Here is a 119,798-nt window from a genome sequence, read left to right as displayed (position 1 = left end):
TGAATCACAAGAATCAAGAGAAAGTATGTCATACAGTCCTCTCTTTATTGTGTATTATGTATTTTTTGCAATGTTTGTACGTAGGAGACCAATATCCTAACTTAAGAATTTTTGGAAAAGGTTATTTTGAAAAGAATGTGACTGCATGTTGTCAGTGACATAAGCATTTGGTGACACTAGAAAAGAAGAAGAGCCATTTTAAAAATATTACATTCTAAAAATCAATGAGAAAAACTAATAAATACAGTAAGTAAAAATATATGAAAACTTTTGTAATGTACACACACATGACAGAATGTGTGTGTGTGTGTGTGTGTGTGTGTGTGTGTGTGAGAGAGAGAGAGAGAGAGAGAGAGTTCAATATCACTGGGAGACATATAAGAAAAGTAATTATTCTGCCTTATGTAACCTACTTTGACATGTCTTAGTTGACAATTCACATTGAATGTAAAAGCTCAGCAATATATTTGAAAATTTAGTTTCTGAATCTAAAACACATAGCTATGCATCTAATTAAAAGTCAGATTTTCAACATTTTTAGTGTAAATGACACGAATATCAGAATGTCACATTGGGCCTTTTAAAAAGCTATAAAAATATTTTCCAGTTTTCATTTTTACTTTCCAAGGTAAAGTAAAAACAGGATCTTAACTTATTCAAACTAGCATCATTAACATAAAATGAATACAGTCTGTGTATTAACTATGTTAACTAATGTACCACAAAGAATAACCACTTTCTCTCTAACTGCTGATTTTAATAGAAAACGAATCAAAAGGACAATGAAATAACTCTCCATTAAAGAAAATATTAGTTTAAGCAAAAAGAGTTCAAATCATACATTGTAACCAAAGTATTGATATTAAGGTTTGTTATGTATTTAAAGTCAGAGAAAAAGCTTGAGTTTGTTCAAGTGGCAAACCCCACATATTTCTTCACAGTCCTCTGTTATGTGTTTGCCATTGTCTGTGAGGATCTTTCATATGGGCAGCAGCTGGAGGTTATGCAACATCAAAACCATGAAACGCTCATCTGCATAATTCCCAATACACTTCTTATGCAGAAACTCACAGTGGCAGAGCTATGAGTTTAATTAAGTCTTAGATAAATTATACATTATAATGTACTTTTTAAGAAATGACTTGTATTTTTCAAGTAATTTTTCAAGTATATTTCAGTAATATCAAACATCTGACCTATTTTCTTTTATTTAATTTAAAATAAATTTTTTTCATGAAATATATTCTGATTATGGTTCCCCCAAATCCTCCCAGATTCTCCTGTTCTCCAACCTTTCCTCCTACCATCTCACCCCCTTCCTTCTTCTCACCTCTCCCAACCTACATACTCATCCAAATCCACGCCCTTTCTTGCTCTTTCTCAGAAAAATGCACAGGCATCTAAAAGAGATAAAAAGAAAGAAAGAAAAGAAAAAAGCAAACAAATATAAATAGGACAAAGCTTAAAAAACAAACAGAAAAAAAAAAACAGAAACGAAGTAAAAGCCCAAGAACTACACATAGACACAGAGATACACACATTCACAGTTCAATAAGTCCCATAAAGACAGAGAATTGGAAACCATTACCTAAGGAAAGTCCTGTAAAGTTAAAAAAAAAAAAAAAAAAAAAAAAAAAAAAAAAAAAAAAAAAGAAAAAGAAAAGAAAGGAGCCCAGACAAAACATTAAAGCATTATTTCACACACACACACACACAAACACAATTGAATTCATTTTGGATTGGCCATGGGCTAGCCTTTAGTGTTGTTTGTATAACCAGTGAGTCTTCACTAGAGAAAACTAATTTTTTCCTTTGTGAGTCGTTTTCAATTGGAGAGAGTTTCAGGGTTAGGGTTGGAGGCTTGTTTCCACTTTCCCTATCAGCACTAGGACCTCATCCGGCTTAGACATAAGCAAGGCCTATGTGCTGCCACGGTCTCTGTGAGTTCATATGTGTGTGATTCCTTCTGTGTCTATAAAGCTGTGTTTCCTTGGAGTCTTCCATCTCTTCTGACTTTTTCATTCTTTCCAACTCTTCTTCTGTATTACCCAAGACCTGAATGGAGAGATTTAATAAAGATGTTTCATTTAGGGCCAAGTGTTCCAATGTCTCTCATTCTCTGTACTTTGTCTAGATGTGGATCTCTGTATTTGCTTCCATCTACTGCAGGAGGAAGCTTCTCTGATGGTGACTGAGCATGATCTGTGAGTATAGCAGAATGTCATTGGGGTCATTTTATTTGCTACATTCCTTGTGTATTCTCAGAAGGTCAACAATTTGTCTCTGACTGTCCAAGACTGAACAAAGAGATACGGAATACAGGCTGAACCTGTAGTCTGCACGAGAGGCTCAAATTTGGCAGCAGACTAGAGTTTATGTCTCAGTTATTCCCTTTACCAGCTATGGATGTTATTTTCATCATTAAAGTGAGATAGATAATATTTGTCTTGGTTAGACTGCAATGATACACATGGCTTTCAAACAGAAGAGCTCTTTTTTACTTTGGTTACACTTGTCATGGGTTGTCTAGACTTTCCATCACATCTGCTGACTGGGACACAGGTGGAGAGAGAAACGACTATATTAAAAGGTGTGATTAACTGAAGCCAAGGGATTTTCCACAAATAAATGCTTAAGTCCAGACATCCCATGGCACTTCCATGAGCAACACTTTAGTTGAAACTCATCACACAACTCCACCCAGACTGGGGGATATTAAAGAGAATTCCTACCACAGGTCTGGAGGAAAAAGATTTACAAAAACTAGTGTAGTATGGTGATAACCATGGTGTTCTTAAAGATGGTATACTAGCATACTGAATGTCTCTAGCATAGTGTTCACGCCATATGGTAAACATTTTACGTTCATTCCCTTGGGAACACAACCACTGAATGCAGCGAGGATGAAAACATATATGAGCTGAAGTGCTTGTAGCTACTTTATGGTCTATCAAGTTACATTTCGTTGGTGCACATATTTTAAAAGTGCAGAAAATGACTGCTTCAACTTTAAGCACATAAAGCAGCATCACCACATTGTGACTCACCACAAGGAACCAACATTAGACCCAGTAATTTATGCAGCAAAGCTAGAAGTTACAACTTTGAAAGACTGGATAGTTTCCAGATTCATGAAATCTAATGGAAAACATCTTCATATAACAAAGCATTCATTATTAATTCAAATGAAGAAATGTGAGCAATACACTTTACAGTTCAATTTAAAAGATGTTTTGAGGACTATTCCTAGAAAATCAGTTCTGTTGCCCAAAGGCCTATAAGTATTTATTAGTAGAGATAGAGACTACCCTGTCTCATTTCTTTTTATTCTCAGAGGAAAAATCAATTTCCAAAATATCCTGATGTCTAAAGTTCTATGCTCCTAGATTATTCAATACAGCATGAATTTCCCATTATTAAGAGTTTTGTTTGTTTGAGATAGGGTCTTGCTATATAGCTAAGATTGTCATCTTTCTGCCTCAGCTTCCTAAGTGCTAAGATTATAGGTAAAGACCATTACATGTAGCAGGGATTACAATTCTTATAACACTAAAACGTTTAGAGCTATATTTGCAAATATTTATGACTATAACAACCACTGTTTTACTCTGTTTGTATTTGCTAGATATTTACTAGGAACAAAGCTTTGTAGTGTGTATCAGAAAATAAGATTCTTTTACAAGAGATATTATCTAACATCAGGCATCCTGGGCTTTTGGCTCTTACAACCATTCTGCCCTCTTTTCTGTGATTTCCCCAATGCTTAACTATAAAGGATACACTGCAGATACATAAATTGGGATTGAATACCCCAAGACCACTTATTCTCTGGCTTTTGACCAGTTGTGGATTTCCCTAATAGTCTCTATTTTCTGAAATGAGAAGATTCTGTGATGACAAGAAATAGATACATATCATTAAATATAAAGATATGTACTGAGAATATATTCAGAAATTTTATTAATTTAGGTAAATGGCAGAAATGGGTACTCCTCTAAGATCTACAACCTCTCCAGCCATGGATACTTGGCTAGGTTTACAGTGCTACCCATCAATCCTCTCCATTCAGTGGAACTTAAGTTGCTGATTATCTCCAAATGCTACTGTTTCACCACTGTGGATGTCTTGCAAATCCAGTCACAGTTGTAATTCACAGGCTTTAAAACAGGATAGGGTTAAAAATTGTTCTTCAATATTCGCAGCTCATGGTCACCTCCTGTTACTGAGAGCCAAGAAAAATCAAGCTGGAACAAACTTTAGTCACCCTTAAGCGGTGAAGTTGGGCAGGATGAGTGGTAAGGCAAATACAGACACATCAACTCTGCTGAAAATTATGGCCAAGCCACTTTATTTTGTCTCCTCTTAAACTCAGAGACAAAAAAAAGTATCAAGAAGTATCTATACTACTATATGTACACAAAGATCCTCATTAGTTTTACTTTTAATAACCCTATATAGGAAATAAACAAAATATAATGAAATATATGGTATATCCATGTCACGAACTACCACACAATATTACAAGCAAGTAAACAATTAATATTGAATATTTGACAGATCTCAAAGAAATTATTCTGATTGAAAATATCTATCTCAAATGGTCAATACCAAACAGCTTCATTAACATAGTGTTCTTGATTCTTAGTAATACTGTAGAGATGAAAACAGATTCATTGTTGAGAGGGTTACAAACAAAGTTTGTGGAAAAGATGACTGCAGATACAATGTGAAATATTGAAGAATTTTTTGTGGCAACTCAATTATTATATTTTGTGGTGATTATACTAATCTACATGTTTTAATAAATATATTTTTAAATAGTGTTAATAAATGTATAGTGAAGTGCTCACATACTATTACTCATTTAAATAAATAAATAAATAAATAAATAGAAAGCAGACCATCTAAATTCTTTATCCAATACCAAGTGGGTAGCTCTGATATTATATACGTACAAGCAGCATTATATATTTTAAGAGGATTGTATTTACATATTTAGTAATATGTACACATATATGTATATATAACTGCAGTGAGTCTATGAATTTGAGATAGAGCGCAAAGTAGAGGATGTGGGGGAAGGTTTAAAGGGAGGAAAAAAATAGAATGACATAATTATATTTTAATTTAGAAAACTGAAAATATTAAAAGAAAGAAAAGAAATGAAATCTGGGACTGGAGGGATGGTTGACTAGCTAAAAGTGCTTGTTATGTAAGCATGAGGAGCAGGCCTTCTAGGGATATCCACTGAACACAACGTAACAAGAGTCACTAAGATGAGGCATACACCCTTGTATCAAGGTTAAGCGTAGCAACCCAGTTGGAGGAAGTGGGGTCCAAGAGCAGGGGAATGAGTCAGATATGCCCCAGATCCTAAAGTTAGGAGTCACATATAAACACCAAGCTAACAACAATAACATATATGCAGAAGACCTAGTACAGGCCCATGCAAGCCCTATGATTGCTGCTTCAGTTCCTATTAGCCTTGCTTAGTTGATTCTTTGGGCCAGTTTCTCCTGGTTTCCTTGACCCCTATGGCTCCTGCAATTCTCCACTTCCAATTTGAGCTCTCTCTCCCTAATGTTTGGCTATGAGCCTCTTGCATCTGCTCCCAACAGGGGCTGGTAAAAGCCTTTCTGATAGTGATTGGGTTAGGCACTCTTCTATGAGTATAAAAGAATATCATTAGGAATTTTATTGATTTTTTTCCTATCATAGGTCTCTGGGATATCCAGCCTCTGGTTCCTCGTCATCCATGCAGTGTCAAGCATGAGCTCTAAATGGTAGACATGCTAAATAATTAAAAATATAACAAAATAAAGTCATACAATTGGCTGTGAATACACATGAAGCATGAAGTAGAAGTTGAAGCTGAGAGGATAAGTTAGCCAGAGTTGAAAGTGACATGATCTGTGGGTCCCTGTTCCCGAGGGTTTCCCAGGAAGATCTCCGGCCTGGCCAGGTGTGGGCGTCCAGGCCAAGGGGATAGAGTGCAAGCAGAGATGGGACATTGCCTCCCGCTGGCTCCGCTGCTGCCCCACCCCCACTCCCCATGTTGCTACCCAGTTACTCCCAGGTGCTGCACCAGTGTCTCAGAGCTGAGCAGGCTCAGGCTAGCTTGCAAGGAGGGAAGGGTCCTGAAGGCACTTCAGGAGAGCAGATCTCTTCCCAAGTTTTACAGCTCTTGCCACAGAAACTCTCAGACCTCAGGATGATTCTTGCACACCTTTACTTCTCCTGAATAGGGCCCTTATATACAGTTTTGGGGTGGGTTAGAGTCTGGCAGCAGTTAACCTCTATTGGGTTGGTCTGAGAGCTTAAAGATACCTCATTTACATGTGGGAGAGCCTGAGGCACTATTCCTACTTGACTGATGGTCACGTACCTCTCTATGGGAGGGGCTGTGGAGGGTTGAAGCTGAGTGAAAGAAACCAGGAGCCAGGAGCAACGCTGAATGCCTTCTGCATCCCATTAGGGTCAGGGGTTGGGGCCTGCGCTACACCAGGCCCCCAGCTGCCTTTCACAGCCCCACAGTGAGCCAAGAGAATAATGTGAATAAGGCATCATGTTTACAATATAGTACGACTATAGAACGAATGTATTTGAAACAAACCGTTTCACAATCAACAGTAATTTTGTTCTTTGTAAAGAAATCAGATCTGTAATTTATATTGGAAATTAGTTGAATATTCACTCAAAAATAAATGATAGATTGCAAGTAATTGTGTTGTTTGAAATAACGTTGCCTTTAATAGTGATACTATATGAAAACATATATGAAGTATGTTTTAGTTGTTTTATAGTTCACACAGATCTATGCATACGTTAAATATTATCAGTGCTATCCAGGTCTGCACATGTCTTTAGTGGAGTGAGCAGATTCCTGCTCTGACTCCAAGGCTCCTCTATTCTTGCTGAGATGCCTCCTATAAGGTATTCATTCTACAAACTTATCATGAATAATTGCATGGTAATAATAAATAAAATCACTTGCTCTAAATGTTTGCTTTGAATTTTGCAATTGTTTTCAATAGATAGTTTATGTTGACCCTCTTTCTTTTGGATTTCATCTTAAGATTTAATTTTCGAAACTATTACATGCAAAATATATGATAAATACTACTAGAATCTGAAGTGAATTTTTTTGTGCCTAAGGAATTCCCACATGTGAAAACTTTCCCTCCTTTATATACCTACATTTGCAGTCTGACTCTTCAAGCACGGTACGTCATAATGTCTTATTTTACGTAATAGGCATACCAATGAATGTGTGTTCTTCTAGTTTCACAAATGTGAGTGAGAGGCATTAACGGTGGGTGATGCAGCCATGATCCTGTAGGCAGAGAAAAGAAGGGGGATACTCAGAACTACCTTAAGTTCTAAAACTTATATAATGAAATGAAGATATATAATGAAATCCAGAGGCCATGAATGGCAATTATGAATATTTCTCTAAGATGAGATTTGTTTCCACATGCAACAGTAGAAAAAAAAATCTAGTGGCTAGCAAGATGTAAATACTTACAAAACTTTATCAAAATTGTGTCTTTCTATTTTTTCACATTGATAACACCACCTAAAACTAAGCATGATTTTAAATTTTAAAGTAAATAATGAAAGGGCTTGCAAGTAGAGATTCTAAAGGAAGATCACTTGTCAAGAGGCTCCTCCACAGGGGTGAAGGTTGCACAATCCTCAATTTAGGCAGAATAAGATCTTGAGAATGTGCATTTTGAAGAAAGAAAAATATGGATTTGGGTTGTATTTCTGGTATTCTTTTGCCTTCACAGCAGATAATATTTTAACTGTCAACTTCCTTAGCTGTAAATGCACTGCACTGAAAAAAAAAGAAAAAAGAAAAAGGTCTTTCACAAGGTCACTTTGACAAATTTAAATGGATTAATCCATGCTTCATATGACATTTTATAAATTATCTAATATAGCGTAACTCTCCTACTAAGGGTTATAATTGCTGCGATGAATGAAACACCATGACCCAAAGCAACTAGGAGAGAAAGGGTTTATTTGGCCTATGCTTCTTCATCAGAGTTCATTATTGAAGGAGGTCAGGGAAGAAACTCAACGGGAACCTGGAGACAGGAGCTGATACGAAGGCCATGGAGGTATCTGGCTTATTGGCTGGCTTCTTTCTTGATAGTGGAAGGGGCCGGATGCAATAGTTTTTCCTTCATCTTAGAATACCTTTGCATGCCCCACACCACTAAACTCAGAATTTCACTGAGGTAGAAGGATGTTGAATTTTGGTTGGATTTCTTTTCCATCCTTTGATGCACATACGTGTTATTAACAAGTCAAAGTATTTTCTAACTCCTGCTCATTTGGTTTAATTAACATAATGTCAACATAGTGAACCCACGTGATATTTTATGGCACTGATATAGAAGTGATCAAGATCCTTTCTGACTACATTATGAAACAAGGCTGGAGAGTTAATACATACTCAAGGTAAAATTATTTACAAGTGTAATGCTGGCTTGGCCAACTGAAAGTAAGTTGTGTCTGATGCTCTATTTTTGAAATTAAATTAGATTTAAACCTAAATTTATGCTTCCGAATTTTACAAATATGTAAATACTTATCACACAGAGTGGTTGTTTTTACTCCTTTAAACTAATATTTTAATTTAAAAGATCATTAGTAAAAATCCCATGATTCGTAAAAATAAAGACTTAGGGTATGAAAGTACAGAAGAGTAAAGAATATCGGTCAGAATTTCTGTTATGTTTGCTGTTTTAAGTGGCATTATGTGCATGTGATTTTTTTTCAAAGACATAGAGCAATTCTCAATTTCATATGAAAAACCAAAAAAAAAAAAAAAAAAAAACTAAAAAAGCAACAACAACAACAACAACAAAAAAAAAACAGGATAGCAAAAACGATTATTAACAATAAAAAATTTCTAAGGAAATCACCGTCCCACTTTTGGCTGTCACTGGACCTCCTTTCCCTCAGGTTTTTCCCATTTTTGTCCCTGCAGTTCTTTCAGACAAGGACAATTCTGTGTCAGAGTTTTTGACTGTGAAATGGCAATCCCATCCTTTCATTTGATGCCCTGTCTTTCTACTCTACAACTTCCTTCTTCCCACTGTTGGGTATTTCATCTAAGGTCCCTCCCTCTGAATCCTGAGCATCTCTCACCTCCCAGTTCTCTGGCACATTCTGGAGGGTCCCGCCACCTCCTACCTCCTGAGGTTGCCTGTTTCAATACTTTCTGCTGGCCCTCAGGGTTTCACTCTCTTCCCCCCCCCCCATACCTGATCATGTTCCTGTATTTCCCTCTCTGTCCTCTCTCCCACTCAGCTCCTTTTGTCCCTCTATGTCCCCCATGATTGCTTTCTTCTTCCTCCCAAGTGGGAGTGAGGTATCCTCACTTGGGCCCTTCAGCTTGTTAACCTTCTTGAGTTCCTGATGCATTTACAAGTCTTTGTTTCCATTGTTTCTTCTAGTCATTCTAGCTCTTACATTTGCCAGTCTCCACTTCCATAAAATTCGCTGAGTCCTGAGGCGAGGGATGTGATTGATACCCTAAGGCTGAGTGTGCTATCCAATGTGGGTCTCTAAGTTTGATCTTATCTTCCTCAGGAGGAATCTTTCTTTTCTAGTAGTGTCTGAGTTAGGCATTGATCTATGAATACAGCAGCATGTCATTAGGAGTTATTTTATTACTATCTTCTTTAATAGCAGAGTAGTATTTTGTTTTACCCTATATCTGTGAATTATCTAGTCTCAGATTCGTGGTCACTGAATCAGCATTGGGCATGGGCTTTATCATATGAAGTCTTAAGTCAAATCAGCTACTGGTTAGTTACTTACACAAGTTTTCTGACACCATTGAACTAGCATACTTTCCAAGCAGGGCACCAGTGTATAGTGGAGGGGTTTTGGCAGATTGGTCTTTATGTTTCTCCTTTGGTCATGTGCAGAATACCTTCCTATACCAAGAACACAGCAAGCCAGGGTTTCTCTAGGTAGCAAGCCTGGCTGTCTTAGAACTTGCTCTGTAAGCCAAGCTGGCCTCAAATTCAGAAACCTACCTTTCTCTGCCTCCCATCTACAGGAAATAAAGGTGTAAGACACCATGCCCAGCTTATTTTACAGTTTAAGGTAAGCAAACATCTGATTACAATGCAAGGAAAATGCCACCAGAAGATGTTAAGCAGTTTGGCAGGTGGTGGCCATCAATCAAAACAATATTTAACAAATTCCTTTTTCCCTCCTTCTTTCAACACTTCAAGCACATGCACATCAGACTGTTGCAGAGACCATGCCTCATTCTCTTTTTAAACTGTGGGTTTTTTTTTTTTTTTTTTTTTTTTGTAAAGAGACATAAAAGTGAGTTCTGCTTGTGAACAGAAGGCTTTTTCAGAAATTGCCAATCCATTTACATGAAGTTTGCCTGACTCAACATTTCTTTGCAATTTATGGAGCCAAGAGTCATGGTGAGCCAAGCCTAGTGGTGCAGGCCTGCAATCCCAGCTACCAGGGAAGCTAGGCTGGAGGACAGTCAAGGTCTTCTTGTGCCTCAGAGCAAATCCAAGGCCAGTTTGAACAATTCTTCCAAATATCTTTCTCAAAAGTAGTGTATTAAAAGAAGAGGGTTAGGGTAGAGTTCAGACATGTGTCATTCCCCTAGTGTGCACAATGTCCTGTGTTCAGTCCCAGTACTGAGAAAAAAAAATCACAGTGGAACACTTCAGAAGAAACCAGTAAGTGTTAAATCACTGTCCTCACCACCACACTGTGAACATTCCATCTGAGAAAATATGACTGACACAGAGGACAGACAATGAAATGCCACCCACAGCTAATGAGTAAGCACACATTGTTTTTAGAGTAGCTAAGAAGTAACTAACTGTTCCTCTGTGTGGTACAGATGTGGACTACAGAAACTCAGAGCACACAGTACCTATGTGACCTAACAGGCTTCTTAAGATTGTTGTGTTCGGCTCTGTGAGCTCCCGGGAAGAATGCTTGGTATTTTGGCCAAAGACCAAATTAGTCAGTAGCTTTGAATAAAGCTATGTCTCCAAAATTGACCCTGGAATAAAGGCAGAGAACCCAGAAAAGAGCACAGCCAGTGATAATGAGCCTCTTTCACCAGGGCCTCACTTACTCAGCAGTTGCTCCTGGAGAACCATCCAAGGGAGACAAGTACGGAGCCTGTGTGTTTTAAAAAAGGGTTGTCAGATAGCACAGCTTCTAAGCTCAGCTTCAATTATCTCTATAAAGGATATGCTTAGTTTCACAATGTAGCTTTTTATTAATTCCCCTATAATTTCTAAATAATATTATATAATATTAATTCAAGTTAATTGAGCATCCAAATACAATATATATTAAATTCTGTAAGTGGAAAGACTTTATACATTGATTATTTCTTTAAGAACAGTTACTGGCATTCTGTAAGAACTGAAGTAAAGATACTACAGAAATATTCACCATGGAACACTGTCGAGTGTATTTTAGAAATATTTGAACTTTGAGTTCTGATGAACAGGCTGTCACTGATGTGCAGTTTCAATCACTGAATGGTCAATTGATGTTGTGATTGTTCATTATTCTTCAAGATCATGCACATATGACTAAATATATACACGTATACAAACATATATTTTAAGTAGTAACATATCTAGAGGCCAAAAGATTCACTTAGAGTCATATTTTATATTCTAGTTTAAAGTATCTCTTCTGAATTTTGGTTTTCTTGCTCCTATCCAAAGTACTTCAAATAGAGAATTTCCTAGACAGTATGTCCTGCTCAGAAAAAAATTCATGGAAGCCCACTCCAAATGTGAATTCATATATCTAGTCACTTTTATTTCTTTTTCATTTTGTTTTTTGATTTTATTTTTATACAGTATCTCTGTGTTGCCCTGGTACCCGGTACTAAATATGCATATTTATATTCTTCTATGTCTTTCTAAAATGTCTAATAAATCCAATTTTCTTCTGTTATCTTCTTTTTTCAGAGAACAACTCCTTATACTATTTTCTTTGTAAAAACATTTTCCTTTAAGACAATTTCTGGACATCCTTAAAGAGGCCAAAAAATATTTCCTGTGATTATTTCTCACTTCCCACAGACCTACAGCCACAGCATCAGACCATTTATACAGTCTTGTAATGTTCACCTAACTATGCCATATTAGTCTTTAAAAAGACATTTTCTCCTTTTTATAGCAAGCAGCTTTTGAAAGGACCATGCTTTTTACAAGTATATGTCATTGTTATGATACACAGACATACACTTCATATGACAACTTTATTGAAATGAAAAAGTTTCTAAAAGACTCCACACATTAGAGTTAAGCACTGACCATCTAGATTAACACTAGGCCAGTTAGCATAAAATAATTATAGCTATGAAATTTATGAAATTTAAGTTTTGTCCTTTATAGGAAGGTCATTTTAGGAATAGTCATCCCTCATGACTATTTTGTGGGAATATAATATTAGAAAATTTATTCTCAAAGTCATGTGGCACCATCATTTATTATGTAAAGTTTCTGATTTTTCTTTACCTTCTTTTCCTGGGTTTATATCTGCTAGAAGAAAATGGAAAAACCAATAACATCTTTTAATAGAATCTTTAGGATATATTATATTCCATGTGAATTTATAGCTAAGTATGCTAGACTCATAACAGAAAGGAAGCACTCTCTCACGTATTTTCTTAGACAGCTTTGAAAAAAGCTGGATTCAGTATGTGGTTTTTACTAATGCCAATAGTCTCTATGTGTGTGTCTCTTTCTCTGTCTCTCTGTCTCTCTCTCTGTCTCTCTCTCTCTACCCCTCTCTCTCAAATTCACATTTCTTTTTATTTCTCCTGGAATATATGTAGTAGCTTCTCAGGAAGATTCTACTCATTGGTAATGCAGGCTACAACACATACTTCTTTTGGTCCTGAGTATCTCCCCTTCTCTTATTAAAAATAGATTTTCCCCTCATATTTTATATATATAATGACTTTCCATCCTTCTGCTCCTCCAAGTTCAATCATACTTCCCCCTCATCTGTATCAACACCCTCAACGTTCTTGTGTATAGCTGAAGTATGCATGGATCCAGTAATAAAAGAAAATATTTATGTGTACATGCATATGTTTATATGTGCATATGAACCAGATGTTGATGTTGAATATTTTCCCCAGATACTATCTACTTTAGGTTTGGGACAGTCTGTTATTAACCCTGGTACTAGACTGGTTGGCCAGGAAGATACAGGATCCTCCTAACTCTACCTCCCTAGTGCTGGGATCACAGGCACTCACTGTTGTGCCCAGTTTTGTATATGGGATCCAAACTCAGGTCCTTGAACTTTTTGTTACAAGTACTAGTCTCCACTTACAAAATAAAATAAAATAAAAGTTAATATTCAATTAAGTTGATTTTTTTCTTATCCTTATATAACATTTTATAAATTCTTATCAGACAAAATGAATACTTAATAAAAACCTAGACATGAACATTCATTGAAACACTATGAAAATTCTTAGGAAAAGGGACAAATACAATATATTTTAAATTAGGCATTTAACCTTGCAGAGTTTGGCTTTTCTGTGTTTGTTTTTTTTACTTGCTCTAAGTATTATTCAAGAATATTCTTCTCCTTACTGTTCTACAAATATGTATTTTAGTAACATATTATTCATTGCTCAATTAAAATATTTCTGGAATTGAAAATAGTTTGTGTCAGGATTTTTTTTTACTTTGTTTTATTATTTCACTATTATGTAGACTCTCAAAATTTTCACTTTATAGCCCTGAAGGCAATTGTAAACATGTTATCAAAGCATATGGGAATTATTACCTCTCAAAACATTGCTGGTTTTAGATATTTTGCAGAATTCCTTGATTATCTGACTTCTAGAAAAATGTAGTTATATCTGTAATATGCAGAAATCAGGTCACAGAAGGATTTGTTTATGTAGAAGAAAGCACAATTCTATGGATTTAGTTACATGCTAACCTCTTTAATACAGTAAAGTAGTTCATCTATATGAAATACACAGGATCCAACAAAAATAACTATCCCAGTATGTGATGAAGAACATACCTTGTGAGGGGAATTTTGTGAATGCTTGGAATACATTTAAAAATAATAAAAGTTAAGAAGCTAAACTTAGAGGATCCACCATAAGCAAAAAAGACTTCTGGATGGCTTCCAAATAGCCATCAGGAGTCTTCCCATTACACATGTAATACATTGGTTCAGTCAAAAGATGTGATTTATTTATATATCTTTAATAGTATTGCATTTGTGATATTTCACTTATGAGCAGTGGTGGCCAACATCTACACAAAGAAGCCACAGAGGAGGAAAGGAAAAATCCACATTCCATTACACAAATGCATGTTCCCTTGGCTTGTTTCCTAGAGCAATGTGGGTGCAAACTGAAGGAAACTTGCAGAGACCTGCCAGCCCTATATCCCCAACCCTTTTTTTAAAAAAATTGATACAAGGAACTATATGAAGATGGCTAATACGTTAAGGGAGTTTATGGTGATGTTCTTTTATTAACATGCCTTAAGTCTCTGAGACTCTGAGTTCTAGTGCTGTTCCTCTATTATCCAAGATAGGTATGATCCACTAATTTTGGTTTTGATACTTTTATTCTGAATCATGGAGAACTTTCTGACATTTTTTTCTTCTGGAGGATCAAGACCAATTAAATTTTAACTGTTTTAAAATTAGCTGACTGGCACATCACAGGGAATTATATTAACAGATTCCTTAACTTCCAACTTCTTTTTTTTTCAGAATATTTAGTTTAAACTCAGACTTTTACCATGTGGGATAACGTCCCTGCGCATTTTGTAGTAGGGCTTGTATACATACATTCAAATGTGTACTGCATGTTCCATCAGGTACAAAATGAACTGGATCCTTTTAAAGTGAAAGAAAATATTCTTGTTGTTTACCATTCACAAATATATTTAGAAATTAAATATAACATTTTGATTTTAAATTCATTTGAGTGTGTTTTTAATTAAGACTTTTGAATATTTATGAGCTTCTCTCAAAAAAAATGGTATCTGGAGGTTCAAGGTAGCTAGAGTGCTTCTGATTTTTCACTTCTAAGTAGTGTATTCTGTCTCTGAAATTTTCTACAATCTTTGTTAAGATCCCAAGTGTATCATCTAATTTGAAACAGATTTGCTGCTGTTTTCAACTATATTCAGTTTGTGAGTTAAATGCATGAGATAGAAATAACTGAACAAAATGTGGTTTTCTGAGGCTAGACATTCCAACTGGCTCTCTGCAGCCAAGAATGTAAATCTGGTGAGGATTTATAGACCATGGTATTTTGAAACTAAGGATGAATGGGTGTGCATGCTGAAGGTTGTGTTTGATGAAGAGTGGATTCAGAGACTCTTAGATAGATGGAATTTATGTACAGGTCCTTTCCTTCTACTACGTAATATTTGACACACCAAAAATAAGTGATAAAGAAATGTGGCTTAGTTTCCTCTGTCTTCCTCCAGCTGGTAGCCCAAGATGTCTCTGATGTCAGCCATTTTATTTCGGTTGGAAAGGAAATAGGAAATTAATATGACTGAACACACGCACACTTGTTCAAAAAGAAGACTCGGAAACAGGATGTGTGTTTTGTGATTAATATTAAGACAGCATTCCTAGCTTTGCCATTCCATTTCTATCTGAGTAGCCTCACTGGAATGTCTGATACCACTAGCCCTGCATGAAGAAGAAATGAATTGCCTTCTGTCTGCTTCAGGTGACATGATCTGTCGGACATCGTCGTCTGGGTGGGACATTGCAGGGAAAATAAGTCCTGTTGGAGAAAAAAAAAGTCAAATAAAACTGAAAAGAAGTGGTAACGGTGAGTCAGTGGAGGACATTAAACATAGAGAAACACTGAACTGCAGAAAAAGCAAACATTAACTACTAAGATAAACAAATAGGGTACAGCATGCAAAGGAAGATACATAGCCATTTCTCCTGTGGAAAAAACTATGAAGATTTAGAAAACAAGTCAATGGTAGGTTCATAACTGCCTACCTGTTCTCCAATAATGAAACAAGAAAAAAAATATATGTTTTTTATTTGTCATTTTCCTCAAATTGAACATATGTTAGAGTAGTTGAGATTGTATGGTACTGTAAGATACAATGAATCTGGGCACTGAGCCTTTGTTACTCCACATGAGAGAAGAAAGATGATTTGACATTCAGTGTTTTGTGTAAAGACTCAATCTATGTTTCCAACTGTGAAGTGACTCATTTCCCCAGCCACATGTACCATTTTCGACTATATTTAGGTATCTGGGATGAAATGTTCTAAACTGGTTCACTGTGTGTTCTCCTCTGTGTCTCAGATGTAGAAAGAGTAAGCATCATGCCTAACAGTACAGAATGAGCAACTAGAAGTTTTGGCATGAGAATTTAAGGAATGCACCACAAAATGTCACGTCCTCTCTCCTATCATATTTATTTTCTTAAGCAATGACTCAATACCAGTTCAGCACTCCCTCTTCTGAAGTCAGTAAAAATGGCTTTCAGCTTCATCCATATGACCTATGTAACTTAGACCATAGATTAGGGAAAGTGCTTATACATTCATTCTATTGTAACTATACTTTTAATTATTCTGTCAACACATTATTGTTTTTTAGTGTGTGTGTGTGTGTGTGTGTGTGTGTGTGTGTGATGTATTACAGAACTGAACTAACCTGTGTATATGTGTTTGGAGACCAGAGTTGGATCTGAATTTTCTTCTATGCTCTTTACTTTATCTGTCTGTCTGTCTGTCTATCTATCTATCTATCTATCTATCTATCTATCTATCTATCTAGTTATTTGATACAGGCTGTCACTGGAGTTGGGGCTTACTGTTTTGGCTAGAGTGTGTGCTGAGTGTTGGTGTTACATACACACCATACCTGGCTTTTATATAGGGGAGAGGCATCTAAACTCAGGTCTTAATGATTTAGTATCAAGCATCTTACTCTCAACCCTTATTTTCATTAAATTGACTACAATCAATAAACTCTGAAAGTGAATTTTCAAATATTTTCAGTATATCACTCTGAAATCTCTTACACAGTGTTCATATATGAATGTTCACCCTATTGTGATGCCTGGCTTCCTTCTCTGCTATTGCCAGGATTAGGAATGTACATCGGCTTAAGGGCAGCCAGTGCGCTTGTGCAATAAAAGAGGGATAAAGTGAAGAATAGGACTCTATTTCCTTCTCAGTCAATTGCTCGGCTGTAATCTGGGATAATCCTTGACTTGGAACGAAATATTTATTCAGCAGATGAGATTCAAGGGGAAACCTCTGCACTAGACATTATGAGCCCCAAAACTAAGGGTACGAGGGTTTGTCCATTAAGAAGCCATAGAGACTGGTAAGGGAAATAAGCATAGCAGAATAGTGCATTGCAACCTGTAATAAGTATACTAAAGGTTACACAGGTTATATAGGTTAAACAAGTGTGGTCTTCTTAGGAGAATGAGTTCCAGAAGGAAATCCCTGAAGGAATGCTGCAAAGCAAAATAGGACAGGCATGGTGTCCCACCATTTGCAAGAGGCTCTGGGTCAAAGTCATGCTTAGCTGCACAATGAGTACAAAGTTACATTGGGTCACCCAAGTCCCTGTCTTAAAAGAAAGGAAGAAAGAGAGAGAGAGAGAGAGAGAGAGAGAGAGAGAGAGAGAGAGAGAAACAGAGAGAGAAACAGAGAGACAGACAGAGAGACAGACAGAAAGAGAGAGACACAGAGAGAAAGATATTAAAGAAAATAAAAAGAAACATATAAGCTAAGACTGCTACTCTTCATTGATGAAATTCATTACTAAAACTTTTTGAGTACTTATAGATTTAATCAGAACTATAATTTTTAACTGAACAATTCAATGAAACTTATGATGTTATCACATTTGTCCCTCAAGCTTTTAGGACACACTAAATCATCAATATGAAGTCTTCTAAAGCATACAGGCTTCATATGGATTCACAGATGCACTTTCCTGTGTTCATTAGTGTTTCTTTCTTCATGGTTTTTAATGTTATATCTAAGCATATATTTTCTAATTAAAGCTTATAAAATAGTCCCTTACTTATTTATGACAAAATTTATGATTCACTCACTTGCTATAACTTAGACCAAATTTCTGTACCATTTTCACCCCTTGAAAATACAGAAGCCACCTTTTTGGTACTGAAAGCATACTTTCTTTTAAAGCTATAAAGCTTCTGTATTAATAGAATCCCAAACATTCCATAGTGGTGGCTCAACATGCTGAAATGTGAGTTCAGAAAAGCCATTTTGATCTCCACTGTTTACTCTGACTTTCAGTGGGGGATACTGAACAAGGGTCTACAGTTCAGTACTTGAATCTGTGGTCCACTTTGGGAACCACAGTGAGGGTACCTGGCATCTCTCAGAGCACTGGGGAGACAGGCAAAGGCTTGCTCCTGACATTTTTAAAATGATTTCCTAAACAGAACCCTTCTATTCGACTTTTTGAAAGGAGGTTTCAGTGCTAACAGGGTGCAAGTCCGAGTGCTGTAAACATAGTGGTGAATGAAATTGGTAAAGGCTGGTGAATAAATAAGAAAAAGAGATTTGAAGAAAATAAGGGTGGAAAATAGGAGAACACTGATGACAAAAGATTCTTTTAATCAAGTATCTGGCTCGATATTTTAATTTGTTGGGAAAAAACATCTCATAGCATCGCATTGTTTAAGGCAGGAAAGAAACAAAATATATCGTTAATTCAAACACTCATTTTAAATTTATGAGAGTAGCAGTTTTCTATTTCAGTAGGAGAAGCAATCAAATTTTGCAAGAAAAAAAAACAGGGAAAATGGCAATAGCACAATCCAATGCTCAGAAGAGATGGACTGTTAGTGATAATTCAGTAATGCCTTCTTTTCACAGAGCAGAAAATCATCTCATGCTGCAAAATTTATAAGAATTTAATAGTTTACTCAGAGAGATGTGCATTAAAGCAATTTCCTTAAAGGCATTATTTGAAGTGCAACAGGAATCCATGCCACAGTCAGATATTCCTTTATGGAAAGAAGCTCTCTAAGTCATCCACCACAAGCCAAGGATCTTTGCATGATCCATGTTCCTGCATCTTCCATGATATACAGTTCATTTTCATAACTCAAATTCAGTCAAATTAAAACACTAATGTTGAAATAGAAGTTACTATGCAACAGTCACTCAACCATCAGGTGTAGACAGGAGCCTCCGCCCCATTTTAGAAGCACAGAATGTTAGCCTAAACAGAGCTCTTCCTGAACAATGTCTTTTTTTTTTTCATAATGGTACAAAAACTGATGAAGTACACCTTGAGAAGAAGAAGCAAAAAGAAAAGAAGCAAAACAGCAAATGAAACACTGCTTTCCAATTCGACCATAGTAAGCACACATGGTAACTGGGCTTTGAAAAGCAGGGGCTCTTTCATCTGCTGACCTGCACAGCTTTATCAGGCAAGAGGCTCATTAGCACATGGTTATCAACTTACTCCAGCCAATAAAAATTTCACAAATACATAATAGTCCTGGTGAATGCTAACAGGGTCTGGCAAGATGATTTAAAACATATTATGTTCAAGTTCAAATTTCTTATTACAAACTCTTACTCTATTGATATGAGTGGCTGGAATTATCATGCTGGTTTTCTCTTTGTTGGTTGGTTTCACCGCAAAATAGTCCCTTGCTTTCAGACCTTGCCAGTTCTGATAAGGTACAAATATTTACTTGGCTTAAGTGCAGGAAAGCAGAATAAGGATTTTTTATAACATTTTTAAAAAGAGAAACAGAAAGAAAAAAAAGCTCAAACTTGACTGAGCAGATCCCAGATGGCAGCTCTGCACCCAATCTCACAGAACCCAGAGGAAGCAGGCCTCCCAGGAGCTCTAACCCAGGCAGTGTCTTAGGTAAGGAGACAACAACACCCGCTCCAAACACGGAGTAACTGGGACCCACTAGGACCCAGGAATTCACTCCTGGCCTGGTGCACTAGTTCTTTCCTGTCTGTGCCTGAGCACTGAGCAGATCTTGGGCCTCAGCTCTAACCCCAGTAGTAACAACCACCCACACAGTTCTGATACAACCAAGATAGTAGGGAGGACAGGCTCCAGTCATAGACAGGGCAGGTAGCACTAAGGAGATCCAGATGGTAAAAGGCAAGAGCAAGAACATAAGCATCAGCAACCCAGGGTTCCTGGCACCAGTTCTCCCATACTAGAAAGTCCTGAATTCCCCATATCACTAGAAAAGCAAGATTCAGATGTAAAATCACTTCTAAAGATGATGATAGAGTACATTAAGAAGGACATAAATAACACTCTCAAATAATTTGAGGAGAACACAGGTAAACAGGTAGAAGCACTTAAAGAGGAAACACAAAAAATCCCTTAAAAAATTACAATAGAACATAACCAAACAGGTGGAGGAATTGAATAAAACCATCCAGGACATAAAAATGGAAGTAGAAACAATAAACAAATCACAAAGGGAGACTACCCATGAGATAGAAAACCTAGGAAAGAAATCAGGAGTCATAGATGCAAGCATTACCAACAGAGTACAAGAGATAGAAGAAAGAATCTCAGGTGCAGAAGATACCATAGAAAATATTGACACAAGTGTCAAAGAAAATGCAAGATTCGAAAAGTTCTTAACACAAAACATCTAGGAAATCTAGGACACAATGAGAAAACCAAACCTAAGGATAATAGGTATAGATGAGAGTGAAGATTCTCAACTTAAAAAAGCTAATAAATATCTTCAACAAAATTATAGAAGAAAACTTCCCTAATCTAAAGCACGAGATGCCCATAAACATACAAGAAGCCTATAGAATGCCAAATAGACTAAAGCAGAAAAGAAATACCTCCTATCACATAATAATCAAAACACTAAATGCACAAAACAAAGATAGAATATTAAATGCAGTAAGGGAGAAAGGCCAAGTAACATATAAAGGCAGAGCTATCAGAATTACACCATACTTCTCACCAGATACGATAAAAACGAGAAGATGCTGGATATATGTCATACAGACCCTAAGAGAACACAAATGCCAGCCCAGGCTACTATACCCAGCAAAACTCTCAATTACCATAGATGGAGAAACCAAGACATTCCACAACAAATCCAAATTTACACAATATCTTTCCCCATACCCAGCACTACAAAGGATAATAGCAGGAAAGCTCCAATACAAGGAAGGAAATTATACCCTAGAAAAAGCAAGAAAGTAATCCTCTTCTAACAAATCCAAAAGAAAATAGCCACACAAAGATAATTCCACCTCCAATAACAAAAATAACAGGAAGCAACAATCACTGTTCCTTAATATCTCTTAACATCAATGGACTCAATTCCCCAATTAAAAGACATAGGCTAATGGACTGGATATGTAAACAGGACCCAGAATTTTGCTGCATACAGGAAACCCACCTCAGTGACAAAGACAGACTCTACTTTAGAGTAAAAGGCAGGAAAACAATTTTTCAATCAAATGGTCCTAAGAAACAAGCTGGAGTAGCCACTCTAAAATCTCCAGGCTGAGAACACAAAGGGAGGTACTCATGGCTTCACCTGTATAGGTAGTTGAAGGTGACCTTGTCAGGCATCAGCAGAAGTGGAGGGCCTTGGTGCCTGAAAGTTTGGATTCCCTAGTGTTGGGGAATTCGAGAGCACGGAGGCAGGAATTAGAGGATGGTGGGAGCACATTCTCATAGTAATAGGAGGAGGGACAAGAGGATAAGGGATCTTGGGGGGGGGGGAATGGGAGAGGAAATAACATTAAACAGGTAATGGATCTAGCAACTGTAGTTGAGCAGTTGAGACTTTTTGTCAACAATTTATTATGGGTATTGTGTATAATCCTCAAGACAAGGTATTGTGGAAGAAGCCAATGGAACTTTAAAATGATTGGTGAGACATACTATTGCTGAGACAAAGAATGAGGCTGACCTGTGAGCTTGCTGAGTACCCTGACAAGGGTGACTGGGGAGCTGAATTAGACATATGTTCCTGTTGGGGGCCGACTTTTAGCAGAAAGTGCCTATCGGCTTTGCAGCCATCTTGAGCCATATACCCTGACATGAGACTTGGATTACAATAGCCTACAACAGCTGAGCACACTCTGATAATCTTGGTTTAAATACCTTGGGTTCGTGAGATTAAAGATGTGTGAGATTAAAGGTGTGTAACTTAAGAGTGTGACCTAGAAGTGTAGAGATCAGATTTAGAGACAAGAACTAAGGGCATGATTAAAGGTGTAACCAAAAGGCATGGCTTAGAAGTGAGACATATATAAAAGGCAGAGGCAGATGGAGAGAATCAGACACAGACAGAGAGAGGACAGAGAATGAGACACTTAGAGGAAGAGAGACTGAAGAATAAATGGGATTGAAACACACTCTGTCTGGTCTCCATTCTTCGAGCCCGTCCTCACTCTCTCTCTTGCTGAACCCTGACCCGCAGACGGAGCGGCAGCTTGGACCGGGATACAGTGACCACCAAAGGAGGGGCAGCCCGGGCCTCAACATTTTGCTCAGGCCGCAACATTTTTGGCCGCCCAAACAGGGACTCAGCCTAGTTCCCAACATTTTTGTTAACCGTCTAGCAAAAAATATGTTACTAATGTATTGAGGATACAAAAGGATTCATATAGGTATCTGGAACAATGAATGATGCTCTATAACCCATTCAAATTATATGAAGGAAATTCAGGGTTCAAGAGTTAGGAGCCATCCCAGCATCTGAAGTGTAAATAAAATATCAAAAAAAAAAAAAAAGAGTTAGGAGCCATCCCACCCAAATATCATGACAAATATTATTGGAGTAGTGTTACTTTTGAAATTCACAATGATTGTCATTATAATTAAAAAAAAGTTTAAAGCACCTGTAGGATATTTGACATAATCCTAATACCTAACTGGGTGTCTTAACTTTGCACAATGAAATTATGAATTTAAAAAATGCTGCTCTGTTGACCTTTGATGCTGCAGATAATGCTGATAAAATTATCCATGGCCTGAGTACAGTATTTCCATTTTGGACAAACCTCAGGAATGGCATATATAACTTTATCAGGCTAGCCCTTCTTGTCCTGGGAATACTTTATTCCTGCCCATCATGTTAAAGCTTATTTTTAACAACATCAACATGTTGGCAGCCAAAGTACATGGCTTAAAACTGAAAATGGACCCTCAGACAAAGTTATTAAATTAACAGGCTGGCAAGCCAAGGATAGGTAAGATTCTGCACAGAGCCTTACCAACCTAAGACAGAAGTGCATTGCCTTTGATAATGCATATTCCATGATGAGTAAGGAAGGCACTCTTGTCAGAACGACCTAAGACTGGCTCAGTCTTGTTAACAAAATAAAAAAAGGGGAGAGGTGGAGAGACTTTGGGGCTGCTTGGCAAGAAGCTGACATGGGCCAAGGACAAGGGAAAGGGCTGTTTGGCAGGAATATGACATTGGCCAATGACAAGGAAGTAGGCTTCAAACAGGAATCTGACATTAGACTAGAACAAAGAAGTAATTTCAGGTAGGAGTCTAAATTGTAGGTTAGAACAAAGAAGTAATCTCAGGCAGAAATGTAATTATTAGGCCAGAACAAAGAAGTAATTTCAGACAGGATTCTAAATTTTAGACTAGAACAAGGAAGTAGGCTTCAGACATGAAAATGACCATGGGCTAGAATGGGGAAGCAGGCTCAGATACTTTGATCACTCTGATGAAAATGACCATGGGCTAGAATGGGGAAGCAGGCTCAGATACTTTGATCATTCTGATAAGCCTTTAGAAATAGTGATCATGGGAGTGTTCACATAACTGGGTTTAATGCCTTGCTATTTCTTTGACTATTTGTGTTTATTGTATTGCTTGTTCCTCATCTATTTGCATCTATTGTATTGCTAGACCCTCAACCTCGAACTGACCTTATTTCATGCTTGTAATCAAAATGATATAAAAGCATAAAAGAAGAGGGGGTATAGAATAGGGGGTTCTAGGGAGGGCAACTGGGGAAAGGGGATGACATCTGTACTGTAAATTAATTAAATGTACAATAAAATATAAAATTAAATTAAAAAATCAAACTTTGAGTTTAGAATTTTCTTAAGGTGCCTTGCATTCAGGACTTGCTTTGGACTTTTATATAGCTGGGGGTTACAGTGAACATTGACCCTCTGCTTCTTCTCCAAATTCTGAAATAATAGCCATGTACCACTATGCCCGATTTACAAAGTGCTCAGGTTTGAACCCAGGACTTTATGAATGCTAGGCAAGTATCCTACCAACTAAGCTACATCCCCAGTACATAGAATAATATTATGTGTTCTGTCAAGAACATTAATAGATAATTATGTTCTATAGTTTCTCCAGTAAAATAAAGTAGTTATTAAAATGTGTTTTTAATAAACAGAATACTTGTTAGCCAAGGCTGAGATTATTATTTGAGGCCAGCTCGGCTACATAGAGATTCCTAGGCTGCCTAAATCAAAATAAATAATGACACCTTGATGGAGAGAGGGAAGAAAAAAGAAAAAACAGGGAAAGAATGAGAGTAAAAGAGAAAGCAAGACACACACACACACACACACACAGAGAGAGAGAGAGAGAGAGAGAGAGAGATTCTAAATGAGTCAAAACATTACTGTCTTGATTTTTACTTTATTTTGAATATTTCTTCTTCTTTTTTTAGGTTTGAGAATAATAAATGCAACAAGAAAAGTTTTGGGGTGGAGGACAGTACAAAGCCAACCATACTTTGAATATATCTCAACAGTCATGCTGTAAAGAGTTCTGCTCATTTAACATGAATAAACACAAGGAGCAGCGATCTGAATAAAAGAAGAATCCTTGTTTAAATTAAGAATGAACAATACAGGCATTTCTTGACAAAGTTTATTTCTTCTGATTTGCTAATTTTACTGTAAAATCCAGTGTAATAAAGACCATGAAGACAGTGTGCCTTTGGTCCAGATATAACATTTCTACAGCTCTTCCTTATGTGAAAACAAAGATGTGATAGTGATATTGAAGTCTTGAATCTATTGTTAATACAACAAAAAGAAAATGAAAACAATAAAATTTCAAAGTCCATTTTTTACTGAAAGTAAATGGAAATTGTGTTGTTTTTGTTAAACTGGTAGAAGTATACACTTCTATCCATCCCATAAAAATCACATAGAAAAAAAATCAAGTCTATGTCTTCCTTTACTAGAACTACTGAATAAGCAATCCTAACGGCAACTCTGACTCAGGGGTTAGATTGTTTCTATACTTCTGTAATTCTATAGTCCCCTGTTACATAATCTGCTATAGTGAATATGAACTTTAAAAATATTTACTTCATAAGTTAATGTCATTCTTTCCTACAGTAACAGTTCCAGTTGTAAATGTCTTCATCTTCCTCTTTCACAATCTTTTTCTTTCTATGTTCAGTTTCCTCCCATTAATATGGATAAGACCTGTGATTGCTTCTTATGAGTTGAGTCAGAGAAGCAGAGGAAACCTACTCATGGAATCATCTCAGTAACTGCAAGATGCTATGTTGACAATGCATTCACTCCAGGTATTCTGCTTGCTTTCTTAATAAAATATGAGAGAATGTCAAAAATATTCATTATAACATGTGACTTCAGAGAATTGCAAGAGACCTTAGACTTGTAGGAAAGGAATTCTGACTAACAACTAAAAATATCAGTGGGTGCCTAAAGCTTTATCAGTACTGGGAGATGATTTCTACAAGCCTTGTAAGGGACTTCAGAAATACTCCCTTGAAAGTTCCAATTGTAACTTTCAACTGCAGCCCTGTAAAATTCTAAATAGAAAATCTAGCTGAGCTAGCTTTTGCAAAAATAACCATGTTTTTAAGCTGTACAAATTGTAATAATTTGATGTGCAACAGAAAGTAACTGATGAAGGTAGCAACCCTTCTTCCGTCATACTTTTTGTAAATCCTACATTAGAATGTTCATTTCTCCTGATAACATGTTGATTTACTTTTAGAATCAATAATTTTTTATATCCAGATACTTGTTCTGCATATTAAGGACACAGAGAAAAAACACAAGATAAAATTTGTATGATATAATGGAAATATATCAATGGTATTTAGAGTCACCATTTATTAATTAGTATTAAGATTATATTCAGCAAATAGTAAATGAACAGCCTCGTCCAGGAGAATTGGAAAAACTTCTGTCATCTATGTTTCTTGAGAGTCTTGGCAGAAGGAAACAAATTAATATCAATTTGGAAAGTTTGTCTGTTCTGACAGCTTAAGAAACCCACCATGATCAATTTTAGGATATGGTGATGCCTTTGAAAATAGTTGAAAAGAAATGTACATAATCAACATTTTCAACATGACAAGACTTTGTATACAGTTAGGTTTCTCTGGAAAGCTGACAATTAGAATAAGGACATATAGATGTCTAACTTAGAGAGTGACAGGAACAAAATGCATACTAGAAGAGCAGCCAGAATGACAAAATCGTTAAACTGGGACAAACTGTAGAAAGTGAATTTACCCAAAGCTTAAAGATTAAGAATAAGAAGAAAAAAAGTCAAGACTGGAAAGTCAGAAAAGACTCAGCCGGCACACCCTCTTATGCCCTAGGGATGTAACAGTAACACAGAGACACAAAATCCCTTTCTCGAGGTGCTTCCAAGGTTATGTACAAGATGTTAAGAATTTTAGGAGTATGGCCTAATAGCAAAAGGAAGTCATTGCACTATGAATAGCAAGCAAATAAGACTATATTTTTATGAGACAGCTGTTTTTCCATTAAGCTTATTTTTAAAAGCCCATAAAAATGAGTAAGTGGAGATGAAGAATGTTACTCAATTTTCTGTGATTCCTCCATGAATAAGATAAAATAATAATAGTGCCCTTATTACTATTTGAGATTAATACACATAAATTACCAATAAAGGTGGTTTCTTTTTTTTATGTTTGTTACATAAAGTACAACTATAGACTGGGTGGCAGAGATAAAGCATGCAAGTAGATATCCCATAAATGGTGTTGAAAGGCACAAAAGGCAACAGTGACATAAAGGTTAGAGGGAGGAGAAGAAAAAAGACACTTGTCAAAGTCATGGTGAACCAAAACATTAAACATCAACTAGAAACAAATGGAGTTCCCTTCTTTTGTTAAAGACTTATGTTATAAAGTATGCAAATGACAGGTTCTGTCTTCAGGACTCTGCTGAGCTCACACGTGGATTATAGAACTAATTTCTAAGGTCACTATCTTAGAAGTATGTAGAAAAACTGGATAGAGTTCAGAGAAAAGCAGTGAGAGTAATTAAAGACTTGATTCTGATAGATTTATGAAGGTAGATTAAAAAGTAGAACATGCTTTAACAAAGGCCACGAAGAGACAATGCTCATTAACCTCTTAAAGATTTAAAAGGGTAGTGAGCATGAAGAACAATATTATTTTCTTGAAATTGAAAATAAGAGAACATTTAATCATAGCCAAACTTCTAGAAGAGGAGATTCTGACATTAAAAACATTCATTTTCTGAAATTTTATAGAATATAGTGTATGAATAAAAATATCACATGCACATGCTAAAAATATCTATGAGTGTTTCTTTCAGATAAATACAATTTTTCAAGGCCAGATAGCTGTATTGATTATTATTGTGGCTATTATTATTATTATTGGTCTGTTTCATGTAAGATCAGAGAATAATTTTGTAGAGTTAGTTCTTTCTTCCACTTTATTTTTTAAATTTATTTTATTTATCCTTATAACTTATATAATTTATTTCATATATTATATTAATTATATATTATATATACTTATTAAATATAATTTATTTTATTTATTCTTATAACTTCATACATAAGTACTGTATTTGCATCATGTACGTTGCACACTCTTCCCCCTTTAGTGCCTGCTGCATTCTTTTAGACTCCCTCACAAATTCCTGACCTGTTCTTCTTTAGTTTTTACAACTTTATACACTCAGCACACACAGATGTACATAAATCAACCTGCTGTAACCATTTAGTGGCTTGCATGCATATGTGCCTGCACATGTGTGTGTGTGTGTGCATGCGTGCGTGTGCACGTGTGTGTGTGTGTGTGTGTGTGTGTGTGTGTGTGTGTGTGTGTGTGTGTGTTTAGGGCTGACCAAATGATATTAGATAACCCACCATCAGGAAGCTGGATTCTTGGAGAAGACTTCTTGGAGAAGAGTCAAGATAAGATCAGTTCTTCCTCTCTTTGCTTCCATATGCCTAAAACAGTATAAAACCCCTCATCAAAGAAGCTTTCTTTTGCAGCAAAGGAAGACTATAATAGAATTCTACAACTAGTCAAATTGCAAAGAACAACTGTCTATATATTGCCCAGTGCTAGTTGATATATTCACAATAGAACTCATATACCTAAGTCTCGGGAACTATCACTGAAGAGAGAGCAGAAGGAATGTAAGACACAGATGCTCAGGATATATGTTCCAACATAGCCTCTTCTATGTATGATAGGGAACCTGCACCCATGGAATAGTAAAATATTAATATTTATGAAATATTAAATATATGTTCACCTAAAGCCCTATACAATGATAACACCAATTGACACCCCAATGTTGATGGAAGAAATCTCACAAGGCTTCACTTTAGTTCAAGTGCTACAGGTAATTATTACCCCTTCCATTTTTACCTTGGTTACAGGGATCAAATTCAGGTCATCTTGCTTTTATGCAAATCACTGTGCCAACTGAGCAATCCTGTTGCCCTCTCAAATTTAAAAAACAAAACAAGTATATTATCACAATGCAAGACAGTGGTTGACAAAAGAAGAGTCTCAATGACTATGTACAATGGCATGTTATCAAAAAGTAAGAAAGTATCCTCAAGGTTGTGCCATATATTCAGGAACTCATCCATGATACATACAATAATAAAATACATACAAATAAATACAGCTAGTCCTTTGGTAAAACAAGTTCAACCACACATAAATGCATAACATATTTGAATAAAGAGTAGAATATTCCATGAATGAAAACTCAGTTGACTATTTTAAATTTTGATAATTTATTTTACCATAACAACAGCCTAAACAAAAACAAAATTATAAGAATGCTTCAGTATTTAACCAAACTTACTTATTGTTTTCAAGTATGACATCCAAAAATAAGATACTAAAAATAATCTTCACTATGAAAATTTTACAAAAATTCCATACTCAATTATGAATCACTGGACCCTTATGGAAGAGTTAGGCAAAGGATTGAAGGCCCTCCAGGAGACGGCTCCCAGAGACTGAGCCACCAACCAAAATACTTACAGGGCTTGGAAGGAGCCCCTCTGCCCAATATATAAGTAGCAAAGGGCTGCTATGTCTGGCCTCAGCGGGAGAGGATATGCCTAATCCTGTAGAGACTTGATATACCAGGAGGGAAGGGGGTTGGAGGGGCGGTGCCCTTTCAGAGGTGAAAGAGATGGCATGGGGTGGCGGAGTGGGGGAAAGGAACTTTGTGAGGGGGGATTGATAGGGGGCAACATTTAGGCTGTAAATAAATAAATAATTAATTTTAAAAAGTTGAGGGAAAAGAGGCAGGTTTCTGTAGTCATAGCTTGTACTCCTCATTTGAACATAATGCTTAGTCAATGTATCATCATAATGAAAAGAGAAAGAACAACAGTGAGAAAGGAATGCTTGTTTACTTATGGGTGGCATTAGTGCTTACATGGAAGATAAAGGGAGTTTCCCAAAGTATACCTGAACTAAAAGTATGTTCATCATGCTTACAAGAAAATACAAAAATGGGAATTTTCCCCTCCTCTATAGAATATCACATGATTAAAAAATAAATGAATCCTAAAAATATATTTAGCTTGTATTAAATATTTATTTACTGAGGCTAGAGAGATGGCTTAAGGGGTAATTAGGAACGTGTAAAGATCTTGCAAAAGAATGGAGTTCCATTTCCAGTGTGCAAGCCTTGCAGTCCCAATTCCCTTATAACTCCAGCAACAGAAGATCTTATGTTTTCTGGCCTTCATGGGCATTCACATCCCACACACATAAATACAAAAAATAAATATATGCTTACTAATAAACTCCATGAATCTTTAAACACTGTAAGGTTAATTACAAAGCATGCTAAAAAGTATTTAGTTAATAAATGGAGACAATGGTAGCAGTAAATGGTAGCAGTAATTTAATTCTTTCCAATTAATAATCTCAGTTAAGATCCAAAAATACCTTCAGTATAAAAATTGACAAAGTTACTTTTATGATATATATTTTTGAATTAAATAAAATAGACACAACAAAGCAAACTTGAAGGAATGAACATGTGAGAAGACTTTTTTTTTTTTTTTTTTTTTTTTTTTTTTTTTTTTTTTGGTTTTTCGAGACAGGGCTTCTCTGTATAGCCTTGGCTGTCCTGGAACTCACTCGGTAGATCAGGCTGGCCTCGAACTCAGAAATCCGCCTGCCTCTCCCTCCCAAGTGCTGGGATTAAAGGCGTGCGCCACCGCCGCCCGGCGTGAGAAGACTTAATATCCGATTTTATGACTTACTTAATGTTTGTTGTAGTAAAAACAAAACTGAATTGGAATTGAAATACACAAGTACACCCACAGGAAAAAATAAATTCATCAGAAACATGCAGACACACACACACAAACAGAGGGAGAGAGAGGGAGAGAGATAACATTTATAAAAGAAGAAACTTATTCAATATGTGCAGGAGAATTAAGTAACTGGAGAAAGCAGAAATGAAACCTACCTCTCTACTCATTTAGGTGAGTGAGAAAAAAAAAAAAAAAAGCAATTAAAGTGACCCATATGCTTACAGGTCAGGGACAGAAGACAATCTTGGGTTTCAGTTGTCACCTTCTATCTTGTTTGAGACAGGGCCTCTTGTTAGTTACTATGTTAGTTACTAGGTAAGTTTCCAGAAATTCTCTGGTCTCACATTCCAATCTTGTTGTAGGATTACTGGGATTAGAATGGCAAACTACTCATAGAAAATCCAACTCCATGAGTTCTGGAGATCTACCTCATATCCTCGCATTTTTACAAGTTCCTTTGGCACTGAGCAGTCTCCTCAGCTTCGTGTTAATTCCTAGACACCAAAACCACTAGTGATTGAGGGAAAGGGGGACCACAAAGTAGATGACAGCAAGAATTTGAAATCTAACCACACAAGGGTAGAAAATACCTGCCTTTCATTTGGTTGAAGGAAGTTTTGTAACCAGGGAGGCGATATTACAAAAATTGTATAAAACAATACTAGGAACATAAACATCATCACTTCATCTGCACACAAAGTAGGTGAAAGACTTGAACAGAAGTAAGAGTGACATTTGAATTGGAAAAAAAATAGCACTATATTTCATTGACCATCAAAAAAAATAGAGATCAAGGCACAATGGGTGACTATAAACCCATCCTATGGCTGGAAACAGCCACCAAAAAAAAAAAAAAAAAAAAAAAAAAAAAAAAACAAATGTTACTGAAGCATAACATATGTAAGTTATACTGTGCTGAAAAGGTTAATCTTTACACTTTGGACCTATTTCTTGCATTTTAATGGACTTGGTGTGCGTCTAAAGTCTCAGAAATTCTAGCCTTATCATAGTAGTTAGGGATCTTCAGGGAAACAGAACCAGTAGAAAGCATATAAAATTACAAGTCAGAGTAAGCAGGCCTGTAGGCAAATTCCTGTGATTGTAGCATTTGGTAGACTGAGGCAGGAAGATTGTTAATTCCAAAGCAGTCTGTATTACACAGAGCAACCCTTTCTCAAACCAATAGAAAAAGCTGATGACTTTACTGAATTGGTTTAAGGATCAGATTTCAGATATGTCTACATTACCAAGCTGTATGCACAAGAGCCAGGAAAACTAGTATTTTAATAATATAAACTTTTTTGATTATTCACAGGTTTTTAATTTCTCTCATGTTTCCTCAACTTATTTAAACTTGTAATGTTCCTGTTGAACATTAAAGATTTTAGATAGTATAGAGCGTGTGTCTTCAATATGAATGCTAAGTGGAAAAGAACGATTTGTGATTTAAAAACCTGCATCATGACAATATCTCCATGCATGTGGCACAATAGAGTTAAAACATTGATGTAAACTGTTATAGTTCTTCTCACAAGACATTAATTTCTTCTATGTGAAGAGAAAGAAAGCTTTGGTAATAGTAAGTCTGAAAATGATATTTTAATTTATAAAAAAATTTCATAGCATATTTTTTGGATATTTTAATTATTTACAATACAGATATCATTCCCTTTCCCCATTTCCCCTCCCCAGAACCCCTATTCCTTCCCCCCTCCTCCTTTATGCTTTTATAACCATTTTGGTTACATGCATTTATTAAGGTCATTTCTAGTTTGAGGGTCTAGCAATACAATAGATGCAAATAGTCAAGAAACAAACAATATAATAAACACAAATAGTCAAAGAAAATGCAAGTCATTAAACCCAATTATGTTACATTAATTGCTAGCACCACTGCTTCTGCAATTGCTGTGACATAAGAAGTTAAGACAGCTACTTTTGTTAATCATTTAGGGAAAAAAAATGTTACTAATGTGTTGAATATACCAGAGGATTTAGATAGGCATTTGGAAGAACAGATTGATGCTCTTTATCCTTTTCAAATTACTGGAAGGAGGCTTGGAATTTAAGGGTAAGGAGCCATCATGTGTGTCATGCCAAATACCACTGGATTCATGTTAGTTCTACAATTTACAGTGGTAGGTCATTATAATTAGGAAGAAGTTTAATGACATGTGCACTGTATTTGGCATAATTCTAACACCTCTCGGGATGTTTTAACAATACATAGGGAGCTTATGAATTTCAAGAATGCTGCTCTGCTGAGCGTTGATGCGGTAGATACTGCAGATAAACTTACCCATGGCCTGAGGTCAGTATTTCTATTTTGGTCAAGCTTCAAGAATGGCATATATAGCTTGATCATACTAGCCCTTTTTGACCTGGAAATACTTTTATTCCTGCTCATTGTGTTAAAGCTTTTCCTCATAGCATATTTTATGTTCTTGCTTTAATACCCCAGATGTTTTTACCCATATATAACAAATTTTGTAGAACCTGATGAAACAAATGCTGTCTCATAATTCTTCTGCCCCCCACCACACACACAACATGTTTAGCAGAATCAGGACCCACCGGTCGAGTTCAGAAATACAAGAGATGGGGACAGTCTGGAACCTCCCTTTATGCTAGGTATTAAAAGCTTCCCCATATCAAGTGGCACCTTTTCCTACTCTCCTCTTTCTCTTGGAACGCTGACAAAACTACTGGGACTGGTTTTCTAGCCACTGGCCGGCTCATTTGAGTTGTCTTACTGAGTGTACCAACAGAAAACTGGCAGATGGAATGAAAGTACTTGGTCCCTGTGGATTAGCTGCTTATGTCTGCCAAGGGCGCAGTTCTTTGTCACCTCTTTCTTGTTGTTAAACTCTGTCCTCCTCATGTGTCAACAACTTGGGATAGAAGTAGCTTCTCCCTGTCACTGCAGCAGAGTACTGGAATATCCTAGATGACATCCCTCCAGCCTGGTCCACATATATAAACAGCTTCTCAATTTGACTCCTTTCCATTGCTTTTAAAGGCGATATTTTTTTTTTTTTTTCTGGAATGGTTCTGACTGCTAAACTTGCAAACAGAAAGTCTCCGTATTTGTGGTAGGCTCTTATTTAAGTGTGTTATTTAAGTGTGTATGTGTGGGTGTATGCATACACATACCCACTTGCATGTGAACCTTTGTTGAAAGGGTGGCAGAGGCCAAACGGAGCTGGAGCCCCTGTAACTGGGATTACACTCAGTTGTGAGCCTCCTGATATGGAGCCCATAGCTCAATTCTGGTTCTCTGATTGAGCAGTAAGGTCTATCAAGTCAATCAACAGTAAGCTGATTGTCTCTAGCTGAAAAATCTATGGTAGTTTCATCATTATCCTTGTTATAAGAAAATAACCAAGAAAAATCACCAAGAAATAAGAGAAGTCATCATTAATTTAAAAACATAACAAATTAAATTATGAAAGCAGTATAAGCTATATAATTGATACAGAGAAATTTCACATAGCTTTTGCAAGAAATGTGTGACAACCAGTGTTAAACTCAGCATCATTTATATCAATATCCAATTGTAAAGATCGTAAGGTCATATCTGGGCATGCAATATTGAGATATTAGGTAAACCACTCACACTTTACTATATCTCTCCTTAGCTGTCCTTGTGAAGTTCACTAAGATGTTACTATCTTGTCTCAAGGTGTGAGCAGATTGATCGTTTGTCCACAGTTCAAAACATAGCATTTATCTACTCATGACCTCATAGCTACTCAACAGCAAAGACCAAAGTTCATACAGTTGCTTGACTGTCCTTCCTGTTATTTCTAGTATTTTGTCTCCTGTTATGAATCTCTCTTAATCTGCTCCACCCAAGTCAGTCCATGTTCATGGAACACATAGGGGATGCATCATTCCTATGATCTTAATTTTTCGAATATCTTTTCCCTGGAAAGTATGCATTTTTCACCTTTATCTACTTTAACCTTAGGGAAAATGTTACCTTTTGGTTGGAGCAGTCCTGACCACTTCTTTAAAATTTCACCCTCCAAATAAACAGTGATATTGTTAAGTGAGTAAAAGTGGTGCTTGCTGACAAATCTGAGGCCGTGGGATGGGCACAGTAGAAAGAGATAACCCACTTATGTAAATTTTTCTTTGGATGCCCCATATGTGCTGTAGCCTGTGCATACATAGACATAGAGAAACAGAAAAACAAATACAGTAAAATGACACTCAAGCACAGTGCTGAGGTGGTCTTTAGTGACCCTAAGTGCAATAAAGTGGTAATGAGAAAATGTACATTGGAAGAGTATCCTTTATGCCTGAGGTATGATTCTGTGAGCCATGCAAAAGTCAATGTCAGCCAACTGGCAAAAGCAAGTATATGCATATGTATATTCATGAATGTTCTATATGTGGACATATTAAAATAGGAAATTTTAAACTATGTTTAAAAATCTATGTTATTTTAGTCTACCAACTTTCATGAAGGAAAAATTATAGTTTCTTGCTTGACTGTCTTGTCCCATTCCTATATTCTTGATTTTGATCTATTTTATTATTGTTCCTTAGATGCCTATTTAATCTCTAATGAAAGATAGCAAGAGTATGGATCCAGGATGAGAGGGAAGATGGAAACAGGGGACTGGAAAAAGAAGAAGAAAATATAATAAGCACACATTGAAGGAAAAACATCTATTTTTAGTAAAAGAAAAATATACCCAGTCCTGTTTTTCATAGTCTTCCTTCAACAATAAATAAAAACCAAGTTGATAACAAAATTCTAATTGTAAGGTTAGATAAAAATACAATGTTCTCATCAGAAATAGAAACCTGCAAGTAATTTTAGTTAAAAATTTTGGGGCTTATGCCGAGAACCAAGAGTCCTGTGGTATGGGACTAATGAATTTTGGAATATGATCTTTTTTGAAATAGTGGTCCTAGAGTGGTGATCATCAAGGGAACTTGAAAACCTTAAGGCTACAATAGAGAATTTGTATTACAAATGTAGACAGGAAGAGGGGAGTGGGAGTTGATTGGACAAGAAGTCAGAAGCTGAGACCAAAAATGTGAATGGAAATGAGGTAGAAATCTCCCAGGAAAAACTTCCCTCAACTTTGCCTAATGTGTTGTTAGAGACCTAGAAATTATCTTACTAAATATGAGGGTACTGAAACCTGCCACCACTAGGAGAAATTGTCTGTGTTCTGAATTCCTAATATCACTAAAATTCATCCACCATGTAAGAGAAATTTGCAGTTTTAGCAACAAATTCACTGAGGCATCTTTACTAGGGGTTATGAGTCAGAGTTGTGATGACTTACTTGCACATATTTTAACCCAGATTCTCTTGAAAGTGGCACAGAGAAAGACTTGGTGATTTATCTGTTTGAAATCTTTGTCACCAGTATTACAGTAAAATCTTCTTTAAAAAATATTCATAATAGCCAGAAACTGGAAACAGTCCAGATGTCCCTCATCCAAAGAGTGGATAAAGAAAATGTGGTCTATAAGTTTTCATATATACAATGGAATACTACTCAGCTATTAAAAACAAGGACATCATGAAGTTTGCAGGCAAATGGGTGAAACTAGAAAATATCATCCTGAATGAGATAACCCAGACTCAAAAGGACATGCATGATATGTACTCACTTATAAGTGGATATTAGCCATAAAATAGAGGATACACATGTTACAATGTACAGACCAAAGAAGCTAAATAGCAGGGAGGATCTAAAGGAGGAAGATTGAGTCTCTCTCAGAAGGGGAAATAAAGTAGTTGTAAGAGGAAGATGGAAGGATGGAACTGGGTGGGAGAGGGGATGGGAAGGTGAATGGAGGTGGGGGGTCTGGTGGGGAAGAGGGCCAGGAGAGTAAATGGAAATTGGCAGCAGGCTTTGGGAAGAGGGTAAGGAGGAGGGGCCAGCTCTTGAATCTGGGGTGGGGGAAGCTCTCAAGAGTCTATGGGGATGACATCACTGAGATTCCTAGCAGTGATATATAAGAAACCTGAAGTACCTCCTGTAACCAGGCAGGACTCACAGTGGAGAGATAAGGACACTAATCTACCCACAAAACTTTTGACCAAAAATTATTCTTGCCTTCAACTTTAAGGACAAAGATGGAACAGAGAATGAGGAATGGCCAACCAATGACTGGACCAACTTGAGAGCCATCCCATGGGCAAGAATCAGTCCATGGCACTATTAATGATACTCTCTTATGTTCGCAATAGGAGCATAGCATAACTACCTCTAAGAGGTTTCACCAAGCAACTTGCTGAAGCAGATGCAGAGAGAGAGAGCGAGAGCGAGAGTGAGAGCGAGAGAGAGAGAGAGAGAGAGAGAGAGAGAGAGAGAGAGAGAGACCTTCAGCCAAACATTAGATAAAACTTAGAAACTCAATATCTTGTGGAAGGTTTAGGAGAAGGATTGGGAGAGGGCCGCAGAGGAGATAGGGACTCCACAAGAAGACCAACAGAGCAAACTAACCTGGATTCCCAGACACTGAACCAACAGCCAAAGAGTATACACAGGCTGGACCAACCATGTCCCATATGTAGTAGTTGTGTTGCTTGGTTTTTATGTAGGTTCTCCTGGAGCAAGGGGTGTCCCTGACTTTGTTGTCTGCTTGAAGATCTAGTTCTAACTGGGCTGCCTTGTCTTGCCTCACTGTGAGAGGATGTGCCTAGTATTGCAGTGACTTGGGGCACTAGGGTGGGCTGATACCCAATGGGTACCTCTTGTTTCTCAGAGGAGAAGAAGATGGAGTCTCTCTAAGAGAGAGACTGAGAGAAGAGTGAGGAGAGTGAGTCTGTGAGTGGCCTGTATAGTGAATAAATAAATCAATGGAAAAATTATTGTTTGTGGGGTAAGTGGAACCTAGTCACCAAACAAAAACTGGCAAGGTTGAGTGGATTCAGAAACTCCAGTAAATTCTCATATCTAAGAATGATAGGTGTTTCATCTACTCCTGACTGATTCCTGTCCTGGAGCATATGACCATGACACCCCACAGAAAGATCTTGACAACTAATCACAGAGCATATAGCACAGAGTTCTCCATGCGACTAAGCATATAGATGGGCTGGCACAGAAGGTCTAGCCTGTAAGCTTACCTTCCCAGACATTGCCAAATGTATTTAATCTCTGGTCTATCCTGAGTAAGTTGTATGCGTCTACTTTCCACTACCAATAAACAGTTCGGACAAGGAGGAACTGTCTCTCTCATCAAGATCCTCTATGATTCCCCTTTATCATATAAAGTCACACTGCCTAAGTCTTCCACAGAAGGCCCCTCCACACTCCTGACAAGGACATTTATCCCTGAACTAAGCTGTATTCCCCCTCACCCTAGTTCTTCCCCAGCCCCACCCCACTGCTGCTCATCACCAGCCTGCAGTCCCCATTCCTAACTCCTCTCAGCAGTTCCTAGTACCATCTGGGCGTCCCTGGTCATTAGGAAACCCCAGTTGTGGCTACAGTCTTTGTTATTTCTCACCTGGGCTAGGGCCCCCATCTTAGGCTATATTCATAGCCGAACACCTCTATCTTTTGTCTGCCTGAGCAGTATTCACATACTACCAACAGCTAGGCAGAACACAGAACCAAAATTGATATTAGTTACAGTAACTAGAGTATCTACAGTAACTAGTGATGGGGGAGTCTAGTATCTCTAAAGACTCCACAATTCAGGCACAGAGTGGTTTTCTGGCTAATAATTGACACATGTTTTTGAAATGCTTGCTCCAAAATCTAGTAGTAGACTAAACAGACAGTCAGACTGGCATCACTGGTTTTGATTTCTCAAAATGAATGCTTAGGTTTACAGCAGAGTTAGTCACAAATAAAAAGAAAAGAAAAGAAAAGAAAAGAAAAGAAAAGAAAAGAAAAGAAAAGAAAAGAAAAGAAAAGAGAATAGCAAATGTATAATATCCTTTTATGTAGGAGTCTTAATTTGAGTTTATATTAGGGAGAATGTTGAGTAGACAGTTGACAAGTTTTTGGAAGAAGCAAAGGTTTTCTACAAGACGTTCAGCACAGTCTACAGTCTTCGCACAGATAGATTGAGAGCAATAGAACCCTAATGCTGAAATGCCAGTATCACCTGTTACGATCCTCAATCATCACTTCTTTTTGTCTCTACCTAAAGTGACTCCCCCTACGCCTGTCACAAAAATAGAGTATCTGATATGAAGCTGCCTATATCTATATCACCATGTCTCCTGTTCATTCTGCAAGTGTTCTATATTTGTAATATTATGAATATGCAATATATATATATGTATATATATACACATACATACATACACACAGAGAGAGAGAATAGCTCATCTTTACTGTTGACTTGCCTGGAATCACTTGGGAAACATACATCTTTGGCATGCCTACAGGGGTGCTTCTAGAGAGGTTTAACTGTGGTTGGGAAATTCATCACAGAAGTAGACAACACTATCCCATGGGCTGGGGTTGTGGAATAAATAAAGAATGAAAAAACAAGCTGAGCACCAGCCATTATCTCTCTTTGCTTTCTGACCATGGCTGCCATACGCCTAGCTGCCTCATGCCCCTGTTGCCTTGTGTTCACTTGCATGAAGGGCAATACCTTCTAACAAAGAACAGAGCCAGAATAACCCTTCACTACTTACATTGCTGCATTTAGGACAAGGTTGATCCATACTTAACAGCCCATGACATATGTTCTTAGTTCAGTGGTAGGGTGTCTTTGAAGACAGAAACTTCTGGATATTCTCTGTTTCACTTCAATTTTATTCCAGCTGAATGGCAATGCTCTGATCTGTCCCCTCCTCATTAAACTTACAAAGCACACAACACATAGTTGTCAGTCTTCTGATTCTCCTTCTACAGAATTGTCATTCCTTTACAAAGATATTAATCTGAGCCCACATTCCTCTTTTAATCTAGGATCTACTAATTTGACTTTGAAGTTGGGTTTTTTTCTCATTCAAGTTTGGCACGTAAAGGGAAGAATTTGGCCACATTCAAACCACTCATTTATTTCTAATACACACATACTTTATTAAATGAAAGCAATTTGAGGTCCTTTAAGATTATTTCTTTATTTTAGGGAGGGAAGCTATCAAGAGGCATCATGTTAATGGAATTAAGCGCACTAGTTCAGGGGAAGGCGGTAATGGAATGTTTCAGTGGCTGCATGTTGCATCTGAGAATAACCCAAACAGGAATAAACATTAAAAATTCTTAACATGGTATGACTAATTTATTCTACTCACACTGAATAAAACAAATTTTCTTATAACAATACCTAATCAAATTCTTCATTTTAGATTTCACTAAAAAGAAAAATTATTTAAGGGCTTTAGGAAATAAATTCTGCATGTATTGATTAACAGGTAACTATGATTCTTTATTTACCTTACTATACATGAATACACACACACGCACACACACACACACACATACACACATATACACATATAAAGGGAGCAAGAGAAGGGGGCAGGCATAAGACAGTGTACGACATATACCACCACATATATAACACAGTGTGCAAATGGAGGACGATTTTGGGTCTCACCCTCTCAGAGGAGAAAGAAAATAGGGAAGGGAATAGGATCTGTGTAAGGGCTTCCTGGGAGAAAAGAGGGGGGCTAATATTGGAACGTAAGGTGAACAAACAAACAAACAAACAAATAAATAGAAATTGTTTTTTTTTTTTCACAAGTACACAGCTCCTCATGCTTGTGTGACAAGTACATTTATCTGTTGATTCCCTTCTGTGGTCATTCAATTCTGGTCTTAATAGACATCCTGCTGTTTCCTTTCCTACTACATGCAGTCTTAAACATCCTTAAAAGACTGCTTCGTGGAGAGATGACTTGTGTGGTCTCCTCTTCTGCATAATAATCACTGTACCTATTAAACAGGAATATTAAATGAAATACTATCCATGGCTTAGTAAAGATTACCAATGAGTTACTATGATGAAGTAAAGTGATTAGAAAGTAAAAGTACAAAGATAATGTATAGATGAGGCTGGATAGAAAGCCAGGAGACATAAAAAGATCAACTAAACTATCTGTGATAATAATGTATGTGACTTGCTGTAAGTGTTTAATAGACAAAAATGTGATCTAAAAATGAAATCAAATTTTAACTTAATGAGGAGACTTTAACACTAAAATAATTTCAGTTGAACATACATTTGTTAAAAATAGATTAAAATTTAAAATATTTAAAAATTACTCATTTTTATACTGCAAAGCCTACTATGTCTTAAATATTATGTTATTTTTTATTCACGGTTATAAATGGAGAACATTTATAAATCAGGATCAAAAGCTTGATTTGATTATATATTAAAAGCACAAAAAAGAATCATTGATCTATTTCATACAATGTATACATGTCTGGTGATTTCTATGTGTCAGCCTCTGTTTTAACAATGTTAACTTGATAAATGTTATCAATCACCCTTTGCATTTTATATGAACATCCTAAATAAAGACAATATAAAAATTCCACTGAAAAGTTGACTTTATCTAAAGATACTAATAATAATTAGCTATAAGAAATGATCAAATATTACCATAGCAGACTCAGTGGAATTTGCCTATGAATCTGTCCTCACAAAAAGCACACATGAAGTAATTCACATACAAATTTGTTAAAGCATTCTACCATATGATTGTTATATACAATTAAGGTATTTCATAATTTGTAATGAATATTATTTCTATATTCAAGGAATTTATCATGGTGAAACGTATATTGGAGCAAAGAATTAAAATAAACAAACAAACAAAAAAGAATGAGCTGGGGAGATACCTCAATGGTTAAGAGCACTTGATGCTCTTGCAGAGAACTGTGGTTTATGTCTCAGCACCCAAATGGTGGTTCACAACAGCCTGCCCCACCATTCTAGAGTAGAGTGTTTCATACTTTCTTCTGACCATCACAGACATCAAGCATGCACAAAGTGCACATACGTACGTACAAGAAGATGATCGTACATACCTTCACATAAAATAAAAATGAATAAACAGATTTTTAAAGCAGAAATCATGAACTCAAATGTAAAGTGATAGAAGATAAAATTCAACCATTTTTTTTTTAAAAAGGTAACTACTGGTATAAAATATATATGGTATACATATGTGTGCTATACATATAATATGGTATAAAGGGCTTATAAAAAGTAAATTATTTAAGCAATGTCAAAGACTGTGGTATACTATATAAGAATAAGTCAGAGGGAAGCATTTTAGCAGAAATTTGTGCCCTCATGTGATTGGAAGACTTTACTAACAAACAGACCAAGAGGGTGTAGAAATATGGATGTACATCAGCTGGATCAAGCATTACCTGGGCAAAGTAACTGATGTGCTAAGATTTGTTAAGGGAAAATCATTTGCTAACTATCAAAAGGTGCAGGCTTTCCAGCAAAAGGAAACTTTGTCTACCAGTTTCCAGGGGCAAAGTAGTCTAGCAGAACTCCATTTTTGGTTTGGTTTACTGTTTCTGAACTTTGATTGCCATAAGAACTAGAAGTATCTTTCATCTCCAGCTGGCAAGGAAGCTCTATCCCATTTTCCAAGTTGGATTGCTATAATCCTCCTTAATGAGTCTACCACAGCTCGCTCTCCACTGTCTCCAACTGGATCAGAAACTAAGCTGTAGCCAAATAGGCAGCAGAACACCAAGGTTTCTTCATCTTGAAGCACTGCTTTTTCCCTTAGTCGCTACTTCATTTCTGTTCCAAATAAAAACTATTTTGAAAAATTAAATAAATGATGAATTTTGAAATAAAATAAAGCTTAGTCTCTCAGATTGAAAATTACTAACTCCATTCATAAAGGGGATGAGTGTAGAAGACCCCACATTATTAACAACATAAGAAAATACCAGTCAGTCTTTTACAGCAAACATCATTCAATATTATCTTGTAATAAATCAACATTTATTGGTCTCCAATTCTGAGGCATTGATAAGTAAATTATTAAGGGAGGAAATGGTGCGTGCCTCAGCTCACTGGATTGCAATTTGCAAATGTAGCATCTGTTGCTTTTTTAACAATAACATAGGAGTGAAAAGTGTTTTCCTATCCTCTTAGGGATGTTGCTAATCATGCATTCCACACAAGCAAATCTGGAATTAACAACATTCCAAAAATGGGCTGAAAATGTCATCTGACTGAATATCTCATGAAAATCTAATAAAAGCAGATAGCTTTACCCTTCATTTTGGAAAAACATTAAGACATTTGTTTCGCTTTTTTTCATTGTAACCAAATGACTATTTCCATGTTGTTAATGACACTAGAAGACGGGAAATCACACAAACAACTCCTGTCATTGTATTTCTCCCTTCCTAGGTGTTCAATGCAACTTACTGTTGTTCTGAGAGAGGGTGGCAGACATAACAGATGACAGCTGGACATGGGTTTGGAACTGAAATGTTGTCTTGGCACAGTACAGTGCATAACTTTGAAGTTTTCAAGGACTTTTTATTCATATTTTTGTATATTCAGGCCAAAATTGTGTAGCAATGGTGAGTACTCGTGGTGTTTTGAAACAACAAAGAAACGGGATGTTTTTACTTTTTTTAATACAGTAGACTAAACTACAGGGTGTGGTGGCTTGTGTCTGTTATTCTAGCACTGAGGAAGCTAAAGAGGCAGTTTGCCAAGAGTTCTAGGATAACCTAGACTGAAATGTGAAACTGTGAGTGATGGTAAATCTTGATAATCAACTTGACTGGATCTGGACTCCTCAAAATGGTAAGCCGCTAAGCACTGCTATGAAGGAGTTCTTGACCAGATAATTTGACCTGGGAAGACTGCCCTACTCAAATGTGGATCACACCTTCATATGCAATGACCCTGGAGAAGGTTTTGCTTCCTGTTGCTTGTCCTCACTCTGCTCACAAACTTGTAGCGGCCACTATTGCATTTCTTTGTTATTATTAGAATCAGCTTCTTCTGCCTGCCAACCCAGACTGAAGTTAGCAGCTCTCAGGATAGATGAGGGCTGCTGAGACATTCAGCCTCCTGGACTGAGCAACTACTAAGATTTTTGGCTCTCCTGCTAGAGGGCCATTTTTGGACTACCCAGAACACATCTTATAAGTCAATCTAATATATATATAATTATATATATATATATAATATATATATTATATATATATAATATGTTTAAATGTATGTAGATAAAGTGTGTCTCAAATAAACAAGGCTGGTGAAATGACTCTGCAGTTTTTTTGTAGAAAGTATGACAACTTGAACCTGATCCCCAGGACCCAGTTAGTGGTAGGAGAGAATGAAATATTGCTACAAATTGTCGTCAAACCTCTGTGTGCATGCCCCCAACAAATAAATAAATGCAATGAAAACAACAAAAACATCAAAATAGACACTGTCCCAACATCATCTTCACACTATTATTTTCCCCACTATTTTAATCATTAGCCAAATTTCACACAGCTCAAGCAAATTACAAAGACATAAGATGATATTTTAAATCAGTTCAAATTCAAACAGCACCAAAAAGCTACTAACTAAAACTTAACATACATTTGGTTAAAAAGCAAAATTATAGTTTTAGTTCACAAACATTCTTCTTTTGAGTTTTAAATTTGTTCATGCTAATAAGCATTAGCTTCAGCAGAATATTAAATATATTATATTAAATATATATTATATTAAATATATTAAATATATCTTTAATATTGTTAAAGTTTTAATAATTTTCTAAATATCATATTAACAAAACACATTTCTCTTCTTTTGCTTTGTTTTGTTTTGTATGTGACAAATTTACTAGTTCATTTCAATTCGGTTCTTATCACCAATTTTAAAAGAAACCATCAAATATATAAGATTAGACTAAGTCTTTGAATGCTATTTATTCTTATGGCAGTGACTCATCTCATAGTTAGTAGGTAAAATGGATTAGGTAAGATATTTTAAGAGAGGAGGGAGAGAAGAAGAGGGAAAGAGAAGGAAAGAAAGAAGAAAAAGCAAAATGTCAGAGCATTAGAAGTTTGTATTGAGAAAAAGTCAAATGACCAGTCAGCTTTCATGTATAAAATAAAGATATGAACTGGAAGTGGGCATGTCACATTTTTATTCATTATTTGCAATATTTGGTAACCAGAAATGGAGCGCTCTTTCAATTCTGCATTGCATGAGTCTTGGTAGCTATTCCAGAAGTTTAAATAGCTTCAGAGATCCTGAGAATGTTGGTTCTCCAATCTAGTCACCACTTGACAGAAGTTCCACAAAGCTCAGGTGTTCAGTCAGGTCTTTAGTGAATCTCTTGGTCTTTCTTTTTGTCTAGTAACTGTTGTAGCAATTTCTGAAAGAGAAACTGCCCGAGGTTGTGTGATTTGTTTTTCAGTTGGAAGCTCACATTCCTTGGATCTTTGTGGGAATTCTTTGAGGCCTGGGTAAAGGCTGGGATACTAAGAAAGGTTCAGACAGACTGTTTCCACAAGCTCAACCTTGGTCATGGTAATGTGTGAACTGCCAAAAACTAGTTTGACTAATCACTTAAGTAGTCCCTTCATAGGCTTGTTAAAGAGCCACTAGCAGGTTTTTCTGATATTCTCTCTGCTGGCCAGTGATTTTTATTAAGCAGGTTTAGAACCTTGCTTGTTTAATAGTATTTAAAGATGAGAATAAAAATATCAAGCAAGAGAATTATAGTCATCAATATTCACTTTCTCGTTTTTACTGACATTAGTTGTCTAGACCTTTCTATAGTTTTTAAAAAAACAAAAAACTTTATTTTCTAGCAGGGAGTTGATTCAAACTGAATTGACTGTAAATTCTGATAGTAGTCTGATGTGAATTATGTTTCAGTAACCATAAGCTTAAATTTATCTCCTTTGAAGACTAAATTAGTTCTTGCCTGTTGGTAAGATTTCATGAATAGTATACTGGGCCACACCATGTCTTATTGTAAACTCTTTACACTGTGATTGTGTTCATTTCTGTTATGAGTATTCTCTGAGATCCAAGGCTGTATCTTTCCTAGTATTGGGACACCTCAGCTTTTTCTATTGTAAGTTTTCTGCTAAGAGTGTAGAATTGTTTCATTGTAATTTTAATTTGTATATTATTGATGACCTACAAGGCTAAACACACTAAATATGTTCATTAGCCATTTAGAAAACTACACTTGAAACAAGGTTGTGCATTCATTTTCCTCTTTTAAAATGTCAAGTAGAGAAAGGCTTTTTGTGCTAGACATACACTCCATATGGACTAGACAGAACATGGAATTTCTGTATTATAACATGACTTTAATAAGTGTAATTTTCTAATATTATTTTAGTAAATCTTTTAAAAATATTTTAGATTTGATATTCTTTTTAAAAACCTTGTCCTCAGATCTTGAAGACAGTCTCTCTCAGTCCATGTGCAGCTGCTGAAATATAAGAGAGTCAGATACCTCTTATTTTATATCTAGTGATCCCAGTACTTTCTTTTAGTTAACACAAAAATATGCTACTAAGTCTCAGTGTCACCTCTGCTGTAAGTCAGATATTTTCCATAGATTTTATATTTTGCTATATTGACACATTTGTCCCAAAACAATGATACCCTCATTGTAGAGTATATTAGTAAATCTTTCACTTGCCAGACCTCCACTTTTGTTCTGTAAAATTACCTTTGAATTTGAACTTCCACAGCAGAATCACCTGAATCTTTGACTATGCAATCTGCTAGAGTGTTGAAGATTATCTCAGATCAATTTCCATTAAAATTAATATCACTGTCATGTTCATTCAATTTCTGTTTCCTTCATTAACATTGTGAAATATTTATACTTTTAGAGGTAGTTTCTGTGCATTTATTGTATATTGAAAAAAATTTTGTTTTCAAATGACTGTTATCAATTGATAGCAATAAAATTTATGTATAATATTCTACAATCTAATGTTCTTGTTAGATTTTACCTTGAATATGAATAATCATTTATTGAATACTTCAAGTTAGATGACTAGTCATTAATATCTCAATATAAAAGGAAAGAAGAAAGGATGATAGATAAGTTATTTAAAGTTACTGTCTTTTGGACTGGGTGAAGCTGGGACACTATCTGACCAATAACCATCAGATTCTTCAGGTTACTGACTCTCACATTTAGATAAACAAGTAAAACATCAGGACGTGAAATTAAAACATGAATTCATATCAGTGGATCAGAAATATGACTCACCAATCTCTATTTATAAGTAATTCCCAGATGTTGTTAGTGGGCCACATGCTTACAAATCTACATGATATACAAGAATAGGTGGGTAAAAAGTCATAGAGTTTGTGAGGTAAGTGCCTTTGCTGCTTACACATTGGTACAAATATTGTTGTTGGGGGTTTTTTGTTTGTTTGTTTTTTAGAATGGAACCCATTTCATTGTTATAGATATTTGCTATTGATTTTATTGAATCCATACCAAAGATAACATGTGCAGACAATAAAGCCTGCAATATGTTAATGAACATTGTTGGTTGGAATATTTCTTTAATACTCAACACAGATAATAGTTGTGGTAATTATTCTAAATTATAAACTTGATAGAATTTAAAAACATCTAAGCAACAAATCACTGGGGATGCTCCCAAGAATATGTCTATATTATATTAATTGAGGTGGACACATTATTCTATGGACTGGAGTCTTAGACTCAATAAATGAAAGAAAGTAACTTAAGCATTTATGACTCTCTGCTTTCTGATTGCTGATGCCATGTGACTAGTTGCCTTTAGCGTCTCTCCCAAGCATTCTTTGTCATGAAGAACTGTATCTTTTCCATCTATAAACAAAGAAACTATTTTTCCCATAGCTTCATCAGACATTTTATCATAGCAGTAAAGAGTAAATAATTGTGTTAGGTAATGTTCAACTTGACAAGCTGCTTCTGCTGCTGCTGTTGTTTTTCTTAATAATTTATTGTTTTAATTCACTTTGCAACATAATCATAGTCCCCCTCCTTCCTCTCTTCCCACTCCTGTCCTTACAAATCTCTGTCCCTATTATCCTCTCCTCTTCTCATCAGAGAAGGGAACCTTAGATACCACTCTGCTCTAGAACATCACACCACAGAAACTAAACACATCCTCACCCCCGAGGCCAGACCAGGTAGTCCAGCTAGAGGAATGGGATCCAATGACAGGCAACAGTCAGAAATAACTCCCACTTCCTTTGTTAGGGAACTCACATGAAGACCATGCTGCACATCTGCTACAAATGTGTAGGGGGGCCTTGGTTCAGCCCCTGCATGATCTTTTGTTGGTGATTCAGTTTCTGTGAGCAGCCACGGGCCCAGGTTATTTGAGTCTGTGGATCTTTATATGGTGTGCTTGACCCTGCCACCTAGTCCAGTCCTATCCCCAACTCTTTCACAAGACTCCTAAGAGCTGACTGACATTTGGATCTGGATCTCTGCATCTGTTTCTATCTGCTGCTGGATAAAGCCTCTTGGGAGAGAGTTATGCAAGAATCCTGTCTACAAGCATGGCAGATTATCATTATCATTAATAGTATCACAGTTTGGCTTTCTCACATGGAGTGGGGTTCAAGTTGAGGCAGTCATTGGTTGGCTGTTCCCTCAGACTCTGCTCTGTCTATCCTGTCTGGCTTTCACCTGGGAGACAAGCCTCTGTGCATTGTCAAGGACTTTCTAAATTAGCTTAGTTTCTGGGCATGCGTAGGAGAGGTTGATTATGTTGATTAATTCAAATGGAGATGAGGAGCATCATTTCCTGGGTATTGTAAGTAGCCTAAATAAGAGAAAGCGAGCTGGGCATCAACAACAATCCTTCACTGCTTCCTGAACTGTGAGCAGACAGTTTCTCCTTTAAGTTGCTTTTGTCAGATTATTTTTATTACTGCAACAGGAAAAGAGACCAACACCTTACCTTTCCCCTATACTCAGAACACTAAATGGAATTAGATGAATACAATTGTTCAGTGTTGAGCTAAACCAGATCCCATTATAAGTTTATTCTGAAATTTGCATTGGTTTAATTAATCTATTTCAGTGGCATCATTTTTCATTGTCTTCTAAAGTAATAGAACAATTATGCACAATTTAAACTCCCTTGACCTGAAATATGCACAACTAGATTCTTTCCATATAATATCCTGGACTCAAAGACAGTCTTTTCTAAGCTACATTGCATTGCACATTTAGATTAATTGGAAAACTTCTAAGTGAACTGGTGGGTAAATGCTTCATTGGATGTTACACTGATTTGGTATTGAAGCTATCTATCGCTTTCATTTTACCCTCATTTTGGTTCTGAAATTACACTTCTTGTTAATTATAACAAGTTCTGGCCTTTCAGTTCAAAAATGGACAGATTTCTTTTGGGGAAAGGTACCCACAATTCCCCATCCCCCACTGCTATATATTTCTATTTCGTTCCTGAACCTCTGTACTTCTCTCCTGTTCCTGCCCATATCTGATCCTGCCCCACCTCTTTTTTTTTCTCCCCTTCCCCTCTCCCTCCCAGGTCCTTCCCTCCCTTTATCTTCCATGATTATTTTGTTCCCCCTTCTATGTAGGATTGAAGCATCCACACTTTGGTCTTCGTTATTCTTGGGTATTATATGGTCTGAGAGTTGTATCATGGGTATTCTGAGCTTGCTTTCTTTCTTTCTTTCTTTCTTTCTTTCTTTCTTTCTTCCCTTTTTTTTCTTGGCTAATATCCACTTATCAGTGACTACATACCATGTGTGTTCTTTTGTGTCTGGTTACCTCACTCAGGATGATATTTTCTGGTTGAATCCATTTGCCTGTGAATTTCATAAAGTCATTGTTTTTAATAGCTGAGTAGTACTCCACTGGGTAAACGTACCACACTTTCTGTATCCATTCTGCTGAGGAACATCTGAGTTGTTTCTAGTTCTGCTGATACACACATCTGCCATTCCATTGTATAACAAACTAAAATATAATAAACATATGACTTTCCTCCACAGGTAGAGCTACAGCTTCAGTGCCATCTTAGCTAAGGGCAGTCACATGGCTGGCTGTAGCTTCAGTGCCATTTTGTTTAAAGGTAGGCTCATGATTACCCACCATCTTTGTTATGGGCATTTGCCACCTCACTGCCATCTTACTTTTGACCAGCCTGAATTAAGGTATCCAAAGATGAATGAGAAGTGTTTCCCTAATTGGTTCTTGAGTGTGTTAATAAAATCAGGTGGAAGCTAATTGCTGGGTGAAGGGGAAAAAGTGGGACTTCCAGGTCCCAGGAGGAAAAAAAAGACTAGAGAAAGGAAATTCAGGGAAAGTTTTAGAACAGGAGGATGCAACCACCATATATGATCTTGGGGTGTTGAACACAGTGGCCTCTGCTACCAGCAGATGGCTGGAATAGACTAGTCGTTAAGATTAGGGAAGCAGCCATTGAGTTATCTGGCTAGTTTTAAAATATAAAACTGTCTAGTGTTTTCCATCCACGGAACAAAGGTGAACAGAGAAAGGGCATAGCTAGGGCGGTTGTTAGAGGCTTGGCGAAACTAGCTATGAAGGGTTGGGGGAGTAATTGCAGCTCCTGGTGTTCTTGGGAAAAGCACCAGCTGGCAATTTGCAGAGCTGAGTGAGACTAGTGGCAGCTGATCTTGGAGCCTAGCCGGGAGCTTGGGCACAGCTCTTGAGAAAGCGCAAACCTGTGTATAAAATTACAACACAAAGATACTTCAAATTACATTAGTTTTTCATATGATTTATATCCTGCTTTGGTAAATAATTTTAATATTACTTAAAAAACTTACAACAGTAAAAAGGTGAAAGATCCCTGCCTTAAAGGTATTTTTAGCTTTGATTTTGTTACTGTCATTAAGTATAATATAATCTTTTTGTTTGCTAGATATAATCTAGAACAAATAATTAAAATCAAACCAAGATTGTTTAACTCAGATATTCTTAATAATTACTGGCTCTCAGTTTTGTCAGAAATTTACTAAATATAAAGTTAAATGTTTAAGCTTACTATGACAGAGACTATTAAATCCTGACAGTAAGTATCCCCCCGTCACTCACACACACACACACACACACACACACACACACACACACACACACACACACACACACATATTCTCAGAGAAGATATGGACACAGCCACAAGACTTTACCTAGAACCACTGAGAAACACTGCTCCATTGCCTTGCCAGCTGCCAGAGCTCTGCCTAAACTGTGGACAAACAGAACACTCAGAGAACTAAATGTCTCATATTCTTAAGGCAAGGTGAATAATTTCTCCCATGTTCCTCCCCCATAGGAAATAGCTTCTGATCTTCTGGGTCTGACTACCTCTGTCCTAGTTATGATGGGAGACCACAGGAACCTGGGAGTACAATTTAGGTAGTGGACTATAGATTGACCAACCTAAGTCATCTTAATTAATATATGACATCTAGACTATAATTTATTCTTTCTGTATTTCTGATTACATTGATAGCTAAGCTAAGTACAGTTTGACAGCAAGAAACAGACCTCTATCTCCTTACCCCAAGGTAATCCACCACTATATTAGCTCATTAGTCAATTTGTTAACTAGTTAAGACTACCAGCTCTCTTATCAAAATAACAGACAGGTTTGCCTTGCTCAAGGCTTCATAATAAAGGATGTACAAGTTCAGATGTAACCTTTCACAGATATAACTTTCTGTACTTCCTTATCTAAACTTAGTTTCAAGTGACTAAACATTTCAGATTTCTTCTCCTTATTATGCCCCTATTATATTAAGATTCTAAAGGTTCAAAATCCTAACTAACCAATGGAGTTTTTTATAAATTAGACTAGCTCTAATAAAACATTCCATTATGATATCTAATTTTTAATAATCACAAGTTCACATTTTAAGTTTCTTTTGGTTATCTTCTAACTATAGACAAAGTGTTTCTCATGCTAAATCTATACAATCAGCTCTTATAGTTACAAAGTTAAGTGTTTTTTGGTTATCTTTTTAAAGATGTTTCTGGTGCTAAACTATAAAACCAACTATCATATTCAGAAGGTCATCAAACTTAAGAGTTTCCTTTAATTGTCTTTTAATAAAAAAACTCAAGATGTTTCTCATTATGGTAAATCTGTGTATGTTCAGTCTCCTAGACAAAAGGAAAAAGCCCTTTTTGCTCCTTCTGCTCCAGCAAAGATTTTTATCTTCCCTAAGCTCATCTTAAAGAATATCCATGCTGTTAACAAATTTATCTCTTTTATAAACCTATAAGCTCCAGGAATCACTCAGATCTACCTCTCATGGAGCAAACAGAATTTATTTGGCTAAGTACACCTGCCAATCTGTTTCCTAGGATTGGGCTCTTCTCACTCCAACCACAAGACTTAAGGGTTTCAAATGTACATGTAAGAAAGTTTTTCTCCAAAATCTACTTAACTGTATTTTACACCTCTAATATACATATGTGTGCTTCAGCATCTTGATAAGTCCAGGCGTTTACTCAAAATCTATATCCAGGACAGCTTCAGAGAAGCAGCCCACAGATGCTCCAGACTGCTCTCACAGACACTTCTGTTGGACCTGTTCCTTCTTACCCACAGATGGTTCCAACAGACTCTGGACAGCAAGAAATCAGCCACCTCCCCTAAGACTTGATCACTCTCCCCATCCCCATTTTCTTAGGTTTCCCAGAAACACCTTACCCTGTAGTCAGTAGGAAGCAGCTAAAGACTGTCACAATCCTATTCCTGCTTCACCACTACCCCTTTTTAATTCCTCCTTTTTAAAATTAAACCAAAATTAAGGAGTGTTGCCATTCCTTGTAGGCTCCAAACAACAGTTTCCTGGCAACAGCCAGAGCCTGGCTTCCTACAAAAGGGACTATTTGACCTCTCCCTCTTTCTCTGACTCCCTGACCCCCTTCCCTCTCCCTTCCTCCCTCTCTCCCCTTGCCCTTTCTCTTCATGCTTCCAAGCTAGCCTCTCTGTCTCTCTCTGTTTCTCTCTGTCTCTCTCTGTCTCTCTCTCCCTCCATCCCCCCTCTCTCTTCCTCAGTTTCTCTCTCTTTCTCAGTTCTCTCTCTTTTCTTTCTTTCTATGACTCTATTCTCCTTTCAACTCCCCTTAATATGCCCCCAAATAAATCTATTCTGTACTAGACAGGTTGTATGGCCAGTACCTCTTGGGAAAGGGGAAATGGATGCCTCAGGATGGGCCTGCTGAGGTATCTCACCATATTGAGCTTTATAGAACATACTGTTGGCTTTTAACAATAACTTCATGTACATTAATATTTAACTGGAAATATTGATGGAGATAATTACAAATGGATTGTAATTTCTTATGGTCTTGCATGGTAACAGTCCATAAGGTTTGTTATAAAACAAAAAGTAGTTTTAGCAGGTATCTTTGTGTTCAATATACATCTAGTATCATAAAAATGCAACAGAAAAACAACTGATTTATTCAGCAGTTTTTTTCTATTTATTTTAAAATATCAAATGAGATTTAGAGGTCTAATTAATTTTGTAATCATTTGGCTACAAGTTTGTTTTTGATCTTTACAATCATTGTTTAAACATCTAAATGACAATTCCAGCCAATGTGTGCCTAGGTCACATGGAATACCTTATATATATAAAAAAATTAGAAGGCTGGGCAGTGGTGTCGAATGCCTTTAATCCCAGTGCTTGGGAGGCAGAAGCAGGTGGATTTCTGATTTCAAGGCCAGCCTGGTCTACAGAGTGGGTTCTAGGACAGCCAGGGCTACACAAAGAAACCCTGTCTAGAAAAACAAACACACACAAAAAAATAAGATGAATTTTCTCAATTCAACTGAGTACTTAAAATGTTCTTTGAAAAGCAAAAGCAATGTATAGCAATGTCAGAATACAACCAGGATTATCTTAAGCTAAATTAATAAGTGTTTATTTTTACCCTATTTCCATGGAATCAATATTGTTACAAACATAAAATTCTATTATTAAAAATTAACATTAGAGCTGACAAGATAACTTAGTAAAAAGTCTGTACCAACATTTCTAACAACCTGGAACCAATATTTTGGAAAAAGAGATATGACTTCTGAAAGTAATCCTCTGACGTCCACATGTGCAATTGTATAAATACACGTGTGATCAAGCAATCAAGCAAGTACACTCATGCTTGTGTGCACACATACCATACCCACTAATAATTGTAATTTTAACTACAAAAGCAAACAAACCATGAGCTATTTAAAATTTTCTTCTGCTTCTAACATTTTGAAATTAGTATTTATGAATAGTTCATTGTCGGTCATCAGTTCTTGTATATGCTTTTCTGTGCTATTCCCAGTCCTGATATCTAAGCTAGCAGGGCAATGCTTTAAACTTTCCATCAATGTGGTCTTTGTGATGACGTTAACCACAAGCATGAGACCTAGTCATTGACAACTCAATATTGTGATGACAGGGTAAAATCTGCCAGAAAACTTTTCCTGGGGCGATGGAGGCTGGATGGCATGCCTACACAGCTGATCAGCTGTTGGCTAGACTTTGAGAATTTTTTTTTTAAAGCGATCGAGAAAAGAATCATAGAAGAAAAACCAAAGACTATTTAAGTTTTTCTTTTTATCAGTTTATTATATTCCAGCCAGAGTAAATGGATTTTTCACACTTGGGTTTTAATAAAGAAAAGTACATTTACCTTTAAAAGCATGTTTCACTGCATCCTATATAAATTGGAAAATGTATTTCCCTTTTAGAAGACTAAATTGTAGTAAAATGGTAAGGCTGGAGTATTCAATAGTCCCTAATGGTTATAACAACTTTAAGTTGCCTTACAAAACAGTCGATTAATCAAATTGAATCAATTTCAATAAACTGGCCTAAAAGAAAATTTCATTTTTATAATCAATGCATGGATCAATTTTAAACAGCCTTTCTTGATTAGGTCTTATATATTTTCCTCTTAGCTATCAAATATTTTTCATTACTGTATAATGTTAGTAAATTACTTACTGAAGCAAGTATTTTTATTAAAAATTATAATATTTAATTAAAATTAATGTATTCACAGTATACAAAATTATACTTATGAATCCTTGTTTTTAATCTTTCTACTTATGTTGCTTCTTCAAAATCAACATCCAATATGCAAGTTCTTTTGTTCTTTAATAACTTTATTCCATAGTATTCAAAGAACTAGCTTTGTATAGCTCTGGGTTTTTGAAGGATTAATAAATTATTGTGGTTCTTTAATTTTTACTATTATTCACACACACACACACACACACACACACACACACACACACACACACACACACACCTACATGTGTTTATATGCACTGAGTGTTCAGGAGCCCACAGTGGTCAGAAGAGGATATTGGATACCCTGGAACATAGATATAGATAGTTGTAAGTCACCATATAGGCCCTTGAAGCAGAATTCAGATCATTTTCCAAGAATAGTAAGTACACTTAACCACTGAGCCACATCTCTAGCCCCAATCATGTTTCTTATTCTACTTCAGCCTTTCTCCTTCTTAATCTTACTTTCAGACTGTACCAAAATATCAAAAATAATTCTAAGATTATGTGACTATAATCACTGGACAAAGTCAGGGTGAGGTTTAAAATTGTTGATGAGAATAATTGAGTTGATCTGGAAAAGCCATAATAGCCGTGTGTGTGTGTGTGTGTGTGTGTGTGTGTGTGTGTGTGTGTCTTTGTGTGTAGAGAAGACTGAAATCAGGAATGAATTCACCTTCCTGGACAGGAAAGGACCTCTGAGAAAATCAGTGAAGGACTGATCCAAATAAAAACTAAGACAAATTAAAAAAAAAAAACTGCACCAGGTAGGCTCAGGTTCCAAGTTATAGATACTACAAGAGAAACCTAAGAGTCCTGCCACTCAAAAGAAAAAAAAAAAACGTAAAAAAACGTAAAGACCCTCCATAAAACTACAGTGACCAAAAATTATACTTCTAAAAATTAGCATTTAGCACTTACAATAATAGGAGTGAGGTTATAAAATAAAATAATTTAAGGGACCACCAGTATGATTAAGACCTTCTGAGACAGGGCCCACCTCCTCAGACTTATCTTTTGGGAAATTCAGAGATAAAGCCATGGCATCAGGAACAGAGACATGAAACTCAAACAGGAGACAATCATAATAATCATATCTAATAAAAAACAACCATGATGAAATTAAAGTCATCAAACAGACATGCATAAGGCTTGCTCTCTGGATTTATTATAAGTCTCTAAGACAACAATCTACATGGCTGCCCACAACAGACGTTGTGCATACCCTCAGAAGCTTCCTAACATAGAATTCCCAGTGGAATCTGATGGCTCTGCCTTCTCTCTGGAACATCTCTTGACTTTGCTGGCAATCTCAGCCATGAGTTTGAGATTGTTGCCTAGAGGCAACCAATAACCCTAGTTTAACAAGACTGGGAATAGATTATTTTCACTGGACTGGTGACTGTGGACCAATAGGAAAGTAAAAGATAGGTAAAAGGAAAAGAGTCTGAACTGACCTGAAGTTTGAGACCACTTGGTTTCCTAGTCCTAATTTAATATACAACACCACTTAGTAGATGGTTGTTGATTGTACAACTTATGCTAGGCACAGTTTGGAAGTGGTGAAAATTCAATAATAAATTAAGAACAGAGTCTTGAATTTATGATACTAAATGTTGACTGGACATACCTTGTGGACTGATTTATGAAGCACGAAAGTTATGTTTGAAGGTTTGTTTTAGATATGGTGTCACATGTTTGTAATCTTTCTTTCAGGATGTGGAGACAATGGGATCTTTGTGAGTTTGAGGCTAGTCTGGGATACCCAAGAATATCCTGCCCATAAATAAACAAGCCAAGATATATATTATATACAATGCAACTCATCCATGCAAAGTCAGCAATCAAATAGTTTTTAGTTCATGCAATTGTGAAGATAATCATAAATTAATTTTAGGAAATTTCATCTTCTTTCAAAGTGACCTCATCCTCATCACTGGTTACATGTTTTTGTATTCTGAGGTGACGGTAATTTATATTTCCTTAGGTTTGCCAGCTCTGGACAAATCAAAGACAATCAAAGGATATGTGATCTTTGGCCCTTTAATTTCACCATACATATTGTATTATGAATTACAACTTCATTTTTATGAAGTTATCTGCTTTCAAAGTTATGAATGTACAGTGAGATGTATCATAGTTTACGCTTCTTTCCCCCATATCACAAGGAACTTTTCTTCTGACAGGACATAGAGCTTTGAATTGGATAACTCTGTTAGAGCTAGAAACCATTCAGACAAATGAAAGATGAGAAGTTTAGCAGAAAACATGCTCACTGGAACTCACAGCAGGAGAAAGTGCAAGCAATCTGTCATGATTCCTGGCTTTCTGTGCTATCACAGGATTTACTTCATGGGGATTTTTAAATCTTTTATTTATGTTTAAATTCTGTAACTGCCTTAAATTAAATAAAATTATTTCGATTGCTCTTACTTTATTTGATTTTCTTCTCTGTGATTTGAGAAAACCAATCAAGAAAATTGTATTTTCCAGAAGCAACCATAACAACACAAGTAGTGTTATAAAACTACTACAAATGTTATCCATAACACGGTGCACCCCACAATATTTACAAACACTTTCTATGTCTCTCAAGTTGATGACTCATACATGGTATAATGATTTTTCAAGGCACCAGCTAGTATATGTCTACCTCACATCTTTATCAATCTACCTTTCAAAGTTTTTATTTCGTTTTTTAAAAAAATGTATTGATTATTTATTGATTTACATTTCAAATGTTATCCCCCTTCCCAGTTTCCCCTCTGCAAACCCCCTATCTCATCCCCCTCCCCATGCTTTCATGAAGGTGCTCCCCACCCACCCACCTCACTCCAGCCTCACCACCCGAGCCATAACCTATGCTGGGGCATCAAGCCTTCACAAGACCAAGGGCCTTCCCTCTCATTGATGCCAGATAAGACCATTCTCTGCTACACACTGCTTTATAATTTTTAATGTGCTTGTTTCCATGATGAATTGTGTATTTATAAGTGCTATGTTCATGTTCTCATGTGTAAAAGTGAATGTATAAATGTCAAAGGATGGTCTTGTGTGTTTACCTTCCCTGTCTACTTTTTTTTTTTTTGGATGCAGAGTCTCTTGTAGTTTAGTGACTGTGTACATTAGGATAAATAGTATAAGAGCTTCCAGAGAGTCTCTTGTTTTTGCTTCTCATCTAGCACTAGAAGTATAGATGCGCACGACCTCATTCAGCCTTATGTGGTTTCCAGGAACCAACCTCAGACCCTCACAAATCCAGGTCAAGTATATGTACCCACTAAGCCCTCTGCCCGGTTTCTATTTTTCTGAATTGCCTGAAACCATAAAGAATTCATCTTAAAAACAAGCATTAAATCTACTGTAATGTTAGAAGAAAGGAGGAGTAAGATTTCAGTGCCTGTGGAATCTACAGTTGCTTTACTCAGCCTCAGAATTCAATGAATACAGCACTGTGTCATCTAACCCGTGCTGACCACAACTGTTAGGGAGGGTTTAGCCTCCACTTACTTCTGCATTCCTAAAAGACAAGATTTGTTTGAACAGCTATGTAATGAGTTACTCAGAAGTTCCTAAAACATGTCTTTGCATTTCTTGAACTTTATGTCCATCCCCCAGATCCTGAGGTTTTCAAACGGCCCTTCTATTTACATTACATTTTCCATTCTCTGTATCGTCCTGGTCTCAGCACTTAACTTCTGTTCTTTGGACCCAACTCCCCATTTTTATTCTTTCTCCAATAACAACAATTGTTAAAATCATGAATGCATTACATGTTAGTTTTTTGATTTTCTGCCTCTAATTACTCCAATATAGTGCTGGAAACATTTTGAAAGTTTATGCTTCAGAGTTCTTCCTTTCTACATATTATGCCAATCTTAACATATACTTGGGATTATTTTTGTAGCATTCATTAATACTGACTTCCTATTTCCCTAATGAAGATAGAAATTGAGATGCTATGTGAGTTTTATTCAAATACTTTGTTCTATTAGATATATGTAAATAGTATAAGACTCTACCATTTGTATACAAAGTCAAATACAACTCTGTGGTAATTAGTTATTCTACATGCAACAACTCCTAAATCCTAATTAACATCTTATGGTATCATTTTATCATCATTAAATTGTATACTTTGGTAGATATGAGAAACAGGAGGTTTTCAGGTGATGGAGACAACAGTAAAGTATTCAACTCGCCATCACTTAACTGTATTGTAGACTTCTATTCTCACCTCACAGCCTACACTAAACTCTTTTAAGACCTTCCATAGCTCTCAGTTTTAGGTCTCAAAGACATGGAGAAAAACAAACCAGAAATGTCTAAGCAAAATGAAACATTAAAGAGTCTCTAATTCACAGAAAATGTTTATTTTATAACCTGAAGCTCTTATTTAACTTTGAGGCTTGAATATTGCAAAGCCAATGCTCTACCACTGACATATATCTTTACGTATCACTTCCAACCACCCACATATGACATAAGCCTTTAAACACGACACCTATATTATTGATGAGCTGGGAAAAATCAAGATTGTGTTTAGATTACAAGGTTATCTTTTCTTACTCCTGGAAGGTCATCTTCCTTGTGTCTCCTGGTGTGCAGTGAAATACTTGACCAGTGCTTTCAGTTCCCAAGTTAGCAACATTCTTAGTTTTCATCCCCATAGTCCCTAAATTGCAGTCCTTCCATAACCTTTCTAACGCTTTCTACAAAGGCCTCACAGGCTTACAACTGGAGGTTAATGTTTCAGAAATAAATGGCTATAATTTGCATGGTTATTTTCCTTTTGTAACCACCACAACATAATTGCATATTATCTTATTCTAAAACATCATGTTGATATTTTTACATTTTTTGAGAATTTCATATGTGATGTAGTTATACCATTTCTGCCCAGCACTCTGACCCTCCAGTTCCTCCAATGCCCCCTCTACTCCTTCTCAACTTTATGCATTATTCTTTTTTAATTATCACTCTACAAACACATACAAGTGTATATACATATATGATTTCTTAAATCTATTTTATGTTTCACATATGTATATATGTTTAGGAATGACTACATGGGATTACATATCTTATCAGGGGACTCCATCTTTGACATGATTCATTCTTTTTTCTTAGCAGCCATCAGTTGCCTATAGCTCTTCATCTAGGCATGGGACCTGATGTGATTCCACCTATCCATATTAGAATATCAGCTGGTGGTCTCATTTTGCGTGTCCTGTTTAGACTGTGTTGTTATGATTTCATAGTGAAATATGCTGCTACATATAGAAGATACTATGTTGTATTATACATATTGGTCCTCCAGATCTTACAATCTTTCTTCCTCTTGTTCCAAGATGTTCCCTGATCCTTTGCAGGAATATATTTATAAAAAATAATAGCACAAACACGTAGGAGGGGAAATTTGATGTGGCAAACGATTATCCTGGAGCCTAGATTCCAAACAATGGAAGTAATGGAAAGAAGTGTGGTCATGTGTGGGGAGCCAACAGAAAACCCACTACCACAGTCATGCATCTTAACAAGCTTTTCTGGTGCATTACTGATAACATAACCTTTTATATGAAAAAATATGCTGATTTGAACAATCTTATTTGGTTAAGCATATACATTTATCATCACCACTAAAGATACACAGTATGAAGATGTGATTTTTGTTCCTTTTGCAGCGTTTGAGTTGTAAGAACCATGCAAAGTCTTTCAGCACTGATGAGAAGGATCTTCAATTGTAAATATTCTATAAATGAGGATTATTTCTATCTGCCATCATTGCTAAAGCACTGAATGTGGATAGGGATTAAGGATTTGGGAAAGTATGTTACAGAATGTGGGGAAACTGCTGAGTGGGCAAAAGTCTTGGGAAAGCAAAAGGCCATGAGTTCAAAACCCTACAGATATAGCTGGGCATGGTCATGGATGCCTATAACCTCAAGAGTGGGTAGAGTAGACAGGAAGGTCTCAGATGATACTGGTCAGTCATCTGAAATGTCCAGCTTCAGGTTCAATGAATATCCTGGGTAAGATAGAGAACAAGAGTGGATGTTACCTGATATCTTCCTCTAGCCTCTGCATGCTTTATTGGCATGTGTATGTAATATGCATATGCATACAACACACATGCAAACACAAACATGAAAATTTTAAGTAATTGATGAAATAAACTAGTGTTCAAAGTACATCATAAATGGAAATTAAGGTAAGAACTGAAAGTAGGCACCTGGAAGCCAGAACTAGTTCAGAGGCTCTGGAATAATGATGCTTATTGGTTTCTGCTTTAGTTTCTGCCAGGTTCTGCCTTGGGCTCCTGCCTTGACTTCCTTCAATGATAGACTGTAATGTTGAAAGTTAAGTGAAGACTGAGCAGATCCTGGGCAGCAGCTCTGCCCCCAATCACACAGAACCCAAAGGAAGCAAGGCTCCCAGGAAATCTAACCCAGGCAGTATCTTAGGTAAGCAGAGAGCAATGTTCATCCCAAACAGGGAGTAACTGGGACCCACAAGGACCCAGGAAGTCACTCCTGACCCAGAGCACTGGTTCCTTCCGGTCTGGGCCTGAACACTGAGCAGATCTTGAGCGGCAGCTTTGCCCCCAATCTCTAAAAACCCAGAGGAAATGGGGCTCCCAGAGCTCTAACCTGAGCAGTATCCTGTCTGTGCTTGAACACTGAGCAGATTTTGGGCCCCAGTGTTTACCCCAGTAGTTACACCCACCCCACAAATTTCTGATACAACCAAGATAATAGGAAAGACAGGCTCCAGTCAGGGACAGGGCAGGTAGCACTAAGGAGATACAGATGGCAAAAGGCAAGTGCAAGAACATAAGCATCAGTAACCCAGGGTACTTGGCATCATTAGAACCTAGTTCTCCTACACAAGAAAGTCCTGAATTCCCCATATCACTAGTAAAGCAAGATTCAGGTTTCAAATCACTTCTAACGATGATGATAGAGGACTTTAAGAAGAACATAAATAACACTCTCAAAGAATTTGAGGAGAACACAGGTAAACAGGTAAAAGCCTTTAAAGTAGAAACACAAAAATTCCTTAAAGAATTATAAGACAACACAACCAAACAGGTGAAGGAATTGAACAAAACCATCCAGGACATAAAAATGAAAGTAAAAACAATTAAGAAATCACTAAGGGAGACTACCCTGGAGATAGAAAACCTAGGAAAAAAATCAGGAGTCAGAGACACAAACATCACCAATAGAATACAAGAGATAGAAGAGAGAATCTCAGGTGCAGAAGATACCATAGAAAATATTGACAAAACTGTCAAAGAAAATGCAAAATGCAAAAAGTTATTAACACAAAATATCCAAGAAATCTAGGACACAATGAGGAGACCAAACCTAAGGATAATAGGTATAGATGAGAGTGAAGATTCCCAACTTAAAGGGCCAATAAATATCTTCATCAAAATTATAGAAGAAAACTTCCCTAATCTAAAGAACAAGATGCCCACAAACATACAAGAAGCCTATAGAATGCCAAATAGACTAGACCAGAAAAGAAATACCTCCCGTCACATAATAATCAAAACACTAAGTACATAAAACAAAGAAAGAATATTAAATGCAGTAAGGGAGAAAGGCCAAGTAACATATAAAGGCAGACCTGTCAGAATTACACCAGACTTCTCACCAGATACTATAAAAGCTAGAAGATGCTGGACAGATGTAATACAGACCCTAAGAGAACACAAATGCCAGCCCAGACTACTATACCCAGCAAAACTCTCAATTACCATAGATGGAGAAACCAAGATATTCCACGACAAAACCAAATTTACACAATATCTTTCCACAAACCCAACATTACAAAGGATAATAGCAGGAAAGCTCCAATACAAGGAGGGAAATTATACCCTAGAAAGAGCAAGAAAGTAACCCTCTTCCAACAAATCCAAAAGAAGATAGCCACACAAAGATAACTTCACCTCTAATAAAAATAACAAGAGACAACAATCACTGTTCCTTAATATCTCTTAACATCAATGGACTCAATTCCCCAATTAAAAGACATAGGCTAATGGACTAGATACATAAATGGGACCCAGCATTTTGCTGCATACAGGAAACCCACCCAGTGCAAAGACAGACTCTACCTTAGAGTAAAAGTCTGGAAAACAATTTTTCAAGCAAATGGTCCTAAGAAACAAGCTGAAGTAGCCATTCTAAAATCTTTAGCCCGAGAACACAAAGGTGGGGGGAAGTCATGGCTCCACCTGTATAGGTAGTTGAGGGTGGCCTTGCCAGGCATCAGTGGAAGTGGACAGCTGTGGTACCTGAAAGTTTGGATTCCCAACAGAAAATAAATTAAAAAAAAAGAAAGTTAAGTGAAATAAACTTTTTACTTCCCGAGTAACAGCACTATGACAAGCCTGTTACTCCCTCCCATCCACACTTTCTCTCACCCTCACCCCTCACCCCCATGTGTACTCCTTACCTTTTTTGAGACGATTATGATCCTAGTCTAACTCTGGGCTGGAAATTCTTGCACTCCTCCCCATCTTCTGTGTCAGCACCTGCCTCCATGTTCCTGCTACACTTCAGTTTCTTCCCTTACTTGTATCAATGACAGATTGGTACCTAAAAGTTCTAAATCCTTTCCTTTATTGGATATTGGCACTTTTCGATCATGGTGTTTTAACACAGCAAAAGGAAAGTAAATAAGACAAGACAGAATATAGTGGTTTAATGAAATCTGTGGAAAGACGTGTGTTCAATAGCAGGGAAGAGAGGTATCAGGGACACCCATAGAAACTCTTGTGGAGTGAGCTACTTCCAGTGAAAATGATTGCTATAAAAGAGCAGATCTGATACCTGAATTATCCCTGATAGCCTGCCTCACCATGGGATCCTTCCCATATGCCCTTTCACCATGACACTATCCAGATAGAAAGTCTCAGTAGAATTCAAACAATTAATTTGAGTTGATTTTGTGTTTTCCACACATCCAAACTCTAAGACTATTCATCTCATTCCAGGAGGACTGATAGCTCATTGGGTAAAATAGACTCCACAAAGGGAAGATGTACATATAGAATGAAGTTCTTGCCCTCTCCCCAATAACCCCATAGTACATACGTTTGCGTACATTTTCATGCTCGGTCTCAGAGTCTCAGGTTGTTAAAGATTTGGGAAAGATAAGGAGGCATAGCCTTGATGGAGGAAGTGTGTCTCTGGAGGAAGGTTTTGAATTTTCAAAAGGCCACACAGCCTCTCCCACCCCGTCTCTCTTTCTGCATATGGATCAGGATGTAGCTCTCAGATACACCCCTAGTACCATATCTTACTGTAAACCACCATATTCTCCACCAAGAAAATAATGAACTAACCCTCTTAAAATAATGAGCAAGCCCCCAGATAAATGCTTTCTCTTATAATAGTTCCCTTGGTCATGGTCTCTTTACAGCAATTGTAGTTTGTAAGAAAGTGGTTCCTATAGGTTCATAGGAAGTAGCATTATTTGTAATGATTAGAACATATGGCCTTGTTGGAGGATATGTGTCACTGGGAGTGGGCTTTGGGAATTTAAATGCTAAAGCCAGGCACAGGGTGTCTCTTTTTACTTGCTGCCTGCCAATTAGGATGTAGATCTCAGCTATTTCTCCAGCACCATGTCTACCTGCTTACACCATGACAATAATAAACTAAGCATCTGAACTGTAAGCCATCCCCAAGGATTTTTTTGCTTTTATAAGAGTTGCTAACATCATGTTGTCTTTTCATATCAATAAAACAGTTACTAAGACAGAAGTTGTTACCAGGAAGCAGGATATTGTTGTGATAGGTCTGACTGTGCTGCTTCTTGGCAGAATGTAGACACTGGGAATTTGGCTTGGAAAAGTGGTTATTGCTTTAAATAAGGCTTAATGGGCCATGATAGTAGGAGCAGAGGAAACTGTGGTGCTGAGAACAATGTAAAGGATGATGACCTGGCTAAAGGGGATTCAAAGGAGAAGAATATTAGAAGGTGGCCTAGAGACTGTTCTTGTGATATTTTGGCAAAGAATGTGGCTGTTTTTGCCTTTGTATGAAAAGTTTGCCTGAAACAAAACTGAAAAGATTATATTAATGAAGTCAGTAGAGGAGATTTCAGAACAGTTTAGTATGACTGTGTCACATGGTTATTAGTGACATATATATGTGTGTGTGTGCGTGTGCGCGTGTATGCACACGCACACGCATGCATACACACACACACACACACACACACACACACACACACACACACACACACTATTAAAAATGAATAAGCCGAGCAAGTGAAAATACAAACTGTATAGTTTGAGGAGAAAGGGGCATCAAGAAGTATAATGGAGCTAAATTCTGTGCTCAAGTAAATGGACAGACAGATTAAAGAAAAGCCTGATGGTAAGTGGAAAAGGGAGTGGTGACCTCAGACAAGACCCCACCCATCTAAGCTCCAATTTGTGAAAAGGAATTAAAGCTTGGGACTGGTGTGGTAGTGCAAGCCTTTAATCCCAGCACTTGGAATAGTGATTAAGACATTTGAGTATAGAAGAAATCAAATCATTGAATCTCTGATGATTTCATTAATGTTTAGACAATTTGAGACAGAGTTTGATATTTTCTTTGCTTTTCTTCTTATGAACAAATAACTGCTTAGAGGATCATATACATGAGAGGTATAGTTTTACAATATATACAAACATCCATTTTTCAGGACTTGATTAAATCCATTTGTTATACATTTTATTATAGTATATGGCTTTTATGTTGACTGTATCCCAAGGACAAAAACATTATAAAGCTTCATGCTATAAAGTAACTTCATTTACAAATAGCTTAAGGGGTAACATGAAAATAGAAACCCAGAAGCAGACATATTTTAAACAAAGACCATATAATTACCAATGAATACAATGAGAGAGATGGTTTCTTTGCTATTCATCAAGCAGCAGAAAAGTAAACGCTGTCTGGAAATTCCACTTCATTGTGCCATATATTTCTAGGGGAGCTGAGAAATACATTGTAAGTATGAAAGAAAGATACAAGAACTCTGTACATGGAATTTTCATTACTGTGAAATCAGTGCTTTTACATATGAATACTTGAAACATTATAGGAAAAATCTTTTTACTATTGAAAATCAGTTTTAAATTCTCATGCATTGCCCTTTACTTATAAGGTATAAGCTACACTAAATCTATTTAAAATATACAACTGTAAAGTTGTCTTATAGATGATAAACTACTTTATTTGTCTTGTGTTCTTTTCTGCTCATTTAGATTTAAGAATATTTATATATTCAGATAATTTATTCCTTAAAGAATATTTTATTAAAGAACACAGTTTTTTATTTCCAGTTTGCTTAAACTAGAAAAAGGATGGCACGGTTAGGAAAACTATGCAGTGTACAGGCTTTGATAAGATAACAGATAAACCAGACTACTAAATTTACATCAACAGATCTCAATGGAATAGATAAGAGTTTGGAATTCAGAAGGAGAAAATTCCTTTGAGCTAAATGTACAAAGCAGAGACAGAGGCGTCTGTTCAGTAACCTGTATGAATTTACTTCCTGAGAGTTATTTTCTGCTAGGTATTCAACTGGAGATGCTGCAGATTCTGTGCTTAGATAGACTTTACCTCCAGGTTGGAAAATGTAGGAGTTTAACAGCAGTTAGCACTCACAAGAGCAGCAGAAAGACAGCAGGCAATGAGGTCAGAATTAATCGTTTCTGCCATCTTGTGCTTTATGGTATGTCACAGGCTTAATCTTCTTGATCATTATGTCAAGCATTGGATAGAGACAGTTTAAAATGAGAAAAGGTGAAGAAAGATTACGTAGCTCACTAAGTACAAAGCAAAGGGTGATAAGAGAAGCTGGACCTTTGAACTGCCTTGTGGTTCCTTCCAAAGATACTCAAGTGGAGTGGAAACCAGGCCCTTCCTAACAAAGAAAAATCAAAGTTTTACTTCTGGAAATAATACATAAAAATAAAACGCATTCTCATAGTAGGAGCTTTGTAACACTGGGATTCATCCGAAACTTTCATGGTCACAAATCCTTGGTGACAACATACCTTAGTTACTAGCTAGTTTTAATTAATTAACTATTTTATGCCTGAGGTTTCCCATTTACAAAAATAGATTAAAGTACTACTTCTGAACATTTACTTGGCTGATAAAGTAAAATGCTTACATATATCCACTGTAGGGATGTTTAGTTCGCTGATCTATGTAAAGTGGCTTTATCAGAAGTCATTGTTTATCAACAATTGGGATTATTTTTCTGTGTTTTTCGGACTGATTGACACAGAATTGAAGTGAATCACTTCTTTGAAGATTGTTTTAGTGGATGTTTCACACAAATCTCAGTTCCCACGTGTCTGCATCCCAAACACTAACATAGATCACTTGTCCACTCATGTATTTTTTCATCTCAGTGGTTTTATATGTTTTTTTGAGCATGTACTTCTCATTTTATTGTATCGCCTCATCTCAGTGTTGCTGCCTTCTTTTTTCTTGATACGAAACACTTAAAGGTGACTTATAATTTGAATTCCATTTTTTCAGTATATACCCACTGTGAAGTCCCATTCATTCAGCATGTCACAGTGCTATGCTCTAGATTTTCATTTTGGCGACATCAGACCAATTTCTAGCACAATGTATGCACAGAGAAGGGAGTAGTTGTGTTGCCTGGGAGACCTGTGCTTTTCTACCATCCTCATGTAATTTCCCATCCACTACTTGGAGTAAGTGAGAGACAGAGAAAGAGCAAGATTCTGTTTTATTTTTTTCTCTTTCATCTTCTGTGCTATTTTGAAATGAGGCCTTTTGTACAGGATCCTTATTATGTTGTATATCCTGGGTCATATGACATACAATCATATATACTTCCTTTTCGTTCAGTTTAGGAGACACTTCCTTTGATCTCTTTCCATCTCCATATATATCTTTCTCATTGCCCTTTTGGATGACTTACAAATGAGCATGAACATTTTCTGGACTGTAATCCAGCACCATGGCGGAGTGTGTTTTTCTGACCACTACATTGTTATAAACAAAACTCACATCATAATTTTCCCTTAAATGACATCACAGGACTTTCGGTCCAAAGTATGAATATCTTTGGGTGAGGGAGTTAACCAGAAGTGAAAATAGATGGAGGAAAATGATATACTATACTGGGTAAGGTCTGTATTCAGCATATTTTGAGCCAACATCTGTTCTGTAGATGTAATCACATGTCTCTATGTATTTTTAATAGCTGGGTGCTCAGGCACAAAATATTTAGAAACTATTGACTTATCGTCAAACCATTTGAAAGTCTATCAAGTATGTAATGTTTATTTCACATGTGATAGAATATGACATAGACAGATGAGCTGTCAGTCAGTAAAATAATTGACTTGTAAATATGAAGACCTGAGTTCAGGCCTCAAAGCCATGTAATCTAGTTGTGGGAGCACAAATCTTTAATCCCAGAGTTAAAGACAAAGAGACAGGAGAACTCATGATGAGTTAGTCTAGCTGAATTGATGTTCAGATTCAATAAGAGTTTCCGATTCAGGAAACTATCCTGTCTTAAAATGTAGACTGAAATGTGATTGAGGAAAATAATTGATACTGAAATATGCTTCCACACACAAGTGGACACACATGCATGTACAGCTGCATGGACATGAACTTGTGCACATACATATGACGCTTAGAGAATGTGATAAAAGTGTATTCAACATTCAGTCTAGGTGACTTATATATACAATATCATGTATACTTCTCACAGGAGTCAGTAAAGATAACCTTTTCTTTTTACTAAAACTAAAAGAATAGTTTAAAGTATGATTCTATGAATCTAAGCCCAAAACACAGGGTCATGCCAGAAGAAAAAATGAGAGTGGGAAAAAGCATACCAGGACTCCCAAAATATATGACATGGTCCTCAAGTCAGAAATATAGGAATCTCGTTTTAAACAGTGCAAAAAAGAAAAAAAAAAAGCTGGTGTGAGCATTCTTGTGATTGCTCCTTTGTTTAGGGGGATGTGTCTGAGGCAATATCCAGCTTCTGTGGAAGCTCCCATATAAACTGAGGCTGCTACACCTCAGCATACACTTTATTAACTAAGGTTCTAAAAAGTCCAGGGTAAGGATGCTGGCTCTCACATTTCAACAGACTTCCCAGAATGATTCTATTTCAAGGCAATGCAAATGCCATTATGTAATATTTTGTTTCTATAAACCTTTTTGAAAGTAGTCAATATTTATTGATAATATTATAAAATAAAATTGAGAACCAAAGCCTTCTTATGACGACGGGAAATAAATAAATAATGGATAGAATTTCCTGAGGGAGGAAAGCTACTCTGGAAACTACCCAAGGGTTTTTATTACACTGTTGAAGAGGAAGGTATTAATTCACTGAAAACCAGCATACATCATCTTAAGGACATGTTTTAATTTAGGCTTTACAAGATGCCTAAAGTCTTTACATGATTTTACACAGTCAAATAAGATGTTTTCCCATTCAGGCTAAGCTTCCCCACCCATAGCAGTGTGATCAGCTGCAAGCACAACTGGTGAATCCTGAGAGGGAAATCGAGGCAAGAAATGCCTAGAATGAAGAGACCTCAGATGGCAGAGAGAATCGCGAGAACAGGCTTTCTTGAGGCAGCTTCACTGAGACAGCTCATTTAATCGGGAACACAAAAGGTATTTAAACCTTTAGGGGTGAGTTGGGCTATTCGGATGAATGTACATCATTCTGGCTGCCCGGGGTGGGGGTTGGGGGGATGCCTCACTTGGATAAATTGCAGTTCCAGGTGCTACTGAGTATGATCTTATAAGGGAAGAGGAAACTAAACCTGGCTACTGGGCTCCATAATCTCCATGGGTGAGACAAAAGTTTGGGCACTGTGCTACTTGGCTAGGTCAAGCAGACCTGGGGCAGTTGGGGGAATGATCCTATTCCTAATAATCTCAGGACGAGATTTGCATGGGTTTGACACACCATAACTCGACCTTGGCTCTGGGCCTGTGATCCCGCCCCCCCCCCCCCTGCCAGCTCCTGGTCCCACATCTTCTAGGTCCCTCAATGTATAGAAATTGTTGACAATGTTATAAGATCTCTATTTTAATACACAAGGAATGTGACATTTCTATTCCCTACTCTAAATAAAATAGATATACTTTTAAAAATATTTTTTAAAAAATATATGCTTACATGTGTCTGGGTAGTTGCTCGCTCTGTGGAAACCAGAATAATCAGATCTCCTTGGAATTGGAATTACAGGTGGCTTTGAGCTGCCTTACATAGGTCCTTTACAAAAGTAGCATGTTTTCTTAACCCCAGAATCTCTGACTTAATCTGGATGATTTAATGCCTAGCAGGTGTAGCACTTAGAAAATGAGACATGTTTATGATAATAAATTACTTATAACATACACATGTGCTCTTAAAATAAGAGCATTTAGTATAGAGTCCGTGGAATTTACACATTTTCTTTATTTTACAAGACACATTGAAAGATTCCCATAAGATGTATAATTTCTCTGAATTCTCACCCAGTCCTCAGTGTCAGAACTAGGACTAGAAGAGGCCTGTCTCTTGATGGCTCTAATTATTTTTATAAAACCAATTTGCATTGTCAATATTTTCAGCTGTGTTCATGTTTTCAAAAAGTCATAAAGTGATGATGGTTGTGCATATAACCTAAGGATTCATATCAGAATTATTTTCTCAATTCATGCTACTTTTATTTTAACTTGAAGTAAAATAAATTTTACAATAATATTAACTGTTCAAAGAGCCAATTATAGTAGAAAGTTGATTTTTAAAAATTGCGAAATTCACTCAAATGAAAATCCAAAATGGAAAGAGTTCAAGTAAGAAGATAAAAATTAGAAAGGCAGACTATATATTTGAAATATAGGGTTGTTTTTAGAGATACAGCCATAGATATATTCAGAGTATGATGAATCTGGATCTTCAAATGCTCCTCTTATATACAATATTTTACATACATAAAATATATGTTATATATAAATAATATAAATATAATTATTTAATTATATATATAAATACAAGCTAAATATATAATTATAGAAGATAATTATATATATGTAGCCTTTCTCCAATGTCTCAAATGGATTCCTATGGAGACAGCCACACTTTCTATGGCTTGTGGAATGTTTTCCTATCCTTGATTGTACACTAATATGACCAGATATGGTAATGTCAGGTATATTTTATTAAATTGAATTTAGGCAATAGTTGGCTTCCTTAGAGCTCCAGCTTCAAAGTTCAGGTAGTTCAGATAACTGGCGCAAGGCCACAATCAACAAAAATAACTACACAGCTGAAGTTCTATTGTCAAAATAAAAGGTGGTCGGAATCAAAGCAAATGTTAAGGAAACACTTTTTCCAATATACGTTCTGTGTGTGTGTGTGTGTGTGTGTGTGTGTGTGTGTGTCTGTGTGTGTGCACGTGTGTGTGTGTGTGTGTGTGTGTGTGTGTGTGCGCGCAGGTCAGAATAATATAAAGAGTTAGGAAGAAGATGAGAACAATTCTCTTGAATGATTGAGGGGTTCAAAGCTTTAATCAAGTTAGTCATTTTATATCTCTTGGAAATATTATTGATATTTTACATTTTCTTAATATATGCATGGTAGGACTGGCAAGATATCATAGCTGAAAAAAATGGCTCATCAGGTAACAATACTAGATGAATCAATCTGATGAACTGAATTCACTCTCAGTACCTACTTTAAAGAGCACGCTGTGCTGACATACATTTTTAATCACAACATGCTTATGGTGAGATGAAAGGCAAAGATGGAACCAGCTAACTTGGGAAACACTGAACAAAAGAAAACGAGAAATTTTACATCACAAGAAAGAAGGAAAGAATAATCTACTGACAATTGTCTTCTGATCTTAACTCAGGCACCATGGCCTGTGCATGCTTGTAATTACATATTAGAAATGCATTTCACAGGAACACATACATATCATAAACACATGCACACACATACACGCTAATAATAAAATGGAAATAATATATATATAGACATTGGCATTGTGATTTGAGTCGCTGGCTTGTGTTTTATAAAAGACAGTTGGAATTGGAATAAAATTTTTATACACAATATAACTGTATACTCAAATATAATATAGTTTAAATATTTTATTTAAACTTATATCTAAATGTATACATATACATATATATACATATATATCATCATTCTAATCTATCAAAAGCATCTGCAGATAGCTTTTTCTGTTGTATGTAAATCAATTTTTCTTATTGATCATCCTAAGGTCGTGCCACAAGAACGTGATTTCATTAGCCTCATTCATACAATGTGTGAATGGGTAGGCAGGAGCAATTTAAGAGAAACATTCAAAGGCAGGCAATAAAACTAACTCAAAGTGACAGCATTATGCATTAGCCAGTGACTCGAAACAGCCACTTCCTGCATGACAATGTTGCCTGTGCAACCTTGAAATCAAGGCATTAGCATCCCATGCTTTCTATAGAGGCTCTGAAGGAGAACATACTCTACTGCTCACTTTGCTGTCCATGGTTTGTGCAACCTCCTGCACTTCTTCAGCTAGCAGAAGCATGCCTCCATCACGGCTCAATGGTCACATGCTATTCTCTCTGCATGTCTGAATGTCCCAATATTCCTCTTAGTATGGCATTGGTGACTGGACTGGGTCTATTTTAACCATGTGTGTCTTCAGTTTAACCCAATGACAACTTCAATAGTCTGAATAAGGTCACATTATGGCTCCAGATAGACTTGGGTATGGTGGCGTTTTTCAACCTAGTATGAATTAGAAACTAAGATAGTGTTTGCATTGTAATAATTCCAGAAAGTAAGACTAACCCTCAGAAGTTGTTTTATAAAACTTTATATAATAAATAAGATTGTAACATAATCAATCCATAGACAGAAGATAACTGAACATTTAAATACTGTGCCATATACTGAGTACAGAAAATATACTGAAGATATTAAAGTGGCCACACATACCCAGTTTCAGTAAGACTAGGCACATATTCTTATTTGAGGCTAGAAGAGGCAGCCCAGGAAGGGAAAAGGATTCCATAGGAAGGCAGAATCAGAGACAGTCTCTACTTTTGCTGTTTAGAGTTCCACATGAAGACCAAGCTGTACAACTGTTAAATGTGTGCATAGAGCCTAGGTCAATCTCTTGCATGCTCCCTGGTTGGTGGGTCAGTCACTGTGGGCTCCTATGGGCCCAGGTTAGTTGATTCTATAGGATTTCTTGTGGTGTGCTTGACCCCTCTGGTTCCTAAAATCCTTCATTCCCATCTTTTGCAGGATTCTCCAAGCTTTGCCTAATGTTTGCCTATGGGTCTCTGCATTAGTTTTCGTCGGTTGCTGGGAGAAGCCAGGTAACTATCCTAGTATATAATGCCAACATATACATGATGATGGCTATGAAAGGCACTGTCCTAAAGTAATACTGATTCTCTATATTGTATTCATTTATTACATTCACCTAAGTATCCACTAACTACTTTGCAAAATCATGGATTACCTTGAACAACAATTAAATATATATATTATAACTATATATATTATATATCATAACCATATATTACATATAGTTATGATATATAATATATATTATATTATTATTTTATTATATATTATAATAATATATAATAAATATATATACAAATATATATATATAACCATCAACTCATGGAGAGTTTTGTGTATAAGGAAGCAAAGATCAAAGAGAAGAAAATTATACCAAGACAACAGTGCATTAGAGTGATCCATCTTCAGGTCAAGGATGCTTAGAAACTCAAAAATCCCAAAAAAGACACAAAGTCATGTATGTTCTCTAGAAACTCTGGTAGAAGCATAACTCTTTAGCACCTTGTTTTTAGATTTACAGACTCTAGAACAGTAGAAAGCAAAAATTCATTATTTGATGTCATTAAGTTTTCTGCAGCCTGGCATACTTACCTACACTCTTAGATATCTGCATAGTGGAAATAAAAATATATCTGTACCAAAAAAACCTGCACATAATTGTTTTATTTGTAATAGCCACAATTTAGAATATGCAAATTTTTACCAGTAAGTGTATGAATAAAAACCCTTGGTCATGAACATACTGGAAGCCCACTAAGAAATTCTAAGTAACTGAATCATGAAGATAGGAAATAGCACTAAACCTTAACAATATTTTGTTGAGTGAAAAAAAAAAACAGAAAAACAAAAGTAAATAATGTTTTACATAAAACATTTATATGAAACATTGTACAACTCAAAAAATAATCTATGAAAACATGAATCAGATCAGCATGTTCCTAGAAGAGGATGAGGAGAGATAAGAGGAAATAAAAAAGGATGGGAAGAAACTGTTGTGGGTGATGGGAAAAGGTCATTATCTTAATTTGTGATGATGATTTACGGCTGTACACATGTGTCAGCGCTCATTAAATCATACACATCACAATGTGCTGTTGATTGTATGTCAAGTATACTTCAATAAAGCTGAAAAAAATTAATTCCCTGGGATGAGTGCCATGTGAAAGGAGCCCTGAAATAGTTTGTGGATTCAGTGAGATGGAACTTATACAGACTCATGCTGAGAGGCATAAAAGAATGAGACATAGGGAGACATCGCACATTAAAACTGAAGGAGGATAAACTTGTCTACAAAAGTAAAATTTATCGGTTGGGAGAATATCGTAGCTTGAGAAAGTAAGACGTACAAATTCAAAGAGGCAGAGGACCTGGAAAAACTTTCACAAGCTGAATTCTTGAAGGTTAAAGCGAACAGGTAAAGGGAGAGGCGAGGAGTTAAGAGTTTGGGAAGCAGGAATCATGGAAAAGACTTACATTTCAATTTAATGAGGCAATTTTCTCTTGAGAGTTGTTGGAATTTTTTGAGTGTTCTGCCATATGAAAATACCTATGCTACTGGATTTTTAAAAATTTTTTTGTACTTATTCACTTTACATCTGCTCACTGCCCTCTCCCAGTCACCCCCTTCCCCCTCCTCCCTCCCCTTCTTCTCTGAGCAGGTGGGGACCTGGGTATCCTCCGACCCTGGCACCTCGTCTCTTATGCTACTGTTTTAAAACAACTCTAAGTAAAGAACTATAAATATACGTGGTTTATTAGCAGTCATATAAAATATAGAAATTTATGAGGAAAATTTAAAAATTCTGACATCAATTTTAAACCAGCTTTGTATAGACTCAGCACAGTTATTTGAAATTTTTGCATTTACTTCTGTGTACTTGGCAGCAGACTGGAGCCATCTTTTCACAAGTAAAAAACTTTAGCTGGTATCCTAACACAAACAATTTTTTTCATCTGAATAGTTTTTCTTTAGTGTCATTTTAAAAGACACTTCTTTTTTATATATTTAAAAACGTCTCTGGCAAAATTAAAATGTTTAACCTTTGAAACTCTGTCATAAGAAAATTCTAGAATACTGAGAGAATAGTAATGATTCTTATAAATCCATTATGGACACACTATTCCTTATCCATTCTACTGCTTGTCTTACTATATTATGCTTAATGCTAATATATATTACATATATTTCTTCACTCTCAAATAGGTATACAAGCTTGTTTCTCCCACTTAAGCCATGTATCACAGGTATTGCTTTGGCATGTGAAATTCTAGTTTATAACAAAAACTTGTAAAATACACATTTCCTTTTGTACATAAAAAATAAAGGAACCAGAGTTTCAAATGTTTAATTGTAAGCTTCTCCTAACAGTTGGCACATAAGGCTTCATGGGCTAATATATCTGAATGTTTGGTTTCCAGTTGGTGGAGCTTATTAGGAGGTGTGGCCTTGTTAGGGGAGATGTATCACTGGATTTTGGCTTTGAGGTTTCAAAAGCTCATGCCAAGCCCAGTCTCACTCCCCTTCTACCTTGTGTTGTGGATAAGATACAATCTCTCAGCTATTTCTCCAGCAACGTGCCCATTTGCCTCCCTGCCATGGTGATCACAGACTAAGCCTTTGAAATTGAGCAAGCCCCAGGAAATTTTTTCTTTCATCAGGTGCCTTGTTCATAGTGTCTCTTCACAGCAACAGAACCATAACTGAGACAGCAATCAGCTTCATATGAGTAAGTCCAAAGTAGTGTCTATTCTGAATAATCTCAAAACAATGCCACATTCACCGCTTTAAATATATTGCATTTAAAATAATGAGTTTTCATGAACCTGGTGAGCTTATTACTGACAGTACTCCTTCTCAGTCTTAACCTTTTCCAGACTATTCTTTCCAAAACTCAAGTGGAAAATTCTTTTACTTTATAAGAATTCTTTTAGTTTGTAAGAAGCTGGGCTTACATAAACTTCTGGTCCCTGCAGAATGTCAGAGAGATAATTTAATGCATAAGCTTTTCTCAGGCAGTACATCAGGATAAATAATTTTAAAAACACATTGAAAGGATACTCGAGTCCCAAAGTTCCAACTGGATAATAAATCACAAAATAAGTCTTATTTCTGACATTAGCAAATGAAGTTACATTAAGCTGGGAAGAGAATTGCTATTTAGCTTTTAGTCATATATGTAAATAATGAGTAAGTGAATTCATGCCTGGAAATATGTCATTTTGAAGTAGGTGACAGGCAAGAATCATAATTTAGTCCTATAGTCCAACACTTCAGAATCTAAGGGAACATTCTGAATTCAAGACCAGCCTCAAATATACTTTTGACTTTTGTATGAAAAATATGAAACAAACAGACAAAAACAAGCAAAGAAACAAACAGAAAGGAAACAGCGAGGTGAAACAAGCCCTTCTAAACATAGAAAGCCACTTAATATCCTTGAAAATCAAACTTCCAGAGCTGTAAGGACCATAGAGCATCTGTGCTGAACTGGAATGAAGGAGTGGACACAGTAGTAACTACTTTGCTTTATGAAACAGTTTTAATACAAGATCATCCAAAAATATCTACAAAATAGGAATAATAGTTTCCAAGTGTAACAGTGATCTCAGTTCTTTTGACCACATTAGAAATTTCTCTTAAGGTAAGACCTGTGACTGTGCAATGATGGAGTTAAAGTGGGAATTTCTGGTTTCTTTGGAGACTCAGATTATAATGATGCTTTGCTGGAGCAGACAAGTGAAATAATGTTTTGCTAAAGCAGACACAGGTGAAAGGATGTTTTGGTATAGCAAACAGGTGAAAGGATGCCTATAGCAAAACATCCATTCACCTGTTTGGAAAGAATATTAATATGACCCCCACAGACAATGGGAGCTTGAGTATTGGTTTACTTTTCTCTATGTCAGTAGCCTCACTGACGACACACATATATTGGTTCACCTTACATTGTGTTGCTGAGGTTTGCTTGTGGTGACTTCATAAAGAGAAACTCACCCAAGAACTTTTCATGAGATTCCTGCAGCTTCTTGCCACTTCTGATGACTCAGGCCCATTGGTGAGTCTTGCAGTTTCTTCTGGATTGAACTGCCCTTGCTGATTCATGTGCGATGTTTGCAAGTGAGTAGAGTAGACTAGACTGCAGCTGATGATTTGTGTTTGGTGTTTACTAGTGGACTGGACTGACAGTAGCGAAGATTGGAATCACCCCAAAGAACGATTTCTAAACAGATTTACTTGCCCCATATCCTATTAACCTTTCTTTTCCCCTACCTCTGGTGGATGTTGGGTGAAAAGGGGGGTTGTAGATTCTGAAAAATATATGCCTACATGGGGTTTCTAGAATTTATGTTTAAATAAGGAAAGCAAGTATTGCAGATTGGTAAAAAATTTTACAGACTCACAAAACCATCAACATCTAGGACTGTTGATCAAATAACAGATGTAGAACAATAACTACATACAGTGACTGCAGTGTCTTTAAGACACCCCCCTTAAAAAAAGATAAACTCATAAGCTTAAGTTTTGCCACACATTACAATTTAAATATCAGTGTCTGGAGATGTTCTCAGAAGTCCTTGGCCTTCGATTATAGACAATTTTTTTTCTTTCTGTGCTGGTGGCTGAATTCTGTTCCCTCATTCTTAATTTTCAAATCTGCTCACATTCTGACTACAAGGAATATTTAAAGACTCGTCACCATCTCATCTTTGATCTTCTTTTAAATTTGGTTTCTGCGCTCGGATCTTGGAAATCTCTGTGGGAAAATGGAAGGAATAGTAATAGAATCCAGAGGGGTTGAGAACACCAGAATAAAACCGCCCCAAAAACCAACCAAGCAGGGTTCATAGGGGCTCACGAAGACCAAAGCAGCAGTCATGAACCCAGGAAGGGTCTGAGCTAGGTCATCTCAATACTTGATGGTAGTTAGCCTGTTGTTTTTGTAGGACTCCTAACAGTGAGAGTTGGGTTGTCTGTGACATTTTTTTTTGTCTGTTCCTGGGGCACTTTTCCTCCTATTGCATTGCTTTGTTCATCCTTGATATGAAATATATAACTAGTCTTATTGTAACTTGTTATGCCATATTTGGATGATATCTCCTGGAGGTCTGCTCTTTACTGAACAGAAACAGAAGAGCAGGTCTGAGGGAAAGGGGAGGAGAGAATAACTGGGAGGAGTTGAGGGAAGAAAAACAGTGGCCAGGAAGTATTGTATGAAATAAGAGTAGAAAGAAATCAGTGTTATTAAATCTCCTATTTTTCTTTTTCTCTTTTTCTCTTTTTTCTCCTTTTTTTATCTCTTTTTTAAAAATTGGGTATTATATTTACCTTTCAGATTTTATCCCTTTACCCCACTTCCTCCCACCACCCAGAAACCTCCTATCCCCCAATAACCCCTCCCCACCTTCACTTCCCCACCCCATTCTGTGTTCATTTTTTATGGGACCAAGAAATTTCTCTCCCACCAATGCCCGACAAGGCCATCCTCCACTACATATACCGCTGGAGTCCTGGGTCCATCCCTATGTGCTCCCAGGCTGGTGGTTTAGACCCTGGGGGGCTCTGGTTGTTTGGTATTGTTGCTTTCCTTCTGGGGTCACAAACCCTTTCTGCTCCTTCAGTCTTGTCTCTAAGTTCTCCATTGGGAAACCCTTGATCATATTGGTGGTTAGCTGTGAGCATCGTCCTCTGAATGTGTTAGTCTTTGGCAGACCTCTAAGGAGACAACTATATCATGTTCTTGACAGCATGCACTTCCAGCCATCCACATCAGTGTCTAGCTTAGGTGGCTGTACATGGGATGGATACCCAAGTGGAATGGTCTCCTGATGGCTCCTCCTTCAGTTTCTGTCCCATGTTTTGTTTCCATATTTGCTCCCTTGAGTATTTTTGTTACTCATCCTAAGTAGAACTGAGGCAAGAAATTTAGGAGGCAGTTTATGTTAATGGAAACAACATCATAGAAACTGGAAAATCATACCCTCATAGAAACACAAGGAGGGGGGATGGGATAAGGGGCTCCTGGGTGGTGGGGGGAATGGGATAAGGGGATAGAATTTGAAACACAAATATTATAACCAATCAAAAAAAAAAGGAAAAGTTGTTAGAACCAACATCTTTAAAAAAATGTCAGTCCTCTAGGAAAAATTTTTTTTTTTCTTGATACTAAAACTTGTTCTGAGAATTGTATATTGCATAATACACAGCCTCGGCATATTTACTCATCAAGCAAACTGAGCAGACCCTCTCAAATCACCAATGTCCGGGATTCCAACTGGATGCAGTGAAGACACACTGTCAGAGGCTTATCAATTTACTCTTCCCCCCACCCCTCTTCTAATATCTCAACGCCCATAATCAGCTTGAAGAAGTTAACGAAGAGTCAGCACCACTATTCCCTGGGCTTGGAGACTAAGGTGGTTAATATTGGACTGTCTTTCTAGGAAAAGTAGAGGTTTTTGTTGGAACAGGGAGGATTAACTAGGATTTATTGCATAGCCACACCTATTGATAGAAATCTGTATAATTAGTATCAAGATGAAGTTATAATCTCTTAAATGCTACAAAATTTACCTTGATTTCAAATTTAAGGTTTTCATTGGTACAAGTTTCTTATTGATATAAAAATGGGATGAATATTGGTACTCGCATAGGCATTGGGCCTGTATAACACATTTAGGAATACAAGGCTTAGACCCAGTCCTTCTTTAACTTTTTTAACAGATTTGAGATGGTTAGCCTGTGAGTTAAGGGACTATAGCAAATTCATGGCTTGGAGTTTATTGTTAGGGTGTTCTCTATGTTTTATTTAGAAATAGCTGAGAGCAGTTAACAGACAGCAGTCCAGTTTATCTTACATGGATAGTTGGTTTTCAAAACGTCAGAAGTCCACAGAATTGACATTACAAACATTTCTATATTAATGTTCATTTTGATTAGAGACCTGTCTGCTCCTGACAGCTTCCTGTCTTGGATTCTAAGATGAAATTGAGCATCCTTGGAGTTACTCCAGTTGTGTGGTGACAGCCACAAGGCAAGAATTGCCTCTTTCCATCTACAGAAAAATTACTGTCCAGAAAAGAACACACTTACAGAATAGTCGATTGATTATATCTGCCTAGACAGAGTAATCAGTCCTTAATAATTCTGCATCACTAAGGTCTGTCAGATGATTCTGGGCTAGAAGGCTGAAGATTTGATGCTCCAACGTTCTGTAGTATAGGGGCTGTCCAGGTGTTCAGCGGTCTCTATAAATTGGCTAAGTTTTAGAAGCTATACTTTGTGCTTCCCATAATTTCAGTTAACTCAGTCATTCTAGATTTCTGATGGGGTTGAAGACCTATAGGCTCATAGCCAATCCTGGCTATTTACTTTGAGAGAAAATATCTGAGTGGAAGGTTTTCAGCTGACATTTATTCTAAGCCAAGAAAAAAAGCCAGGTTCAAAACTAAGTGTTTTAGTTAGGAGAGACGACAGAGATTCTGGTTAGTCAATTAAATGATGGACTGGGTATTAGGATTATCTTGTACCTCACTGGTACAAATAGGAATAATTATGCTCTAATTGTAATTTGAGAGAAAAGTGTTATTTTAACAGGAAGGGTGATATGTAGGAGGAGCTAAGGGGGAAGGAGTACCGAGAGGAAGAGATGGAGTAAGGAGAGGAGAAGATGAAGGAGAGGAGAAGCAAGGTGATGAGAGAGAGAAAGAGAGTGGGGGCATGGAGGCAGATGTCCATGTGTCTCCACCAAAGACAGTTTATATATCTAGGTTGGGTATTGGGTTACACTTCTGATTGAGCATTACCAAACGTATAAAGCCTTTGACTAACACTTTTTAAAAAATTGTATAAAAGCAAAAAGGAAAAGGGGACATGGAATAGGGGTTTCCTAGGGAGAGGAAATGGGGAAAGGGGATGGCATCTGAAATGTAAATAAAATATAAAATAAAAAAATGGGAAAAAACAAAAAAAGAAATCAGTGGGAAATGAAAACTAATGAATTAATGAATAAATGATTAAATATATATTTTAAAGAACAAAATTCTCAAGAATGGCTGAATGATCACCTAAATTTTTATTTGAACAACCTTGGAAAAATATAACCTTATATTAGTGTACACATTAGATTTAATTATATCAAGTATGCCCTCTCAAAAAGCTAAGTTCAGGGTCATGAGGGCACAATTAAAATATGACTACACATGCCATATAGAGTTATTTCATCAGGGTAATTTCAAAAGAATTAGGAGGGCAAAGATATGTCATACAGATAGAGAAATGCCTAATTGTCTTTACAGATTGAAACTGAGAGTTCCTCATTAAATGCTTGATTAAAGTTACTGACCTACTAAAACACACATGCACACACAGAGACATGGGCACCACAACGCTTCTGACTCAGCTTTAAATTTATTCACCACCTTCAATTGTTTAGATTTTAAGATAAGAAACCTGTAGAGAATGAATATTAAATATTGGAGAAAAATTAAAATCTTCATACCATCCAGTGGAATTAGGCAATTTTAATGAGAATAGAATAGTTAATAGCAATGACATATTCTCAGTGGAAAACTAGATATGCCTTCCAGATAAAGGAGTCGAGTTTGAGCCTGAAGAAAAGCCAATCTTCAGCATCAATTTTCACATAAACCAGTGAGCACAACAGAAACAGATATGTTCCATGAAAATATTACAAGTTTATAAAATGATTATAAAATATGTTTTAATTGTATGATTTCTTAAGAAAATGTGTAAAATCAGCTTTAATTTAAAGAACTCTTTAGATATTATGTATAGGATTGTTTTGTCTGCATATATTTATGAGAATTACATGTGTACCCTGTATTCTCAGAGGTCAACAAAGGGCATGGGATCCCCTCAAACTGGAGGTACAGATGGTTTAAACCACGAGGTTTGTGCTAGAAACTGAACCCGTTTCCTCTATAGGAGCAACATTTACTCTTAACTGGTAGTCTACTGCTCTAGCTGCCAAATTAACTTTTAAGAAACCTTTTGTGTGTGTGTGTGTGGTTTCTAGAAAGTGGTTAAGAGCCTTTATTGCTCTTATGGAGCAGTCAGGTTAGGTTACAAGTATCCACACAGTGGTTCATTACCATCCAAAACTCCAGTTCCACTGGAACCTAATACCTTCTTCTGACCCCTACAGGGACTAAGCTCGAGTGTGGTTCACAAACATACATGCAAGCCAAACATTTATACACAAAATAAATCGAATAAACCCAAATAAAAAATGTGAAGTGTTTGTGCTTCAAATAATCAACAAGAAATAAATTTTTACGTGTGCTGAAGTGGAAGTAGAGTTTAAAAAGCTTCCTCATTTGATTTTTTGGAGGACACTGAACTAAAGCAAGAGAAGGCAAGCAGAGACTGCAGCTTATCTCTAAATACACTACCCTGGATGCTAGGAAAGCGCTGGGTAAATGTTTGGTCAACGGGTGACAGGAAAGAAGCTTGGAAAAGAAGAAAACAATAGTCATGTGAATATTGAAGCCAGGAATGAAGTTTAATATTTGCAAATTTGCCTTTTCTATGACATCACTTCTTCCTGTTTTGAATACTGACAACATATCATTAAACTATAAGTGGCCTTTAATATGCAGTGTAAGAGTTTAAAGAAAATTATGTCTGTACTTGAAATCCCCAGAAACTATTGCTGATGCCAAGAAATGCTTGCTGACAGAAACCTGGTTTAGCTGTCCCCTGAGAGGATCTTCCAGCACACCTGAACAATACAGATGCAGATAGAGTCAACCATCTGACTAAGCCTGGGGACCCCAATGGAAGAGTTAGAAGGACAGAAGAAGCTGAAAAAGATCGCAATCCCATAGAAAGAACAACAAGACCAACTAACTGGACCACCCAGAGCTCCCAGGGAATAAATCACCAACCAAAGAGTACATATAGAGAGACCCATGCCTTCAGCTGCATATGTAGCAGAGGACTGACTTATCTGGTATTAATGAGAGGGGAGACCCTTGGTTCCATGGAGGCTTGATACCCCAGCATACGGGGATGCTAGAGCAGTGAAATGGGAATGGAAGGGTGAATGGGGGAGAACCCTCATAGCTTCGAGGAAGAGGGGAATGGGATGGGGGTTTCAGAGGGGAAAACAAAAAGAAGGACAACATTTAAAATGTAAATAAATAAAATAACCAATAAAGAAACCTAATAAAAAAAGAAATCTATTAATAGCATATAAATTACTTCATGTAATCAATGCATAAATTAACCAAAATGATATGTTTCAATTCCAATGAGTTATAACTATTAAAATAACATACAAAATAAAATGAAAAATATAGACAGTAATGCCTATTTTGCTATGTAAAAATACTATTGTACTTTACATAATCCTCTCATTTTGACCATGGGTTGACAGTGCAAACAAAAATTTCATGACCAGAAATCCCCAGCATGGGTTTACAAAAAAATAAAACATTTTAAGTAAGAGAAACACTAGTTGTACTAATATCACAGAGATGTAAGATTATTATATCAGCTGAAAGAGACCATACAGTAGTTAATGAAAATAGTTAGGAAACTTTTAATACCTGGGTGAACAGAAACAGTGGTTAGGTACAGCATAGTAGCAATAAAATTAAAGCGTGTGGATGGTAAATACATATTTATTATTTGAGTTAAAGGATGAGAAAACACAAAAAAATCAACATTATATTTTTTAAGGTGAGTCCATGCTAGTGCTGTTTGCTTTGATAGAGAACAGAGATGACAGTGTCCTTTGGTGGATACAATAAGTGAAAGGTGAATAGTTCAGTATGAACACATGACACATGTTACATCTATAGATTTCAAGTGGAAATGTCTCAAGGACATTTGGAAGCATGAGTCTGGGTAAGAGAATTGGTGTGAAAGAAGCACCACCTTGGTGGTAAAGGAATCCTGGAATCTGATTGAATTTTCTATGAAAAAGCACAAAAGAAAATGGAGACCTAATACTCAGAACGGCCTTTTCAAGGATCAAAGACAGGGCACACCTGTAGTTAAACTAATGAGAGAAAGCTGTTGATATAAAATAAATTAGGAATATCTGAGCTGTCTGCTGTCTTAGAGGCTGCCATGGTTTGAATAAGAATAACCCCCATATGATAATTCATATACTTATGTTTGGACAAGTGTTTAGGAAAGATTAAGAGGTATGGCCTCTTCAGACTAAGTGTAATACTGGGGGTGAGCATTAAGTTATCAAGAGCTTCTTGCCAGGTCCTCTCTCTCTCATTCTCTCTCTCTCTGTCTCTTGTCTTTCTGTCTCTCTCTGTCTCTCTGTCTGTATGTCTCCTCTGTCTCTCTGTCTGTCTCTTGTCTGTCTCTGTCTGTGCCTCTCTCTGTCTTTCTGTTTCTGCCTCTGTCTCCATTTCTCTGACCTCTGTCTGTCTCTGTCTGTGTCTCTCTCTCTCTCTCTCTCTCTCTCTCTCTCTCTCTCTCTCTCTCTCTCTCTCTCTCTCTCTCTCTCTCTCTCTTCACCCCTTCCCCTCTGGGATAAGATTTAAGCTCCCAGCTACAGTTTCCAAGGCACTGTCTGCATCCATGATTTCTACCATGAAAATCAAATCGTCAACTAAGCCTCCGAAGCCCTAAGCAAGCTTCCAATTAAAGCTCTCTAAATTGCTTTGTTCATGTTGTTTCTTCACAGCAATAAAACGGTAATTAAGACAGATGAACAAAATTAGAAAAATATTTTCTAGTTTTATTTTTGGAGCAAAAAGGACATTGTGAAAAAAAACCACAACCCTCTTTCAGCCGCCTTAGAAAAGCAAAAGCTGATGGTCTTGAGTTAAGGAGTGGGTGAGGAGTACAATTACACTTTCAACGACTGGTTGTAAAAGAGAAGTGTAAGCTATCAAAGCTGGAATATGTGTGTTGGAGTGTGTAGGTGTGTATGAACGTTGTTATAACTGGAAGAATATGTGTGTTTGAATGTATAGGTGCATATGTGTTGCGGCCAGAGCTGCCCCACATTAGGCGCCAAATAGTTGAAAACCCACTCTGGCCCATGCTTGGGGGCCCAAGTGTTGCTGCCTGAGCTACCCCATGTTTGGGGGCCAAAGTGTCGCAGACCTTTCTGTCAATGTTGGAACCTACACTGCCCAAAGCCTTGGGGGCTAAATTGTTAGAGCACTGCCCCAAGCTGCTCCAGTCCACGGGTTGGGGTTCAGCAAGAGAGAGAGTGAGGATGAATGGGAGGAATGGAGACCAGACAGAGTGTGATTCAATCCCATTTATTCTTCAGTCTCTCTTCCTATTCCAAGTCCCTAGTTCCTAGTACCATGTCTCAGGTCCTAATTCCTAGTTCTAGTTGCTAGTCTCCCAGTTTCAAGTTCTTTCTCCAAGTGCTAAGTACCTAATAATAGTTGCCTGTCTTGAGTCTCAAGTGCCTACTCACTGTGCCTAATACTTAATAAAGATTTCTTCTGTCTGCCTCTCACCTTTTATATGTCTCATTTCTAAGCCATGCCTTTAAGTCACGCCTTTAAGTCATACCCTTAGATCTTGTCTCTAAATCTGATCTCTAAATAAGTCTCACACCTTTAAGTCTCACACAACCAAGGAAAAATCCTGGGTATCTAAAACTAGATGTTATCAGAGTGTGCTCAGCTGTTGTAGGGTATTGCAATCAAGTCTCTTATCAGGTTATATGGCTCAAGATGGCTGCAAGGATGATAGCCACCTTCTGTTGGCTCCCCACACATATGTACTTTGTTATAACTGGAGGTTGCATGAATGCATAGGAAAATTATCTTAAATAGAGAAAAATTTAAAATATAAAAGTAAAAACATCAACTAAGAAATTATTTGCCTCCAAATTGATTTCCAGACTGGCTGTTCACAGTTGCACTTTCACCAGCAATGCAAGTGTGTCCTCGTGCTCCACATCCTCTCCAACATGTGCTGTTCATTGAATTTTTTTATCTCAGCCATTCTGATGGGTGTAAGTTGGAATCTCAGAGTCATTTTTATTTTTTTCCTTGATTATTAAGGACATTCAACATTTCTTTAGGTGCTTCTCATCCATTAATGAAAATTTTTTGTTGAAAATTCTCTAACTATGTACCTCATTTTGTAATTGGGTTATTTGAATTGTTGGTGTCTAACTTCTTGAGCTCTTTATATAGCTTGGATATTATAAAATCCTATATCTTGCCAGATGTAGGATTGGTAAATATCTCTTCCCAATCTATGGGCTATTGTTAAAAAAACCACACATGATAATCTCATTAGATGCTGAAAGAGCCTTGGACAAAATCCAACATCACTTTATGTTAAAAATCTTGGAGAGATCACGTATAGAAAACAATACCTAAATACAGCAAAGACAATATGCCACAAGCCAATACCCAACATCAAACTAAATAGAGAGAAACTTAATGCAATTCCATTAAAATCAGGAACAAGACAAAGCTATCCTTTCTCCCCAAATCTTGTCAATATAGTAATTGAAGACCTAGCTAAAGATAACTAAAGGAGACCACAGGGATACACATTGGAAAGGAAGAAGTCAAAGTACTGCTATTCACAGATGATATGATAATATGCATAAATGATTCCAAAAATTCTACCATAAAACTCCTACAGCTAATAATTATTAGACCCAAAAGAATATTCATGGTATACTCACTTATAAGTGGATATTAGCCATAAAGTACAGGATAACCACTCTACAACCCACAGAACCACCTTTAGCAAAATGTCTGTATATAAAACTAACTTAAGGAAATCAGGAGCCCTTCCTTATACAGATGATAAATTGGCTGAGAAAGAAGGTAGAGTCAATGCCCTTCACAACAGTCGCAAATGATATAAAATATCTTGGTGTAACCCTAACAAAGCAAGTAAAAGATCTGTATGACAAGAACTTTAAGTCTCTGATGAATAAAACTGAAGAAGACAGAAGATGGAAAGATCTCCCATTGGCATGGATCAGTAGGATTAACATAGTGAAAATGGCCACTTTACCAAAATCAATCTACAGATTCAATGCAATTCTCATCAAAGTTCCAACATAATTCTTTACTGATCTTGAAAGAACAATTCTCCATTTCATGTGGAAAAACAAAAAAAAACAAAAACAAAAAAAAAAAAACAAAAAAAAAAAACAAACAAACAAACAAACAAAAAAACCCAGGATAGCTAAAAATAATACATTAAAAAAAAAAACTTCTGGAGATATCATCATCCCTGATTTCAAGCTATATTACAGAGCAATAGTAATTAAAACTGCATGGTATTAGTATAGAAACAGACAGGTTGATCAATGGAATCTAATTCAAGATCCTGAATTAAATCCATACACCTATGGACACTTGACTTTTGTACAACCACTCTGGAAATCAGTTTTGTGGTTTCTCAGGAAAAAATGGGAATAGTCCTACCTCAATACCCAACAATACCACTGTTGAACGTGTACCATACCATACCACAAGGATGCTCACATATATTCATAGCAAACTTATTTGTAATAGCCAGAAATTGGAAACAAGTTAGATGTTCCTCAACTGAAGAAGCTACAAAGAAAATGTGGATCATCTACACAATGGAATAGTACTCAGCTATTAAAAACAAGACTGTTATGAATTTTTCAGACAAATGGATAGACTAGAAAATATCATGCTGAGTGAGATAACCTAGACCCAAAATGATATGCATGGTGTGTACTCACTTACAAGTGGATATTAGACATAATGGTCAGGATAACCACTCTAAAATCCACAGAATCAAAGACGCAAAATGACAAAGAGGGTCCAAGAGGTACAAGGGAGAATAGGAGAAGCCTTTTCAGATGGGAAAATAAAATATTGAAGATGGATGAAAGCAGAGAACTGGGTGGGAGAAGTGAGGGAGTGAAACAGAGCAGGGGTGTATCAGGTGTAGAGACAAGAGGGAAGAGAGAACAGAAATCTGGCATGAACAGGGAAAGGCCAGAGACCTGGAATGGGGAGGTCCCAGGTGCTATGGGAGAGACTCTTGCTGAAACTCCTAGCAGTAAAGGATAAAGATCCTTCCAGTAGCCAGACATGACACTCAGAGGAGAGATAAAGATAACAACCCACCCATAAAACCTTCTACTCAAAATGTGTCCTGCCTAGAAGACATGCAAGAATAAAGATGAAGCAGAGATGGAGGGGAATGGCCAACCAATGACTGAGAAAAATTGAGACACACCCCATGAACAAGCACAAATCTGACACTATTAATGATATGCTTGCAAACAGGAGCCTACCATAACTGTCCTCTGAGAGGTCCCACCTAGCCACCAATAGAAACAGATACATAAACCCACAGCCAAACAATACATGGAGCTCAGGGATTCTTGTGAATGAATTAGAGGAAGGACTAAGGGATATGTAGAGGATAGGGACTCCAAAAGAGGACCAACAGAGTCAACTAACCTAGATACTTGGGAGCTCCCAGAGACTGACTGACCAACCAAAGAGTGAGCATGTTCTGGATCTAAGCCCCCTGAATATATGTAGCAGAAGTGTAGCATGGCCTTCATGTAGATTCCTCAACACCTGAAGTGGAAGTTGTCCCAGAATCTGTTGCCTGCCTATGGAACCTGTTCCCCTAGCTAAGCTGCCTTGTCTGGCCTCAGTGGGAGAGGATGTTCCTATTTCTGCAGTGACTTTCGGTGCCAGGTTGGGATAATATCCTGTGCCCACCCCTTCTCAAAGGAGAAGGGGTGGAGGGAATAGGGGAAAACCTGTGTGGGGATGTGGGAAAAGAAAGGGGAATGAAATCTAGAAGATACAAATCAATATAGAGAAAGGTAAATTTTTATTAAAAAATTTAGACCAATTTTTTTTGGTGCATAGGGATTTTAATGTTATCTGTAAAACTTGTTTATTATGCAATTTACTAATAAATAGTGAATTCACCACCCTGTAGCACAGCAACCAATTAAAAACAAATAGATTTATATTTGAATGTAAAAAATATAACTGCTATTTTTACAAGTTAAATTGTAAAAACATTTAGCACAGCAATTATTTATAAAAATGTTATCTTATCTATGAAAAATAGAATTTATTTCACTGTAATCCTAGAAATTTTTATTTGATCATTGATTAGTGTGCAAGCATAAACAATTATGTTTATTGTCAACATATGTATAGTTGTATAGAATATGAAAAGTATAAACATTTTATCACTATAACAGTGAACCAAAAGAAATAGTTAGAATATGACTAATAACTGTCCCTTTTTGTTCCTCTACATAAATTATAAACTTTGTAACCAGTTTTAGAGGAGGAAAATAAGCAAACATCTACTTAAATAACCTCCCAGACATACTATTGAACACTAAAATAAATTAAAAATTAATCCTTTTGAGGCTTGGAGTCGGTTTCCAGAAGTACTCATTTAAAAGAAATAAGCCTACAAGTCTACAACAGTACCTGAGAGTCAAATTCTGACACAGCATTCTTTTAAGTTACCAAGTTTATAAACCTATTCCTATTACTTCTTTAAGAACCTCATAAATGTAAAAAAAAAAAGTTTCCTATGAAAGATGAGTCTCAAAACTAAAATGAAGATATTTTTATGATTCCTTTTCTGTTTAACAATGCTTTTCAAGGAGTAGAATAGACCAGCAAAATTCATATCACTTTATGCAATGTGTATCTTTGAAAATTTTAACCTTGAATTATAAATTTTTATAATAATAGTTATTATTATTATTATTATTATTATTATTATTATTATTATTATTATATGGGAGGTGTACCAATATCAGGATGTTCCTGTGGAGGTCATAGTGGACAATTTTTTGTAGTGGGTTCTCTCCTTACATTTTTATATGGGTGCTGGGGCCACACTTAGGACATAGGATCACACAGAATGTGCTTTTTCCCTTTGAGGCACTTCATGGACTCTGTGTTTTTTATTTTACTCAGAAAACCTATTGCTGCTATTTTGTCAAAGTTAAACTGCTGTCCAAAAGAAAAAAAAAAAAAGGATTTTTTAAAGGTGAGATGTAGTAAAAATTGTTTCAGTGACTGCAAGTGATTCTATCACATTTATTAAAATTTCATATTATAAATTTAAATAATAAAGATCAAGACAGATAAGACTTTAAAAGTCAAAAAGTTATTAGATAGGGAGGTAATCACTTACACCAAGTTCTTGTGTGTAGGCTAAGATTTTTCAAAACCTACTTTTAATAATATTTTCCGAATGCTTTGATCCCCTCTTCTAGCCCACCATCCAAAAGTAGGGGAGAAAAGAGGGAAAATAAGACAATGGGATGTGGACCTGTTTAGCAGTAGTTCCTTGGGGGCAATTCCAGTATCAGTTGTCAGGATCAGTAGTGTCAGGATACCAAACATGAATCAGCCATGATGGCACGATACAGGAGAAATAGCCAGGCCTCCTCTGAATCAACATGAGTCAGTGGTAGCAACCAGAACCAACCCGGATACCAAGAAAAGCTATCTCATGACTCTCAATGGTGTGACTGTCTCGACGGCATGAAGATCAACAAAGACTCAAGACCAACAAAGTGTGGCAAGGTTGGTTATACAGGTGCCCTGCCACTGTCCATGAATCCCATTTATATTCTTTCCAAACATCACATGTCTTCTGAATGGGTCTTGCCTCAGGAAAACACCATGTGAGTCTATATCACATGACACAACCAGAAACTTCCACCTCATAATGTATGTTTTGATCTTATAATGGATACTTTTGAGAAAGTATCATGATCTATATACATGATCTCATGATGTTCTTTTATGGTTCGTATATAGTTTGATTTCTCTAAAGTCATGTTAAAACTTGATTTCCAGTCTGGGAGATGAGGTCTTTAAGGACTTAATCATCCACGAAGGGGTACATCTTTTTTTTTTTATTGGATGGAGAAGTTACTGAAAACAAACCATTGTAAGACAAGGTCACTCTCCTATTACCTCCTCTCCTGCACTGTGGCTTCCCCTGAAGTCAGAACACAAGGCTCTCATTAGAAGCTGATACTCTACAGTTGGACTCTAGGATTCAGCCAGCTTAACTTTTTTTTTTGTTGTTGTTGTTGTTAAGATGACCTAGGATCAGGCATTCAGATAGTGTAAAACAATAAGAACAGCCCTCATCAAATAGCCTGTGAGGTGAATCTTACACTTTCTATATTTTATGGCATGAAAATTAATGACTGCAGATGTCAAATGTGAATAAATGGTCAAGTCTGTAATCAAATCTAGGTTTTTAAAACCCAAGATGTCAAAATTTGAGGAATTTGATTAAGTTGGTCATTTTGATGCAAGATTAAAATATCTCACCATGTAGAGGATGATCCTACTTTCCTATGAGTTCTCATGTAACAAAAGAACTCCTTAATATTTAGTTCTAACCCATCTTATCTAGCTGTTGACAAACCTTAGATTTAGGTGGAAGAATGCTCTAAAGTTCTAACAGTATAATAAGATGAGTATCAAGTTGTAAAATATAACGTTTACCCTTATATGGATTTGCTTATACTTTCAGTTATGAAAATGATATTTAAATAAAATCAATAAAGTGTTGCTTATTGCTGTAATAATTGTGGGACTTTCCAGATGTTTGATCCTGACCTCATTAATTGTATTTTGTTTTTTACCTTTTCTTTCTGTCAGTAGTGAAAATTAAGGCATGAAAGATGCTTTTAAAACAGAGACTATCCGAGAACATGCTGACTAAACACCACCTACATTTGAATAGCAGCCAGTTCTGTGAATGACACACTTCCTCTCACCCACCCACAAGGGTCAGGTCACTTCCAGTCCAAACATAGGAGAAACGGTGGGAGATGCTGGGTGTGGAATTGGAACAGAGCTTCTATTATGCTGTTCCTGCTGGTTGAAGTAGTCATGAAGGGTAAGTATTCTACTGTTTAGTAGTCTACTGTTCAGGTAGTATAAAACAATACGGAGTAAGATAGCCCATATTGTTTAGGGCAATTCCTGAAAACTTGAGGTTATTTGTTTTTATCCTATTTACTCTGGTTTGTCACATTAAGAATACAGGAATAAAACTGGGCTGTTGTTGTCTGTAACAAGACTTTTACCCTTGAAACAAAATGATCAATTCACTCACCATCCTCACATTTTGACTTCTCAATTTTGACAGACCTGGAGATTCTCAGGTGGATATAACCCCGACTTCTTCTTTGTCATCACCATTACAACAGGGAAAAACTTTACCAAAAATAGAAGATACGTAAAAAACAAAAGTACCCTGAACAAACAAGTACACTAAATTCTATATTGATAATTAAGTTTATAGGATGAAATATACTACTAGGGAAGGAAAAGCAAAATTGTATTCCATACCGGATGAGACAATCTATAGTTGTGGTTCTGCCCTTGCAGGAATAATTCATAAATTTGGTCATATGACTGCAGAAAAGTTCCTGAGGCTTTCAGGACAGAATGTAAAAAGAACTTTGGGAATAGAGGTTATGCCTCAGAAATAAGTGCAGTTGGACAAGTTAATAGGGAGCATCAGACCCCTGTGGATGTTAAAGGTTTTCTCAAATAATTCTTTTCTAACATTGTCTGTTTCACATGATGCAATTGGGTTTAAAAAGCTATCTTCATTATTTTAAGTGCCTTAGTAACCTAATATAAAATTTGGAAAGCATAAACGTTCATCTTCTTTTTTGTATATGTGTGTGTGCACATGTGTGTGGGTGTGTGTGTTTGTGTATTGGGATATGTGCCTGCATTTGTAACTCATTTGTTGTGTAGCTAGGAAAACCTGGCTCAGCCTTTGATTAGTCAGACTACAAGGGCTTGTCCACCTTCCTGATATATCCACATTCATATTTCAACTGAGCAACTAGTGAACCATGAAATTAGTATAGATGAATGCTTCAGAAATAAAAATCATAAACTATTGCATTTAGTTTTATATATCTATATGGATAATTTTGTGACAAAATACAATTGACCTGTGAAAACATCATAGAGAATTGGTTCCAAAGAAAACTTGAAGCATTGACATTGCTGTTTTTCCCCCTGCTAAGCTTATAGGAATTTCTGTTACTATGAGAATTGCACTTTGCTAGGAATATGTTTGGGATCTAGCTTTCCTTCTTTCAAAGCCAAAACAATGTCAAAACACTGATTATTTTGTTTGGATACAAAAGTGGCTCTGCTTAAATGTAATTTTTCAGATGAATATACTTCAACAAGTTTACCAATAACTGGATACTCTTATGTGAAAACTAATTGCCACCAGGGAAGGGCATACAAAAGCTAGCACGAATAAAAATGTGTTGTTAAAATAAGTATCTCTTAGTAAAATAACTCTTGGATACTGAACCAGGACTTGCCTCTATTGATCAATTTTGGAGTCTTTGTCTTTTTCCTTCCTTCCTTCCTTCCTTCCTTCCTTCCTTCCTTCCTTCCTTCCTTTCTTCTGTCTTTATTTTAATCTGTCTTGAAAAATTGGGGCATATTTCATGGTCCACATGAAGCTTTCCCAGACCACATTTTAAAATTTTGTTTGTTACTCTTAATCATAACAAGATTTCTTACCAAAGCCATTCCATTTCATAATGGCTTTTGGGTTGCTTGTCAATGTATGTAAAGTAGGCAGGAGCTACTAAAGATCTAGAGATGATGCTTGCCAATGCTGAAATTCTGCAAACAGAAAGACATTTCACTGCAGTAAGCATTGCTCCCTCTTGTCAGGCCAAATGAGAGACAGATACCACCAGATGATGTCATATGCTAAACATCTCATAAGTTTAGGCCACTGTCTAATCACATTGCTCTCAAAAACCGTAAGCGTGGCTGGAGCAGCCACATAATGACAAGGTACTTGTCGGCCTGGGAATACTTAGGAATGAGGAAATGAAAGGAAAATCTCCTCACTCATGGTTAAAACACATAAAGGGAATTTAAATCTCTTGATGTCAGGCCACCTGTATCAACACTTCCCAAGTGCCAATCTTGAGAATTTTAGACATTGTTTTCTTTTTTTTAATCTCTGTATTTTCTGCCTACAAACAGAGCAGTTTTTTTTAATAAGAAAAGCTACTGTGAACCACATATTGTTCCTATTGTGTTATTTAAGTATACATGACATCTTTTTATTTATTGTGAATCTTTCTAACATGATAAATAAAGGATATCAATTATGAACAACTTATTGCCAGTACCACTGTGAATGACACTACTTACCATTATTATGTGTGTTGCTTCAGCAGAATATGATGGATCAGGCTGTTAAGCTATTGGTGTTTATTTCTGGAGGCTGCGACATCAAAAGATCAAGATGCTGACTGGTTTGATTCCTAGAAAGGGCCCTCCCCTTAGCTTCCAGATGATTGCTTGTGGGATGTATCCTTACATGACCTTTCTCTGTGTTTAGAGAGAAGGAGGCATAAGTCTTTTGGTGTATTATCCTATAAAGATACCAATGCTACGGCTGAGGAGATTAATCTGTGGGTAAAGAAAGCCTGGGGATGTGCATTTTTATCCTCTGAACACACTTAAAGTCATGGCTTTATCTCTAAATATAGCCACTGTGGGGTTATATCTTGTGGATGTGGGAAACAGTCTATAATGCTGTGTCAAGTAAGACTTGCTGTAAACCTAGTGTGTTCTGAACAAATAAATGGCATCCAAGTATAGTATTTTCTCTCCTGCAGTTGTTATTGAGACAAGTCAGGAGCACACGATTTTATTTTCACATCTTATAATCATAAGCATCTTAAAATAACATTTTGATTAACTTTAAAAGTAATTAATGCCAAATAAGATATAGACTATTAATTAAACTAAATGTATTTAAGAGCCTAAATCTATATTTATCTTAATCTATTTTGGCCTGACCTAGTCAATGTTAACCACTTTTAACATTAACTCTAATGGAAAATATTAATTAAAAGGCTCATATCCCCTTAAGTCACTGAATTAGTGATTAGCTACCACATATGAGTTTTTCTCAGATGCGATCTCCCTTATTATTCATTTATTTCGCCAAGGAGTATGAGAAAAGATGCCTTGCAAGCCTATTTCCTAACTCTGCACAAAGAGATGAGCAATATATTGCACCTGAGCTGCCCCAGTGGGTAGCAGAGGTATCTAAGAGATGAGAGGAAGTTTGCCCACTATGGAATCTTCATCATAGCAGATGAGATGACTTTGTGCTAGAAGCCACTCAGCAGTGCAGACAGTGACACATCAAAAACCTATGTGAGGCCAAGCTAATTGGCAACACAGAAGGGAGGATCTTAAAGTTTCATCAACTCTTAGCAACTCAACAGCACTTGGCAGAAGGACAGGTGATAACAAGGTAGCCAAAAAAACTTCCGAAGACAGAAAAAATGATGACCAATGAGAATGCAGAGGACTGTTCATGGTTACAAGTATCGCCAAAAGTCATACTACTTCTTTAAATTGAGATTCCTTCTTAGCTGCCAAAGAGGATGTAGTTTAGTTAATCTTTACAAATGTTCTGAGGGCAGGGGGTGGGATAAGTTCACTTGTCTTTTCTGCATTGAGATGAAAAAAAATCAAGGTTTAGACAAATTGGCTATGCCACTTTTATAAAGTCAGTATGTGGCATACAGTACAGTTCTTTGTTTAAAACTATTGCCTAATGTTCATTCCATTTTCTCTCTGCCTTCCAGATGAGACTATTACTATAGATCCCTAGTATAGCACGTTAAAATAATACCTTGAATTAAATGCAGAAATTAAAACTCACGGAGAATTGTTCTTGAACCACTAAGTGTAAAGAAATTTAGAAGTGGTATATTCAAAGTGAAAATAATTTAAACGTAGAGAAAAATCAATGCTAGGGGAAAATGCTAGGGAGAAATCAAGAAATCAGGAATATAATTTTAGCAACAAAGTTTCTCTACGACACAATGATTTAATTTGAAAACCTCTTATATTGTTTAATAAAATGATGAGTAATTGCAATTTGAGCATACTAAACATCTTCAAATGCATTTTGTGATCTTTAAGGGGAATACACAAAAAATTTATGGTAGATTATCTCATATTTATATTTTTCACTCTAAATTTTGTTTTTAAATTTATAACATACCTTGATGATGTACAAGCAGGACTGACAAAATGGCTCAGCAAGCAAAACCACTGCTGCTAAGGTTGATGAGTGAAGTTAAACCCTGGGACTCACACAGTGAAAGGAATCACATCCTGACATTTGTACTCTGATCTCCACACACATACACGTATATAGATCCACACACATAAATAAATATAATTAAAGACATTTAATTGCTGTAAGCATACTCTGAAAAAGTCAATAGTATTAATTTGTCTCACATGAAAGGTTATACAAAGTCATCATTTCCATATCATTCACTATAGGATTATAAAATATAAATTATCTTGGCTCCTTTCTGAAGAAAATTACAATTCAGCTTGTTTTTCCTAAATTCTATCTAGGAAATATTGAGATTTTAATTTCTATAGATAGCATGTAAGTCTAAATGTTTTCCTTCACTTTGTTGTCATTAAGCGATTCTCACTGAGGTCACGTGTTGTACACACCAATCTGAAGTAGGTGTCTTAAGTAGTTAATATTCTTGTGAAAGTAGTTGTCTTTTGCTTGATTTATTGTCTTGTTTGCATAACATAAAGCCAAATAAGAAAAATGAGATTCCACAGTTACATTGAATAAAACACCAGGAAAAATAAGCATAAAATCCCATAGATAAACTCCTATAACTTCCGTATTCACAAAAATATTTGAAAACTGAAACTTTTCCTTGAGATCAAGTCAGAGAGTAGGAGTCTAAGAATAATAACCAAATTCACAATTTCTTAGTAATGTACTGTACTTAAAATTTTATTGAAAGAAGAGTGGGTTATGAGGATAGATTAGTGATGGCAATGGAAATAACATCGTATCTGAATACAAGTTAAGGAATTTTGTTATGAAAGCAAGAAAAAATAAAGAAAAAAGAAAAATACCTAAAACATAAAAATGAAGTAGAAATGAACACGAACTATTAGTAGCCAATATCATTAATTTCAAAGACAAAAATTTGGTGTGTTCAAATTTCTAACAAATTGTAAATGTTTAAAGAAAGTTATTATACTATGACCTCTGCTATTTCAAATAAATGACTCGCTCAATCTATATTATATGTCATATACCTAGCAAATACTAGCACTGAAATGTAACTTTAGAATGTACCAACAGACTCTGCCTTGAAACTACTAATATAACAATTTGTATTAAAATTATAAGCTTGTAAACTTCCAGGCCACTGAAGTGTTTTCATTTTGAAGCTTCCTGTTAGAATTTGTTCTGATGTCCTAACTAGGCAACAGATAATTATTACAAAATAACATAGTAATTTGATTAAGTTATTTTTGCAGAAGGAATGCCTCAGTGTTTCTAAGTTGGGGACAAGAGAGATTTCTGTAAATAGAAATATTTATCTAGACTTTTAAAAGACAAAGACATTTATTGTTCAGCCCAGAAACATGAAGGAGAAAATGACCTATAAAGTCAGCTGGGTTCAAGATTAGCTACAATCAGTTTTGTTTTCATACAACTTACATAGCTAGTTAGTGAGAAATTGAGAAAATATCCTGAAGTAAATATCCCTACACACTTATGAGCACCATTCATGGATGCAGAGTAAGTCCCTAACAGTACATTTCTTTCCCTACATAACTCCTTTTGAAGGCTCCCTTAACCATTGCCCAGTCTGATAAACTTCTAAAAGGTCTATAAGCCACATTCTATTTTGCATTAAGCAAGCTCATCTCTGTATCATAGAAATTCCAGGGTACAAAGGTAAATTTGAGAATGAAATACAGACAGTTTATTAGGTGCAAATTACTTTGAAAAGATGGTTCTAGATGTATGAGAAGCTGACTTTCTTGCCATTGATATTGACTTAACTCATTATCATATTAATCTATCAAAATCTTAGATAAACTGCAACTTACATTTCAGACTCTTCTATGATGCTATACTTTTCTTTCACCCCTCATTTTAAAATTAATACTTTGAGAATTGTACAATGTATTTTGAGTACAACTATCTTCTACCCCAATCCAAACACTCCACATCCATCCCCTTCTGTAAGCACTCAAATATGTTGTCTTTTTTTTTAAGGTGAGAATTGCATCTTACTCAAAAGTGGCCTAACACTATACTGTGCATAAAACAGCTAACTAATGCTTGTTTTACAAATTTGAAGCAACTATAATAAATCATCAACATTACAATAGTAGAAAAATTATAATATACCTATTCACAATGGCATAGCTTTTAAAAAGATGCAAACTCACAGTTACATACTGCTTCATGTTACCTTTATATTCTCAGACATGCTGGATATTTTAATCTTATATGAGCACCATAGAGGATACCTATACCAGCCTAAAAGAATAGGTCAATATTTTGAGGTGCCTCATGATGTAATCACAGATACATTAAATAGCATATGCGAAATAGAAAATAGCCATGAAAATAGTAAATACCTAAATCCATAACATAATCAGTTACAATTACTATCAAGAAAAATAACCGTCATGCATATTATTGTATTATACTTGATGCAACAGGAAGTATTATTGATTTGCTTATTTAATCAACACCACAAACAATTGTAATAATAGCAATAGATAAATTTCAATTCCATTGTTTTATGTAGTCTCAGTTATGTAGATGCTCTATTACTGATGGAAGTATTTTCATGCTCTATGTGACTCTATATACTCTGTGTGTGTTTATATAGAGTTATGTAATTAAAATATAAGTATATATGTGCTTACATATGTATATGTATATCTTTTAAGTATATGCCACTAAACAAATTTTAGCATATTTTACAGAAATCATGATTCATGATTCACATTAAATAATAAAACCTAGCCACGTATAATTAGGTGCATATAAAAATCTAAAACGTAGCCACAAAGACTGAGGAATGCATGTTATTTAATTGATAATTAGCTTTTCAGAAATGACATCAAGGAGTGCATTATTTTATCTTTAGTATCTTAAACTCAAATTTACATTTTCTAATAATTATCATTTTATAAAATGAGAATATAAGGAAACAATTTAAAATACTGTTGCATGCAATATCAACATGCATCTTATACAGTTTTCATTAATTCCTTGGTACATTTGTTTGGCATGTGTGTTTGTGTGTGTGTGTGTGTGTGTGTGTGTGTGTATACATGTATATGCAAGTACTTGCATGTGCAGAAGCACTTGTCTGTATATACGTGGGTTGTATCAAGAGTTTGGCTTCTGGTATCTTTCTCTATTGCTTTCCTCTTACTTATGAGATAGAGCCTTTAACTGAGCCTTGAGCTCAGTATTTTCTCTTGATTGCCCAGTAAATAAATTCTTAAAAATTTTCCTATATGTGTCCCCCAGCGAGGCAGTTACAGATATGTGCCATCAGATCTACTCAAATCTGGGTGAGAGGGATCCAAATTCCCTCTCTGGTGCTTGGGCAGCCAGCATTTTACCCACTGAGCCATAACCCCAGCCCTCATTTGTTTATCTGACAGACTTGTTTCAGTGATTTATAATGACAATTTGTTTAACATTTTGGTAACTTAGGTTATAAAAACAGAAATATAGGAGAAAGAAGGAGGGAAAGTACTGTAGGAAAGGTATGTATAGGATGTAAGGGCTGGTGCCAAATCAAACACTTTCCAAATATTCATCTGCTAACTAGTTTTAGAATAATTTCTGAAACACAAATATATAAGAATAAATTTTAAATCATTATAAAAAGGGTTTCTATCGGTGTATGTGTTCCTTATTCTCAAACTGTTGAAAATGTTTTCACTTTTTCTTACTTTTTGAGATTTGCTTTCATGCCAAGAGGAACATCTTTCCAGCTGAACAAATAAGAGTCCTCCTTAGTTCATTCGAGCACTGAAATGTACACTGAATAGAATTTTGAAATAATTCAGTTCTGCTCCAAACAACAAGATTTATTTTTTGAGTACTTGCCAATTCCTCTACACCTGGTTAATCACTTCTCAAAATATATGTTGCTTCATTAATGGCCCCCTTGCTCTCAAACACATAAGTCAGAGAAAGATTCAGTCAAGTATTGAATGACGGGCATGTGTATAAATATAATAAAATGAAGCTATGGGTGGAGTCACCACTATTCCTGCCAACTGGATCACAGGACTGGGGAATCGTTTAAATGTATCTCACTAGTATCTCCTATTCATTTCTATGAATAGCCTCAAAAGCATTTCTATTCTGCAGTATATATTCATTCCCATAGTACAAAAAGCAGGTCTGGATGAACAAAAGTTTGCCAGAAGGCCATCTGGAAGCAGCATTAAAGCTTGGATTTCTATGTATAGGATTTTTGAGGATAACTATGGTTCCAAATGCAAACACATATCTTCAGCCTCCAGCCAACTGCTGCTTCATTATATAATCACTCCTAATTTTTCAGTGTTGAGTAATAAACATCGAATGTAACCCTGAGGAAGATAAATAGTTCCAGCATATACACCAGTTAATTCCAGTGATGAATCTTGAATTTCATTTTTTTGTACCATCTAGTTAAGAAAGAGCCAAATGTGGAATGTCAGTTTATGGAAATCTTGTATGTGACAGGCTGAGGTTTCTTGGTATGCTCCTTCTGTAGCCAGTTGGAAGGATTCTGTTGCTCCCTTGAGTGTGAGAGGGGATACCTCTTAAGCCTTGAGGCTGCACACATGAAAATCTCTTCACTTGTATTTTTTCAAGCAAGTATTGACTCTGTCTTCGCTAGGTTCTACTTTCTTGCTTCTACTCTGAACATGTCCTGTTCTTATGTCTTTTCTATTTGCCTTGGCACATAGCCCAGTAGCCATCACTTCAGCTGGTACCAATTTGACTCCTGGGTTCTTAGAACATCATGTGTTTCCGGAGGCCAACTGGCCATGAGAAACCAGACTTTTCACAATTTATCAACACAATCAGTGGCTGTCTGCCCCATTCCAAGAGAGGAGAATCCCTTTCTCCTGGGCATTTACCCATCAAGTGTGCAGGCTTTCTTCTGGAAGACATTCACTTCTGATTAGTGAAAGGAGTACCTGATAATCTCCATCAGTGATAATACACAGCATAAAATTTGGTTGTGGTTATAGAACAAAATCAGAATAGTTGATAGACATTAGGCAAGAAACCCTGTCCTCTACTCATCACCCAATAAAGGATGGACTCTGTCTGACACATAACCATCTTCCTATTTAATCAGTTATTAACATTGTCCCACCATGCTCATAATCTTGACTTTTCTCCATCAACAGTCATGTTCCTTTTAATCTTAGTGGTTATTGTTTTGAGTAAATAATATAATGTATTAGCTCTTTTCTAATTGAAAAGAAAAGTTCCTTGATATGACCCATCCATATAAATGCAGGTTAAACAACCTAATCTGAAAATTCAAAAATGCTAAAATTCCTGAAACCTATTAGTACCAAGTGGAAAATTCCTCATCTGACTTTTTGCCACAATTAAAACCCAGATTAACAGCATACATCTTGATTACATATTGATAAAGTATAAATCCAGAGTTAAGACTGAAGGTATCCAAACTAGAAGCAACAGGAGAGCACTACATATAACAAGTTTGTTTCTCAGAAGTGTTAAAAATAATGAATAAAATTACTTTGAGGTGCATATAAGGTTTACATATAAAACATAAATCAATTTGCACTTAGACTTAGAATTCTATCCCAGTATTTCATCGATTGCATTCAAATATTACCAATTATTAAAACACCTCACGTGTGATACAATTCTTGTCACAAGTATTTCTTTTTTATTGGCTATTTTATTCTGTTTCTAATTGAAAATAGAGTCTTGTCTCATACAATATATCCCAACCATACTTTCATATGCCATCACTACTTCCAGGCCCTCCCCACTTTACCTTTCACTCAAATATGCTTCCCCTCTGTTTCCTGTTAAAAGGAAAAAACAACGGCCTCCAAGAGAGAACAACCAAACATAACACAATAAAATCCAATAAAACAAAGCAAATGTCCTCACACTGGCTGGACAAGGCACCCTAATAGGAAGAAAATAGTCCCAAGTCAGATGAAAGACTAAAAGACACATGGACTCCCAGAAAACACCAAGCAAACAGCCAAATTATTTATGTAGAGGACATAGTGCAGACTGCTGCATGCCCTGTGCTTGCTGCTCAGTCTCTGTGGGCCCATATGAGCCCTGCTTAGTTGATCTGTGGGCCACGTTATTCTGGTATCCTCCAAACCCTCTGATGCCCACAATCTTTCCTCCCTCTCTTCCACAGAATTTTTTCAATTCTAAGGGAAGGGACCTGATGAAGACCTCCAACTTAGACCCTCTGTCCACATAACATCAGACTGTGGGTCTCTACATCAGCTCCCATCTAATGCTGTGGGAAACCTTTCTGATGATAACTGTACATGCCATCAATCCATGAGTATAAAGTAAGGTCATTAAGAATCATTTCATGGTAGCTTTTTTATTGTTTCCTATTGTGGTTGTACTCTAGGACTCCGAGCTACATCCACAATAACTAATTTTCCCATCTTCCCTAAATGATCAATGAAAAGACATTAGCTTACATGTTAAGTGCCATTCAAGTCACCCTTGATCCCTCAACCTGCATTAGTACAGATAAAAACAATAAAAATAAAGTTAATCAAACAATGTGATTTTATCTCTGAATAATAATATTTATTATTACTGAAATATATAGCTAGGTACTTTTATATTTGGTAATCTTGTTGCTCAGTGCAGGTCCCTGGCCTCATGTCTCCAGGACTATCCCTGTTTTGTCTCATAGTCATAGGAAGCTTTATGTACTCTTGAACATCCTAGAACTGACAATCAGTGTAGAGATAGAAAAGAATGAACAAGGATCTCCTCTAGAAAGTTTTTATTTTTAATCAAGGTAGGCAATCATTCCCAGAAAAGTCTAGTATTTTTACTATAATGTTTCATTGAGAATTTGGTTACACATTCTAACCCTAAATAAACTACTTAAGAGAAAAATGTGTCAACACTAATCTTTTCAGTTTGGTAGTTCCAACTACCAAATAGTTTGACATTTTACCTAAATATACCCAAAGCCCTTGATATTTCAAAACATGAACTCATCATCTTACAATGCAATTTCTCTGAGCTCTCCCTGTCTAATTGATGATTCCTGTATATACTCACTACCTAAGATAAGGTAGGTTCATTACCACCCATGTTTATCACAAAATAGGGATATTCTATCTGGTTAATACTTCTACCCTTCATCCCAGCATGTCTTTTCCATCCATGAACGATTAGGTGATTTGCAGCAAGTTGTATCATTTGGTTGAGATATCATCTCTAACTAAATTTGTCGCTTACTTTTAATCTTGCCTTTTCTTATACATGTACCACATTCCAAGAAGAATTTTTTTGAAAGCAAAATGGATCATATCATAGTTTCCTGTAGATCCCAAGAACATTAAAAATGTATTCCAATCCTGATCTGACATAGGTGGCACTTCCTAACTTGGCACTGGAAATACCTTTATTTTTTTCTCACATGACTGTTTTATTTGCAGTTTTCCTATGTCCTAATTTTTCTTCTCAACATCAGGTCTCAGGAATCCTTGCTTCTTTACTGTGAAAATATCCTCACAAACTCAGACCAACCTCAATAGTTCTCACCATCTCTCTTGTTAAGCCTTAGTTCTAAAGACTTTCTCTGTGCTTCCTCTCTCTTTTTTATTGGAACTCATGGGACTAATCTCTGTTCTCAACATCAGAGCATTCTGTTTTATTTTGCCATCTTCCTTTCATCCTTTGTATTTCTTGTGTATAAGATTCTCTGAATTGATATCCTTGCTGAGACATAATGATACATAACAATGAAGATTATTGTATGTATATGCTAAAGTTTCATGCATATTTAAAATAATCTAATAAGGAATACTCCCTGCATATTGATTTGTTTCAAATCACTTATAAAATCAGTTCCTTTTAGTTATACTAAAATAACAAAACAAAAAATTTCAGTATATCTGGAATATATAAATAGTATGCACATATGCTATAACATATTGTATTACAATTAATTTTACAATATTTATGAGTTTTGTATTCCAAAACTGATGTAACTCTCTAAATTAAATTATAGTCTAAGCTTTATATACTTTTCTTTTACTATTATCTTCATTATTTGCTTATGTGACTTGATCAGTTTTGTATCTTCATATAATTTGCAATTCTACTTAGTATAATAATATGATACTTGACCTGAAGGCAGGAACTTTTGTAATTGCTTCAATATTATATAAAAGAATTTGAATAGAAGTTAGTGGAACATAAAAGGGCTCTGAGCAAATGGGTATTTACTTGTATTTCTATCACTGCTAAGGTAGGAGTACTGTCACACAAATCTAGCCTAAGCTAAGTAGTGACATGTTACCTAAAAGAAAAGCATACATGGAAAGACAAACAGGTAATCGTTAAACATGGTGCAATCTTACTAGCATATATTATAAACTAAGTGCATTTTCAACTGTAAATATATTGGTTGTGATGGCTTAAATACATTTGGCCATTGGTTGTGATGGTTTCAATAAGTTTGGCCTTCATATATTCATGTGTTCAAATGTTTGGTAATAGCAAATGGCACTATTAGAATGTATGGGCTTATTGGAAGAGGTGTGGCATTGTAGGAGGAAGTGTGTCATTGTGTAGGTGGGCTTGGAGGTGTCCTATGCTTATGCTCCACCCAGTGTAGAATTCCACTCTCCCCCTGGCTGCCTTCAGATCAAGATGTAGAATTCTTGGCATCTCCAGCACCAAGTCTGCATGCATGATGCCATGCTTTCCATCATGATGATAATAGACTACACCTCTGAAACTATGCACCAGCCCCAATTAAATTTTTGCCTATATAAGAGTTTCTTTGATCATGGTGTCTTTTCAAAGCTATGAAACACTAACTAATAGACTGGTATATTGGGTACTAATATGAAATGATGAATTGCTTTAATTTGATAGATATATTTTCCAAATACAATTTTATATTGTTTTGAAAGGAGAGGACTTTTGGGTAAAGAAATGACTTGGTATTTAATACTGGCTACTCTTTCAGAGGACATGAATTTCATTCCCATTACCCACGCAGTAGCTCACAACCATCTAGGGTATTCCACACTTTCTTCTGACCTCCATGGGCATCAGTCATGCAATTCTGTGCACTGACATATACGTAGGCAAAACACCCATACACATGTTTTTTGATTAATTTTAAAAAACTGAAAGTATTTTCATGAATTCACTAATTTCCACATGATAGGACATACATAAGTTAATAGCTTAATGTATTACCTGCAGTATGTCAGGTGTAAACATAGTAGCTAAGGGTCAAATAAACACTAAAAGTATTTACCATTAAACATAACAGTGAGAATAGCTCTGGAACCATATGTTTACACAAAATGAATATAGAAAAAAGGCCAAGTTTAACTAATAACTCATTGTGTGATTGCTAACTTAAAATATGTTTACCAGCAGTCCTAGATCCAAAAGGAATTCATGCTGTAAACTTATTATTTACCTATAAATTGTCATACTTTTCATAATCTCCAACTTTCTTTTCTCAAATTTTGAAATACACTAATAATAATTGTTGCTACATTAAATGTCAACTATTTTGTAGACGGTGCACTGGACTCTTCATTTGTATGGTCTAATTTTAATCTATGAAACTATTTAAAAAGAATACAGTTTTGATTCCTATATATACATACATACTTAAGGAACTATAAGACCAAATTCAAGGACTCTTGCAATTGCAAGTAACAAAAGCTTTGGATAAAATTATAAAACTAAAGGCTTACTGTAGCTAGTCCCTCCTTCTGGCTTCCTTGAGCAGCACAATGTTACATTCGTTCTGGGAATTATAATTTTTGTGTTCAGCTCAGTGGGTAATTTGAAAGGCCAGGCAGACAACACTTTGGTAGCAAATCCACAAAGGCAATTGTTCCCTTGCAATGAAGGAAGAGCTTGTCACAGGGCCCTTGATTATCCTGACTTCCAGGCCTCTTATGGGCAATGACTACCATTTCCATCAACGAAAGCCTCAGATTTCCACTTGTCTGGCATTGCAAATGGTAGGTCCTACATAAAATTGATTTGCTTTTGAATTCTTAAAATACATTTTTATTTCTTCTTCCAAGTACCATCACATTAACTAAGTTTTATGTTTTTATTGAATTTATTAAAAGGGAAATATAGCTAAAACATCACAATGTAGAAATTTTTTCTATGAAAATCCTTATCCTGTAAACTCATTGTCTAAATATCACAATCAAACAGGCTTCATTCTAACAAGCTGTTTCTCCACATGAATAAGACCTTGTTTTGTCTTCTTTTTTTAATTTTATGCTTCTGCCTGTTTTTTAAAGAGAGACAGAAAAAGAATGCATGGAATTGAAAGGATGAGGAGGTAGAACAAATAGAAGGAACCCATTATTAGAATATATTGTTTTCCATTGGAAGAAATATTTTCAGTGACAAAAAAAAAGAATTAACTATTTAAAGAAAAATGATTTGCCAGTATCCCAGCAAAGGATACAGGACACCAAATCAACTGCATATGCTCATTCAAATCTTATTTTTAAAATTTACTTATTTATATGTTCTTAAAGAGATAATCTATCCAATCCTACATTTGAAATTTATTCATTGAAATAGATTCTCATATAGCCAGCCTGCTCTTAACTAAAAGTGAAGTGAAAAATGGCCTTGCACTTTCAATCCTCCTACCTATGCCATTGCTTGGTTTACAGACCCTTGACACCATATGTAGTAGCACAAAAAATTAAACCATAGAGGTTAATAAATTTTACTTTCTCACACCATTATCAAATCTAAGTCAGTGACATTTATTGACAAGTACTGAACATAAAAACTAACCCCAGATTCACAAAATAAATTTACTGGATGACAAAACGAGCAATTTTAGAAATATGGCTTCCTGCACAGGTCTGCATTAGACAAACAAGGTATTTAGAACTTGCTTTCTCATCTACTCTGAGCATTAACTTCTCCAAGCAGACCTTATTCTTAGCCTACAAATTAAAATACTAAGCCTGGCATCTCTCAGGTAGAACTAGTTGATGGAGCATTTATTAGCTTTAATCTAGGTTTTCTAAGGAGATACATTGCCACTTCATTGCTCTTACTGTGTCCCAGGCACATGCCTGGACAAAGTACTAAGTAAGATACTAAGCAATATGATGACATAGTTAACTATGAAAAAGTCCATCAACTTAATCAGACTATAACCCAAAGTTGAGGCCCAGTTTAATCACAGGCGAAAAGAATAGGAAAGAAAAATTGGCCTCAGGGCCATTTAGTCAAGGTAGGATTGAAATTCTATCAACTATATAGTTTAAACATACATAACAAGTAACATAAATACTGGCTACTTTTTCAGAAGACATGAATTACAGAAAGAAAGAAAGAAAGAAAGAAAGAAAGAAAGAAAGAAAGAAAGAAAGAAAGAAAGAAAGAAAGAAAGAGAGAGAGAAAGAGAGAGAGAAAGAGAAAGAGAAAAGGGAGAAAGAAAGAAAGAGAAAGAAAGGCAGAGAGACATAACAAGTAACTTTATGTTATTTGTTAAGACTTTGCAAGTTGAGTCGTTCATTATTAGGATGTCAGAAGCTTATTTTCTGGAGAGGATCTCCATTTTCAGAGATGGTGCCATAATAAATACAAACAAACCAAGAAGCTTCCTTGGGAAACTTTGTAACTAAAGCCAGACTTCCCAATCATGAAGGTTTTCAGAAATCTATTTACATAATGAAGGCTCCATCCTTTTGAATCATGACACTGAAGAATAGATTTCAACATACATTTCTTTTTAAAAAGACAAATAACAAAAGTATACTAAGAGCTTTGACTGTAAAGGAGAGAGTGAAGTTATATGGCTATTCACCTACTATGGTATATATGAATAACAGGATAGAGTTACAATCACTATAAATCTTAAGTATGCACAGCACATATCCCTAAATCTAATGTTGATTTTTTTCCAACTCAGTTATCAAATTTCTTATGTCATGTCATTTGTATTTGATACATTTTCTGTTTTAAAATGTTTCAGAATCTATTTAAAATATCATTGTTTGCATATGAATTTTATCAGTGACATATTTATGTTATTGTCAATAATATAAAAAAGTTCAGTTTTTTTTTAACTTGCTAGCTTGAAGATATGGGACCTTCTTATTTTTTAACATGCTTTTATCTAAAGATAACAATAAAAAAGCAAAAGAATCTAACATACCCACATAATTCCAATATATAATTCATCAAAAGAGTAAATGTTTTGATTGTGGCATAAAAGGGGTGACTGATAAAAAGGATATATTAAAACAGTTGCTACTGTATGGCTGAGGGTCAAAGCAATATCATTCTGACATAAGAAAAAGACAGGGAAACTGCCATGGGCTAACTACTTCCTGGAAAAATCAGTTCTAAGATTACTGCTCAAATTAGTGGGAAAATAATGCTACAGGATGTCTTAAAGTAATAAAATTTTCCAAAAAATTAAACCTTAACAAGCATTTAAATTAAGGTATTTAAGTAATTCTTGCATGTAAGTCTACAAGTTTAAGTGTATAGTGATGGTGTGTGGTGGTAATTTGAACAGTATAAACAATATATCCACTTTCGTCAATATGCTAGGGTTCCCTTTGAAGAAGAGCATGTAATTGGCAGAATTTTTTTCAGTTAGAATGATAAAATATTTTAATTTAAACTAAATCTGAAACAATTCTAGATGTATCCTTGCCAATAGACAGTCAGGGGACATTTACTTTGAGAAATGCCTAAGAAGTTCCTTGACTCATTGGTACAACAACTAATTGAATAGGCTATACTTCTAAGGTAATGCTGAAAGATGTTGAAAACTTATGAAAATATAGAAAGTTTTTATGACCTCTAGACCTGAGCAAAAGAGTGCAGGTTCACTAGTTCCAATAATGCGGAACTAGACATAAGATTTTAGGCCTCTCCTCTAGGTGATGAGAGAGAAAAAGAGAGAGAAAGGGGGTGGGGGGCCTGGAGGCAGATGTTCACGTGTCTCCACCAGTCAAAGATAGTTTATATATCTAGGTTGGGTATTCGGTTACACTTCTGATTGAGCATTACCAAACTTATAAAGCCTTTGATTAACATTTTAAAAAAATTGTATAAAAACAAAAAGGAAAAGGGGGCGTGGGATAGGGTTTTCTAGGGAGGGGAAATGGGGAAAGGGGATGGCATCTGAAATGTAAATAAAATTAAAAAAAAAAAAAAAAGATTTTAGGCCTTCACTGCCCCAGGATACATTCAACATTCTGGGAGGGGTACATTATCCCTGAGTCAGAGGACACTTGCTGGATTACATCCCTCAGACCTCAGGGAAGAGAACCCATCTGCCCGGTGGGGAAGGCCCAAAGCAGGAAGACACATTCCTGACCAAAAAGAAAGATGCAAGTCATCTGGGTGGTTCCAGAAACTGCTGACTTTCCACTGTTTTTATGTTATGTTTCCTTGGTTACCCGCTCATCCCCATTTGTTTGTGGTTCTTTCCTATATAAGCCCTCAACTCCCAGCCTACAGGGTCAATACTCCTCTGCCCCTGCATGGGTTATGAGTCTCAGACTCAGTCGACTGACCCTGAAATACACCTTTTGCTGTTGCATCAAGGATGGTGTCTTGTGAGTTATTGGGTAGCCGCGAATTCCTGAGGCTTGAGGGAGGTCCTCCCTTGGGGGGGGGGCTTGTCTTACAATGCAATGGATATTCCTGATATGTCCAAGCAGAAAAACTAATAGTTATATAAAAAGAACAATTTTTAGGACATCTTCAGTATTCACAAGTTGACAATCTATCTTATTCTGTAATTTACTTACTTTTTTGCCTTAATTGAATCATATTTCCTATTTATATTCCAATATTTTAGTTCTATGAATTTTCAGAATTAAGGTTTAGGAATACATAATTTATTTATATTATCTGAAAAGGACTAGGTAATCAATGATATAAATAAATAATTTATAATTTCCTATAAATACTTTAAATAACCAACATCTGATAAATTTCAATGATAAATTACTGATAACACATAATAATCTTCTCTGGCTAGATATTCCCCCATTCAACCTAGTATCTATAGAAAAATAATATACTAAATGCCTCAGACCTTACACTTCCTGATTGAAGTCATAGCTTTTAGGGCAATATGCTTTATCAATTACAATACAATTAAAATGTATGGGTGCATATAATTTGAGAATAAGTCAATAAAATGATGTTCTGTGTTTAATTCATTCAGCAAATACACATTAAACTGCTGTCATATGTCAGAGAATATGCTAAGATCTAGAAATACATTGGAATCATAAAATGGAATATAAATTCTTGACATGATATTAAAAGAAAAACAGAAATTTTCATAGAATATTTGAAGGCAAGCCTTGAAATTATCTAATTTTATTAAATACTTATAATATAAGAAGCAGTGCATGTTTTGATAAATTTAGTGACTCAAATTATAATAGGGTCCACATGTTTGAATTAGATAACACAAATTGGACTTTTAAACTTTTGTTATTATATTTTTTTTAAATTTTGGTCAGAAGGGAGGGGGGTGAACATGGAAGACCTGGGAGTTAACTAAGAGTTATTGGGATACATGATGTAAAATTTCCAAAGAATCAATAAAAGATAGATTTAAAAAAGCAAAATGGAATGTGCCCTTAACTCATGTGATTATTGTGATTATGGTTTTGACATTGTGCTATCAAAAATGAATTAGATAGACATAAGCTTATCTTTCTAATTAGTGAATATGGGTGGTGCTAAATGCATTAAGATTATATTTTTTGTACTACTCTTAGTACTAATAAATACTCTTAATTTGAGGAAGTCTATACTATTGTTGAGATCCCAGAAACTTTATTATTTATAGAATATAATTCCTTACAAATTGAAATGGAATGCTAGAATATAGCAAAATATGAAACATTTTGCTCTACAGCAATCAATTCTAGAAATCTGAGACATAAAATGTAGTTAGGTTATCAAAGAAAGAAGGGCAGGGCATCATCAATTCTGTGCAAAGTGTACCTCTAGTTAATTAGCTCTCTTCCCATGTCTTTCTTGCCTCTAAAATTAAAAAAAAAAAAAGTACACTGTATTCTTCATAGAGAAGTATTTGCAGTATCAGTTAGAAGACCTTTGAGAATGCACACACTTTGAGAATGTATCCATTCCCATGTGCAGTCACCAAAGGTAGATACTGATATGGATGTCAGGAAGTGCATGCTGACAGGAGCCTGATATAGCTGTCTCCTTAGAGGTCTGCCAGAGTCTGACATATTCAGAGGCGGATGCTCACAGCTAACCATTGATCTGATCAAGGGGTTCCCAATGGAGGAGTTATGATGAAGGAGCTGAAAGGGTTTGTGGCCCCATGAGGAGAGCAACAATACCAACCAACCAGAGCTCCCCAAGGTCTAAACCGACAGCCTGGGAGCACATAGGGAGGGACCCATGACTCCACTTGTATATGTAAAGGAGAATGGCCTTGTCGGGCATAGGTGGGAGAGAAGATCCTTGGTCCCATGAAGGCTGAACACCGAGTGGGGGGATTTCGAGGGTGGGGGGTGGAAGTGGGGGGCTAGGTGGAGGCACATCCTCATAGAAGCAGGAGGAGGGGAAATGGGATAAGGGTTCCTGGGTTGGGGGGGGGGGAATGGAGTAAGGGAATAAAATCTGAAATGTAAATATAATATCCAATAAAAAAAATAGAAAGAAAAGAAAAAATGTCCAGCTAGCCTTGCGCACTGTGCCAAATTCTCCTTTAATGTTTGGTTGTCCATGGAAGACCTAAAGGACATCGTCCTTCAGTGAAATGCTGCCACGCAGCATTGTTTTGTGAAGTCAAGATTTAGCTGTGAAAAAAAAGAATGGTGGAGCTGGTAGAGACTAAAAGATCCCACAAGGAAGCACATCTACTATCCAGGGAGGGCAAAGGCAGTGGTGGAGGCCACAACAACATTGTCTGAAGTTGGTGCCCTGGGAGTCAGAACTCACAGCTTCTGCCTTTAGGCACCCCTTCCTCAGCCTCTGCCTTACAGAGAAGCTGCTGAAAGAAAGGCACAACACTCTGCATAGTTCCAGCGTATGCTCAGAGCTCCTTGGCTCTGCTTACACAGCCTATGCCTCTGGTGCCTCACGTTGGCTGTTTTTGTGTGACCTGCATCAATGGTAATGATGCTTCTCATGAGTGCTCTGATGAAAGTGAATTGGAGGGGACTGCGCTTTTCCTACAGTAAAACCCTCTTGTTTATTGCTATGTCCCCAATCTCCTCCTGAGCTTTGCCTGTGAGCACTCATCAAGGTGCTCACCTGATTTTCCTTCTGAATTCTAATGATTTATGGATATAACATTTACTGAGACTCTGTGCCATCTGCTGGCATGGGCCCCTGTTTTTCTCAGCCATTGGGAAATCATTCTTTTTAGCTCTTCTGGGAGGAGTTAGTGAGATCACATGAAATTGCTCTTTAAAGCTGTTTGTGATAGAAAGAGCTTGCCTAATTCTCATCATGTCTAAAAATGATGAAGTAAATATAAGCGATATTCCCAGAGAACCTGATATACAAGGCATCCGCATGGAATCCAAAAAAATTACATCATCAGAAAAAAAAAGAAAGCACAGATTTATGACTTTGATTCTGTGAACATACTGTGTTTAGTCTAGAGTTACCTACTCCATTTACATTATATTAACATTTATATAGCTATTTAATGTAGATAATATATAACACAAAACATAAAGCTTTGGCTCTTATCAAGTTTGCAAAAGAAGCTTTACTCTTTACATTTTTCCTCTAGGATACAGGGCCAATATTCTAGACACAAAGCAAGCTCCACACTGAGAGCTGTTTCTTAGACTCCATTGTCTTAACATGATATTCTCTTCTAGGAATATACAAATTATGGGGGAAATCCAACATTTTTACTTTTTATACTCATCCACTATTTATTCATTAGCTTTACAAACACTTTTTGATCCACTGCTATATGCTCAGATTCTAGCTAGAAGGTACAAATGAGAATATGAAAACTAAGCTGTGACTCTTGACACCAAGTACACTAAAAGTGTAACAAGAAAGTAATCTATAAAACTGTAATTTTCTGAGACATTATTCTGACAACTGTAAAGCAACCTTGAAGAAGATCACTTCACCCAATGACTATGAGAACTAAGATGCAAATTCATGAGAATCAGAGGCAGGAAAATGCTGAAAAGAAAGAAAGAAAGAAATAAAGAAAGAAAGAAAGAAAGAAAGAAAGAAAGAAAGAACGAACAAACAGGAAAACCAGTGATACACAGACAACTTTCATCCCCTATGACTTATATACTGCCTCCATTCAGTATGAAAGTCTATTCATAATATATGTGCAAGGATAGAAACGTATGTCTATGAAATTTTACATAAGTTAAATGATTGTCTTACATTGCACTGTAAAATATCTAATGGTAAAATATAATACACAAATATAACTAAATTATGCTTCCTAAATATTTTGCTTTCTCATAAATTTTGTTGATTCATTACAGAATTTTTAGCTACTTACATGAATACTTTGGAAGTGAGATATATTAGTAAATGTCTAAATAACTAAGTTGAAAGCTGCCTTCATTAGATTAGCTTTTGCAGGTTTAGGTCAAAGTAGTTTGCTACTTTTTATACCTGTGAATTGTCTGATATTTTTATTCTCTAATACTCCAGTAGGCATTAGCTGGTAAATGCAGAAGAGAGTATCTGTGTATTTGTTTGGTAGAACAAGGCCAAATATTTCTTAGAGAATGAATAAATCTGTTCTGCTTAATTAATCTTTTTTATTGGATAATTTATTTACATTTCAGATTCCATCCCCTTTCCCCATCCCCCCCCCAGAAAATCCCTATCCCATGCCCCCTTTTCCTTTTTGCATTTATACACTTTTAAAAAATATTAATCAAAGGCTTTATAAGTTTGGTAAGGCACAATCAGAAGTGTAACCCAATACCCAACCTAGATATATCAACTATCTTTGACTGGTGGAGACATGTGAACATCTGCCTCCATGCCCCTGCCTCTTTCTCTCTCTCATCACCTAGCCTGTCCTCTCCTTCTTCTACTCCTCTCCTTATTCCTTCTTTTCCTCTCAGTACTCCTCCCACCTTAGCTCCTCCTACATATCACCCTTCCTATTAAAATAAAACTTTTTTCTCAAAATACAATTAGAGCATAATTATGCCAATTTGTACCAGTGAGGTACAAGATAGTTCTAATACCCAGTCCATCATTTTGTTGACTAACCAGAACCTCTGTCATCTCTCCTATCTGGACCCAGCTATACCACTCCTGGGCATATACCCAGAAAATGCCTCAACATATAACAAAGACATATGCTCCACTATGTTCATAGCAGCCTTATTTATAATAGCCAGAAGCTGGAAAGAACCCAGATGCCCTTCAACAGAGGAATGGATACAAAATATTGGTACATTTACACAATGAAATATTACTCAGCTATTAAAAATAATGACTTCGAGAAATTCTTAAGTAAATGGATGGAACTAGAAAATATCATCCTGAGTGAGGTAACCCAATCACAAAAGAACACACATGGTATTTACTCACTGATAAGTGGAGAGTAGCCCAAAAGTTTGAAACAACAAAGATTCAACTAACAGACCACGTGAAGCTCATGAAGAAGGAAGAACAAGTGTGGATGCCTAGGTCTTTCTTAGAAGGAGTAGCTAAACACCCAAGGGAGCAAATATGGAGACAAAGTGTGGGACAGAATCTGAAGGAGAGATTGTATGGAGACCATTCCAACTGGGTATTCATCCCATGTGCAGTCACCAAAAATAGACGCTGATATGGATCACAGGAAGGGAGTGCTGACAGCAGCCTGATATAGCTGTCTCCTTAGAGGTCCCCCAAAATCTGACATACCCAGTGGCAGATACTCACAGCTAACCATTAATCTGATCAAAGGTTCCCAGTAGAAAAGTTAGAGAGTAGACTGAAGGAGCCGAAAGGGTTGGTGGCCCCATGAGGAGAGCAACAATACCAACCAGCCAGAGCTCTCCAGGGTCTAAACCACCAGCCTAGGAGCACATATGGAGAGACACATGACTCCAGCTGTATATGTAGGGGAGGATGGCCTTGTTGGGCTTAGGTGGGAGAGGAGATTCCCTGCTTATTAATCTTATTAGTGAACTTTTTTTCTTTTAATAATATTCTCAAAAATATCTCTTCCTATGATTAAAAAATATTTCTTCCTATGATCCTGGCCAGCAGCGCTCTTCCACCCTGGTATTCTGGACACCTCTGTGAATAGTGGGAAACAAACCAAGAAGAATAAATCACAACACCAAAAATTAAAGCCAAAACCCACAAGGTCTGAAAATTCTGTCCTGTAATGTTTGCCTTATATGAGGATAATTATATTTTCAATTCACTGTAAATATAGCTCAACAAAATCTTACTTGATTTTATGATTAATTCTCATTTCCACATGGGAAATAACAAGATAATGGTGTATTGTCTTAGTACCCACTTTTTTTTTTGTTCCTCAAACAGTATTGAGTTACCACTACTTCTGACATTGGACTCCAGGTTTTCAACGTGAGTCTTTCATAAGCCTTGAACGCTTGTGTAATAATGTAACCTATTGTCAGGGACCAAGTTTCATTTTTCTATTTTAGTTAATTGGGCTTGAATTTAGCTCTCTTAATAAATTTAAAGCCATAATCTTTGGTAGCTTCTAACTTTCTTTTAAATATGTGCAATAAAATACTATCATTGTTTTTGCTTTTTCAAGTCAGGGTTTGATTGTGTAACCGTGACTGACCTGGAACTCACTCTTTAGAACAGATGGGTGTCTAAATCACAGAAATTTACCTCCTTCAGCCTCCTGCACTCTTTCTTAATATTTAAATGGAAAAGAATGGCTTGTCATCTCACCATTAAGTATAAATACACAGTTCAAATTATGATCTATAGAAACTACTTCAGGGAATAAAACGTTAGCTATCAGAGGGGCTTCCTTGAGAAAGGCAAACACAAGGAAGTCATTTAATACTATTTTCCTAAAGAAAGAGGAGGAAAAAGGTTGCTGGAGGAGAGTAGAGGAGGTAGGGAGAAAAGGTTGGAGAATATAAAATCAAGGAGAGAAAAGATGCTTTAGGACTCAACTCTCATACTTCCTTCATGTACTCAATCAAAACTCATCTCCCAAAGCCATTATTTTTCAATATTTATATATTAATGACCAATGTTCTATGGCCTGGCAACTTGTTGGTAGTTAATGTACAAAGACAGGTGGAGAACCACAGATGACTTCACACTTTTCCTTTCACCTGCCATTCCTTTTTATGTTGGATTTCCACTTATTAATCTATTCCTTGGCACATAGTGCTATGACTCTACTAGTAACTAGTGTTTATTTCTTCAGTATTTCATTTAATCTAATAAAAGGCAATACACCTGAAGACATCTGAAGTCAACCTCTGAGCTATACAAATGCACATACACACACACACACACGCACACCATGAAAACAACATGGAGCCAGGCAGTGGTGGCACATGCCTTTAATCCCTGCACTTGGGAGCCAGAGGCAGGAGGATTTTTGTGGCCAGTCTGGTCTACAGAGTGAGTTCTAGGACAGCCAGGGATATACAGAGAAACTCTGTTTCGACAAACAAACAAATACAACATGAAAAAAGAGTCGGAGGAACAAAAGTTGTCTTCTAGCCTACTCACACACTTACACACATATGTGCACTTATGGAAACTAAATTCAGCTTAATTCTGAGTAACTGTCATTCACAACTGAGAATATATTCAATAGTTTTTCATGAAGCCACACAGAAGTTCTGGGGCAGTGACCTTAATATTATAACACTTGAAAACATAGTAAAATTTTGAGCAATGACAGAAATGTAACTTAGAAACATTATATATATTTATATAAATATATATTGTTTCTATATATTATATATAATATATTACATAACATATAATGCATATTATATAATGTAACTTAGAAACTATAAGGCCCCCATGAAGGGAGGACCTCACCCAAGCCTCAGGAATTCACAGCCACCCATTAACTCACAAGACATTGAATTTGATGGAATAAGCAAGAGGTATATTTCGATCAACATGTTGAGGTCAAGACCTGTAGCCCACACAGGGGCAATGGGGTCTGACCCTGGGGCTTTGAAGACAGAGAGAATTTAAAGGCAAAAAACACAACTCTGTGGGGGAACCACAACCCAGGGGAAGTGAAGGAGGGTTATTGGAAAGTACCTGTGGAAAGTCCCAGCCCATTATTTAGTTTGTGACAGGGTCCAAGGAACAGTCATGGGGAACATTTTGTATAGGCTATTTTCTAAGAGCCTATTCATAATCAACCATCTATCTTGTGGTCAGCCAAGTTCCTGAAACACAGAGCTCACGACCAAGTTGACCTGCACTCTTGGCTCTGTTTAACCCTTTCAAAACATTATATATATATATATATATATATATATATATATATATATATATACCCTCCAAGTGCTAGGATTATAGGTATGTGCCATTGTGCCAAGCTTGCATATATATATATATATATATGTGTGTGTGTGTGTGTGTGTGTGTGTGTGTGTGTGTGTGTATGTGTGTGTGTGTATACATATATATATGCTGACAAAACAGTTTGTAAGGTAAAATAACTATCTTATTTACACAAGAATTAACAGCAGTCAAAACTTGAGTGATGGAAGTATAAATGGAATGTGCAAACACAAATCCATTGCACAACATAAATTGACATTGACTTAATGGGTGAGCAATGAGAGAACATGCTCTCTTGAGGTTTTGGCTCAAAGAGAATAATGATCAATGCTACAAATAGACTAAAACACTCAAGAGGCCAGATTATAGGAGTTTTTGTAGAAAAGATGATATAATTCATTTGCAACACATTAAATGATCCTGTTCTTGCTATCTGTTATTCTTCCATCACATATCTTGCCCAAGGGGTCCAGGTGTATATTTTCCCTTATTAACTCCCTGATCTTTCATTATTAAATAATTTCTCTCCAGTTACAACAGTGAATCTCCGGAATGGAAGAATGAATCCTGGATCCAATGATTAATTCAGGAAAATATATACTTCATATAGTAGCAATATTAAAAATTAAGTTTTTCAACTGGGCATGGTTGTATACATCTTTAATCCCATCACTTAGTGGGTCTCTGTGAGTTCAAGGCCAACATGGTTTGCATAGCAAGTCTGAGGCTATCCAGGTGTTGAGGTGTTGCCATTTAAAACGGCAAAACTCAATCTTGCTTGTTCTTAATCAGCCGCCAGCTTCCCAACTAGGCTAAGCCTGAGGTCACGAGCAGTGGCATGTTCTCACTGCTGCTGTGGCTCACACCACCAGCTCAGTCTGCAAACTCAGGTGGCCAGAAACATTGGCCCTGCTACCCATGATATGCCAGTGTGGGAGATGGCTCTGCCAATCTTCCATGCTGTCTCCACATGTTGGACTGAGCCCAGACCATCCCACAATCCATGCAGTACCTGGTAGAAATGAGACTCTAATGCTTTAAGATTAATCAAAGGCTTTATATGTTTGATAATGATCAATAACATGATCAGAGGTGTAACCCAATACCCAACCTAGATATATCAACTACCTTTGACTGCTAGAGACACATGCACATGCACATTGGCTTCTCTCTCTCTCTCTCTCTCTCTCTCTCTCTCTCTCTCTCTCTCTCTCTCTTTCTCTCTCACCTCACTCCTCCTTTTCCTCTCTATACTACTCCTTTTCCTCTTCTTACTTTTTCCATCTTAGCTCCTCCCAACTTGTGAAAAATATGCACATCCAGGGCTACTTAGATATATCCTGTAAATAGATAGATGGTGATGATAGATAGATAGATAGATAGATAGATAGATAGATAGATAGATTGACCATGGATGGATGATGGATGGATGGACAGTCAAACATATATGTAGATAGGCAGATAAAATAAATGAGTGCTATTGTAAATAGTAAAGTGATCCAGGATTCTCAAGATACTCCATTACTTATCACTGACATTTTCAACAGAGCAAAAAGCACATATACCTTAGATTTTGCTCAGAGCTAGAATAACACAATACTTGCGTCATAAAAAAATACCTATAGCTCCCTTTTATATGTAGTAAATATAATCCAAGAATCCAAATATATGCCCAAAGCTCTGAATTCTACCAAATTCTGCATGATTTTCCTACATAGGCAAACAGAGGATAAATTTAACTTACCATCCATGTGTGGCAAGCAGGCAAACCAGGTACAACAGTGACTGTTAACGGTTTAATGGCAACAATGTATTATGGTAATCATTATTTATGGAATTCCCATTTCATACTTTTATATATCTAAATGCTGAAGAGCAGAAACGGACACATAAAACAAAAAGGGAGACTAGGAAATAGATTCCCTTAAAAGTTAAATGTTTTCATCTGTGGGAAGAAAAATACATTGTTGCCCATTTTTAAAAGGTGAACATTTGTTGGGAGGCTTCTATCAGTTTGCCCTCCCTCTAAGTACATGTCATTATCCTGTGGGTGTGTGCAAGTGTAGACTATATCATTACATTTATTTCATATTGTAGCTTCCCTC

General features: G+C 36.3%; 1 long non-coding RNA gene across 1 annotated transcript; it reads right to left on the bottom strand.

Moving 5' to 3' along the window:
- Positions 1 to 15,498: 15,498 nt before the first annotated feature.
- On the bottom strand, positions 15,499 to 119,570 carry LOC143441900 (uncharacterized). The gene is made up of 3 exons (XR_013109653.1): positions 119,438 to 119,570; positions 28,197 to 28,280; positions 15,499 to 15,814 (listed from the first exon to the last, which is right to left on the bottom strand). It is a non-coding gene; the product is annotated as an uncharacterized LOC143441900 (long non-coding RNA).
- Between the last annotated feature and the right edge of the window lie 228 nt (positions 119,571 to 119,798).

The sequence above is a fragment of the Arvicanthis niloticus genome, chromosome 4, assembly GCF_011762505.2.
Source record: "Arvicanthis niloticus isolate mArvNil1 chromosome 4, mArvNil1.pat.X, whole genome shotgun sequence".
Taxonomy (NCBI): domain Eukaryota; kingdom Metazoa; phylum Chordata; class Mammalia; order Rodentia; family Muridae; genus Arvicanthis; species Arvicanthis niloticus.
Note: the sequence above shows the minus strand (reverse complement) of the source record. Positions and strands in the feature narration are given on the sequence as shown.